The sequence below is a fragment of the Anguilla rostrata genome, chromosome 8 (genome assembly GCF_018555375.3).
Source record: "Anguilla rostrata isolate EN2019 chromosome 8, ASM1855537v3, whole genome shotgun sequence".
NCBI lineage: Eukaryota > Metazoa > Chordata > Actinopteri > Anguilliformes > Anguillidae > Anguilla > Anguilla rostrata.
Window position 1 is genome coordinate 12,133,438 of NC_057940.1, and position 120,664 is coordinate 12,254,101.

Below are 120,664 nucleotides of genomic sequence, written 5' to 3' on the forward strand. Positions count from 1 at the left end.
TTAAGACCGCATGCTGGGGACTAATGAACAGCTACCGCAGATGTATGTAAAGTCCCGGTGCAGGTATAATCTCATCGGGCCCGGTTTAATATTAAACATCGACCTGCTGTCCATTGTTTTTCTGTGCATTGTGCTGAGAGAGAGCAGCAGGTATGCCTGATCCTGCTGGGTGTTTAGATATACATGCTTTAATGATTCCAGGAAGAGGTCATTGTAAGACCAACACAAGGCAAGACAAATTATTTTGAACTGAAAGCTTCATCACTGCATGTCTGTTTTACTGGTTTCACAATTTTTTTAAATAGGAAAATGTTCTATAAGCTTTCCCTGAATTCTTATCTTATAACTGTTTTATTTATTTAAGCCAAACCCAAGTATCTTTTGTAAAGTTTGTTGTCTCAAAATATTTCATTTGAGTCATTTAAATTTCGTTGAATGTAATACTATTATGTAAAAATCCTCTGAACATGAACGTGTTTTTTTAAACAAGGATTGCCATCTGTTTATTGTTGAGTGATGTTGAATGATGTGCAACTAATGTTTCGAACAGATGCACAACAAACAAACAAACAAAAAACAACAACACCTAGCTACTTGCCATCTTCATGCTATGCAGCATGTATGTTTTCACTGAACAGTTTTTGTCAGGCTGAAATCTTTATTGAGGACAATCCTTGTTTGGCTATGCACATTATTAGGGGCGACATAGCTCAGGAGGTAAGACCGATTGTCTGGCAGTCGGAGGGTTGCCGGTTCAAACCCCGCCCTGGGCATGTCGAAGTGTCCTTGAGCAAGACACCTAACCCCTTAATGCTCTGGCGAATGAGAGGCATCAATTGTAAAGCGCTTTGGATAAAAGCACTATATAAATGCAGTCCATTTACCATTTACCATTATGCTTGTCTATGAACCTTCAACCATCTAGAGGGAAAATGTTGTTACTGCCATTCACTACTGAGGGAGTCCCTACTCATAGATGAGGTCAGTAAGGCAAAGGTGTGGCTCAATTTCACAGCTGAAACTGCCTTTTTCTCCTGAATTTGGGACTCGGTGTAGGAGGATAGAATTTTAGTCAGGGTCACATTGTACAGGATAAAAAATAGCGTCTGTCTGTCTTTGAGTATAATGTTTGAATTAAATTTGGAATACAATAGTAAAATAGTTTGATGACTGAAAAAAAGGAGAGAGCATGCTAATATAATATGTTGTCCTTCATGAAAAAAACTGATTATTTTATCTTATTGTCTCTGTCTATGAGCATCAACTCCCTCAGTAGTGAGTAGCAGTAACACTGTTTTACCACTAGATGGTGGAAGGACAAGCACAATGTGCATAATGAAACAAGGATTATCTTCAATAAAGATGAAAAAACAGATCAGTCAGTACATACATGTTGCATAGCATGCTGACTGCACATAGCCAATCATTATTTATTGTTGGTTGTGCATCTTTCTTACTTGCACACTTAATGTCATGCAAAACATTCAAAAATAAACAGATGGTAATCCTTGTCAACATACACCCATCACTTGTATCATTTCTGAATGCTTTCAAATTTTTTACTGCCTGCTGAGCAACTTCCCTGCACCATTTTGATTGCAGTCACTGACCAAAAACCTGTTTGGCTCTTGTTTACATTGCCTTAAGACAGGGGATGCTTCAGTTGGCAGTTACCTAAATCCCAGGTTAACACTTTTGACAGTGATATTTTTAGCTCCGATATTCTTTTAAAACTCACCAAAAATGTAAATGGTTGAACCCCTAATGGAGTTGTAAAGGACTGCTAGGTAATATGCAGCTATATTGTTGCTGGGGTTTTTTTTTCCAAAGCATAAATTAAAAATATTTCCTCAGCAGATTGTCGTTGCTCATAAAATACAGTCAAATAATGGAGCTTTCTCTGGAGCTCTGAAAGATGCTGAAATAAATTTAGGCAGACCTCTTAAAAATGCTCTACTGAAGAGATTTACTGTCTGGCGATGTTAACTATGGAAAGTACACTGTTATGGACTGTGGTTACATAAGTAAAATAAGCAAAATAAGCAAAATAGCACTGCTACCCTCGTGTCTGAATGAAGATTTGTTTCAGTGTTACTTGTGATCTGTAAGGTGTTAAGTTGGCTCGCTGAAGATAAACATAGTTTCCCCATGGAAGGACTGTATTTCTGTTTATGAGGAGATACTTCTGAAAGTTTGAAGACGACAAATTGCAGCAAGCTTTTCAGTTTCAAATGAAAATGTGGAGAGATTTGTCTAACTTTACTGAGGCATCTGACACTGTCTCTATATTTAAAATTTGTCAGAAAAATATTCTCTTTAGTCATGTCAGAGCCTAAATATACTCTACCACTGGAAGATGGAAGAGCAAGGTTTCCTAAAAGGGGGGGTACTTCCATGTGCTGTCAATCACTGACTCCAATAATAATAGTAATCCAATCAGAAAACTTTGCTGGGTATTGCAGAACATTGTAATTGGTTCAAATCGGTGAGTCTTTGATAACCCATAATGGCCCCATGAACATCAAAGTTCTCTCCTGTTGCCACGGTATTCTAATTCAGGTCATTTCTGATTTCTGCTGCCTACCCTATGAAAAGGGTCTATGAAAGTCTATTAAGTTTTATTTACATCCTTTCCTCTGATATGCTCATTATATATGTTGGAATTACAGAGGTATTTTTGGAATTTTGGTAAAATCAGCTGCATTATCTGCCGGCGCTAATGCGCATCATATTGTGATGTCATTTCTTTACCTGCACTGCAGTTTCAACTGAAATTCCCATATGATATTATTGCAAAGAATTTTATTTGAAAATTCCTATCCTTTTGTATTTGATCTTTTAATATCATTATTTAGATTAGACCTGGATACATTTTACTTCAAACCACCGAAGGACAGTGACTAATGCCTATTATAAGGCAACCGCGAAAAAAGGCCAGTCCTCCCAGCCTGGGTCTAAAATTTAAGATGATTTATTTTTATTTTTTTGCTTTGACTAAGAGAAGCCCCTGTAGAAACGACACGTTCTACTGCTCCTGGTACAGTATTTGGCAACGGGCAACCCTGATAGGGGTAATTACATTTTTGCAGTTTGATCATGGAAACTTTGAGCTTTGAGATTGAGGGCTCCAATCAAAGGGAGCATGAATACGTAAGTCATTCTTTCTCGAGTGCCACTCTTAGCATTTGACATTATGCCTAGCAGGGGAAGTCTTCTGCTACATATATCTGCCATTCTTTTTTATTTAACAAATGCGTGTTTCATTTTTATTTTTTCTGTTTTCAATATCTCGGTGACTGTATCCTCCTGATTTATTTATTTACTTCGCTACTAAATACAATAAATAAATGCATACTCATTTAAAATGTCATTGTAAACAAGTGGTATGTCTGTTTTTAACAACATCTGACCACAGAATTGTTTGGTACATAATATAACAAATGTCACATAAGAATGGTTTATCTATTGGCATGTGCAGATATTTTGCTGAGATTACACTGTATATTGGCATTCTGTGCCACACATTATAAGTGAAGCTGTTTCATGAATCGAGGCAATCAAAAAAATAAAATAATAATTCAGGTCAATTCATCTGTAAGTACATTGCATCAAAAAACGCAGGCCACTCAATTACACAAAGTGTTCTGGCTCCCGTGGCTATGTTGTCAGTGGGGCACATTGCCCAAGTTCAGATGACACACACAGGCAAAAATCAGCATGCCTATTCTAGAACCCTATTCAATGTGACTGCATAGTACCTATGAAATGCATTGAGCTGTATACAGAGTTGCGTTATGGCAGAAAGGGTTGTGCCGTACGTTGTGGATTTTTAAATTATTTTTAATTCCTCCGTGGTTGCTTTTGCAGTTCAGACTAAACATCCTTGTCGCCGTCTGTTGTCGCGAAAGACACACCGTGAAACGGTTATCAAAAGGTTTCTAAATGTTACAAGTTTGCTAATTTTGAACTTTTGTCTTCTGGAATTGACCTAGAATTTTGATTAGAATCAGGCATGTTCTGGAATTTGTAGTTGCGTGTTAACTTTAAAAGATGTGCTTAATGTATTTATTTTACTATTGTACATGAACAGTTATTAATTAAATGCCTATTAGCATACTACTACTACTAAAAATAATAATTATAATACTTGATTTGATTTGTATAATGCGCTGGTAATGGCTTCCTCGTGCTCTAAAAGCACAAAAAGCAGGCACAATAAGATTGCTGCTTCAGGACCATGGACAGGACCACGTGAGCCGATGTTACTTTCCCTTGCTGTTGGGACCAGTCAACCCCCAGGTTAAAAATAGCTGTTTTTCTACAATTAAATTTAATTAGAACAGGTATATGTACGGCTAATTAATGTTAGTGATGCAATTCGCAATGTCATTGTTTGTACGATTTCAGAGGGAAAGCGCCCTTCAAAAAAAGTGCATTAACGTAGTCTAAACTTGATTAGCAAATGAGTGTAGGGAAAAACGAAAGGAAGTAGATAAGCATAACAATACGATAGTTTATTATCATTTTGGCCTAATGTTATAGGATTTTCTGTAGCTCTTTCACAACATAGTTAAACATTTAAGAGCAACGTTACTGAACAAATAAATCAAAGCTAGCTACGCATATCCGAAACGTACCGTAGACGATATTTGTATATATATATTTTATAAATTAGATTAATGTTTTAGCAAAATAGTTTTTCCAATGTTTAATATGTCTCCATTAACAGAAATATGACGCAGTTTGTTTTTTCTCTATTTTTTTCAACAATCACTTTAAATAGTATGCGTCTTATTAACATTTGAATTGTTTCCAATATGCTTGGCATCCAGGAGAAACACCAGGAACAACACAGAACAAAGCAAAACATCTTCCATTCGTGCAAACTTTGCTTTTGTCAGTAAAGCACTTCTTGTCACATGAACGTCCAGATATCCACACATTTTACTTGACGGAGGCCGTTTTTCTTAAAGACTGCACAGACACAAAAAATAAAGCATGGTAACAAAGGTATGACGGTTCTTGGTTGTAATTCGTCGGCTTGGTGCACACTCTTGTTTGTTCATCTGTCCGCCGTATAGTCTGTAGACAGAAACTTAACCGATTTCCCAGCAATACAATCCCGAGCATGAATATCGAGCTTCACTGTTTGTAAATGCGAACAGGTTCATTATCCAAGCCATAACAAAAATCTGAAATTATTTGGGAGTGCGGGCTCCAAGGAAATGCCACTATTCAACGTAGATATTTAATTATGTCGATGTCGTTCTGCTTCTTTGGCAGTTTTTGTGTTTTATTTTTTTGTTTATTTTGTTTTGTTTCTTTTCTTTCTTTTCAAATGAATAGTAGGCTATATGTACTTGACCTTCGGTCGTAGAAGAGTCGGTTGAAACAAAGTCGATGTTTATAGAGGAAACACTAAGAAACCAGAAAACGTAGAATATTTCCATCCGCCCATCAGATTGCCCCTTTCCAGCTTCAAATAGAGTTTGTCCTCGCGCTCCAGATGCAGCAGAACTCCATTACTGGCGGCCTCGCGGGTGACATCCTGGTCTCCGGCGAACGCTGATATCACGGGATATTCATTCTGCATCAGGTTCACCTAAATAACGAGACAGCGTGTCATTTATATAGATTATTGCATTGGGTGGTGGGTTGGCGGGGGGTGGGGATTTCACTATAGATTTTTGTGTCATGCTCATGCGCGGTGCCGGTGCTCACCTGTATAGTCTGCCTGTTATATACCTTGACCACATGAAAGCTGAAACTGTAAATTCCTCTCCTCGGGGCCTGGAATACGCTCGCTTTTAGGTCGAAATGGTTGCCAATGTTAACTAATACCTGCAACAACAGAAACAACAGCAACAATAACAAAAAAACAACACGCGATGTAAATGTTCTCAGTTTAAAGGTTCAGGAGAGCATACACAGCTACGGAAAATCCCGGACGCCATACTATACCGGTGCTTAGCCTACCAATTAGCTCAGAGTCACTTTGATTTAAAAATAATAATAATAATGTAGCCATTTTGCCTAATAAGGTTCAGTGTAATACGAGTTGACATTTAGCACCGCATTGTGAACATTGACAGAACACGATAACTTATTACGAGCATTTTACTCACACAATTATCCTAATTTGCATTTATGTTTGCTACGTCGCATGATTTATTTCCGAGGTACGGATGTCTAGTTTGCTTCTGCAGTGTTATAATACATGCATACCGTGCACGCACAATGTTACGTCTTGTTTCACGTTTTGGATCTCTAAAATAAGTGGATACTTATAGCCCATTATCCTAGAGATCCACTGTCATATGATTAATTAATGCACGTCACGCGCATGTCTGAGATGAATGTTGACGTCAAAAGTTGCTTCGATTGTTTGTTTGCGAGAGACGTCGTTCGTCGTCTGCTGTCACAGGCGGTAACCAGTGCTTTGGAGGCGATGGTCTGTGGTTTATGTAGATGTAATGAGGTGGACCCATCAAGACTGTTACGTGTGCCCATGTATGGCATAAGCTCACGGATGTAGTGAAGCATGAGGTAAGGCATCAAAAAAAAAACTCTGTTTGATTGGCAGCCTCATTGTAACTTGAATTGTCCTTCTTGGAACACGTGCCCCCAATCCCCCCCCCCCAACACACACACACACACACACACACACACACACACACACACACACACACACACACTTTCAGTCAACAATATAACGTAGGTCTACCTGATTTACGTGTAATGTGGAATCAGCTACAATTAAAACTAGTCTCTTGCGAGAAAACAATTTGTCATGAAAGCAGGGAATTTATTAATCGCTTAGTTCGTTCAATGCACGTGCGTTGTCTTAATGAACAAGTTCTTTGTTGTTATCATAATTCGTTTAAATTCTCATAACCAATTTATGAATTCCGAATTTTACAATAATTCATTCTAAAAAGTGCACTTCCATATGGCTCATACAATTTGGCTTTTTATTTAAATCTGGAATGTGTTCGTCCTGGATGGCCAAATAAACTGAAATAGTGTAAGTGTCAAGAGTGGGTCCCACAGAAAGATATATATTGTGTGATGATACCCACCACATTAAATACAATATATGATATAAATTAATAATTTAAAAAGTCGTCTATAACTGTTTTCTCATTACGTGTACATGCCATAACGTAATTTCACTTGATCACTGCTACAATTAAAGTTTGGTTACTTAAATGAACCAAAGTAACTCACGCAATCCATTCGGGTATATGGGGTGAAGTTTATCAAATAAATAACCAAATAAATAAATAACGGTAATAATGCAACTGACCTGGTCGAAGTAGATAGTCATGGATTTATTGCTCATTTCTGAAGGTTCGTGATTTGTTCCTCTGACCGCGGAGAAAGCCACCTTTGCGCTGCCAGATCGGACAGATATTCCGAGAGAGGAGGTCACCCCTCCGTCAGCCGAGGGGTTCGAATCGCAAACCACCAAGCACTTTCCCTCCAAAACGATCGGTTCAGTGTCATTCTGTCCCAGTGAAAAAGTAATGCCACATCCCATGAGAAGTAGCATCGGCAGCGTGGCACGCAGTGCTGGGCAGCTTGCTGGCGCCATGGTCGGGACAAAAATCCTGTGCTCAGTGATCTTAACGATCAGCCCCTTGGAGGTTTATGGCAAGATCACCTGCTCCAACTACTGTAATCCTGTCTCTTTCTCTCCGTCTCACTCACTCACACACACACTCTCTTCCTACCCCTCCTCTCTCTCGCTCTCTCTCTCTCTCTCTCTCTCTCGCTGTCTGTCTGTCGGTCTTACACGCATGCACGCACTTTCCGCATCTCAACCGGCAATAGGATGGTCTTCAGACAGCTTGAATAGCATACCCTGACAATCAAACAGAACATTATTATGACTTCACTCATACGGCGTCTGCAATAACCACGATGAAAAACTAACTTCATAAATACTGGATAATAAAGAAATAAATACACATACACACACAAACACTGAAATATAAAAAGATGTCTTCAGTTGTGGCATCTGTCATTTAATGGAAAGAAGACAACATTTTGCATGCAACAATGCGTATTTAATCATGCGTACTATCATAAACAATACTCTTAGAAACATCTCTGGAGGAATCTGAACTGGATTTAGGTAGTGTGTGTGTGTGTGTGTGTTTATATATATATATATATATATATATATATATATATATATATATATATTCACGATTTGTTGAAGTTTACCTGTAAGTTCATGGCGTAGGCAGAAACAGGATTCCGTAACCTCAAGCATTCCCCTTCAGTGCGCGCGAACTGCCCTCGAGCTTCTTCCTTCCATCCTTTATAGGAAAGTAATTCCCTGTATTTTTTTATTCTGGAAGGAAGCTCTCTGGGGTTGGCGGGGATTTGACGATTCATGAGATTGTCTACATAACGGCGTAAATCAAAGCTAATATTTCAAGAGAGACTAGTAACTAGTTTACCTGCTGCTAACGTAGAATGTATATAATAGTTATATGCAATATTGCTGTGATGTGAAAAGGTAAATCTAACGATTCAAACGCGAATTGTGTGTGACATCAATTATTTTTAAATAAAAAAGATTACATTTCAAATATTTTTTCAAAGAGAATGGTGCTGCCATATACATGCTAAATCCTTTAAAATGTAACACACTGGTTTATGTCGTTATCATGTCTGATTTTCTCTTAAATTCATTTTATGAACCACTCGTCACAATTTCACGCAGTAGCCTACGGATAGTGAAGTCACAAGGAGCCCATTTGATATCCTTTAGCACCACCCAGTGGCCGGAAAGCCTGATGACATTAAAAGGACTGAAGGGGAATGCTTGAGGTTACGGAATCCTGTTTCGAAGGGGCAGGTGCTCAAAGAAAGCGGCACACCAACTTAGAAAAACTATTTTCAGGGTACGAAGTTTATTGTGCATAATTAGTATTTTTCAAAATCAGGATTTTTGGAAAGTGTGGCGAGGGCACCCGCAACCTTCTTTGGGGGATCCGGGGGAATGACCTCTCGGGAGAACATTTTTGTAAATTTTACCTGTTATAGGCCTATGCATAATACACTTTTAGAGGACAATTAAGAGGCTAGATCTCTATATTGTAAACAATTCAGTCATGCAGTAAAAGTTTGTAAGGCTCTTGAGCTATCAAAGAAATTAAGTAGAAATTGTCACGTGCTGTACTGAATATTTAAGCGTTTGCAAACTATGGCACCCCATGCTACCTCAGATTTATACTGTAGATTACATTGTGTTAAAATGTTGATGCGGAATGAAAGTTACAACATCAAGGAAAACATTTCTAAAACAAAAATGACTGTTTTTTTCTTTCACCTTAAAGGCCAAATCGTGTGATCAGCATGTTTTACGCAGAAGGTAGATCCAGAAAGTAGATATTCTAGAAGGTAGAAATTCCAGCTACATCAATATCTGGTGTCAACATTGAGCTTAAACCAGTAGGCTACTTGAACTTCAGTAACATTCAACAGCTTTGAATAAATTTATATAATCGGCATAACATTACATTTGGGTCTATTGCTTTGCCAACTTTATGCTGCAAATAATGTAGCCTACTAGTGCTGTACAAGTGTGTAGCTAAGGTTAGTAGTTTTAACTTGACGGACCATTGTAACTACTTAGTTCATATGGTTGTCATATAGCGAAAGTTAACTCAGGAATAGGCTGCTATATTAAACTTGGCCGGTTTCTAATAATTTAATATTGCTTTGCCAATATCCGCAGTATCGCTCTCACACGTGGTCGACATAACGTTAGTCTTAACAGGCTGGATACAGATAGCTTTGCTAACCTGATGCTGGAAATAATGTTTTAAACCTCTGTAACCATATTCACGTCGATGTAGGTTCTGAATAGATGATCAACTTAAACGACTTCGTCTCCTCAATTTGTGCTATGGAACGAGAGCCTACGGAAGTAGTGGTGCATGACCGTAGAGCATTGTACTCGAGCGCTAAAGAGACTTCAGTCAGTGCTCGTACGCACGTATAGTATTAAGGGGGTGAAGACAGCGGACTGGCGGCGAGAAGTGCTTTGCTGAACCGACGGCACAGAGCTCGTAGCGATCTTTTATAAGAGAGTAAAACTTTTTTTTTTTTTTTTTTTGCTTCATTCTGAAACTGCAGCGGGGCAAATGAAACCGCCGCCACGGTTTCGTTAATTGATTGGAAACTTGTATGAATGTATGAATAAACAGTAATGCCAGTAACAATAACATAAATAAATAAACATGGGGAAAAAGGAGCAGGTTCTCCAGCACCCGAACCAGCACCTCGCCTGCACGTGCCGCAAAAATAATAATGAGGTTATTTTTAAAGAAAAGCAAAAATAAATAAACAAATAAAGCCAATACCTTCGTGGTATTTAACCATGGGATTTAAATGAATGCATTTTCACAACTGCATAGTGCCAGCTGGCTGTCAGTTCCACAAGTAAGTGTGAAATCAGTGACACCTGGCGACCGTGTTGTTCATTAGTGGTTATAGGTACAGAAGAAGGCTCACGATTTATGTATCGATCTTGATTGAAACCGAATTCCTATCAATGGCATCTATCATGGGGCATTTCTTTCCCAAGTCTTGACCAGACAGGAAGGAATACCATCAGGTATCTTCAAGTTTAATTCTTCTTGCTGAGCAACAGAATGTCTATGGACAGCTCTGGACATCAAAGTCTTAAAAAGAGCGAATTTCTCTTCACTTCGTGGTACTAGCGGGACTTCAGTTCCTGAATAAGCCCTGTTTAAGCCTGCTACTGATGAGCATTTGGTCTTTATAGATGTTTCAGGATGTTGAATCTTAGCTGGTGTTGACATTGAGATGCGTTTGAATTTTGCAGCCCACAAGGACAAGTAAGGGAAAAAGAGGTGATATAGCACAGAGGTATAACAGACATATAACGGGTGATATAATAATAGAGTAGAATGACTTGAGCTTGACTTGAACAACAATATTATCAGCATCCCTGGAATACCAGTCATTTTATTCACAGGTATTATGTGCCAATGTCAACATCATATCCGCATAAGAACATAAATGATTCTGGAGGCTACCAAGATGACCAAAAAGGTTAAATGATCCAAAGTGGTCTGAAGAGGTTTTATACATGAAAGACACTCTCACAGATTAATTCAGGGCAGTAAATCACACTCTGCAGGCGATGAAAACTGGGCTGATACAGTCATAGGTTGAGCGCCCCACCCTCGTCAGGAATAGTCCGTTTATGGGCTTTCTACCCTCGTTATGAATCATTCCTGATGACACAAAGCCACTGTCAGACATCATCACTACTGAGTATTGACCTTTGCAGTGTTTGTGTCGCCAGCCTGGTCACGATGAGCCTCACTTCATTACTTTGTGTTTGTTCAGCATAGGTCATTATCTTGGGATGATACAAAGATTACATTTGTACAGATTCGGGATATGAATACTAACAGAGTTTACCTTGTGAGGGTTTACCTGACAGATTATGAACTTGATTGGCACAGTTTGAACACAAACCTCCCCAACCTTTTCACGGTTGTCATTAGTGGCCAGGAACCTGTTGTTATGTCTACCTCGTCCCAGAAGCAGTAATTATGGAGCATAAGTCATTGCACAAAGGAAATGATACGTAGTTTGAATAGTATGTTGTGCTCAAGAAGAATGTCTTTGCTGCCCTCTAATGGAGTGATTTTCCACCTATCCATTGCGTAGGAGATAGGGGACCCTGCATGCTGACAGGATGAGGACATTTTCATTTGTAACAATGATAAGCCAAGTAATCCAAAAGCAGCAATACACCTTTGCTAAGTACTGGGGTTGGCTGTGTGGTTGTGGGTTTTTATATATACCATTATCAATCATAGTCATCTATCACTTTTATATATGAATGAAATGATGTTCCTAACAAGGATATTATCGTAAACTAAAACTAAAATGAAAACCAGGTGTTAAAAAATATTATTGTAAACTGAAATAAAAATGAAGAAAACAAAAACTAAACTAAAGCTTGAGAACCCACTCTTAAAACTAAGTAAAAATAAACTGACATCAAAACTGAAAACGACATATAAACTAGTGAAAATTTCAAGACTTCAGATGGTTGATAGTTATGTCAATAGGCTATTTCTTACTACTGTAATACTTGTATTGATATTTTGTTAATATGAAGTCTATTTAAATATTGCATATACAGTATGCCTTTAGCATGTTTCCAAAAACACATTAATTTTGATTGTACCAAAAAACAATTTGTGGAACATTTGTCAGCATATGTAATAATCAAATCTCATGTGCATGTTTTGTGATGAGGCCCACTGTCTTTAATTTGTTCATAATATGTTCATAAATAATTGACTAATGTGTTTCTCAATTATTTACTTATTAGAAATAATGATATAACATTACATGACAAATGCGCAAGCACACATAGAAAAGCAAACTATATAGAAACTCATTCTCTCTTACAGACACACACACACACACACACTCTCACATAGAAGGTAGTTCATGAAAGAACGTGTGAACAGCATAAACATAGGGGTCTAGTTTAACTAGTGTAACTAATGACCAATAGGTGGTGCTACAGACTCCTACAATGCCCTGCTGGAATGGTACAGTATCAACCTGTGTTCAGCAGAGGCTAACACACAAGTCTGATCATTTTTCGGCTTCAACTCAAAACACAGTGGCCTGTTGTACACCTACTGCACATCTGATGTACCTGCTGATCTATAGGTGGCGCTACAGGTTGCAACATTGTCCAGATAAAATAGTACTGTATCAGGTTGTGTTCAGTACAAAAAAGCTGCAAGTATGACAATTTATGTGGAAAAGAGGATCACATCATTTAGGTTGGGGTATTTCATCGAGTCATAACCCATAACAAAACCTTAACAAAACAAATGGCAATGTAATGGTAACATAATAGGAAGGGTAATGCCACTTTCACAATCAGTTACTCAATCAACATTTCATACTTAACAAAAAGTTCACAATTGCATGCATATGGACAAAGCCACAACACCTTTGTTTCACTGGACTATTGATTGTTTGTTTTTGTAAAGCTTTGTCTACAGTCATCCTGCTTGTTGGAGGTGAAAGTGCAGATTAGACTTTATGGACTTTGGAAAGAACTCGGTGGATCTGAGTCAAACATTGATTCGTATTACGTGCTGGGTTGTGATGAGTAGCAACATGGTGCTAAATTGTGTGTTCCAGAATAACCGTCATGCACGGGAAACAAACCTATCTGCCCTGTGAATCTCCTAAATAAATTGCTTGACCCTTTCAGTTGTTGAACAAAATCCCAACAGACATGCCACTACAGCAACCCACGTGTATGAGATTTTCCTTCTTAATAACTGTTTGACAAGACTTCTGAGCTCCGACAGTCGAGACAAATTGTCTGTGGGATTTTTTAAACTCCCCTCTGTCATTGAAGTAATTTTGATGTGGGGTTCATGATATTGAATAAGGACCGTCAGTGACACTGTAGACATCCAATCATTTTGCAGTTTACGAGACAGAGGCTTAAAACAGCTGCCACGGTAAATAGAGTAAATTTTATATATATATATATATATATATATATATATAAATGAAAGAAAATATATATTGCTTTTAAACCTTTCATGATGAATACAGTGACACTTAGCTCTCTAGAGCACTAGGAAAAACTGATTATGCATCAGTTAATAATTACAGCAATTATCTTGATTGAAATATCCAATGGGAATCATTCACTTTTACAGCTGACGATTCAAATGCTCTCTATGGCTATGCAGGACATTACTGAAACTTTTTTGAATTGTGGCACTTTTGGATTGCAGGTTCAACTCATTAAAGGCAAACTATGCAGGATTTTTTACTTGAAAATATTGTAAAATAGCTATGCTAAGGCATGTCTATTATGCACTGGCAATCTCAGTCTTGGCGCACCTTTGTCGAATTTGTGCCCATTTTGCCTGTATTTGTTATTCTAAAATGTGTCTTGGACATTTCTGGGTGTGGAGCTCTTTTCTGTGTGGGGAGTGGTGGGCGTGGCTATAGAGTCTGTGGCTTGAGTTCAGATTACAAATATTGTACAGTAAGTGTTAGCTGCTATTTAGCTACTGCAATGGGTGATGCTAAGATGCCTAGATACAGCGAAGCAAAAAGACAAGCCGACAGGGCTTGTTCAAGAACTAGAGTCAACCTTGGAATTGCGTTTGCTCGGTGGTGTCACCAAGGAAATGAAAAGCAACATGGAGACAGCCTGTTTAAGAAAATAAAGATGTGAATATTTGGATAGGCTGTGGATAACTTCATGAAAGTTATTCACTTTAGAAGTGTAGTACCTAGCTATGATGCTAATGTTACTTATTCCACACATGATTTTGTGTTTACATCCCAATTCCAATTAAATGTCTGAAATAGATAATGTGAGTAAATAATTTTCAAGAAAGGCCTCGCCATTAACTAAATCACATCTTGTCAATACAGAGCAAAGTTATTTTGTTAAAAATTCACATGATGTTTATACATGTTTAATGGCCTTGTAAGTATAGTGTGAATATAATATTTTTATGCATGCATTCCCAGGTTTGCTTATAGGAACAGAAGTGAAAAATTGCCTTCAATCTTTTTGCACTGATGGTGGTGGCAGTCAACCCATTGCTGAACTAATGTGGGTGTCACATGCATAAGCCAGCTTTATCCCGCAAGCATTACATTATTAAAACTGCACTTACTTTTCAAATCCAGGTGGGCCAAATGGCTAGTACATCTTCTGTCAGGTTTCAAGATTATCTTCAAAATCAATAAGCCGTCTGATTTTTGTATTCTGTGGGATTCTTTCCAGTGACTGCTCTCTGAGTCCTACCGTGTCAATGTGGAACAGAAAGGTAGATGGTGATATTCTGCTCATTAATATGAGAAGACTGTTCTCCTCAGTGGGGGAAGAAGTCTGTGTGCTTTAACCTGGCAACAGATTGCAGCTCCATACACTAAATTTTCTGGTTCAAAATGTTCAAACCGCAAAAACAGGTTATAAACTTGTAATAATAACATTTTAGTCTGTGTGAATCTGGTATTTCTCTTTGGCAGTGGTGATTTTCTTTCTTCAATTTTCATATGCAAAACAAAAAAAAGATTATCACTGAAATTTGGTTAAATGGCCTATTCCCTGTTTGAAATAAAGGTAAAATGCCACTATCTGTCAATAGATGGTGCTAGAGTTGTTGCAATGAATTCACAGTGAACCAGGGTAGCTCACACCTGATGGCATGCCGGTGGTATGACTGTTGAAATCAGCAATATTTTGCCTAAAGGGTTACTGCATATTGCATGCATTATATCAGCCATTTGAGAAACTGCATGCTTCCCAATACTGTAATACTTGATAAACTGCACACAGCAGTGTCTAACTGAAATGATTAGATTCTGAATTATAACCTGATGTGTGATATGCTATATACCTTCTGGCCTTTTTTCCCTCCCTGCCTGAACCATTAACCAAAAGAACCTTAACTTGTGAAGAAAGAATAAGGTGTCGTGACACAAAATGGGTGGGCCTACCAGTGACTCATGATATCTCAGTTCCCATCATAACCATTAACTCATCATGGAACATTGTGGTTAAGGGGGTTAGGCACTCTACGCACCTCAGCTCCTCACCCCCCAGGTCCAGTCATGTCCACAGTTATCAATATCTTAACAAATATCTAAAGACCAAGCGTCTAACCGTGTACTTGTGACAAATAGACTGTGGCTGACTTTTGGAAACAGACTGTCCTCATAATGTCCATAGCTTGTGTTTTACACTGCACAGCATATAGAGAAAATAAGTCCAGCTGAACACTTAGTGTATTGAGAGTTAGATAATGACAGTAATTAGATAATGGCATTGCTGTAAGTCAGCAGTCTTAACTCCAACATCCAGATGGAAATAGATTACATGTTTTCTTATTCTCTTTATTTTCCAATTGGCTTTGTTGCTGACATTTTCTCTCCAGTATGGCCTCAGTGGTACAGGAAAATACTGGCGCAAAATAAAATAAAGACAAATGGCTACCCTGTTTAGAAATGCAACATGTGCGCGAGAAGCACATTTTATGCCAGCACTACTGTTCATAAGTGATGTTTTGCTGATAAAGAGCCATTATGAAGCACCATGACAAATGGCCTCTGCTGTTGTATTGAAGTGGTCTCACCATTTCTGTCTTTCCTCCTATCTTCTAAAGTGGGGAAGACCAATAACTGGGCCCTGTTAAATGACTGCATCCATCCATCACTTAGTACACATATTGATTTTCAATTTATTTAAATAACAGGTGCATACCCTTATCCAGAAAAAAAAACAAACAAGGATATCGTGGTTAGATCGTGTTTGTGTTTGTGAAGAACAAACTTCAACAGTTCCATTTATTTAAAAGCCAAAGTCTACCCAGTCTGCACTGTTCATGTCGCACCAAGTGATGTTCCTCAAGAGTGGTGTTTACGCCATGTTGCCGTAGTTACAGTGACAAACAGTGTTCTGAAAAATAGCTGTAATACACTGTGGCCTGTAGTGAATTAACCCTCTGACCTTAACTTTGAATTGCATATAAAGGCAAGTGTTCCACTTTTCCTTCTCAAACACAATTCTGAATTAATTTAGATTTAACTGACTTGATTCTCTGAACTCACTGAGCTGTGCGCACGACGAAAGATACAAATGCTTGAATGTAATTTGGTTTAACAAAGAGTGGTTGGCTTGTTTATGGTTGATCACGTGTTTTTATGACGTTAAGTCGGGTGATTTAAAAAACTACTGTGCTACAAGCCCCCTTGCAGAGTCTATTATCAGAGAGTGTATTCTCATGTGATTGTGTGTTACACTTCATTTAGAAACAAGAGATATGTGACATTTTCATTCAGAAAATGATATATGCCTAGATGTACAGTACATGGTACAGGAGTGAGCACCTGTGTGTTACAGTGTTAATGTGATATCAAACATTGTCCTGCCAAGCTGTCGTGATAGAGACTGACATGCTCATGTTAAACAATAAAATAAAATAGCCTATGCAACAGTGCATGTTTTGGGGGAAGGCTAGAATCACAAATTTATGAAAAGAAATGGTGCTGCACATCGTCTGCTGGTGATTTTATTTTATTTTTAAAATTATGATCATGCATCGATATGTTTTGCAGTTAGAATGAACCAGAACTAAATTAAAATGCACCCCAGATCTTTAAGACAATACGTAGTCTATTTGGTCCTGCACTTCACCGCCACGAGTCAGGCATTTTGACGAAATTGGAAAACACGGCCATGTGCTTACTGAAAACACCGCTACAATCAGATAGTATTGCAGGAACAGCTTTTGAAACAGGGTAGCTTTCTCTTTGGAATCTGCGCAGCGCTATAACGCGGTGTATGTAACTGATAAAAAGATGGCGAAAAGGGTAGTGATTGCTGATATATATTCGTTGTTTTTTGAGGTTAGTCTACCCTCACCGATCACATGAATGAAGCACTAAACGGTGTTTATTTATTTATTTATTTATTTATTCGGGCAGACGAGACACTGCGCTTTCTCGTCACTGTCCTAGTCCGACAATAACGTCCATCACTGGGTCCCCTGTGCGGCGAAGGTAAGGAATGACTTCTCAGGGGGATAGAGCCACACGTCCGTCCCCATGACCTTCTCCCTATGTTGGACAGAATATTGCTTAGAACACCGTTTTTCAGTCATCCACATAAAAAAATGGCGGATTCCAAGTGCGCTTTGCCGTCGGTTGCTTCCGCTTGGTCACAAAATCCAAAACCATCAGGTGGATTTCATGAAAAAACAACAACAACAACAACAAAAAAAACATTTTGGCTACACAACATGGCGAACTTAATATTTTGGCACTTACGGTATGGACAATGTGAATTAATTGCATGACGTAGGTAAATACGTGCTAAGATCATCTGCTTAATATCTAACAAATAGCCCAAACTTAACAGAATGCGTTAGTTTGACCATTGAGACCTGTCTTTAAGGATAACTATCACAATGCATGTGGTCGGTAGGATCCCTGTACAACAACTTTGGAGAACATCTGTAGAACATGCCCTGTAGAACAATATTAACAAAATAAATGACTTGTATCATGCAAAGATGTCAACAGGTCTGTAATTGACACACAGAAATGACTTTATATAGGCCTATGCTTTCCAAAACGTGTCTGCGGCTCTTTTAAATAAGCTGCATTGACATTCTGAACACTGACGTGCTTCATCCCAGCAATAAAACTGGCCTTCTGGGGTTTCAAATTTATTTCAGAATTTTCCAAGCAAGACCTTAAACCTCCTGTACACCGCGAAGCTTCACATTTTTTCTGTTTTATTTCTTATTTTTTCTCCAAAAGTCCTTATAGGTTTCAGCTCCCTTCTTCTTCCTTCTGGGTCTGTTTTTCGTGACATGTAAGAATCAGGTTCCGGGGCTGTACAATGTCTACATGTAGTAACGGCCTTGTCTGCAGAGTCTCCGTTAATTGTGGCTTGCTCCCGGGAGCTTCCGGCACAGAACATGTCCCGTAGGTGACCTTTACAGCCCCTGAGTCACTCCATTAATTTTGATCCATCTCCAAAATAACTCTCATGTCTTATTTATGCTACAGGATGTTAATGTTTTTAATGGCTGATCTGGATTTAACGGCTGATGCCTCTCTCTCCTTGCTCGAGTAATGCCAAATGTTTCCTTAACATGCGCAATAAAAACACTTATGTGATCTCACTATGCATCAAGTAAATTACATTGTCAAAAAAAGAACCAAAAGGGTATTGTCAGTGGCTTGTAATCATGTACTTTATCTGTTTTGTTTTTTTGGGGGGGGTTTTTTGGTTCACCTTGTAAATTGCAGTATTGCAGGCATTCTAATTAGTAAAACGCTGTTGAAAATTCACTTAATTACCGAATTCAGTTGAATAGCCACTGATGAGGAAGGCTTAGCAGCAAATTATCTCTGCACATCTTTTAGTTTAACAGGTCTAACTCCACATTGCACTTACGTTCTCTCTCTCTCTCTCTCTCTCTCTCACACACACACACTTCCTAACAGTCTCTTTTAATCAGGGTATATTAATAATTTCTTCCTGAAAGGTCAGAAAATGTAAAAACATAATTTAAAAATGTTTTTTAGAGAGGATGCAATAGCTGCTTGTTAATTGCCCATTGTTCTAATCAGAACAAGTTCAGAATCTCAAGCCCAATCAAGACAATCCAAAATATAACAAAGAAGTGATGATGCAGGAGCCCTTGGCTCAATGCCTGCGGGACTGAAGCAGTGACGGAAAGCAAGGGATTGTGATAGAAACACGTCCTTGGACTCCTTTCCCTGTTCAAGTTTGCATTGTTACTAGAAACCGGAAGTTCCGGAATGCCCAGGCAAAAGTTTAAAGTAGTAAGGCGGAAGGTGCAGTGTCAGTGCACTGCCCACGGTTATATTTTTCAAAGACACGGAGTCAGCCTTTACTTGAGATGCGTTGCAGTTTCATGGCCCAACCCATAGATGTCAGCACTGCACGAGGAGATTGGGATAAGTGCACGTTTGTAGCCAGGCAGAGGACACATTAGCCCAAGAGACACACCCCCCTAAATTTGATATTTCATTGTTTTGTAAAATGTTTTTTTTTAAAACAATACATTCCAGTACATGCACAACGTATCTGTAAGTGTTTCAAAACTAAAATGTATATAATATAAATACAGCCCCAGCATGGTGTTGACTTATTTAATCCCATAATGGTTTTCTTGAAGAAGTGGTATAATTTTTTTTATTTTATCAAAGGGTTAAACATATTGAAAAGCAGGAACAAAGGTAGAGAAAGTGTGGAGAAAAGGATACATGTTTTTTAAAACCTCTTAAACCGACTGCTTTTGATAATTGACCGTATTTTTTGACAGATCTAAGGATGGGCATTTCTTTTTAAAATAACGTGCTATTAGTATTCATCCCAACTGATATTCCTTGGCCAAAATACAGCTGTAATACAAAAGAAATAAAAACCAGCCCTTCTGTTATTTGCATGGCTGGAGTTAATGGAACGGAAAACCAAGCTTGCATGTGGAAGATGTGCAGCTTTGGGCCCCGTGCTAAGTACTGCCAATGATGGCCTTAAGGTAATAAAAGTGGAAAGATTCAGGGAGTATCCAGCTGCATGAATGAATTGTAGGTGAAGTGCGATCTGTGTAAGGAAATGCAATTTTACATTAGGCCTTCATTCCCTTTTTCAGACGCTCTTATCCACACACGTCTGCTCACAATGTAGGAGAACGTAAGTGCATTCACTCGATTATCACGAGCAGTACAGCCAGTCTTGGTTGAGATTGCCCTGTATGTAGTGGAAACATTTGAAAACACTTGCTGGGCTTTTCACTTTGTGTTGCATTTCACGCAATGAAAGGGCATAAGCCTGAAGTCAATGCGTACATCACATGTCGTTCACAGGTTTCTAAATCATACCACAAACTGCATTGAATGATGGGATTGAGGAGGAGTCCAAGCATCTTGAAGAAATAACATAGAGATGGAATGTAAATACAGGGTTCTGCAAGCTTTGACCAATATGCAATGGTGTTTTTATTCATACAATTCAATGTACATCTCTCTGTTGCCGTGGTGACCTGGATTTTAGTCATCTTATTTCCAAGGTAACTGACAGTTCAGTTAGAGACCGGGGACACAACGTTCACCACACAAACAGAGCAGCGCTGGCTGAGAGAAGCTTAATAAGGAAATTAGTCCGCTTTATTTATTTATTTAATGGAGAATTGAATCCTTTTTTTTTGTGGAAATGATGTTTCATATACAATTATTCAGCAAAATCTAAAGTGGAGGTAAATTTCAAATCTGTGTCCCTGCCTTGCAAAGAGATCAGGATTTCTTTAGGAGGAGTTTAGCCATAGAATGCAGCGTTCCCATATTAAAAGGACGATATGCTACAAAACAGTAAACAGTTTTTTTATGGCCGCTGGTGGAGACTATTACGAAGGCTTATGCTACACAGCTATGAAAAAATGTGCAAGTACTGCAGGGTCATAGAGGTTGAGTAGAACATAGGTTTTCAGCACATATCGCTTGTATCTCCATATTGTGTGTTAGATTATATTTCTGCTAATGGACCTTTAGTATGCCTTCAGGTTGAGGACAATGAGTTACACTGTTTATCCTCGAATTGGAACTTCATGTTTTAAATTGCACTTTCTGGAGAAATCCGCATTCAGACATCAGCTGAGCACACTTTCCCCTGGGATTCACTTTAAAATGCTTTGTGACTTTTTATTTTTGCCATTGAAGCTGCGTTGCACTCTGAGCTACCTTAGTTTTGTTTGTTGCGATTGCCAGTGGGAGTTCGCTCCATTCTATAAGTAACAGTCAGGCAATTGCAGCCTATTTAGGAGAGGTTAAACTCAGATTTAAACCCTCAGAACTTAATTCCAACTGAAGCAGCTGCTGTTTCTCTCACAGTTCTGATGTAATTCTTAAACCTGAGGTATGAACTTTGGCTAAGTTGGCTGGAATTTGGAATTGTAAGTTGCCTCTGTAGTTTAATGGTTAAGGGGCTGGGCTGTGACCTAGAGATTGCAAATTCAATTTCTACATTGGATACTGCTGGTGTTTATATGGATACTATACGAAAATTTGTGTCACTCAAGTGACTCGAGATACCAAGGGTCCACTAAATGTCTGTAATGCCATGGATTGTGCCATTATATTTATCACCTCAGTTTTTATTAATCATCTAGTATGTGATGGGAGGGGCTCTCAGTTTAATGAACAGAAGAGGATACGTGTCATAGTTATAGGGGGCTTGTTCAAAATGCAGAATGTATGCTCAGTTGTGTTTGTTAGAACAGAGCCAGCAGAAATGGTGTAATTCATTAAATGGGTTTTTATTTATTTATTTATTTATTTATGTATTTATTTATTTATTTATTTATTTATTTTGTGTATGTTGTTCTTATTTTTAAATATGTCAGTGCCAGGCCTATAGCTCATCTACAGTACCTTCTTCCTTTAAACTATACCAGACTTAGGGTGATTTGCAGTCATCTCTTGCCTGTGCTGTGTTCACAGTTCTGATGGCACCTGTTGTGCAAACATGTTAATGGGTTTACATGCCTGCGTCCTGCCCTACATGTGTGTTTAACTTATATGGCGTAGGCTAATGAAGCTGTGCTCCCCAGAGTCTCTACAACAGCATGTGACAGACGTGTGGATGGATATCTCCGATATGATGGGGTCGATTTTGTGCTTTTTCAGAGTGTTTCTGAGGTGGGTAACGCACAAAACAAAAAACGACACAATAACGAGACAAGGAAATGAAGGAGATGCTATGTGGGCAGAGGGGAGGGGTGGTGTGGGGGTTGGGGGGGGGGTACCCAGGGGGGGGTACCCAGTAATCTGCGGCCACAGCAATCAGACAGGAGAACAGCTTGTTTTTGTCACCATAGAAACCGTTCCACAGCTGAATAAGAAAATCTCTGCAGCCTGGGATGAACTGAGCCCAAATCAGTTTTTTTGGGACTGAGGTTCCCCCCCCACAGCAGCCAGAAGGCAAACACATGACAGCCTCTGAGATTAGCACCGACTTCTCCCTTATCGCTGTATCCAAGGGAAACCGCATGCACGCTAATTGTTACAGGACCCCCTCACCCCAATTAGAACTACGTCAGTGTCATTATGTATAGTGATCTGTACATAAATTTTCTCAATATGTTTAGAAATAAATCAGCATGTTTAGAAATAAATCAGCACTACGAGTGCTATTTTAGTTCTGCTACAAGCAATGCTACTGCTAGAGCTAATACTAAATCAAGAAATAAACTGTATGAAAGGTGCTATAGTATACAAATAAAATAATTTATTTATTATTATTATTATTATAGTACTGGTAGTAGTAGTAGATCATTGTTCACTCTGAATGAAGAGAACATCTATTTTCAGAAACCATGATATGCTATGTTTTAGGTTATAAATATGCCTTGTTCGTGTGTGTTTTTTAAAGTGCTGTTATGTATGTTTCTGCTTGTGCGTGTCTGTGTGTGGGTGTTCATGTGTGTGTGAGTGTGAGTGTGTGCGAGGGTGCGTGCGTGCCTGCGTGCATACGTGCGTGCGTGTCAGGGATCACACACAAATTAAAGTCTGTTACGTTAATTTTGCTAAAGGGAACTTTCAGTGACTTGCCCCAGAACCCAGTTGTTTGAAATGTGCCATGATATTCCCAACTGAGAGCTGGCCTTGAGAGAGTTTTCCTTACTCGTGCAAGTTCTCTTCCTCCCTCTCTCTCTCTCTCTCTCTCTCGCTTTCTTTCTCTCTTTCTCTTTCTCTCCCTCTCTCTGACTCTGCCCTCTCATTGTCTTTCTATCTACCTATCCTTTCGTTTTCATTCCCCCCTCTTTATCTCTGTCCATTGCTGCACAAGGATAGCTGGGGTGATGTATTTTCACGGTGAACACTGAAGGTTGAGCAAAGTCAATTTATGAACTGTGAGAATGGAGTCGCTCTGCAGCCCAGCGCTGTGAACAAGCGGCACGCTCAGGACTGAGGGATGAGCATTAGCACTGGTGCTCAGGAGGCTCCGATGGGAAGATGATCTGCAGAGCATGCCGGTGTTCAGACAGAAATAAGCGCAGGGCTGTGCGCAGAGCTGCTCTCACGTTTCGGGCACGCTCACTGCTATCTTTAGACCAGTGATCGCCCTGTCCCGCCAGGCCGGGGGTCGCCATCCTGTGGGAAAGCAGAAGTCTTCCTGCGTAACGGACGCGAGGCATCTGTGGCGTCGCAGAGGGCCGCGTGACCACGCTGGCGAACGACCAGCCTGCGGAGGAGCCGTTTGAAACCAGTCTGGAGCGAGCCTCCTCCTGGAGCGAGCCTCCTCCTGGAGCGAGCCTCCTCCTGGAGCGAGCCTCCTCCTGGAGTGAGCCTCCTCCTGGAACGCCTGCGCAGCGCCTCCTAGGGACCACGCCGCGTACGCCAGGTTTGCAGAACCCCACGGGAGCGACGGCCAAATGGGACGGGGGAATAAAAGGAGGGAACAGAAAGGAAGGGCTGCAGGCCCAATCAAAACAGCTGCAGGGTCCCCTGAAGGAAACACAGGAAGTTCCAGAGTTCCTGGCAGGAAGTAAACAATAACGATGGGATCCACCGAGCGGAAGAAAGCAGACCCGGCTGGACCCCCTATCCTCTCTGGTTATTTACGGAGCAGCGCAGCTCCTGGGGGGGGTGTGCACGTGCACGTGCCCGGCCCGGCCCGAGGAGCGGGAGACCGGCTCCGGGGGAAAGGCTACACGCTCGCACAGCTGAATAATTCAGATGGAAAAAACGTGGCCGGGCTGAGAGGACCCCGCCGATACCGCCGGGGTCTAAAAGGGGAAGCAGGAGTCAGCGTGTCTGTCCAAGTCGCCGCCGTCCAGAAATACACCACCATGGGCCAGGGGGAGGGGCCTCTGCTGCAGCCGGTGGCTGGGGGACGCATCGGACGCACGGGATCCTAGCGCTCCTTTTCAAGTAGCGTCTGAAAGACCCTTCCTCTCTGAACGGGGGAGCGACGAAGCGTGGGGCGCAGTTACATAGAGGCCTGCAGGAAACGCAGTGTGGCGCTGCATACCCACGCCGTGCGCTGAGATTCCGTGTGGCACACGGCTCGACATGCAGCACCCTGAAACACTGCTCGCCCCCAACCTGATTTTCACTATCACTGCATATCTGTCACACTGAATGGTTTCACATTGGTAGGTTTGTCTGAACTAAAGCAGTTCTGCTGAGAAGAGTGGGCTAAGATTCCTCCACAGTGATGTGAAAGACCGATATCAAATCAGGAAGGGAGCCAATACTTATTAATGTCACTGTATATGCGTAATCTTGCATCATAATGAGATCGATCATTTGGCAGGTGGCCTCATGTGCTCACAGGTGTGGGACGGGTTTCTACAGTGTGCTCAACGTAGCATTTTTAATACCTGTAATGCAGAGAGGATTTATTCGGTATTAAAAGTAACTGAAAAGGTAATAGAAGCTCACATGGACACAGATTCAAATGAAAACATGAGTTGCATATGGGCACAGCAAAATTCTCTATGTTAATTCAGCTCAAATAGTGTTCATATGAAACAACCTGTATTTCACGATGCGCCATATTGAATGTGAATCCCCAGAACGTTTTCTTTCTTATTCTTAAATAACACATGTTTATCAAGGTAAGAAAGACAAGTTCAAGGGAACCGTTTTATGTTCCGTAAACCATCTCCAAAATCAAGAGCAAGGACTACAGATGAGGGAAATCGTTATTTGTGAGTCTCAGTGACACAGTCAGCAAGATTCACTGGCCACAGTGTTCAGTCTGTGAAGGCAGTGATTAATGCCAGGTGTGTAGCTGCCAAAGGATGTTCAGTTCTGAGCCATAACGAACTTGACCAGCTGTGCAGCGGAGATGGAATTTGCATGTTAAAAAAAAAAAAAAAAAAAAAAGCTTTCAGAATATTGCATCTGCAAAATCTTTCTTTCCCCTGCCTTGGTCATATTCCCTGCACTCCCAAAGCTTAGAGCTACTGTACATGTAAAACACAAAATGCAGATTCTGCTTCCATGTAAACTTTATCCTGTGTTTCTAACAGCTGTAGCTGGGTGCTATATCTCAGCTTATTATCACTTGGGGCAACAGTGTAATATAGAGGTGAGGGAAATGGGCTTGTAACGCAAAGTGTGTGTTAAACATCCGGCTGGGGTGCTGCCAGTGTGTCCTTAAGCACAGTACTTAACCTGAATTGCTTCAGTAAAACTATGCAGCTGTATGAATGGAGCATATGTAAAAAATATATATAATCTGTGTAAACCGACCTGAATAAGGGTTTCTGCTAAATGCCCAAGTGTGCTATGCAATGTGGTGCCAGCAGCAACTATCTGACTACTGTCTAACTTTCTGTTTAATAATGTATTTAATTAAACAGATGCAAGTATTGCCATTTTTCATACTGATGTGGATTTGCCAATATGTGTGTTGGACACGTAATGTCCTCTGTGACTGGGAAACAGCTGTGCACGTGCACTGATCTCGACCTTCAGATTATTTTTGCGTATAATTTACCAGTGGCAGTGGAGGCAAGGAGCGCTGTCAACTACCAGAGGCCAGTGCCTCCATGAAAGTTGAAAATCCTTCCAAGAACTCATTATCTGAATAATATTACATTACATTACATTACAGGCATTTAGCAGACGCTCTTATCCAGAGCGACTTACACAACTTTTTACATAGCACTTTACATTGTATCCATTTATACAGCTGGATATATATAAGCATGCAGGTTAAGTACCTTGCTCAAGGGTACAACGGCAGTGTCCTTACCCGGGATTCGAACCTACAACCTTTCGGTTACAAGCGCAGTTCCTTACCCCCTGTGCCACACTCCGTCACTGTATAATACAGCAGTAACCGGATGGAAAATCCACAACCCGTCAGATAAACCAGTTGTCTTCCTGAGCATGAACACAGCCAGGCTTATCTTTTAAATACTGCAGATAGGAGCAATAATGTGTCGCAGTGGAGGTGTGAAAATTTGCATAATTAATTTGGTGATGTCAGTCACAAATAACTTGAAGAATACAGAATGAACAGTCAAGTTGTGCTTGGAGGGTGATATGAGAGTGTGGCTTCATAACCTCTGTTCTAGAAGGAGCCTTGATCACATGCTCTCGGTGGCTTTGAGATGTGAGCCGAATACAGCGTTTTGCCTTGGAGAGCGAAGCCTTTTGATTGGCACCTCGAAGTAGCTGCAAAAATGATGGAGTTCGCTGAGCCTCGCCTTCCCATTCCAAGTGATTACAGCGCGTGTGTGTTCAATAAAAGTATGTGGCCATGTGAATATTACTTCCAAATGCACTCTCCTGAGCCTGGTGGAAATCCATCTATCATGTCCCTCCACCAAATAAAGCGCTCGCGCGCGTGCGGCAGGGTAATGGAAGAGGGTGGCGCATACAGCCACACGCTTTCACTCTGATTGCGTGTTTGTTTATAACCCTGCTGATGCTGCTGTCTGCAGATGAAGGCTGTTCTCTTCATAAAATGAAGAGGCACACGTGCGCTGTTGATCAATTTAAAAAAAAAAAATTTTTTTGGAGAGGGGCAGGGGGAAGAGGGGGGATTCTTGATTTAAAGACCTATGGTGCAACCATTTTTTTCTTTTGCATGTGAAATGATAGTTAATGCATTTAAATGAAATATAAACAAGCTTCCCAAAAAGATTATACAGGTGTAAAAGCAACATTTGACATTCTTTTACCAAGCAAGCTAGCTTCCACACAAAGCCAAGATGGCGACCACTAAGATTTTACAACATCCCTCATTGGGGAAAATAATTGATTGTAATACTTGAGCATTTGTGATGTCATTGGCAGGAAAATGTAACAAGTAGCAAAATAACTCATGTTTCATGCTTTTTTGTGTAGACGTGTGAAGTTGTATGTGAATTCTGTCTGTTTATATGAAGTCTGAAGGTACAGAAGTTAATAATCTTAAGGACTGAGAGTTTGTAGCCGTTGTGGTTATTTCTGTAGGAAGCCTTGAAAAGCATGAAACTGTCGGTTGGTGGATGGCATACCTTCCATTCCAATTTTCTGACTATTCTGATTGGTAGCCCACTAAATAATCACACTACTGTTTGCTTAAAATGTAAAATACTTGTTATTTATGAAAAACAAAATCATTTTTCAGAGCAGGCTTAATTTTATCATTATGAGTTCTAAACTGAACTAATTGTGAGTACGAAGAAAAAGGCTTGTGCATGAATCTGAATGCGAGGACAAATTTTGACTGAATCCAGACCTACAACTAGATTTTCCCCATTCTGAATTCACAAACAGTATTCCAGCTACTCTGTCTTGTGAGGAGGAATATTATTTTACACGGAAGTGTTATACAGTACATAGCCTGTGTTTATGTTGGTAGCTTCTTCATCCATGGAATCATTAATGTTGATGGCGGGGAGTATTGGACTTCCTGCTGACAGAGTAAAATAGCCTCTCATGTCTCACATTCCCCCCCTATTATCCCCACATCCTTTCAGCAGATGGCTTCCCAATCAAAGCCCCCTCAGCTTTCTATTTACCCCCCAACTTACAAGCAGACCTGCTGACGGCTTACTTTCTTTCCCTTTAAATTACCCTCTCAATTCTGACCATTAAGCAAATTGACTCCAGGCAGCCCGGATTATGCAAACATTGTGGGAAATCACAAAGCAAGGGTTTAATCGTCTTGAAATAACGGGAAATTGGGAGAGCACTGCGAACATCTCCACACAAAAGGGGGGGGGGGAGGGGGGGGAACAAAACTTGCGGGCGCTATCTTAATTTATTTCTGCAGTCTTTGAGGTGAATTGCTCCAGGATGCCTGCTTCAGAGGGCGGTGTGAAAATAAAAAGGACAGGATGTCCTCCATAACCCCAAGAGAGCTTGATTGTCTCATTTTCTTTTATCAGCAGTTACATATGACCACTGGCAAGTCGGGAATGGTAGATGGATGAGAAAGAACAAGCCAATCGGAGCTTCAGAAACCTTATACATTTCAACACTGAAACACTCACTGTCAAGGAGGGAAAAGCAATGCATTTCAACTCATTCAAAAGCCATCAAAGTCAGGGGAAACCTTTTCTGATGAGTGCTCGATATGCGGTGTGCAAGTCAGGCCAAGCACATCAAACATAACAGGAGTTTTTTCCTGTTTTGTTTGAAGTGCCTGGTTTGACTTGCAAATCACATATCCAACACTTATCTGATCTTTGCCTTGATGTCCAGCTAATAACACTTGTAGCGCTGGATATTTTCTGTTCTGATTTGGACCACATCCTTATGCGGCCTCTGAAGTGTTTCCTTCTTCACTGTCCACCTGACAGACTGTTGGCTTGCATCATCATTTTGCGACAGAAATAAGAAAGATATTGCTGGTCTAAACACCTGAATCTGGCCGTCTTAGGATGTCGGCGGATATAAAAAAATCTGTGCAGGGTCCCCCGTTAGTATGGGCCGATTAGGACCCCCTGAATGAGTTACTGCAAATCCTTGTTAAAGGAATCTCTCATCTACCTGAAGTCCCTCCCACTTGGACTATTACACTGCAATACAAGACAAAAAGCATTGTTTTTGAGTTTTCCCCCACACCAATAAACTCATCTAAGAAATGATTACAGTATACATTTAATTTGGACCATAGCTCTATATATGTCAGTCAGTTTGTTCCCATGAAACCCCCCCTTTTAATGCAACATGGTTTCATCCACGCTAGGAAATCAAAAAAGCAGGGTCAGTGCGTTCCTCCCTTTTCTGAACATTTTCTCATCAGTAATACTTCACAAAAAAGCACGACTGGCTTAATGTATACACACACATGCATGTGGAAAAACATACACACAAACACACACCACTTAACACTATCACTGCATTCTAAGGATATTATGTGCTCTTAAATTTTCCAGTTACTATCCCGTGGAGTTTCAGTCCATGGATGCTAGCTTGGTACCATTGCTATATTACCATATTATTAACTCCTAGTCCTTTTTTCTATTTTTGGCTGTTTGCGATAGGCCACTTGTAAAATAACTTTGTGGACAAAGATACGATTTCTAAATCATATTCAATCCAATCCAATCCAATTTGAGCATTAAGACCTGCTGTCTAAACAAAACTTCAGATTAATATTACTTTAACACTAAGTTGACAGTCATGCCACAGATGATCAATGAAGCATGGCCATGAAGTAAAATTGCACATCAATTTTCTCTGGATAAGAATGTCTGCTTCACAAACATTATATAATCAAGACTGGTTTTGGTAAATGAAAATGGTTGCTTTCTTCTTCACACTAACCATTATTATACAAGTCACGCTGACCACTATTATATATGATATGACATGTAAAGGATCGTTTCCATGGATATACTGTGACTACTCAGAGGGCCATTACCTGGATTCATAAACATTCACTAAATGTCACTGAAACCAAAAGTCATATGTAGAGATGAATGTTGTGTTGACAAACTGACTGTGTTGGAAAGGTCTCACATTTTGGTGTATCCCTCATTACTGTAACTAACTTGTGTTATTAAATGGCTTCATTATAAAGTCAGTTTTAATGATGCAAAAGACCACTGAAATATAAAACATAAAATCTCTCTTTTTTTACCCTCAATTTTCAGTCTAGCCAGTCCATCACTGCAAATTGAGTGCTTCAATGGAGAATAAAATGAGGCCTAATATTTGTCTATTTTTTGGCCATTAGTCACACACTTAACTGTGGCATGCTCTGTCCTTAACTTTGAGTGAAGTCTGTTTTTCCCATTCAATTTTCTTTCTTCTGCTTTTTTTCTGTTCATGTTCGAAGCGAGGGTATTATGTGAGCCCCGAATAAGCATACCACTTGTCACTGTGTCATTCAAAATTAAGAACAAAGCACGGTGGGCATTAATCAAGGTAATGTGACTGCTTTACCCTGGAGTCCAAAAATAAATTGTGTCTCTGCAGAATGAGCCATCCATCAGTCCAGATCAAAATGTTCTTCATTTAAACCTGCTCATGACTGCCTTTACCATAAAGGTGTAGTGTCATCAGTGGGCTGTCTATGCAGGTGAAGTAGGCAGATCTACACTGTGACATAACAGAGAAGGGCCCAGCAATGGCACACTACATATCACACAGTGCACTCTGTTACCTGAACACAGTAAAATATACATTGTGAATCGTTCATGTGCCCATGAGACCACAAATACTGCTTTTGAGTTCAGACAATAATGTTAATGAGAGCTGATGTTTACATTACATTCATTTAGCAGACACGTTTATCCACAGCATTTTAAAATGTAGGAGAACAGAAGTGCAATCATCTGATTTCATATTCACCAGACCTGGCAAACAGCATTCCTGAACCAGCTAGTAAAGATGCAGCATCACTAGAAGCACTAATGCAAGTTTACTGCGTTAACAAAGATCCAAAATTCACATCCTGAATATACATCTCTTCTACAAGTGATCCCACATGAAAATTGCCATTGAATTGTTACGTACATTCCCCAGTAGTTATATCAGGTAATTGGAAAAGAGATTATTAAGAGATTAAATAACTCTCAGTTCTCGGCCAAAAAAAATAAATTACTGATAGTAAATATTTTGTGATTGTGGGGTCACCTCTGAATTGTTAATGGGTCGGTATAAAATTGGCACTTTGGCACAAGGCAAGGCTGGACACATACTTGATACTTCTTTTATAGGCCACAACCACTTTTTCTCAGCCGCTGACCAATGTGTAACCTCTGACGTCAATCGGCAAGTCCATACAGATGGAAAATTTGGAAATAAAAATAATTCACAGTTCAGAAATAATCAATAGGTAATTCTGCAATGACAGAGCTCTGCTCTTGAATGGCCACTTAACCTAATTGCGTTTTTTGAAAGGAATGACCCAATTGTAAAAGGGCGACTGCATTGGGGGGTTACTGGCAATGAATGCTTTGCCATCAGCGGTAGGTATCCACTTGCTATAGGAAGCCGAGGGATTTTTCAGAATTTTGCATTAGCTCCAATATTAGCGCTGCTTTTTCAGCAAATTTGTATCCTTTCCAAGCACCTAACTTCCTGCAACTTTGCTATTATTCTCCCGACGTGCTTAGCGATTGCATTTGTGTAACGCCGGAGGAAAAACGATGCACTTCTTTCATAGCTGATGCTCTCCTCATCACTGGCAGTGCAAGCGCCTCGCTATTTTAGACCGAGTGGATAATTGAGTCCATAAATAGCCAGCTTCAGTCAATGGAGCTGGAGCCACTTCACCAAGAGAGACCCGCCATTACGAGAATTTCTGAATGTCAGTGCACACCAGCTGAAGTCAATTTTCGTATTTGAAAGCCCCTATGCAGGAGTTGGTAGTGGGCGGGGGGATCTCTGGGGACTGTTTTGCGATAAGAATGGGAAGTGTGTTCTGAATGATGTATCAAGATTCCATCCGCATTCGTTCCTCCACTTTTATTTACCACTGCATGCCAGAGCAAATCTTTTTTTCCCCCTTATATGCTGTTTGAGTTCTCAAACACTTAATGTTTGTGGAATATAGCTGTAGATTGATTTGCATCTAAATCGTTATTCATAGCCAGCTATTACTTTCCAGTCTGAATGGGCAACATGATACCTTATTTTCAGAGAAATTATCTTATCAATTGGGGAAAAAAAACATGATATTGTCTGTTTTAGGTTTTCGGAGGCTTGTATTGATTAGTTAGGTACATACAAATTCTTTGGACACACACATATGTATGTATGTATGGTTTATTTATTTATTTAGTACTGATTAAAGCTTTTACATAAATCTATATGCTTTATGTTTTTTAGGTTTTGTTACTTTTTATATGAAACATTTGGTTGCCTGATAAGGTGAAAAAGTACATAGAGTGGAGAAATTGTGCAGCCAAGCTGCTACGCACTGCACGTTATTTGCTGTGTGGTTTATAAATCTCTGAACATCCTGTCTGCAGACGAGTTTAACCTCCCTTTCTCAGACGTCGATAAACCTGGGTTGTGTTAAAGCACACATTGTATCAGCAGCTGTGAATACAAATCCCTGCCAGGTTGTCATGAGACTTTATCACCCAGTTTATTCTCTTGGCTATATGAGTACAAATCCAATCACACACACACACACACACACACACACGGACACGGACACACATGGACACGGACACAGAATCATCCAAAGGCAACAAAGGGAAGATGCAGTCATTTATGTACATGTGCACACTAACACAAGCATATACATAGTTTATTACATATTGCATAGTGAACATGAAGAAATTGTTAGGAACTTTGATGACATCGTCACTGTAATCCTCCAATCAGTGTTGTTTTTCCTCTGCAATTGTCATTTCAGATATCAAATGTTTAAAATGTGATTTTCAATCATTAGTTATGATTGAACTTTGAACAAAGTTGGCGTAGTGTATACACATGACTAGAAGCTGGAGAGAATAATTAGTTAAGGAACGCAGAGTTTTAATATCTGACATTGGTGCTGTATTAGTAGTCATTTAAAATGCTGACCCATTTGCATTCTAAGAAAATAAAACACAGTTCACCATATTGAAGCAGATGGCATCAAAAAAGAATCCTTTTCCAAATCACAGATGCACTTACAAATGAAAGATTAGGGGTTTAATCTGTGATTTTGGATTATCCGCAAAATAATCATCCATCTAAGCCTGTGAATATCTTTATTCGGTCATTCTTTTTTTCCCTATAAATTGTTTTTAGGGTCACCAAATAAACTACCTTCCAGAGACTTCTCTATTTATTTTTTATTTTGTGCATTAGGCCAATGAAATGCATACTATGCTGACTGAATGTGATTTTGTCATGGGCAGTTTCTGGAAATGTTATTGGTATTATTGCCTCAATATCATGGCATATGTAGGTGCATGATGGGACTCAAATCCTGACCTATAACATACAAGTGTCTATTAATAGCTTTTTTTTTTAATCATCAAGAGCAAGCAGGACAGCACGGTGTACACTAGGGTTCGCCTCAATGATGTGATAAAATATTGGCAGTGTAGTATAATGGATAACAAACTGGGCTTGTAACAGGTTTTTTTCCCAGGTACGTCACTGCTGTTGTGCCCTTGAGCATGGTACGCTGAAATATAGCACGCTGTGTAAATGGATACGATCCAAAATAAATAACAAACACCTCAATGTTGTGATGAAATTATTTTTCAATCAATCAAAATGTATTTATATAGCACATTTCATAAACAACTGTCACAATATGCTGCACAGACAACCCTGGCCAAAACCCCCACAGGAGCAAGCATAAGGCAACAGTGGCTAGGAAAAACTCCCTGTTAACAGATAGGAAGAACGACAACATTTTTAAACATTTTTAATAAGAAAATAATAGCATGTTCACCAAAGAGCAAAAGTCAATGCCAAATCATTTTGGAGAATGAATGCTCCTTTTTATATCAAAGCACAAAGCATGAAAGCTGGATTTATGATTGAGGGAAAAGCTTCCAAGATGGCAGGCTGCTCCCAGAAGCCTTACTGCTTCTGTCAAAATGCAAGACGGTTTAAAAAAAAAAAAAAGGGGGTGGGGGGGACGACAGAAAAAGCAAAAATATAGATGAGGAAAAAAGATAAGAAAACATCACATCAGTTAGTTTTGCTGAAAAGAGAACAACAACAGGTCATTGCAGCTTTAGAGAAAGGTCTTGATGGCTCATCAAGGAATGAGTGTTAATTCTCTCGGTCTTGTCAGGTGATCAGACAACTTGGGTTGGATTCTAGAAGGGTCAACTGTCACAACTGTCAACCACTGGTAGCTCCTGAATGTCACAACAATGCCTCATTTTGAGATCTTCAAGAACATTAGACAGAAGATCAAAGGCACTAAAGAATGTCAAATATTGTAATGATGACACAACCTGTTCTGTCTTAAGCCTTCATCTCTTAAAAAAAATAAAATACTTGAGAGGATTAAAGAAAGACTGGTTTGTGTTACAAAAACATTTGGTGAAAAATGGTAGATGGAGAACAAATGCATTGAACAAAGCAATGCATCTTAGTAAAAGCCAATGGATGGCAAGCCTTGTCGAGCACCACCACAACCCAATGCTAATTCTCCAACACAGTCCTTCTAGCTGCAGTGAACTTTTGTAAGTGCATTTTTATATGTAAACTTCTCCACATATTCGTTGATCTCTGAAAGTGTGGAAATAAATATATAAGTATTATTTTATTTATTTTTTTCCATTAATTCTTTACTCAGTTTAAATACTATCAAACCAAATTCTAACTGCAATTCAGCTTAAGTGAGTATTTTATATTATTATACTCTGAAATCGGTACTTTCATTATTGTTCAATTCATGCATAATCACAAATAAATGAATCTCTGAAATAAAATAAAAAGAATTTACATTTCCATAAATACCTAACTTGGAATGAAGTATAAATCAACTTGCAGTTAGCCTGAGCAGATCCCTCTGTCTTTGAAGCCTGATGATGCTACCAGGGCTACCTGTGCAATGAGTCAGTGGAGACGGTTTGCTTTGAGGGCTTTGCTAAAGCCATGTAGAATGATACGCTAAGTGATTCACTCATGGTCCTTAGGGATACTGAGCCAGCTTTAAAGAGCTCGTCCTGTGCTGAATGGACATTGTTTATAGCACTCCCCAGTCAGGACGGATTTATCATGGCATTAGCTTCATGTTATATTTGTTCTGATCTTTATAGAACAGGGGCCTATGGGAGGGGCACAATTCGGGACGGGTGGGGCTTCTGAGTCACGGAGGAAGGAGAAATTACCGTGGTTTCTAACATTATAAATGCATCCCATGATGGCTTCTTAAATTGAGAGCACATTGCCGGTTCAATCCCAAAACTTGCAGTATAAGAATTCTCACCCTTGTACTCTCCAGTGAGGCAGTTGGTAGGTCATTTGGTAACCATATAACCCCACAGGAAGTAATTGTTAGACATTCCCATAATAAATAAAAATAGCTGTCCCCAATATACAGGCCTGGGCTACCTGTTTCTCTTGAGGGGAGTTGCATAAAAATGGTGTGCTAATTTAAATTGGATTAGTTGGTGTGCCAGATTTTTGTAAGCTGTTCATTGACCATTCCAACAGATCAGAGGGAGCAGATCACATATAATCTTCTGATATCACATTACATGAATTCCTTTTTTTTAAGATTCTGCATGCATATATTTCTCTTCATGTCAAACACAACTGACAGCGATCATTCACTTGCCAGGCTTGTAAAGAACTCGGCCCCAAGTGTCAGCACTCCACTGTTGAAATCCCAGGCTCCAGAGCAGGCCCACAACATGGGGAACAGCTTTTTGTGACAAGAAGGAGGTTGTGTCGTAGAGACCATTTTCATGAATTTTGGTTAAGCTTGGCTTCCCTTGCACCCGATCCTCCAAATTTGTCTGAAGCTTGTCACTTGTGAACCATTCTAAAGCAGAAGTGGGCAATGAGGGCCATATATGCTTCTGGTTTTCATGCCAACTTCTGGCTTTAATTACTTAATTAGCCGTAACATTTACATCATCTAAATTTTTAGCTCAATTTATTGATGAGCACACAAATGACCACTAAAGTTCTTGTGACTCTGAAAAAGTTATCCTGTGATCTATTCAATGAGTCAACCATTGTTGGCATGTACAGCCAATTAGCTCATTTAGCCAGGGTAACTGGTTGAAACAAAAACCTGCGTACACACCCTGCAGGACTGGGATTTCCCATCCCTGTTCTAATGGAAACTGACAGGAAATGTAACTGCTTTTCGAAGGCTGGCCCACACATGAAATTGAATGACGAATGGAACATGACTGGGTATGTCAACCTTAAGTGCTACAAATGAAAAATGGTGAAAATAGTGGTTGGGTACAAATTAATGTGGAGCTATGCACAAACTGTGGTGATGACAGGCATGTGTGTGACATCAGTTCGAAAATGACTAAATGGTTCTTACTTTTTTAATTTTTATTAAGTACAAGTACAACTTCATAAAACCTTTGTAAAGCATAGATGAAGCAGTCCTAGATAATGGCTGTGGTTTATAACAGCTGAAATGGGGGTGGCATAGGATTTGTTAAACAAAACCTTGACCTATTTAGCATATGGGTTTATAAAGTGCTGTAAGCTAGGTCAGAATTGTAATTTTTAATTTTACTTAGGGAATCGAAACATAAACATGTAATACACACATTGATCTATTTGTGGGAAATATTTGCTTTTTAGTTTACCAGTAAATTGTCACTCTGCCAAATTTATTTTATGTAATGTAATTAAAGTAAAAGCACTATGCTGCAGGATTTCAGTGTTGAGACAACAATGAACTTCACACTGACACACTTCGTTCTTGCTTGTGTGACGACCCGCCCCCTTTTGGGTTGTTTCTGTTCACTTCTGTTCTTTGTCATTCTAGTTTGGGAGGCGGCTCATCAGAGCTGAGGGCGTACACCTGGATCTGGGCGTGGCCTCCAGCATAAAGGCTGCTGCCAGTTCCCAGTGCGGTCTCTCTCCAGTCCGCTGCACACTTAATTAGTTTGTTTATGGTTTGGGTTCACTCCTTGCAACACACACAACATATTCTACACACCCACACTCACTTACACCACTGATTCTACTGATGCTCGTTTACATAACATAGTTGATGTATTTCATTTCTTGACCTTTGTTAATAAATTATTTAATTATTTAATGGTTTCATGTGTCCCCCATTCTTTGTTGCAACCTGAGAGCCAGGGGTTGTAACAAAATGGGGGCTCGTCCTTTAAACTAATTTCTAAATTTGGGTAAGCATTTCTTTGTAATTTGTTAATTTGTTGTATTGGTTTAATTGATAGTGCTGTTTGGTCACTTTCAGCCTCATATGAGTTCTATTGGAAGCGTAGGCTGGTAAGTGTATTGGCTTTTCATTTGTTTGGCTGTATAGTCATTTTGGGTTAAGTTGCGCTATTTGTTTGGGGGACACTGATTTTGTTAAGGTCTGTATGTCCTAAATTGGATTATTGTTTGTGCGCCGTGTGTGTAGTGGGGAGAGCCTGTTGCTAGGGGTATTGTGTTATATGCAAAATTGACCAAGGTAGGTAGGGGCTGCCACCTGTGTGCAATTAAGTTTCAGAATTCTTTCCCTGTTAGGAATAGCGGCGTGTCTCCTTTGGGGTACGTCGGATTAAAAACTGTAGTGTTGTGGTGAAAGTGATTAGTAGCAGTTGTCTCGGGGGCACTTCCGTGGTGTTGAGAGAGTTGCTGATTGCCAGTCGCTCCCTCACCCCATCGGGCTTGAGGTGCATAAGTACCCATCACCGGTAGCCACATGAAGACTAGAGGAGAGTTAGTTAGCTTCATGGTTAGGTAGTTAGTGGGGGAGTTCTGATACTTTTTTTGCGCACTTTTCCTGTTTTCTCTGTCCTTGTGTTAATTTCCATAGAGTGGTCCAGCATGGCAAATGTTGAGGAGTTTATCCGTTGTCCCTCAGAGGAATCGTTAGAGCAATGCACCAAGGAACAATTGCTTAAGATTGCGGAACATTACTCGCTTGATATTGGGGATAAAAGGCTTAGTAAAGAAAACGTTAAGGCTATGTTGAAATCCAATTTATGGGACATGGGGGTCTTGTCAGGAAAGTTAGATAAGAGCCCTGGTCAGCTTCTCCAGTCATCCGTAGGTGGTAACTTCACTTTTGAACAGCAGAAAGAATTGCTCTTGTTACAACTGGAACATGACAAATCAAAGCGTCACGCCGAGTTAGAACTGGAGAAAGCCAAACTGGAGTTACAGCATTTCAAACTGGATTTAATTAGGCAAGGTAAAATGGCAGGGGATCTAAGCGGTGCTGCTTCTCCTGGTGCTTCTCCACACCTGTTTGATGTTCGTAACTTGCGTCTTCTGCCGCAGTTCAGTGAACAAGATCCAGACACTTTCTTCTCTCTGTTTGAGCGTGTTGCAGACTCAAGGGGGTGGCCTGACGCTGATCGAACTTTGTTACTGCAGTGCGTCTTGACGGGTAAGGCACAGGAGGCATATGCTGCTCTCAGTTCAGCTGATAGTTGTAGCTATGTGAAGGTGAAGTCTGCAGTGTTAAGGGCGTATGAACTGGTACCAGAGGCTTACCGACAGCGGTTCAGGTCGTGGAGAAAGGTAGAAAAGCAGACGCATGGTGAGTTTGCTAGGGACCTGGCTACTCATTTTAGTCGGTGGTGCGCTGCTTTGGAGGTGGAAACATTTGAGGACCTGGCTGATCTTATTGTGCTTGAACAGTTCAAAGATTCAGTCCCTGGCTACATAGCCACATACATAAATGAGCATAAAGTTAAGACTGCTGCAGAGGCTGCTGTCCTAGCCGAGGAGTACGTCTTAACGCACAGAAGTACTTTTGGAGATGCTCACGCTCGCGAGTTGTGTTGGCCTAGGGCAAATGGTTCACATTCCGCGAGGCAAAATGTGTCAAAATCAGAATTCAGTTCATTCAATAATGATTGTGGGTCAAGTGGGAAGTTTGATCCCAACAGAGTTTGTAATTACTGCCAAGGGAGAGGCCATTGGAAGGCAGAATGTCCTGTTCTTAAAAATAAGGCTAAGCTCTCAGGAGGTAGGGGGCAGGTGAAGCCTATGGCGTTGGCTGCCCCTATCCAAATTGGTAGTCCTTTTGCACAGTGCCCAGAGCAGTTGCAACCGCCAACATCCTTGTGCCGCTCTGATAGCCACGACTATTATTCTGACTACTCACCATTTATTACAGAGGGTTATGTCTCACTTGTGGGAAGTAATGTGAAAGTCCCAGTGAAAGAAAGTCCGAAAATACAAATAGCCTAATGAAATATAAATAGAAAATGCGCATAATTTAACACCTGATTCCGCTGTCCATCCTCTGGCTGCCACTCTCCCTCCACCTTCAGCAACCCAGTAGGCCTTCCTAGGAAGCAATTTAAGGAAATAGAAGGAGAGGGCAACAAGAGGAGGACAAAAGAAAAACATGTTACTAGGGGCAAGGAGCCCGAGACAGGGCGTCAGCGACGATATTTGCTGAGCCCTTGATGTGGCGAATATCCAGGCAATAACATTGCAGAAACAGTGACCAACGGATTAGCCGTTGATTTGGGCACTGTAGAGAGTTCAGAAATGTTAAGGGGTTGTGGTCTGTATAAACCACTATGGGCACACTTGAACCCACATAAACATCAAAATGCGCAAGTGCCTCCTTTTCAACCACGGAGTAGTTTAACTGATACGAGTTGAACTTGCAAGAAAAGAAGCTGACGGGATGATCAATCCCATGTACATCTGACTGCAGGAGGACAGCACCAGCACCCACGTTGCTGGCGTCCACCTGCAGTGTGAAAGGCTGATGAAGCTGAGGAGCAGCTAACACCGGCTCTGAACACAGAATTGACTTGACAGTCTCAAAGGCCGATTGACAGCTAGGCGACCAAACAAACTGAGACGTAAAACGTTAGACTCTGAGATAAAGTATATGCTGGATAACAATATTGCAGTTCCCTCGTCGTCCAGCTGGGCCTCACCGTGTTTGTTGGTGGATAAAGTGGATAAAACGCATAGATTTTGTACTGACCTCCGAAAGGTTAACAATGTCACCAAACCTGACTCGTACCCTCTTCCTCGAATGGAGGACTGTATAGACCAAGTTGGCTCCGCTAAGTTTGTTAGCAAATTCGATCTGCTAAAAGGTTACTGGCAGGTGCCCTTGACGGCAAGAGCGCAAGAAATATCGTCCTTCATCACCCCCTCTGGTCTGTATTCATATACAGTTATGTGTTTTGGCTTGCGAAATGTGCCAGCGACCTTTCAGCGCCTCATGAACCGTGTCATTTCTGGTCTCGAGGGTTGCGCGGTGTATTTGGACGATGCAGTGGCCCACAGTGACTCGTGGGACTCGCACCTCAAACGAATCCGTGCGCTATTTGACAGGTTTGCGGAGGCGTGCCTCACAGTTAATGTGGCTAAGTGTGAGTTTGCCAAAGCGACTGTGTATACCTTGGTAAAGTAGTCGGGCGAGGTCAGGTGCGACCGGTACAGGCTAAAATATGGGCCATCCAGCAGTACCCTCCTCCTACCACGAAGGAGTTGATGCGTTTCCTTGGCCTTGTGGGCTACTATCGTAGTTTTTGCCGCAATTTCTCCACTGTCGCTGTCCCGCTCACAGACCTGCTTAAAGGCAAAGCTCAGTTTGTTTGGTCACCTAGCTGTCAATCGGCCTTTGAGACTGTCAAGTCAATTCTGTGTTCAGAGCCGGTGTTAGCTGCTCCTCAGCTTCATCAGCCTTTCACACTGCAGGTGGACGCCAGCAACGTGGGTGCTGGTGCTGTCCTCCTGCAGTCAGATGTACATGGGATTGATCATCCCGTCAGCTTCTTCTCTCGCAAGTTCAACTCGTATCAGTTAAACTACTCCGTGGTTGAAAAGGAGGCACTTGCGCTTGTTTGGGCCTTGCAACATTTTGATGTTTATGTGGGTTCAAGTGTGCCCATAGTGGTTTATACAGACCACAACCCCTTAACATTTCTGAACTCTCTACAGTGCCCAAATCAACGGCTAATCCGTTGGTCACTGTTTCTGCAATGTTATTGCCTGGATATTCGCCACATCAAGGGCTCAGCAAATATCGTCGCTGACGCCCTGTCTCGGGCTCCTTGCCCCTAGTAACATGTTTTTCTTTTGTCCTCCTCTTGTTGCCCTCTCCTTCTATTTCCTTAAATTGCTTCCTAGGAAGGCCTACTGGGTTGCTGAAGGTGGAGGGAGAGTGGCAGCCAGAGGATGGACAGCGGAATCAGGTGTTAAATTATGCGCATTTTCTATTTATATTTCATTAGGCTATTTGTATTTTCGGATTTCTGGAAGAAATTCCGTCTTATGGGAGGGGGTGTGACGACCCGCCCCCTTTTGGGTTGTTTCTGTTCACTTCTGTTCTTTGTCATTCTAGTTTGGGAGGCGGCTCATCAGAGCTGAGGGCGTACACCTGGATCTGGGCGTGGCCTCCAGCATAAAGGCTGCTGCCAGTTCCCAGTGCGGTCTCTCTCCAGTCCGCTGCACACTTAATTAGTTTGTTTATGGTTTGGGTTCACTCCTTGCAACACACACAACATATTCTACACACCCACACTCACTTACACCACTGATTCTACTGATGCTCGTTTACATAACATAGTTGATGTATTTCATTTCTTGACCTTTGTTAATAAATTATTTAATTATTTAATGGTTTCATGTGTCCCCCATTCTTTGTTGCAACCTGAGAGCCAGGGGTTGTAACACTTGATAGAATATGTCCTTTAAATTGATACATACCCCTTACGCAAACACTAACTTTCAGATTCTACACATCTGTGGGCCATGATTTTGTAAATGGCGTCTGTTAAATTATTTTCTTGAATCCCAATAATGGATATCAGTCTTAAACCAATATCAAAACTATTACACCATTATTTAAAATGAACACAACCTCAGTCTAATTAACATTAGCACATTCTAACTGGAGTGTGAAATACTTTGTCACCTTTTCAGGGTAGAGCTGCTAATGGGTACAGTGGAACGGCATTCAAATGAGAGATTTTGAACTAGATGTTTGTAATTTCACATTTTAGTATTTTCTATAGTGATTTAAAACCATAATTACACACAGGAAATGCATATGTCTGCAAGTGCATACAGACCACCTCTACCGTGCCACATTTGCGACTATTGTTACCCACAGCAAAAAACATACGTGCCCTTATACAGGTAAGCACCAGCAAGCCATTTCTAGAGTTCAGTGTTCAATCAAATCAAAAGTTAGAATTCATGGTACATTATGAGTAGGCACCACTATAAAGGAGCTACCCTTTCTCCAGCAGTGAGAGGAAGAACCAGTTTTACATTTCCAAAGGTTCAACGCTCAGTTGAACTTATTCAGTGCTACTTTGACTCGCGACAGCTCCCGCGCTGCCTTCGAAAAGGTCAGGCCTCAGTGGAATATGTCAATAACCATCAGACCAGGTTGCTATTTGTAGGTAAAAGGCCACATTTATTGCATAGCTCCCGGTAGAGCGTGGGCTGTCTTTTGTCTGTTGTCGTGAGGATGAGGAGAGAGGAAGGTCACAGTACCACTGTGTTCCTCAAACCCTCACATACGCCTGTCTCGTTTTGTCTGCTTTTTTTGATTCTGGCTTTCTGCTCCAGTAAACAGAATATTCAGCATCGAAATCGGCTGATCGAGAAAATGTTACTCTGACGGAAGTGTACTGGATTTATTCCACTCATATAGCCTCTGCTAGAGATAATCATAATCATTAGCAATGAATATTTTATTTGGCACATAAGACATGCTTCTTTAAACTGACAACGCTAGCGGTAAGCATAGCACAAATCAACAAAGACCGCTATAATTATGGATTTAAAAATAGGCTTTGAACAAGGTACAGATTTAATGGTGATTTCTTATAAAATATACTATTTTTTTGGCCTCAGCTGTTGTGAGCTTGTAGGGAACGGAACTCAATGAGTCAAATGCGGACATACAACCCCCAGCCCCTGTCGTTTTTTTACATGTATGAGAGCAGGTTTTCATTGATTCCAGGCGCACAAACCCACAAAGGCTAAGCGTACAGATTATTTGAAGTGTTTCTCAAATTCTGTCCTGAGGACACATGAGCACACGCTAGTATTTGTTCCAATATAGCTCTCCATTAATGAGGTCTGACAAATGTGGTCAATTGAGTACGGATGGGACATTGCACATCAGTTAAGCAATATTGGCTGTTGGTGCTTTCTTGTAGTTATCAGTTCTAGGAAATGTGAATCGTACAGCACACGGACACTAAGCTGTTTCTGCCTATCATTCCTTTTCACTTGCAGCCCTTAAATTAATTGGTTACACAAAGGGGTATTCAGCTGCATTGATCCAGAGTAATGAGTTGTTTAATGGGCCCAGAAATGGTTATTGTTCTGCTTGCTTTTGCCGTTCGAATAGCAGGATAAGGAACATGGTTTGCGAGTGCATGGTTATGGGTTTAAATCCTGGAGGAGGGTTAATGCAGATCTACCCTTAAGCGAGGTTGAGTTGAGTTGTGTTCGTGAATGAATCCTACCTTTTAAAAAGCCATGGAAATTGCTGTGTCTGAAAATGAAAACAAAAAGAAAATGTTTTTATTACTCTTTTCAAACCAGAATGAATACTTAGGAATATTTTTTCTTCGTTTTGTATCTCCAGGCATCAATCTAAATAACTCTCCATTTACTCAGTGTATTGCCCAAAATCATTTTAAAAAAATATATCCTTTACAATGACACATCAACAAAACAATTTACTTCAATTATATGAAATTATCAGATGGGGCATGTGGTACCACATGATGTCACTTCATGTATGACTAACTGTGGCCCAAGTTCCTGCATACATACTTATGAATCATTTTTAAGATGTGTCATGTGTCATGTACCTTAATGAAGTAATGAAGACATTATGGTAAATCAGTTAGCTTCATTTATCACCTTCAGTTACCTTCATTTACCTTCATTAAGGTAAATCAGTACTAGAATGTTAAAAGGCATCCATGGTGGTTCTATGAGGAAAAGACATAAGGTTAACAGACCTAGCATCTGCTTGATCCTTCCATAATAAACATGATATGCTACATTAACCCCGGGGTTATTTTTCAAATGAATTTTCACTTACAGTATAAATCTAAATTTATATCAGGCTATGGAGACGGGTGTGCAAAATGAAAGGATATCCACAAGGTCAACCTCAGATGATAACTGATAAACTGCAGACAGGCAGCCATTTAATAATAAAACAATTTGACAGAACATTTACCCAATGAAACATTTCCCTAATGATGGGAAACCGCGTTGGCTCAGACTGCTGATGTATGGTGGCCTGGGGGTTCAGACCTTTGTGAAAACAAATCTACAACAATAGCATTAAAAAAAAAAAATTATTTCAAAAAGCAGTGCTTTTGATCTGACAAGATTTATATCTGAAAAATCAGCTAAACAAAAAAATAAATAAATAAATAAAAGCTCCGGTGAGACTGATTTTCTAACAGAGTCCATAACATCTCTTCTGAAAAGCCTCGCATGCCATAATGATACTCTGGATGTATGAAGTGGTATGAAATCCCTCAAAGCTTTGGCCAGGATTTCAACTTTCTGCACTGCACCATGAATACCGAGTTTAAACGGGTCTTACTTTATTTTACCGACAAAACAGTTTTCATTGATGTCTGCCAACAAACCCACACACAATTGTATGTAAATGGCAGGAAAAAAAGTCGAGCCCTATTGGGTAATCCTAACTCTTCCAGTATTCCTATAGCCAGTTCACACGTGCGCACACACAACAAAAATAAAATAAATTTGTTGCATTGGGATCCCCATCAAAAATAGATCATATTCCGTTTGGCCCCCAAAAGAGGGCATGGTTGCCGCAGACTCAGGGTATTAGTATCTAAAGCTGATGTCGCTTGTTCTTTGAAAATGAGATTGTGTATTCGGGCCACGGGCCGGAAATGTCTGACAGAATGACTAATAATGTGAGCTATAGCCTGCTTCTGAACAAGGAGCAATCACTCTCCCTTTCCCTCCGCTACTCTCAGCTTAAATAATAACCCCTGCGAAAAATGGTGGGAACGACGCTATATTTCTGTCTCCGCATTTTAATTCTCAAATTTGGCAATTTCATTCATTTCACTTGGTGAATCTATTGAGGCGCCTGGTATGATTTTTTAATTACCATTCCTCTAATGTGCGTTTGTGCAATAAAAATGAAAGACTTTTAATGTTCTGCAGTGACTGTCACAGCTAAAAAAAAACGGTATTTAAAAAAATGAATGGTTTTTGTAATTGCTCAATTACCAAGTTGTTGGTTTGACTTTAAGGCATACTATTAAAAATTCAGCCTTTTCCCCACGATATTTTCTATGTATTTGTGCCTGATGTTGAATCTCTAGTTGCGCCTCTTGTGTCACCACTGTGACAGCTGGATTTACTGTGATTCCCATTTCAATATATACGAAATAAAGACAATAGTTTAGAATGTATTTGTTACACAAATGTGCTACTCAACCCAAAATAGAAGGTATGGCCTGGATGCAGACATCTAAGGGAAAATCAATCCGATTTAACAGTGACTCGATGTGGAGATTAGGTGACACGTGGACAAGTGCGTTGACCCCAGAGACCCAGAAGCTGACGTTATTTTCTTTAAAATCCCGGGACAGCGTTGAGCTTGTTTCCCAGTAAATGAATCCTTATTACCACCCTGTGTCACTGAGGCTTATCTGTTCTGATCTGCCTGTGCTGTTTCTACTCCGTTTCCTGTGTCAGGTTCCATCTCTTCATCTGCTTACTGACTAATCTCCTGCCATCGTTCTTACGGATTCAGAAAGTAATCTTCTATTACAGCCATATTCCTCAGACAGTATGGGCTTTTATTCCACTTGTATGAGTTTCAGACTATTTGAGTAAATTAAATACTTAATGCAATAATGAGAAAAGGGTTTGCCTAATTCCGTTAACCCGTTCCTAATGTGCAAAATATTTTGCTCTGTAAACATACTCACTAACAACACTGTTTGTGCAATTACACTTGCATGTGTATTCAAAATGACCATAAGCCAATGAAGTTACTCTGCTCTTGTACTTCTGAGAAAGGTACAGTACAAACTGTACTGTACTGAAAGAAGTTCCATACATATTGATCTTTGATAATGGGAAAGATATCCCTTTACCCTTGGTTTGTTTCAGCCTCTCTAGAGGACTCAGACCGATGACTCGGTATATTTTGTGCATATGTGAACACGTCAAACTCAGACCCCTTTGAAACGAACCAAACTCATGAGATAGTCTCAGCACAGTTAGTTTGTGGTTGTTTTCGAGGTCCGTTTAATTTGTGCATTGTGAAAACAGTCTGATTTGCATTTTGCTGTATACTTTAATACCTCGAGACTTGCCAGTTGCCATACATTGATTTTACGCAACAGTAGTGACTTCTGAGTGTGCCTGGCATGAAATAAATAGCAAAATGGCTGCTGGTGGTGCTCAGGGGATTGTGCGGTCAGAAAAAAAAACTGTGCTCTTCTTGTACTGGCTTCCTCAAAATGTGGCATAACCCAATGACATATTAATCTGCAGAGGCCATCTTGATGAAAATTACCCATAATCAGGGGTTGACATAAGTGGTACACAAGTATGCATTAACGGATAAAAGATTAAAATGCACAGCAATTTTGTCATAACAGTGCAAATGCCTGCCAATTTTTAGATACACATTCTGTTAAGACATAAAATTTCCCAGCATTTTCATCTTTTTGCTGTTAATGCATGCTTGCATACCGCTTTTCCCCTGCCCATGATCTAATGCTACAGCAGTGGGGTCTGAGTTCTATAGCAGCTGTTTTTTTGAACAAGTGATCTGAGATCTCATGATTGCTTATAGAGACCACAAAGTCCTCTTTCAAGTGCACTTACAATGTTAACACAAAATCTGACTTTGTTTGCAGTTGGTTCACTTGAAAAGAACCGATTTGGGTTCATTTTAAAAGAACTGTATGTTAGTTTTCTAATTTCCCATTTTACAAAAGGAATGTAAAAAAATGATTGCTACCGTTTTTTGTTTCAATTTCATTTTTCCAAATGCAAACAGTTAAATCTCCAAGAGTGAAATTGCTCAATGGGAAATATGGTTCTGTGTTTTTGAATGGTATAAAAATATTAACATGGAATAAATGGCTGTATTCTGTTGGCATCAGAAGAGGTCTGATTAATTGAGTTAAGAACACCAGAACACAGTCCACGTGACACACACATTTATTTTTCTGTGCTCCTTTAACACGCCTCTGAAATTGGATTCCCTGCTATGATTAACTTGTGAATAAAAGACAAACCTGCCAATAGACTTTTCATTACAGATAAGTTTCTTTAATATTCTGCAGGAACAGAATGTGCTGTGCTTATATTGAACCTGAGAGCTGTTTGTAAAGGTTCCTGGGTTCCTGAGAATTCTAAAGATTCACAGACAGCAAATCGTTATTGATAATTCCACCGAGTGTCTCTCTCTCTCTTTTTTTTACCTCTCTCTCTTTGATGCATAAGTAATTGTAAGTAATAATCATCAAAATGATTTATGCATATTTATGAAACTGGTTTTGTGATTTATTGCCCCGATTTGCATAGCGCACGCTGAAATTTCCCGCTGTTTTACAGGACGTTAAATAGAGATGGCGAATGATTTATTGTAAGCTGCCCCTAAGTGCTATTGCCCAACCTGCCAGAATACATCTTCACAAGGTGCCTCAATCCCTCAGATAAACATTAAAAAAGACGGGGGTGAGGGGAAGGGGGGGGGGGTATATCCACTGGGATGTTGCCACATTCCCGCAGAGATGCGGTCCTTCAGTGCACAAAGCTTCACAAACAGAGAGGGAATACTGTTACCCTGCTCTGTCTCCATGGAGTATTCAGTGCAGGCAGAATGCACTCTACTTTTGAAGCCTTACAGTCAAACAAAAGGAATGTGAATGAAAATCAGAATGTAATTCACTTCACATCTGGTGCAGATCAGATTAAAGGTTACTCTTAAGTGAAAGAGCTCTCTCTTCGCAGTGCTCGATTCTCGACAAGCTGAATAGCCTGCTCAAACATTTCCATAGACCGTATGTCACCAGTGCCACTATAGGAATAAAAATATCAATTCATTCCTGAGCTTTAGTTTTCAAGGTTTTCACACCTCTCTTTTAAACTTTAAGGCTTAAAACATGAGTGCTGATCATTCACAGATGTATGATATTATTATACCCTTTCCTCAGTAAAGATCTTGTGTACCCATGGTGACATTTAGCGATGAACGTGGGTACATGAATAGGTATAAAGACCGCCAACAGAACAAACAATGATGAAGGAAGTGTAGCAGAAGCTTATCATTTATGCCGCGAACTCCATTGTGAATTAGAGTACCTGTACCTCGCTGCGTAGAATAGCAATGTATGGCAAATCTGCGCTATGGCAGATTTATTTTTATAGGAATGATTGTGTGCTTTTGTCAAAAAAAATCTATCAAATCTGGTAGTGGCTCGTGGGCTCTGGAGGAAAGGAGGCAAGCTTTTTTCTCTCGGTGTGTTTTAGCAGCAGTTCTGGCTAGGTATGTGCCTAACCAAGGCGGTATTAGTGCTACTCCATCTTACCGCTATCCTAAGGTATACGGACCCAGAAATTGTACTTATGAAAAAAATTTGTATGAAATTTTGAATAGCAACATATGCTGCAATCCAATAGATGCCATGATTTACACATTTTCTCTGGGTCTACTGCCCCACAGAGACCAAGCTCAGTCAGGTGGCAAAATAATCACCAAATGCACACACAGGGCTACTGCTGCCACCCCAGAGGTGAATCTGAAACAGCGCATGCTACCAATCAGGCCTGCATTATCCACAGTGACGGTGCAGGTGAAAATCAGCTAAAAGACACTAAAATAGGCTACAGTGAGAGCTTGGCCTGTAGATTTTTGTCTCCCATTTTGTTTGGAATACTTAGTATATCCATTGAAATTTGACATTTATGATAACTATTATTACTGTATTTCTTAGTGTTCTAGACTGGAAACCCAGCATTGTCTTTTGTTGCAGGCAATTCCCTATCCATTTTCCAAAATATTCCAAATTTCTATTTAATAAAGACATACAATATTTATATTGCTATTATCTCCTTTATCTGAAATGTTTAAAAGGATATTTTCACAGTGAAGGGATTTGTATCTTGGCTGAGAGGTAGTTTATCACAGATCTCTAGATTGGGATTACTGAATGGTGAGGGACAAGAGAGACTCAATATTTTACAAATGCATTTAAAATTGATAGCATAAAAAAGGGATTATTCAGTTATAATCTAAAAATATATATTCGTCCTCATTTTAAAAAACTGGCATCTCCAATCCCACCTGAAAGGTCCAATTCAGAACTGGGTACAAGAGTTCTCATATACTGTACGTCCCCTGTTGTCAGCTTAGGAGGGTGAAGACAACTCGCGGTTCTCCTCCAAAATATGTGGTACCAGCCAGCTGCTCCGTTTCACTCCACAACCACAAGCCCCGCACATGCAGAGTGGGGGTGGAGGAGACCCAATCATATGCGTGCTCAGAGAGAAAGCCACGGGCACCTGAATGGTCAAAAGCGGGCGCTTGAGCAGCGCTATCTCTGTTGAGTTTATCCCTCCCATATATCCCTTGGGTGATGCAAAGCCAATTGTGTGCCACCCGAGCTGGTCACAGACAGCAATGGCGTGAGCCGGATTTCATCTGAGGCTGTGGTGCTCACTCATGTACTCGCAAATGGCACTTGTCCTCAATTTTTTTAAAAAGCTGTTGAATATTCAGGGGACATATTTCATTCCCATAGTGAACTTGTGGATGTACATTTCAATAGCATTGGCTACTTATTACTGGCAAATGACAGCTTGTCTGATCTCTGCTTATGCCCTGCAGCTGCTCGACAGGAACAGGCAAATAAATGTGTCCCCCCCTTCTGGGACAGGGCACCTTCAAGACATAGGGCACAATAAACAACCTGAAACTACCGTAGTCCACCATTGTTCTTTGTGAGTGACATAACTGATACTTTCATCGTTGCTGCACATAGTTCCCCTCGATAGCCCACAATTAAATTCCTGAAACCCCATATACCTGTACTAAAGGTTATTTAAGTAGCTTACCACAGTTGCACAGTTTTTGATATGTCTCAAGGTATTTCAGGTTGTGCATTTTGTGCACAAGAGTGAGGTGCCTATCTGGGATCAGAACTTGCAACCTCCTGATTGTGGGTTCAGTTTTCCAACCTCTACACCACATTTATTTCTTGTAGTTTTTTTTGTCTGCTTTGGCAAGCCGGCAAATTGAAGGGAACAGCATTGTTTATTTTGGACTGTCTTGGCACTTTCGTTTGAAGAATAAAAGTAATAGGAGAGGCCTGCTTTCTATTGATAAGGAAGGCTTTCTTGGATGTTGTGAAATTTCCCCCTCTGTAGTCCTTTCTCTTTGAAGCCCTCTCCTCAATGCTGCATTAGAAAATGGATTGAGTGTGTGGGGGTGGGGTGCGCTTATTTCCGCTGATTAGCAAATAATAGATGGGTCTAAATTTAATTCTTGTAGGTGATAGTCTTCTAAATTAGAAATGACCACTACATTGATTTTGTTTCTATTTAATACGACCAAGGGCACACTTTTATATAGGTAATTAATGGTATTATTATCTATAGTAGGACTTATCCTCTTTTGGGTGGTTCCATTATGGTTGTTAAGCGAGATTGCTACATGGCAGTAAAAATGTTATTGATCATGACTTAATGGTTCCAGAGTTGTAGAGCTTCAATTATCTTTGGTGGCATGTGAATGACTTCCAGTCCTTTTGCAATTTATAACTGGAAAGGCAAATAGTGAATTCCCTTGTACTCATTCACAGGGTACAGCGTAGTGCTGGCCATTTGCTTTGAGGCTGCTCGAGATGTCGTTCCCACACTTTGCTTTATTCTGGTCCGTCAGATGTTTGGAATTATTTTAAAGTGGTATGGCTGGCTTTGAATATTAAGCATTGCCCTTTGCCTTATTTGTTACTTGTTTTTAGTTTCATGGAACATTTAGTTTGAAATTGCACAGATTTAAATCATTATCTTAATCCCTTCTTCCTCCTGGTCGCATTTGAATTGAATGTGATGTCAGTTTGTTATGTGCTGTTGGTTCCAGGATTCACTGAACAGCATGAACGATGTTGTTTGAACAGAAAAAAATAAGTCATTCTTCCAGAGGAGAGTTTGCAGACCATGGAAGTGCTTTACAATTGAAATTTTTTACCAACAAAGACCAATGAAATAATTTTTTTTTTGCCCAGTACTTTGGTCCGCAACCTGACCCAGAATGTATATTTTACAGTAAATGTAGTAGACCCAGTGATTGGAACTTCAGCTTATAATATATGTGTGTTACATTCAACAGCTCGGAACACATAATATATACACCTGGGTGCTGGTTTCCTGGTCGATGTAGCATAATATGCTCACAGAGTATTTTGTGTAAAACTTTCTGTATTGGAAGACTCTGAATCCAGTAACTGTAGATTTCTAAAAGATCCACCACTCAGTGTTTTTAGCTAAGGCTAAACATTACATTTTTTTGGCATATTGCCTTCATTAGTAAAATGTTATGTACGAATTATAGCATTATCTACGTATCTCTAAAGCATCAACACAGGTATAAAGCTACAGTAATGTATGCGAAGAGAAGAACTGCCAGTCAGATCGGAATGTATAATTTCTTAGACTTGTGCAACACTGTTTTAATGGATGAAAAAAGAGCACAATCGATTTCTGTTTACAAGAATATATATTTACAGTGCATTTCTTAATAAGCCGCGGGGTAATGGGTACTGTGTCAGGTAGAAGGCAGATTCTGCACTAAAATTAAATGCTTGACGTGGTGCACAGTGGATGGCAATCTATGCAGATTTCTAAATGGGAATTTAAGCAATGATGCATGGTATGGGTTAGCCTCATTTTGGCAGTAACAGTTTTTCACGTACATTAAACTACCAAACTGTGTCCATTTATTATGCTGCTGTAACTGATCCAGAGTCAGGGCCTTGGGGGAACATCTGCATTGAATAAGATCTTTAAAGGCCTCCAGGACCCTTGTGGAAATGGAGGACCACTTCCCCTATTAATAACATCCGCCTCATTGATTTCCGTGTCCTTTGGTGGCACTGATTGGTGGAGCATGCAGATTTCCCCTCATCCCGCGCACTGTCTGGAGAGTTACTGCCACCGGACCGTGACGGGGACGAAGCACGCCAGGTCTGCATCGGGAGGCTCCGTGCGGCCCAGCTGAGCTCCTCGCAGGGTTTCGATGATGCGAACCTTGAAGGTCCGCTCCTTGCGGTCACCTGATATTTACCACTATGGATCCACCTGAATAGGCCGAGCCTTTTATTTGTGATCGGAGGGTTTGTTTCGTTTCGGCTAATTAATATGTTGTCATCCACAATTCACGCCCCTGCTTGTCTGAGGTCACATTGGCAGGACAGAACGTTCTCTTGGGTTGGTATGAGTCACTCTGTCGCTATATTTCAGCAGGCTGTCAGAAATTAATGAGGCGCAATATAAATCTGCTCCAGAGGGGGAACAATAAGAACGAACTGTCAGGTTGCATTGTGGGAACTCAAAAATGATCCCATTACGTCCTTGACTGGAGAGAGCCTGGGTGTAGCGTGTAACACTTTATAGAGTTCTTGGAGTCTTTTGGGCAACACTAATTCAAGGTTGACATATAAGGCCTTAATTAAGATGTTATTAGTTCAAAATTACCTTGAAAATTATACCCTAGTACAGGGACTGTAGTTATTAGGTTGGCTTGTTATCTGGCCCTTGTTATGGATCTTGGCTTACTGCTACATTAATGTAGCCTGGGGCACTTGGGGTTTTAAATTACCACAAAGGTCCAAGGATATTTAGAAGATTTTTGGAAGATAAAATGTCAGGAAAAAGTGAGCATGAAACTCAACAGGAAACATTGTAACTGTCCCACCCCCCCAACCCCCACCCCCACCCCCGCTCACCCTGAGTCCACAGTTCACCCGTAAACTCCCTCCCCAGAGGGAAGTTCTTGTGGTTGATTCCCTGACTGCATCAGTGCCAGGAGTACTTGGAGTTTACTCCTGCAGCGCAAAGACTGCACAGCTCAGCTGGAAAGGGATGGATGGGCCGGCTGTCCTCATCCCCGGGAGTGGAACGTGTCCCAGTCTGCTCCCTACGGAGCTGAGCCAGGATGTTTCGGTGACGCGGGTTTGATCAGATCGTGTCCGGAATGTTCTGGTGTGCTGCTCCCGCGCTGCAGTGGGGAACAGGAAGCGTCACTACAGAGGGTGCAGAGGACGAGCCCAGAAAATAACGACAGCAAATAGAGCTGCCCGGCCGCGACTACCACGACTGCACGCGGCAGTGAGGTTAACGATGGCTTTTTTACTACCTGGACCATGCAGTGAGAGGGGACAGTACTACAATGCTCCCACAAAACCACAGCCAGCTGCCCTGCATAAATGCATAAATGAACTATATTACATATTAGTTATAGCCTGTTATATAGATATATGTTGTTACATATGGCCACAGACATAAGATTTTGATCATTTTAATCAAAAAAAAAGAAAAGAAAAAAAGTGTTGCGGTTTCTTGGTCTGTAACCTTTTTTATGTTTTTGCTTGTTTTTTAATACTTGTTTTAAGGTTTTATGTTTTGTGTTCAAATTAATTTTCTCAAACCCTAACCCTCTGTATGAAAGTACTGTGTAAAAACTGGCACCAATTTAATATAGTGACACATTCTGTGAAGGTTCATGCATAAGAAAGCATCAGTGGCACAGAATGCCTGCATCATTCAGTAAGCATTAATGAACATTCTTTTTTATTAAAAGATCAGGCAGTTTGCCCTCCTTTCTGTTTTTTATTTATTTCATTTATTTTTTGCTTTATTCAGACAGGGGAAAGCAGAGAAGGTAACAGAGAACAAATCATAGCACTTGGCAGCATGGTGGTCTCCATTGAGAGTCAGCTGCCCTATAGACTGTGCCACAAGTCTTGCCATAGTTGAGGATTCATAAATATTTATTTTATGACTATAATTAGATTGTCAGGGGGTTCTGTGTCACCATCTGAAAAACGGTGTACAGTGTGCCCTTTGAACTAGGTTTGCTAGTACACTAATATCTTTCAAAATAAATTACCCGTATTTTTAATACCTGAAGATATACCCTGCAGATGCTAAATTTATCACACTTCACTGCTGTTGGTGGCTAATCTTCAAGAACTAATTAAGTTGGCTGATGCTTGAATGTCACGTACAACCACACACACTCATGCGCGGCATTTATTATTTCAGGGAATTGTGGGATATGCAGAAGAGGAAGAAGTAGAATGCAATAAAATGTACAAAATAAATAAATAAATAAATAAATAAATAAATAAATAAATAAATAAATAAATAAATCAAAAGCAGTGCTGCAGGGAATCTGTTAAATTTGCCCTTTTGTCAGACTGTTTAAATAATAAACACAAGGACTTCCTGGAATAACACAAGCAAGCACGCAGCGTTAATGTGAGAAATAATTAATGGAAGTGCTGTACCTGAGGCAGGGATTGCATTTAAATTCAACACAGGTGATGGAAGGCATGCTTCAATGAGCTACAGTACAGTAGAGAGGCCCTCTGTAAGTGATTGGGCTGCTTTCTGAATACCACCTTAGGATTCAGATTCTGAGGCTGTTTTTACATTTTGCATTGAAATGCTCTCGGTCAGACCTGCAAACTCTGAGTTGGCATCGAGCTCTGGCCATGTGATGTGAATCTGTGGGTTTAAGTATATTTTATAAACTGTGCTTTCCCATGTGGAAACGAAGGATAAGTTTCTGTGGCCCGTTCTAGGGGTCTGGAACTTATTGCTCTTGGCCGGGCTCCATCCACCCGGTCGAATGGACGCTGTGGAGGCCGGCTGTGATCAGAGGGTGTCTGATTCAGCAGCTGGCCGGAGAGAACTCAAAGATTAGCTTGGATTTAATCAACATTTGTCCTTAGCATTAACTTTGGATCAATTACGTAATTAGTTGTAATTACGGTGTTGTTTTCTTTTTCTTTTCAAACAAATTTGCACTGAATTCAGCATTGTCCAAAATTAACTTGTCATCATGCATTTTCAAAGCACAAAATCTTACAAATATACGCTACATGGCCAAAAGTATATGGACATCTAACGTCCAACATCTCATCCAAAATTATGAATGTTAATATGGAGTTGGTCCACCCTATAACAACCTACAGTCTTTCGGGAAGGCTTTATACGAGATGTTAGAGCATTGTCACAGGGGTTTTCTTCTATTTAGCTAGAAGAGCTTTAGCAGCACGGGTACTGATTGGGTGACAAGGCCTGGCACACAGTTGGCTTTCCAATTGATCCCAAAGGTATTGGATGGGGTTAAAGTCAGAGCTCTGTGCAGGCCTTTGTCAAGTTCTTCCACATCGTTCTTGACAAAACCATTTGTATATGGACTACACTGTATGCCCGGGAGCATTGTCATGCTGAGACAGGAAAGGACCTTTCCAGGACTGTTGGGGAAGCACAGAATCGTCTATAATGTGATTGTATGCTGTAGCATTAAGATTTACCTTCACTTAAACTTTACCTTCACTTAAACCTAAAACTAAGGGGCCTAGCTCAAAGCTTGAAAAATCAAGGGGTGTCCAGATACTTTTGGTCATATAGTCTAGTTTAAAGTTAAGGAAAAATGTTGAATTAATCCATGTCTACACACATATGCACAAAATCAAACAATTTTTGAGATTTGAGAAACTGGCTGTATTTTATTCATTTTCTACTCTAAAATTCTCTTTGTCAGCACTACTCATACTTATAATGCTGCAAATAAAAATAAATAAACAAAAATGAAATACAATCTTTCTGTTTTTCTAATAAAGCTTAAGCAGTTTCCCCTGGCTACCTGTTCTATAGCTAAATTCATAACTCAAGAAATATTACTACTTCAGTGATTCAGGGATCTGGAAAGACTGTCATGAGAAATATAATATTAATAAATGGTGTGACATTAGATCAGTAGATTGTGAATTTATTTTCAAGTGGCTGTGGACCCTCTCTTTTAAAACAACGTTTCATTTTTAATGGATGTCATTAGAAATATAATAATGTTGTAGATGATGGTAGAACTGGAGAGTTTTAAGTTCAGTGAAACATCGCCAAAAAAAAAGGTTTCTGAAAAACTCCTTATCGCAGCATAATTCAAGTTGATTCATGTTTTACATTGCACTTAATTGCCTTGTACATTAGTCTGTCACTTTTGAATAATGGCTCTGGTGCCTGATCTGTAGCGGACCTTTAACGGCAATAGTCTCTGTTCAGCAGAAATGGGCGACATAGCCACTCGTCCTCAAGGTTTTTGCGCTTTATAAAATCTGACTCTTCAGTTCTGGGATGGGGGGGACACGCAAGGTGACATTGAGCAGATTCATGGCGGGATATGCGGGCGCGTTATTTTACGGGCGGGGAGACGGGGTGCTTTCAGCCCTTTGCGTTTTTACGGCATTGGGCGTCTTCAGCCCTCGTCTCAGCTTGTCAACGGCGTATCAGCAGAGGCGAGGGTGTCGTCCTAGTGAATGGAGAGAATACTGAATGTGAGGGACAGGTGTATTGGACCCACACTGTTATGGGATTAGTGATCCTCATTTGTTCATCTAATATTTAATTCGGGAAAAAAATCCAGAGGATGGCTCTGATAACAGCTTAAAAAGTAAAAATGGAAGTAATAATAACAAGTATTTACTTTGGCACCTTTAGTTTGCCTGTGGAGCAGACACTCCTGCTGCTTCTTTTTTCATCTGTGCCATTTATTTCATATGACAATACCAATCTCCTGGTCTTATTAAGTGGCTGCCGGTGTACAGATTGGCCTCCTGTGGACTTGATTGCTCTCAGTGAATGTGAAGTGGCTTATTGTGAAGTGTGTCGGTGCGTGATTACACAGTGGTGGCACTGTTGGTGGAAAGGTAATTTAGTCAAATGGTGTCTCTGTGCAACCCGGTATCATTCGCCCAAGTGTGCCATAGCCCCCTTCGATCCAAGCAGAAAGCAGTTTCAGGACATGCTTGGTTTCCTTGTGAAATGTACACATTTTTGTTGTGTAACAATACTCCAGGTTTTACCTTGTTGTTTAGGTGCAGCAAATTTGAACCATTTCAAGGACATCCAGCCATTTCTGTGTCATGTGTGGCAATGCATATATATAAGTTGTATCCATTCTGTGTCAGTTTCACAGAGAAAAAACAAACAAAACAAAGCATTTTGTGAAAATGACACGCTTTTCTGTTTGGACCAGATGGGTTCATGTCACGCGGTGAATGTGACCCTGAGTAATTCGGGGTGGGAGTCTGAGTCAAAATAAAGAAATCCTGAAATTGTTACAGAAAGAACAGGACCAGGCCAATTCATGGTTTGTTTTACACTTCTGTACTTACCCCCAGGTGAAGTTCCTAGATAAGCATTGCCGCACATAACACCTTCAAAAGCTGATTCACACATCCGTGCACACTGCATGCTGTTGTAAACACCTGTGCTAACCTACGTAAACACTCATTGGTTGTTCTGCAAACTGTCACCATCAATATTATGAAAATGCGTGGGTTTAGTCAACATTACTTCTTACCCTTGATTTACATTCTGATTTTTATTTTGAAACAGTTTGGTGAGAATGCACAAAAATGTATTTGCGAAGGGGAAAAATTACAAACTGCTGCTTTTCTTTGTAAGCTAACAACAAATTTTTGTTGATTCCAGACAATTACCATAACCATGCATATCAGAACTGGTGTATTTAATGTCTCTCATGATAGTGACAGGGACTCAACACACTGTTGCAGTTTGTCAGTTATAAGATGTTCATAAGAACTCATACAGTTCCAATAAATGCAATATAGTCCTACAGTTTTTATGTAGCTTCCTTCTCAGAAAGCGGTACTCAGCTCCACTCTAGTTAGAGTTGTGAACAGAGGGGATGATTTAGGGAAGCATGGGTACCGTGCAGGAAAGCAGTGGCGGGGGTGGGGAAGGATTGACTGGCAGATGGGCGAGGTTTTTCCCCTCGGGCACGATCAATCATCCGCCTCCATGTCCCAGAGTGCACTTTCATCCCGTTGAAGCGGCGAGCGCGTCGGAGCCGTCATCACGGAATTCTGGATGTTTCGGTGCGAGGGAGAGCTGAACCCGTCGATCCGCTTTTGCGTTTCCCGGCGCGTGTCCCGCCAGCCGAAGTGTGCCACCTTCCTTCACGCCCCGCCGGCCGAAGTGTGCCGCCTTTGTTGACGCCCGTCGACCTTTAGATCAAACGTGTTTATCCCTCTCGAAACGTTTGTCCTGGGTGTCTTTCCGCTGATTGATCGACGTACGGAAATGAGTGCTATCTGAAATCAGATCTGCGGCGATGGGATTGCCAGTCGGAGAACTTATTGAATGTAAACACCGTAACAAACTGTCGCGTGCGCTCCCTGTGCGACTGGTGCAGTCACACTTGAATGTAGAGCATTATCTGACAGAAGCCTAATTCAGGCAAAGATAAACTTCTCCGGTTTGACAGACATTCTGTTGTTGACAGACACTCAGCTTTGGCTCAGGATTCGATTTCAGACTGTACCCTTCTACAGCTGCAGCTTTCGCTGAATGTACCACCCAACTCCCTTTAGTGATATTCATAGACCTGCCTGAGAAATGGTGAAAGTTAAGCTTCCATTCATCGGCCATTCTCAAATACATGAATTAAGCATTTATTAACATTTATTACATGAATGTGCTGCATTATGTATAAGTTACAGATTTGGGATTAACATTCATTAAACTGTGTCTGATCTTGAACCCTCCAAAAATATTATTTTGAATCGATGCTCATTTAAATGAATTTACATTTGTATCTGTTGTAACTGGCACTGAAAAACATTTATTGTTCCTCAAACTAATCACGGTTAATTTATGAGGGCAATTAAAGGTTTCCAGTCATGTTTATCCATTTATAGTAACAGACGTGGACAGTGCTGTGAACATTGAGAGCCAATTTATAGTTATATAGAGTAACAAAATAGGTCACATGAATATCAGTGTAATCTAATAATTATGTTCTTATGTACCTGTCTGTCATCATTTTCTCTATGACACCACATTTAAAAACAAAGCTGCACTGAATATATGGGCTCAGAACCTGGGCTATTGATTGGACTGTACGCTTCTTTTCCTGTGGAACCACATAAAATGTAATCCATCACTGCCTTTACTACAAATTTGCATTTTAAGGCTTAACAGATCAATGAGCTGTACCAACGCTGCGGAACAGCTTACAATATTGAAATAAATGCAGAAGTGGTTCAAGTTAATTACATAAACAGTAATAAAATTAAGAACTTAGTATTATTTTGTCAAAGAAAAGTGTTTTGAGAATTTAGAGTTAGGGTAAGAATAATGAAATCTAATTGCAGCTAACAAAAAATACTGAGCCTTGCACGACACGTGTGACTCATATAGGTATGATCTTTACACTGCCCTCCATAATGTTTGGGACGAAGACATTTTTTTTCTTGATTCGGCTCTGTACATAATTTTAGATTTGTAATCAAACAATTCACATGTGGTTAAAGTGCATATTCTCAGCTTTTATTCAAGGGTATTTTTATACATTTTGGTTTCACCATGTAGAAATTAATCTACAATTTATACATAGATTCCCGTTTCAGGGCACATTAATATTTGCAACAAATGGGTTGTGTGTTGATTTGCTTATTTGTTGCTTATCCAGAGTGACATGCAGTAGGTCTACAGGGGAAATGCCTGATATATATTAATGCTTAAGCAATGCAGGTTAAGTACCTTGCTCTAGGGTACAACGGCAGTGTCCTGCCTGGGAATAGAACCTTTGACCTTTAGATTACAAGACCAGCTCCTTTCACTCCAACCTGATGTCTATGATTAAACAACCGCTCTCAGTAGCATGCTTTCACAACTTTTACATGCATCCCTATATTATATGTTGCTTTGTTACATGCGTTGGTATATAAAAAGGCACATCTTCTGGCTACTAGCTGCTAGAGGGGTGAACATGCTAACAGTAACGTGTGGTGGTGAATGCATTCCCTCATTTCAAGATCCTGTTTACTGTAGTTAAAGATATGTCACTAGCTAGACCGCTGGATGTAGATTGCTTTTCTAGTTGTCTTAGTGAAGCAAAAATAATGTTTACTTCAGGTGCAGTTGAAAGAATTTTGGGTTAGCTGTACTTACAGTAAGAGAAATTTAGTGTATGCACACTAAATAAAAGGGAACAGTTTAAAAGGAATGCTGCTCTCTGCATGCGGGAAACTTTACTCTTTTATTCACAAGAGTGTATGCCAGTGTCAGGCCAATGATTCCACACTTTGGCTGGCCCTGTATCTCTGAACAAGCCCACTAAACCTTGTACGAGTTTCAAAGGCTTTTTTTCATCCCCTTGCATTCCTCAATATCCCTGACGCTAAACAAACTCTACCAGGTTGAAGACAAACGCTGACTGAATCCTGTCTGCTGTGATGGAATCGGGCGCGATCTCGCAGAACCTGAATCCCTGCCAGCTATCGCAGACAACAGGCCACGCTGTGACCACAGCCCTTTATGCATTTAATTATCGCCCGCTAATTGATATAATCAGATTCATATAATGAGGTTGCGAGGCTGCTGCCAGCAGTGGGAAAGCAGTAGGTGTGTGTTTCGCGCCCAGTAATTAGACATTAATATTCTCATGCAGAGGGTAGAGAGAGAGGAACTAGCCAGTATCTGTAGTTTAATCAGTCATTTTAATTGTAATTAAAACAAACTGTCCAACTGAGCTGGAGAATGCAACTTTTACAAACAATTTTAAGTGCCTGATTTAAACATCTGTAGAACGTAAAGCATAATGTTTTGTGAAGTACGTTACCACTTATGCACTTAAAAAGTTAATATTAATTCATAGGAAAGAAGTAAGACTTTTTACAGTATACATAATCCATGCTCTCTGCTATTGCTGTATATGTTTTTAGTTATGCTGTTATGGTATTTGTTATTACTGTTGAGCTCCACTCATTCATAAGGCGATTAGTGTTTAGCTCCTCCCATGTGAGTAATGTTGCATACCATAAGGTTTACCTGAGAGGTGACACATTGGATATTGGCTCAGGGGATGGTTTTACTAATGCATTTAAATGGCTGGCTATTTTCTGAAACCATTCCATTAGAGAAGTTGGCTCACGGGTGAGTTGGCAACCTCACACCTTCAATTCAAACCTGCAACCTCCCAAGCTGAGGTCCTTCGTGGCGTTGCCGCAATGCCGCCCGGACAACACTCCGAATGAGCCTGGCCGTTCACCACCTGTTCCTTCACAGCCAATCGAGCATCTGTTCATTTCACTAAGCTCCTTCGCCATTTTCTTTCTGGCTGTCGTCTTTAATTATGGCTCTCTTCGGTAAGCCGCTCGACTCTGACCGGAAAACAAAGGTCCATCTGAACACAGGAAAGAGCAATATAATTAACTTTAAATAGCTACACTGCTGGAGATAGAGAAGAAAGGGAGGGAAGTGAGAGCTGGACGGCATAAATATTCCTCGCGACTACAACGCGGTGTTCTGCGGTCGTAGCTGAAGAACACCGTGCTTCACATCGGCTTTCTTCTTTGCATTACTCATTGCGGTAGTGCAATTAGAACCGATGAGTCAAAATGAGTAATTAAATGTCTTGGCCATTGTAATGTCAGGATGGGTGGGCAAACAGTTTTGCTCATGCAGTTGTCCAAATAAAGAGCACCTAAAAATGCTATTTTCTGAACACCAATGGCTTATCTTTGTGTTGTGATGTAATACACATAAAAAGAGAGGCATTTTTTTTAGATTTAGAGAGAGATGTAATACTTGGAAAAAGTAATGTTTTAGCATTGAAAAACCGAAGAGGAATGTACACTATAGCTGGATGCCACACTCCTATCATTGGGCATTTTTTTATTAATGTAACCTGGAGTTCTATCCTTGTTCTGTCAGGTTCTAAATGACTAAAAATTGCTTAGATTGTTCATTTGCATTTATTTGCTGCTGTTTTGTTCATAAGTCTCTCCTTCGCCTCTCATCTATTTCTGCTTTTATATTTTTATTTGACAGCACAGTCATTTGCCAGGGTTGTATATAATCAACACTTGTTTTTTAGCGCACTGGTGTAGCCCTCAATATCATAATAGCATTGAAAACTGAGGTTCACTCTCAGTAGCTTATTTCAGTCTGTGCAGTAAGTAGTTTTGTGCTCATGGATGTTTGTTAAGGACAGTAAAATTGTGTTATTGCTGTGAAGATGAACAGCATAATTTGCTGAGATGAGAAGATGTAGCACAGTATTTCTGGGGTGTTGACTGACAGTGATCTGGCTAAGTTGTTTGTTCTGACGGCTAACTGTCAGTTTTTATTGCTGAATGTTTTGCCCACAATATCATTTGGCACTATTAACATTGTAATATTCAATTTCGGTTATCAGTTAATTGGTGTTAGGAGATTACAGATCCCAGTTCACTGCTGTTCCATTTGTCAGTAAGGACACACTCCCTGGTGCCAGTAATTAGCTGATAAGTTTGTGCTGACTTTCAAATGAAGTCATTAAGTATACTAGGATTTCTAGAGGCCTGAGAGTGACTGCTTTCTTGTTACTGACTGTGATAGAAAAAAAGTACACAGTTATTACGCTGCCTAAGGGGGTACAATCCAATCAGTTGTTCAAAAATGGTTGACACCCCCCCCCCCTCCCCCAAGTATAACTATTAGGACACATTAGCCCTAAATAGCATCATTTTACCTCTAATAGAGCATATGTCTATTTTGGACAATTGAGTGTTGACATAACACTCCTCTGTCCCTGTGTGGACTGTAGTGTCAGTTCTAGGTCACTCCTACACGGATTGCCAAATCCAAGGATGGCAAAAATTGTCACTATTCCATTTAACTGTATGTGCCGTGTGCATGTGTCCTGCTGTGCTCCTAGTATGCGGAGAACAGTACAACAGAGCCAGAAATTCAGAGCCAGAGTCCCAACCAAGTAATCTATTAGAGAAACTCTGCCTCTTCTAAAGATGTATGGATAAGATTTCCCAGTGTATGAGACAGGTCTTAATGCGCCTGTAAAGGATCACCGCACTTTATCTCCACAGATGAAAATAGCTTAATGGTGTGATTAATATTTCTCTTCCTATCAGCACTGATGACAGTCCATTCAGTTGGCTGCAGTACAATTGGTATTCCTGTCTCACTTATCGCAGTGTATTAACTGTGTGTGTGTGTGTGTGTGTGTGTGTGTGTACATATTTGCGTGCGTGTGTGTGTATTTGTGCGCATGCATGTGTGTATATGTGGGAGATTAATGAGCCCACGGACAGTTCATTATGCTGGCAATTTCACAGAGAATCTCTCATTGTCATTGTGGATGACATGACACGGGCTGAGCCACAGTGTGCCTGTTTGCTGAAATGACTACATTAATTGACTAGAGCGTAGACGCATGGAAAGGAGATATTCCAGATCTGCGCTACCTCAGAAGCAACGGTCTTTTTTTTGTTTTATTATATCTTATCCAGAGTGACCTCCAGTGTATGAGAACATAAGTGCATCCAGCTGAGTTATGTGAGTAACTGTGCCAAATCTGACTAAAAGCATCCCCACGCCAGCAAGTGTATGTACAGCATCGTTAAAGTAGTACATGTACATTAACTCATGCCAACCTATGGCCATAATACAGATCATAGATTCATATAGCTAGCATTTATAGGTTGCCATAAAGCATGGTATAGCGATAGTGATCCTAAAGTAATTGCATAAGAAAAGAGCGATAGGGGGTGAGAATAGGACAGGAGCCAAGCTGCAGTCTGAAAAGGTGACCCAGTCTGCATTGGAGGAGGGCCAGTGATTCTGATGCCGTGACCTGCGTGGGAAGTTATAACACTACATGGCATTCATGTACAGGGATATGCACCTCATAACAGTGTTGTGCATCATATTCTGTGTTAATTAAACTCCAGTAGAGTGTATATGTGTCCTCATGGGGCAAACCCTTCTCTGTCAGAGTTTGTCACCAAAGACGTTGCTCTGTACGGTTCATAAAACTTACGGTAAGGTGTGTTGCTTTTGTCCTCGGACAAAATGCATAGCCTTCTCTGTTCTGATTAATGGGCCACCTGACAAGTTGTGTGAGTGTTCATTGTTTGCAAGGAGTAAATGAGGAAACCGCATAACTTTAGAATACTTTGAAGGTGAATTCTGGACCATTTACATCTTTAATGTGCGTTCATCATTCTCAGAAGTTTACGAGGCTTTCTAATCCACTTTCTCGCTTTACTTTAGTTTTCCGTTTCAGTGGCCAGTCCTGGAGGAGAATTTCTACATTCCTTTGAAAGTCGCCGATTCACCTGACTGTTTTTATGATAATTTAATCAATACTGATTTCACAGTGAAACTGCTTGAACGTAAAAGGGTGACAGTTCTCTTGCCAAAGGTTGTTGCAAAATTGTTCAGAGTGTATAAGGGTTCAAGGAATGTCATGTATGAAACACAGAATGTCTACCATATTTACAGTGTGCTATTGATCAGTCAGGTTCATGGTTTTTTTGGTTGAGGTTTTGATTATGACATCATTGGTGAAGGTACTATCTAAATAAATAGAGCCTTCAGTGCATGAGACTGGTTTATTATTTTTAATATAAGTGACAAAAATTATTCTGGTGCAGCGTAAGCAGCAGTGCATTCAATGAAAGGTTTTGCTAAATTAATATCCCTTTCCCAAACATGAAAAATGTTATGCTGCCTATGTGCGTGTGCGTGCGTGCGTGCGTGCGCATATATGTATGTATGTGTAGAAGTATAAGCAGGGCTGTCAATTAAACTTTTTTGAGACTGAGCATGGCTAGTAAAGAAAAAAAATGTATAAAGCAGAATGTTTATACATACTACATGTGGCACTATTTGCCCATTAAGTTGGACCCAGTCCATTTTTATACACCAGTTTCCATTTTGCACTGAAACCACAATGACATGACACCAAAATAAAAAAAGGAAAAGGATATTTCCATGATCGCAAATGGACGATATGACATGCTATGAAACTGTAAAATTGCCAGGGATTGATGGTATTTTCAAAGTGCCTTACTTGACAATAGTATTTGGTGGCCATTACCATTTTAATGTAGCAAGGTAATGATCATCTTGGCAATCGCTGAATGCCATTTCCAAGGACAGGTCGTGTGTAGAACATTATCTACAGTCTACATGGAATATTCTTCTTTTTTTTTTAGTGCTGGGTCATTGAGTTCCAAACACTAATGGAAATTGGAATGTGCTAAGCGAAATGGTCCAGTTCGATTTGAGTGTTAAAGGGAAATTGTGGCAAAATTGCGGGAATCTCTCAGCACATTTAACAGGCAGATGAGTGGGTTTTAATTTCAGGCCCTGAGCGCGTGTGTGTGTGTGTGTGTGTGTGTGTGTGTATGTGCGTGTGCGTGTGTGTGTGCCTGTGCGTACATGTCTGCTTTTTGTGATATATATATACAGTATTTACATGATCTCATGACATTTTCTATGGATGCATTTCTTGAAAGTTTCACTGTGAGTATGAAATTAACTTACAAGTGAATTAACAATAAGGAGGAGGAAAAGGTCAAATTTCACTTTTTAATTTGCATAGAGAATCTCATTTTTTATGAAGTTCTTGGAAAAGGGCAAATAATTGATTTTATTAAAAATGTGATCATGCCTCTGGTATTCTCAGCCTTTCTCATCATTTTTCAGCCACCCTTTATTGGCAGAGAGCCAGTAAAATAAGGATGAATTAGAAGTAGTACAGGCATGTCCCAGCACCTTTATTGGAGTAGTATTTGTAGACCTGATGGGCGCAAGTACAATTACTGCGCAAGATTAATACAAAATGAAAATTCCACAATGTGATATTTGAGTTCATGAGTTCATATTCTCATTGATATTCTCCACAATGTGATATCTCCCCCATATTTACCCCATGCAGTGCATTATGACTGAATGCGGTCATCTTCTTGGCATCTGTTTAATAATGCCTGCATTAGCATTAGAGTTTTTTTTTGTTTTGTTTTTTTTTCCTTTCAGAAATTGGTTGGAGAAGGGTGTTGAAATACAGAGGTGAATAACTGCATTTCTCAGATGGCATATCTGAGATCTCATTGCTGGGGGGGGGTGGGGCTGGGGGGTGGGAGGGGAAGGGGGGGGGGGCAGTCACAATGGGGGAGAGGTGTAGGCATCCAAGGCTAAGGCCAGCCCATGCTTCCATCTGGCCGGAGTCTGAGGTCCTAAACATTCACATATAAAGCACTCTGTGGCTCCCTCAGCCCGCTGGTAGCCTTGACCCGCCACCCCCCCCCCCCCAACCCCCAACCCCCCCACCTCAGCCTACCTCAGGAGCTTGGTTAAGCTGCAAATCAATAGTGAGGTCACGGCGTCATGCACCTTAATAAGAGAAGAGGAAAAGTGATGTGTATTTTCACATGACACATCACCCCCCCTCCCCTCCCCAGCCACCAGCCCAACCCCCCTGACCCTGCACGCTCTATGGAAGGTGCCTGCCCTCATGAGTCTTTAATTCCACAACCTACAAACGGAGGAATACATTTCAGATATCAGTCAATGCACACTGATTTGTAGGCCCATTGATTTGTCACAGAAACAGTCCATTCTTGCCACTGCCATGAATGTATAGCAAGTGGTTTTGCGCATACATAAACAAGGTGAATCATTATTACGCCTATGTCTGAATTAATTTGATAATGTATGCAGAAAATATACCAAAGCATCGTAAAATACACTGACTAATGTCTATTTAACATGCATCTTATATTTTAAGCCAGTTTTTATGTGTGTGTAAAACTGATTTTTAAATATTTTTATTAAAGCAGTACTCCATCAGGGTACAAAGATTGTCTTATGAGTCTATTTTAATCCTGCAGTTATGAAAGCAGAAGTCATAATCAAAGTTCAGCGCCACAAATCTACACAGCAAAAGAATCAATTATGATTTGCATTTTGTAGTTAAAACGAGTGGTGTAGCCTGAAGAAACACAAGTCTCTCTGAACTGTTAAGTAGGAAAACAGTTTATACATCGATTTATTGGTGAGTGACGGGATGTTTCTAGATGAAAAATATTGATCTCGGATCTGAAATTCAATGAAGAGGCTTTATCACAGGGGGTCCTGTGCGGGTGCGTCGTTTTGGGCACCCTGTGAGCACAGAGTGCATGCATAATATGAAGACAACACTAGGGCTTAGTGTGTTACTTGTGGTTATGCAGTGTTGCGCTGTTGTGACTCCCACAGCACCTGTGGGCTTGTTGGGGAGGGGGGGTGGAGGGGTGACATTCTGAGGGGAGGGCAGGCGGAGGGGTGTCATGCAGCGCAGGTCTGTGCCGGCTTGCAGCCAGGGACTCTGGGATTAACACTACAAATCTCTGAGATGGTGACAGCGAGAAGCTGACTGGTTAAAACTGGCGCACACAAGCGTGACCGCAAACGTACGGCGCAGAGAGGCACATGCGCACACACACCTGCACGCGCACACACACACACACACAGACACACACGAACACACACACACGCAGAGACAACTCCAGCCACATGTGGATGAATGAGGATGTGGTTGTTTTTAGATAGACTTTCAGATGTCACAATATAGGTGTCAGAAGGCCATCATTCTCATATTACTGTTTTAATATAAATATGTAGTATGGCTGTCCTCATGACTGTCCATCAGGGGATTTAAAAAGATTCCAGGGCAAAATATGAAGCATTTTTCACATTTAAAACTGCTGAGTGTTTGAAATTGCAGATTACAGCTGGCTAATGCACCAATTAGGAAGCACGCAAATATTTGCAATCAGTCAGGATGCAAAGTCTCTTCATAGTGTTTTGTTCAATGAAGTGCAAACTTCATTACAAAGGATATTTCACGTGATTCTATTTGTTCGTACATGTATTGCAGTGCATATGTACCACTGTTTGAATGTGCATTAGTGCATGTGCTTGTACACGCGTAGATGTATTTGCATGTACATGTGTGCATGTGTTTGAATGTGTATACCTGTGCATCTCTGGGGGCAAAAAAACATCTGTTTCTTTATTATGGAAGTTACAGGCAATCATCTGGTAGGGAGAAAATGGAGGTTTCACCAGAGATATAGGAGCCAGCAGGAAGCTGAATTTATCTGCAAGCACCCACAACTCCCTCCTTAGCTTCTGAATCTAATCTGAGCATGCGACGGTGACTTTGCTATAAACTGATTTATCTGTGCTGTTTTTTGGCTGTCGAATAAGCCTCCTGATAATTGTTGTTGTATTTTCGTTCTTGTGCCTGTAGGATAATGCATAAAAAATTTCTAGTCTCGGGTCTGTGGCGCAGCAAGAAGAACCGCACCTCTCAAACTTTACAGTCCGCTCAACATCCTTGGCCTCCTTATCGCCCAGTTCCTAAAGAGTCCCTCCTCTCGATCATGTCTCTTCTCTACTCAGGCCCCCCCAGTGGTGGAATGCCCCCCCCCCCCATCCCCCACTGCAGTCAGGACAGCAGGAGTCACTGCCTGCCTTCCACTGCAGGCTGAAAACACACCTGTTTACACTGTGCCTTGGCTCAACCAACACACATCATAGCACCACACATTTTATTGGTATACACCTGGTATCAGATAGAAAAGAAAGCTAATGACCGAGAACTCTGCAGGTCCCTTGTCGACGGCCTATACCCCAGTAGGGGTGCCAGGCGTAAGTAAGTAAGTACACATTTTATTAGCTCTACGGTACCTATAACACCATGGACCTGATTTACTAAGACCTTTAGCATGTGCAAAAACCTTTTAGCACACTCAAAACTAATTACACAACCGATGATTGGTGCGAAAACCAATACCATGACCAATCATTGGTCATGGTATTGGTTTTTTTGTGTGCTAAAAGGTTTTGCACACGCTAAAGGTCTTCGTGAATCCGGGCCCTTTGTCCTCTTACCCAGTTGCTACTTAAAGCGCTACATTCTCAATCTTGCTCTTTCACCTTCAGTGACACTTACAGTCATGTTGTAAGGTTATGTGTTCACACTGATGGCAGCAGCTATGCTTTTTGCCTTAAACGTTTTAAGAATTCAATTCAACGCTTTATTGCCACATCAATGTAGCAGTTGCTAAGAATTTGTCAGCGTGTGCCCACAGAACATAAATTATAGAAAGGCAGACACATCCTAGTTTCATGAAACAAACCTCTCCCTTAGAACCCTGCGCATAGAATAAGTGGATACGCTTATCATAAATGCTTAAGCACTTGAAGCAGAAAAGATCAATTAAAATGATTGCACACATGTTGGTTGCATGAGTAGCAAAGTGCCAGGTAGATTCAAATATTAATCCTATTGCTCAGTCCCATGTCATTAAGTGCTGTTGTGAGGCATTTAAAAAGCATATTTCCTCATGGTATATGCTTTTCCTAAAGCGTGATGTTCTGGACTTTACAGTAATCTCCTAAATCCTTTACCCAGGTGGAGTGGATGAAAAACGGGAGTGGCTGGGTATGTGTGGTCATGAAAAAATTTTCTGCTAATTTTGGGTGCGGTGCATAACTACGCTTATGTAACTTGCTGTGGATAACAGTGTCTGCTAAATGCCTAAATGAATGTATATGCAACAGTTGCTATTCTTTAGTCGTGTAAATTGTATGTGACACCACTAAAAGCCTCCTTGCAATGCACACCTCAATCCTAAATCTTTTTTTTATTGTGTTTGTTTTGTTTCTATTGGAACAAGCAATATTCATCAATAAAACAGTGTTTACTGGAAATTTTAGCTATGAGTTGTAAATTTGTTTTCACTCGGAGCACATCAGCCTATAAATGCACATTTACAGGGCACAGGCTGTTCTTTCAGAAAAAAGAAACAGGCCTTTTAAAATTTCACCCTCTTTTTTACTCTGCATCTTCTCTGTGCCCCTGGAGGAAATACAACATGATTTAAATGGGCAGAAAACAGAAGAAATGATTCGATCCTGATCAAGTGTATCTTTGTGGCGCTGCTTAAAATGGTCACGCAAATGAAATCCAAAGATTAATTTGTCCTGGAATTTGCTGTTATCATGCAATAGCAGTGGGGCATGTGGCAGAGAGAATTTATGTGACTAACTCTCAGGAGGTCAGTTTGGATGATCCAAATATATTACCCCGTATATTCTGGCAGCAATGTGTGGTGTAAAATCACCCAACCCAGAAGGTTGCAGGCTTAATTCCCAGGTGGTTCGCTGCCATTGCTCCTCTGAGCCAAGCACTTAACCTGAGTTCTTTCAGCAAATATTCACTGATATAAATAAATGCAGCTGTGCAAGGCCCCTGGAATAAGGGCATCCTCCATAAATATGCTGTTTTAAATCATCATTAGAATTGGTCAAAAATGCACTGGGCCTTGTTCGCCAACTGCTGCTTTAGCCCTGGACAGGGCCAGGGTTGTAATCCCACTGTAAACTGTGTGGCATTAAAACTGGACAGAGGACCTTTCTGCGGGTAATTCCTCTGAAGCTATCAGGAGATAGTTGTGGAGGGATGTGTGTCAATCACTCCACCTGTGTGATGACACACACCTGGGGCAGCCAGTTGTTCTGACTTAATCATTTAGTCTCATCCTGGAAAATCCCCCGGTGAAATCCCCTAAAAAGTGTCACAGCAGTCATTAGGTGATCAGCTGTCAGTTTTCAGCTGTCACGATTCCATTGCTTTTTTTATTTATTGGTTGTGGACCACTATCGAGGCCGGAGAAGCACATAACGCCGTCTTTACCGGAACCTTCCATCGCCTCTAAATCGACAGGAATGCTCAGTGGACACATACCCGATTCCATCATGTATTAAGACTAAATCAAAACGCTGTCCTCCGGCAGAATGCATTTCAGCTCCATTTATGTTGACCCCAGTCACCGATGCGGTTTATGCTGATGCAGACGTACAATTTTTGTGACTGCAAATGAATGTCTTACAGACCTGCCTAAGGATGGGCCAGCTCCATCTGCAAGTGTCTTAGAGATAATATGAACATTTTAAAATGGAACAAGTCCAGCATATGCCCCTATTTTTTCCTAGCATACCAGGCAGTCAAGGGATCAGCCCCAGCATGCCTCCACAAGATATTCAAACCCTACATGCCAGCCAGACCCCTCCGTTCTGCTACCTCAGGACGCCTGGCACCTCCCCCTCTTCGCACCTGCGCTTCCCGAACACGTCTCCTGTCTGTTCTGGCCCCACGATGGTTGAATGACCTCCCCGTGGAGGTCAGAACAGCTGAGACACTGACCCACTTCAAGCGACGACTGAAGACTCACCTCTTCAGGCTGCACCTCTCCCCATCCCTCCCTACCTCCCTGTAAATGACTGTAAGCTTAGGGTTGTAACTAGGTAGCTGTTTTGTACTTAGTTAATGCACCTGTCTTAACTATTACTTGTATTTTTGCATAGACTGCGTTGTTGCTGTTCTCGTTTGTGTTAGTGTTAAACAGTTTAACTTTTAGGGTCCAAGTTGAACTATGCGGTTGTTCCCTGCACTTGGACCGGTACTTCTCTCTAAGGTTTTCGTCATACTTGTTCCTGGTTATGGTTATACACTTTGTTGTACGTCGCTCTGGATAAGAGCGTCTGTCAAATGCCTGTAATGTATTTTTTATGATACCAAGTCCAGTATGTGCCCTGGTTTTTTTATGGTACCCCCATCCCATCTGGGTAATTCTCAAGCAACCATGACGGAGGGCTTCTGGCATTTGACTTGGATCATAATTGACATCTGGTACCTGTTGGGAGTACTAGGATGAAACAAAGTTCTCTTCATAATGAGAATCCACAAAGAAAATCTGTAATTCATTTAGACTGTAGACTAAGTAGTGTGACGAAGCTATCCTGTTGCTCCATGTATTTCAAAAATGGATACAAAAATGTTAGAGACAGAGGAGTATGTGTGGAGAATCCCACTTTTATTTCAAATGAGCTCTGGGGAAAATAGGCTTCACTGGGTTTCACGAACACAAAGCAGAAAAGCACTCTGAATTAATTAGGTCTCATGACTAACTCTCCTACATACAATGTTCTCTGATCCCTAGATAGATGTGTGAGCCTATAAACTGTGCGCATGCACGCACACGCACACACACACACACACACACACACACACACAACACAAACCCGCACTAAACCTGCATTCAACACAAGTGTGGAGCAACTAACATTTAGCTTCCTGCCAGCCTGAAACTTCACACATCCCTCAGTTCAAATCACCTAATCTAAACGTACCACTTTCATAAACTCATAAGCCACTGATGGAACAGATGATGAGCCAACATACAGTGTTTAGCCAATGTCTGCCAGTCCGGGAGATCCCCTTATCCATCAAAAACCTGCCCTCCCTATGCCCTACAGAGGAAAATGTCCAGTGTTAATTCAACTCTACCAGAGTATATTTGTATCCTATTGGGACCATACTGTATGAACTCTGTAAGCATTCATTTAACACTGAACATTTTACTGTGAACCAATGTGTGTGACAAATTAAAGGAAAGCCTTAAATACATGAGTGAAGAAACATAAGGAATGCAGATGCTTCCATACGGTTGTACTACATGATACAGTTGAGCAATTAACATCCTAGCATGCTCTGTGGCATGTATAAAAATGCTGAGCAGGCCCAGTTGACCACAATTTTGGATCAAGATAGCAAGAGGAAAATATCTAAATGACTTTGAAGGAAGGCTCATTATTGGATCACAGATTTCAGAAGCTTCAGTCACACAGACTGCTCAACTGGCTTGTGTTTCAATAGGAACAGCGACTAAAGTGACATTTGCGTTTAGATCTATGGGAAAGACCTCAGTAAATAAGGCTGGAAGTTGTGGTCAGAAACACACATTCGATGACAGTGATGCTCATGCTTTAGTGTGATATGTAAGGAAAACAGAAGAGCAACTCTTCCTCAGTTGACTGCGAATGTCAATGTAGGACATGATAAAACTGTCAGCAAGAACAATACTTTGACAACTACATAGAGAGGGACATTATAGTAGGGTTGCAGTGCATAAACCCCTCCTTGCAAAGATGAATGCAGATTTGAGAGTTCAGTGGTGCAAAAACCATACGCAATGGTTGACAGAGATGTTGAAAAAAACTTATATAGTCAGATGAGTCATCCTTCACCATATTCTTCACAAGTGGGCGAGTGCATGTGTGGCGTACACCAAAAGAACGGTATAGGCCTGAATGCTTGACCCATACCGTGAGGGTTCTTTTATGCTGTGGGGGACCTTTTCCTGGCATGGTTTGGATCCACTTGTCCCCGGGGGAAGGGTCACTGTAAGTCAATACAAAGTTATTCTGAGTGATCACCTTTATCCTATGATAAAACATTTCTATGCTGATGGGAGTGGTCTCTTCCAGAATTATAATGCCCCCATCCAAGGACACTGAATGTTTTGATGAGTATGAAAATGATGTGAACCATATGCTATGGCCTTTGCAGTCACCAGATCTCAACCCAATTGAACACCTATGGGAGATTTTGGACCGACATGTTAGACAGCGCTCTCCACCACCATCATCAAAACACCAAATGAGGAAATATATTTTGAAAGAATGGTGTTCCATTCCTCCAGTAGAGTTCCAGAGACGTGTAGAATCTATGCCAAAGCATATTGAAGCTGTTCTGGTGGCTTGTGGTATCCCAACACCCTTCTAAGACAATTTTGTTGGTATTTCCTTTGATTTGTAATCTGTATATATATGCTCCTGCTTATAGGAAAACTTTTAAAGTAATATTAAGCGCGATAAAAATTGCTTTACCTTACAGCAGAAAACATCAAGTAATTTTAATTTATGCAAAAATGAAATATGAGAAACATAGCAGCACATGATGACTGGAAAGAATGTGTCAAATGGTTTGCTTTGACAAAAATGCAAACTTATGAGTATTATTGACTATTATAGGCCTACGTTCTGTTGACACGTTCAAGTAAATTTATATAGCTTTTGTATATTTTGTTAGTTTCTAAGAATATAAATCAGTACGGTAGCCGACTTAACTGCTATTGCTGTCTTACTTCAGAATTAATCTACTAATGATGCTTCAGCTGATTTTAACCACAAACTAGCCCACTGCGTTTCATCGTGAATTTTTAGGTGCAGGTGCAGTCCATCGATTTTGAATACGTGCGAGTTTGGCTTTTACTACAGACTGCCTCGTGTTTCCCCCCCTTCCCTTTCCATGCGGGCAATTTTTTCATCCTGACCATTCTCTTCATATTTTCATCATGCTGCCCATCTGATGTGTTGGACAGCTGCGTCTCTTAGAAAATAGTATTTTTTTTGTCCCAACGGGATCCCGCGATTTAAATTCTGAATTGCATTTTTTTTTCAATCCTTTTTTTCTGCCAGTTTCATATTATGGTTATCCCTATGTCTCCCAAAATCCAGAGAAGTAGGATGCGCGGGCTAACCAACTGATAAAGGGAAGCGGTAGCGTGTTATTCACTGCGCTAGCGAAAACCGCTGGCCGGTCAGAGAGGATGCTTTGCTTCGCTGTCAATCGTCAGAGAAAAGGAGCGAAATAAACGCGAACCTGTGCGTCTCGAGTTGAGCGTCGAACTTGTGTCTCTTGCGAGTAAATAAAACCATCAAGAAACCTGTTCGTAATGGATTTCCTCGATTTTAAGGGATCGTTACTGACGTAGGGATTGAAGAAGGATAACCAAATCCCCTTTTATAAATCTTTTCTTTAGAAGATTGCAAAGGTGGAGCGATTAGAGAACGCTGATGACGGACCTATTAATCCCATCAGTGCATCGAAGGCACCGACAGCGCTTGGGAACGTTTGGATGGGAATCAGGCGAATGTTTAGACGCGTTACAGTTTTATATGAAACCGGTGATTAATTGTCTCTTCTTATCCTGGAATGCTGAATTTTTACACATAACTTTATTTTCCATTTGCCAGGGGGATTATCTGTAATATTATACATATCAGGTGCTGTTAAAATGATCTCTTTTATCCAGTTTTGAAATTTCTCAGTATATCAAGCCTTTCCACCAGGGAGTGTTGCCTATCTAAATGGAATTAGTTGAGATTGAAGTCCCTTGTCAAAGGAATAGACATGGTACATGGGCGCAGGTTGCTTCACGGTGAGTGTCCCTTTTCAGTTCGTTAAACTATTACACATGTTCACTTTAAAGCTTCGGGTAGTGCTGTACGGACGGAGCGCACCGTTTGTCTAGCGTTTCCATTGTAAACCCAGTGTTCTTTTCCCGTGTGGTCGATGAACAAACATCGTCAACAGAGAATAGGCTACAACATGCGGCGTCTTAGGTTCCCGTTTCTTCCTTACACGTACTGTATTACTAGCTGACCGGAAAAATGAAATCAGTCATTTTTTAATGAAATCATCTATGTAGGAGAGAAGTTGTCATTTTCTATTTGAATAGGCTAGTTTCAGACTGACCTCTATTTAAACAAATGGTAGAAGTTTAGATAGGCTTTTGCTAATTCATTCTGCAAAGGTGTCTCATCCTTTATAACACCCACATTTTGCTATTTAACTTATTGTACAACGTGTTATTATACGCATTAGTGAATAATGTACGTTCTGTTCATCTCCCTAAATCGCTTATGTGTAATTGGAACATTTTAAATGTCTAATACAAAGTCTGGAAAAAATATTTTTGTGTTCATCCAGGTTAATCTAAAGTATTTGTCACTGTAGTTTCACATTTGTATAGTTCAGTGGGTTTAATCACCTCAATAGGGGATACAGTGAGAGACCATTATTCTTGAGCATTGTATAATTATGATATACGAGTTTCCCTTGGAAATGTGTAGACTGGTTAAGTAGTATGTTAGCACTCAAATGTATTTGCGCAGCAACAATAAATAAATAAATAAATAAAAATAAATCCCAGGACAACCTATGTTGTAAAGAAACTGATAGGAACTGATTTTGTAAATAAGGCTTCCCCTGTAGACATCATCGATGTGCTCAGTTGCCTGTACTGCGCTCTCCTCTTGAAAACCGAAGAGAGACACCTCTTTAGTTTTGTTTCCTCCAATTTTCCTTTCGTCTTTTGTCGCAGTTATTGCGAGTCTCCTCGTACTTGGGTTGTCCGGGGCAACGAAAAAGACAGCAGGTAATGCATCCGTCTGTTCAGATTTACCATCCTGCAAGTAGCCATGACGTCTGCTACTGTAATTCATGCTTGTTGTTTTGATTGATGTTGCTTAAGAAGATGAATAAAGCATTCACACGTGGGATACGCCATTAATTACAATGTTTAATATTCAGTGGAGGCGGCCTTCCATGCGCAAAATAATATAGTAACCTCTGCCATTTTAACTCTGCTGGCGTTTCCTGTGAGCAACAAGATGCAAGCTAAAATTTTCTGTGTTTCGCAGTGACAAACAACTCCGGTGTGCAGCCGGCAGGTCAGTGTGGTACCTGGGTAAAAGAACCGGAAGGAGGGGTATTCACTTCTCCCAATTACCCCGAAAAGTACCCCCCAGAGCGAGAGTGCATTTACATTCTTGAAGGTAAATACAGGCTTTCTGTAAACACGTCACTGCTATCACTGGAAAACATATTTCTACTTTAGCTTTATTCAGTTTTGGGTTTTTATGCCATATATAGTGAAATTTAAATGGAACGTGAACTTTTTTAAAGGTGAAACTTAGAAAATTAAGGTTGTGTTCCAACTCTTAAGGGAAAACTCATTATGCAATGCAAAGACACATTAGGCCATGCACTCCTTCATAGATAGACGATAGCATATTACTTTCAGCTTATTTAAATGTGTAATGTATTACCATACTCGAGTGCTTTTCTGATTCATTATCAGTACTACGAATTTGTTCTAAAACGGTTAGTATGGGATCATTTTTTTGTTGTAAAATCAGCAATTTGTGAAATGTTTGGACAGTTTTGTGACAACAAGGAAGAACTGTGAACTTCATGACACAATATCATATGTTATTTATTCTTTTCAGTAAAAGGCTTGATGTTCTACAGAATGCAGATATAAAGATCACATTGCAGAATTTCTGTAGAGAAAACTGTGGAATGTCCACCCGGATATATTAATATTCTCTATCATTGTCTTCTAGCTTCATGTTACCCAGCATGGGGAATGATGTCAATGGTATCTTAAGGTTGCTAATTGTGAATCTATGCTTAATTAAATGGTATTCCATTCAAGCTTCTAGCTTCAAATTTATGAATTGAACTCACAACAGCAATATGAAAACGTAACATCCCCATAAGGTACTATATTGCTAAATAAGTTACCAGATGTAGTTGGTGATGTAATTTTTAGTAACAAATAAAAAAGTTACCTTTGAGCAGTCAATCAATCTGTTCAATAAAGTTTGTTATATTTGTCCACTTTTGTTAACCTGAAACAAATGTAAAAATGTTTCTATGGAATCAACTGTCAATTTTTTTTACAGGCTGAGTAGTGGAATTCTACATTGTGAGAAGCATATTTATTTTTGCCTACATTTTATGCTGATGATATCAACAAGAACCTAATATGTATGTAAAAAAGTGTAAGACACTGTAGATAAGAGTGTCTGCTAAATGCCTGCAATGTAATGTAATATGGGTCCGGTTAATCCCAATGTCTTTTTTTCAAATAGAATCATTTGAACTCAAACTGTGTTGAGTAAAACCAGGTAATCATATTCAATCATGTTTTTATCCGATTTACCTTTCAGTGCCTTACCTGTTATGTCTCCTCCATTTCAGCTGCACCCAAACAGTGCATCGACCTGTACTTTGATGAGAAGTACTCGATAGAACCCTCGTGGGAGTGTAAATTTGACCACATCGAAGTTCGGGACGGTCCTTTTGGCTTCTCTCCGATAATAGGGCGCTACTGTGGCCAGGAAAGCCCGTTGTACGTCAGGTCCAGCGGTCGGTACCTGTGGATAAAATTTGTTGCAGACGGTGAACTGGAGGCCATTGGATTTTCTGCAAGATACAATTTCACCCCGGGTAAGAGCTTTAGCGTTCCATTTTTATTTTGTGATCTCGTTGCATGAAATGTGTAAAGGTTACGAGTGCCATGAACTGTGAGCACATAATAAACAACACACATAGAATTGTGATACATGCCAGTAATCATATACAGTACACAACACACAAGAACATATAGTGAGGTGTTTCAAAAGTCTATGCTTGTGCTGAACCCACCTTCTTGATTATTATTTGAAGCATTGAAAGGTGCCTAAATCTCACACAGGTAAGTACATGACAAATTTCCACTCTTCTTGTGAAAAGAAGGTACTTGTCTGTATGTGCATTGCAATGCTTAAATACACTGGACCAAGAGAGGGAAGGGGAAGATTCAGAATGTTGGTCACAAGTTATTTCAAATCATTTCCATCAACAAGGCAGATGAGGTTCAGGAGCAGGAGCCTGTTAGCCTGTTTTTTTATTGTGCTGGCAGAAAAATAGTGCCCAGAATACAAATAAGGAGGCAAAAGCAGTAGACGAAATGGAAAAGTATGTATGGCTTGAAATGAAATTAAAATGCATCCCATTCAATAATGTTCAGTGATGTTGTTTAATGGCATGTCTCACACTGTTACTCACACCACTGGCTACAGTTAATGTCTCAGAATTTTTATGTTTATGAAAAAATGGTTTTCACAAATACAAATAGTTTAAGAATACAGCAGATACAGTGCTCTACATAGTTTTCAGTGGAAAGGAAGATCTAAATGGGATTTTTAGCACCACTTTCCAAACAGGAAAACGGTAACCATGCACACACCACACACTTACACACATTCAATACTTCTTTCTCTGTGATTGTTCAGAAGTGAAAAAATTGGGGGGAAAAAGAGTAAAAAGGGTGTTTAGTATTTCTTCATTTTTAGCCGTGGTTGCTGATATTAAGACTGGTACGAGTATCATTAACCCATATCGTTAGACCAGTTACACTACATTTCCAAAAGTATGTGGACACCTGAACATCACACCCATATGCACTTGTTGAACATCTCATTCAAAAACCATGGGCATTAATATGGAGTTGGACCCCCCCCCCCCCCTTTCTGTAACAGACTCTACTCTACTGAGAAGGATTTCCAGTAGATTTTGGAACATGGCAACGGGGAGCCATTGAGCCACAAGAGCATTAGTGAGGTTGAGCACTGATTTCTGAGCGTAAGGCCTGGCTTGCAGTTGGCATTCCAATTAATCCCAATGATGATTGATGGGGTAGAGGTCAGGGCTCTGTGCAGTCCAGTCAAGTTCTACCCCACCCCAACTCAGCACACCATTTCTTTATGGACCTTTCTTTGTGCGTGGGGGAATTGTCATGCTGAAACAGGAAAGGGCCTTCTGCAAACTGTTGCCACAAAGTTGGAAGTGCACAATCTCTAGAATGCCATTGTATACTGCAGCATTAAGATTTACCTTCACTGTAACTAAGGGGCATAACCCAAACCATGAAAAACGTCCTCAGTACAGCCCCGGGCCACTACAGTTGGCACTATGCATTCCGCAAACCCAGATTCATACGTCAGCCTGCCAGATAGTGAAGTGTGATTCATCACTCCAGAGAGAATGTGTTTCCACTGCTCCAGAGTCCAATGGCGATGTGCTTTACCCCACTCCAGCCAATGCTTGGCATTGCGCATTGTGATCTTTTGGGGCAGCTCTAGCAAGGAGGAAATTTGACAAACTGACTTGTTGGAAAGGTGGCATTCTGTGACAGTGCCACGTTGAAGGCCACTGAACTCTTCAGTACTACCCATTCTACTGCAAATGTTTGTCACTGGAGATTGCATGGCTGTATGCTTGATTTTATGTGCCTGTTAGCAATGGATGTGGCTGAAATAGCTGAAAACACTCATTAGAAGGGGTGTCCACATTCTGTTGTACATCTAGTGTATCATTTAACTCATTTCACACCTGATAAATTCATCACGTGCAGTATACATGTACATGCAAGTATGGGGTATTGAATAAGTTATTTAAGGTGTAGTTTCTGTCAACATTTCTCGTTAACTTTAAAGTCTTTTTTTCCAATTTAGTTGATTTAGGCAAGTTCAGCTCTTGCCAGAATGAATGAAAAAAAAAAATATTTCTATTGAAATAGCATAGCACTTTCATTTAGTTGAGAATGAAAAGTGAAGGACAAAGGTACCATTGAATGCGTCACCAAGATGCCATTAGCCATCACTGAATTGACGGTAGTGCTGTGCAGCAAATGTTTTGTGTGATTTCCCTTAGCATTTCTACTGATTATAGCTCTGCACTTAGGTAGATAGAGGTTAAGGACAAACTGCTCTGCAGTCTGATCTGCTCGCTCTAGTTTGAAGTCCTTCCTGGATGTACGTGTGTGTTCATTATCAAGGCACTGCTTGAGAAATGCCCCATGGCCTTTGGTGAGTTGAGTTTTGCAGGCCAGAAATGGTGTATGACTAGATTTGATTAGAAAACCTTACTATCCATTAAAATGTTTCATAAAATGTAAATTCCCCTTTCATACTTGGGAGTGTAAATACATCAGAGTGCACAATGCACGACTACAGAGAACAGCATCACACAGTGCGAAATGGCATGCTCTAACCCCTCAGGTTTATTTTCATTTGGGGAGAGTGAATCCCATTGAGATAGAAATCTCTTCTTTCAGGGGAGCCCTGGCCAAGAGGCTTCAGCATGAACAGACGAACGACATAAAACATGAAATCGCGCAACACGGCACAGTACAAAACAACGGCCATAAACCAGAGTCTTAATGACTTCACAGGTCGCTAGCACCTTATCTGTCAAAGCAAGAACATCCAGTATCTCAGGTTTTTATGGCTCCAGATCTAGTACCTGATTAGAATAGTGACAGCAGAAGGGGTTTATAGTGCTTATAGTCGTTTTGCTACGCCAGTTGGATCCTAAATTTGTTACCTGATGGTAATTGGTGGAGTTGGGGGTGCGGGGGAAGGGGGGGGGGGTGTGCACAACAAATATGAGGAGACAGGTGAGGTGGCCTCACATGGCTCTTACTGTAACCTTACAGTACTGGGCCTTGCCAGGTTGACATTCCAACATGACATGAGATTCCCCAACTTCCAGGGTTGTCTTTTGCAAATAAACCAATGGAAAGCTTACTTCTGATGAATCAGGATCTTATATTGATGAGGTTCTAGTATGGAGGTGATGATTCGAGCCAGCTCAACCTGCTCTTATAACACAGCAAAAATGTGCTAGTCCTACAAACTGCAAGTTCTTTTCCAGAGCGATGAATGGGGGTGTCTGGGGTCAAGATTCCTGGTGAGGGGGAACTGGGAAACCACAGGCCCAATGTAGCCCAAGCCCAATATGTGGGAGTTTTCTGTTCAATTTATTTCTGCTTTACTGCATAGGGGAATTGGTTTTAATGAATCCGAGAAACAGGTTTATGTGTGAGGTTAGGCTTCCCTCAGGGCTTTGCACTTGCGCCTTGATTCAAGCTGTCCACAGTAAACCGTCTATTAGCTTTGAGTAACGGTTTCTTTAATGCCTTTTTATTTCTTAAAAAACATGGGGGGAGTCGTGGGGTTCACTGTCAGTGTAATTAATGAAACTTTATGTTCTGCAAGAAGTGAAAAAATAGGTTTGATCGAATATTCTGGCCAAAATTTGTAAGTCAAACTTCACTGCACTTTACTGGTTTTCGCCTTCAGAAGTAACTGTGGTTATCTCATGCCATATTTGAAAGGATAGAATAAGACAAAAACAGTCATAGGTACTGTCCATTTCATGTAAATATTTCAGAATCTCAGTGGCATTTTCAAAAACCAGGAGTTATACAAGAGAAAAGTTATTTTGCCTGTGTTATCTTGCTGGAATCAAACCATATTTTTTGATCTGGGGCCACAATCAAGACCAAAAAAAAAACAGCTTACAGCTGTTGAAAATGATGAGCATCCTAATTTTTTGGGACACCTGAGCTGATTTCCTTGCTTAATTCCTTGGAATTGGATCGATTTTCCTGAAGGGGACGGAGTGAGAACCCGGCCCGTCGTGTGGGTGCCAGTGGGGGCCCGCGAGCGTTTTCGGATGGCGGCGCGGGACGTCTGAAGAGAGAGCACTTGTTATCTCTGAAGAGTAGCGCGCTAGCACAAAGGCCGTCTTTCTCGCTCTCTCCCTTTGTCTCGCCAGCTGTCAGGAAGGAAGGAGGAGGCGCGGTGTGAAGGCGAAGCCATTCCAGGGATTAAGGAATAAACTGAGGGCGCGCTCGCACACACGCACGCACGCACGCACACACACGTGCGCACACACACACACGCGCACACGCACGCACGCGCACACACACACACACACACACACACACACACCGTGTTTTCAGAACGCGGCGCGTGTAATCAGTCAGCGCGCGAGAGCAATACCCCGGCGCAGTATACATTACCGCTGCAACTTAACGCCGAGCAGAATAACCTTGAACAGCCAAGCACCGCGCGGTCCCCAAAGAGTGGAGGAGGTTGGTATTCATGCGGAAGACAGATTAATCCCACAGAGGGAGGAGCAGTTGTTGTTGTTCAGTTACTGAAGAAAAAATGTGCCGTGTCCTGGATGAGCCGGGCTGGGAACCGAGCGGCACCAGTATGAATTTTAGATTTAGGGGCACTGTTGCGCTCCCTTGAGCCAGGAATTCAGCCCTCCGCAATGGCCTGACTGTAAATCGACAGCATGTGTAATGTGTACTAGCTTCATAAACCATGCCATTTGCATATGGGTGTCTTACATTCATGAGAGCAAATTACATTCATGAAGTGTGGAGTCGTGTGTTTGCAGGTGATATAGCGCTGATGAAACCCTAGCGGTTAAGTGGGTCAGCTCAGGATGTCAGGTCCTTGGTTCCATGGTCACATCACTCCATCATAACTCTGACCTGCCCTGAGAATGACCTTCCCATGATGACATTGTGTGGTTGTGACATGTGAGTGTAACGACGGGCAGCGGCAAGGTTGTTTGTGTTCACCTTGCAGTTATGTTATTATGCAAAATAGGCATCTCCAGCACCTAAATATACTCAACAAAAAGAAATCGGTGCCAAACTAATATAAATGTGGGCACTGAGATGGGATTACAGTTTACCTAGAATCTAGAATCATGCACCATTTTCTTTAAATTTGATTCACAAATAAGTGTAAATGTCTCTATTCTTTCCTCAAATTGCTCATTAATCTCTAAATAGCTCATGCAATCTCTGCTAAGTCTTGTGATCCAATCATTGTGTTGCGTGTTAATAGTTTTTTTTTGGATAAAAAATACAGTAGTTGCTTCACTGTCTGATCATTAAGGAACACAGGTGAAATTTAGAGGTCTTCAACATACCATGCTACAGTCACACATGCTTCTTTGCTTAATGCGTGGTTTGCATCCACATTCATGATGTATGCACAACATTCTGGAACCTTCCTTCGCAGCAACACCTTGCATGTTATATTAACCCTGACAGAGTGAACTCTGACAGAAATGTCTGAATTGCTAAGGCCAGGTAACCAAGGAAGCATTTTGCGTCCTCAAGTGCTTCCTGTGGTGAAGTACGCGTGTAAGTGTCCTTATTTGGAAGACTTGAAATCCCTGAAATCAGGTCTAAGGAAGATTTGTGACATGTACTGTAAGCAGATAAATTAGCTGACATGCAGAAGTGACTAATCTTGTGCCTTTGGAGTGTAAGTACAGCGTAATTGAATGGCTCTGTGAATGTTTCCAAATTAACTCTACGCCCCTTTTTATTTCTTGTGTTCTGTTGAGCCAGTAAAGGAATTGATAAGGAACTGAAGGGCCTTAAACACATTGTTATATTTCTGATAGCTAACCCGAGAAGTGTGCAAGAATAGAAACAGTGCAAGGTTTTTAAAGTATTAAAACTGGTGTAATGAGTGCCTCCCACGTTTTGTTTTTGTGAAAGCTCTTTTCTTAAATTAGCAGTGGCCTACACATTCATGAGTGTGACTTAACAAGAGTAGTCAGTTTGAACATAGTGAATTTAAGTTTCAGCAACATTGTAATTATGTTCAGAAAAATTGAATCCAAATATCTTCTTTTTTTATCAACCTTTTCACAGTGTTTTCTCATTTTCCTCCCATATGGCGAACAGGTAAACACAGGAAGTCTTTAGATGGTCAATGTAAGTCACAAAGTTCCAAGGCCAGGAATCAATCAAAATGAATTTTTTGTCACAACATCATAGGCACATAAGTGTACATAATTATCAGCCCATCCAGGCTCACTTACATACATACTAGAGAAATTAGCAGTGGTATACAGGGTCGCAAGTTGTTAGTTTGAACCTGGTGAAAATACTTTGTAGGAACATTTTAATCCAGACTCAGGAATCCAAAGGGAACTTCTCCTGGTCTGTGTGCCTTGCAGTTGTGTGATGTTGGCTGTCTGTGGCATAGCCACACACTACTGTGTAAACTTCCCTTGTGGGAATCCCAAGGGAAAATCGATTGCTCACTGAGCCTTTTTTTTGCCTTTGTGCGCACCACCATAACAACACGTTTACCCTGTTGGTGGTTTTCTAACCAGGCATTTTTTCCGGGGGACTGCTGCCTGTGATGTGTGTGTATTTATGATGGGCGCTACTAGACACAGTGTGCCCCCCCCCACCATGGCAGTTGGTAGCGGGCGTCGCAGTATTTGCTCTGCTCTGTTTGTGTAGATGAAAGTCGGGGCCCCTCATTAGCAGTGCGGACAGCGCGTCCCGTGGCTGCGAGGCGAGGTCATCTCTTCCTCCCCAGTTAATGAGAGCTTGTCTTCTCCGCGGAACAAGCCCCGGATTGTCTGCCGCGAAACCCGCGCTCGCGAGAAACCCAGTCTGGGGTTAATCACCTGGAGAGCTTTCATAATGGCCCGGCTCGGAGCTCGTCTCTGCATCCTCACAGTTTTCCTGTTTTTTTTTCTGTCTGCCTGTCAAAGCCAATTAGTCAAAAATCAATCTCTTTACTCCCAGTTTAAGGCCTGGGTTCAGTCAACATTTTGTCCTTAACTCTGAGAAACAAATGAGTGTTACGTTTGTTCATGGGCACCACTGGTTTGCTAATTTGCGTTTGAGAAACACAGAGCCGTCTCCCACCTTTTTGTTGTTGTTTTGCGAGGCACCTGTTGTCAGCAAGACCCACATTAAAAAATTATATTTTTCTGAAAATAGAAATATCATATAATGAGATTTGATGTCAGATACACTGCCAATCTTTCACTCCTGTCGCTCAGTTTAAAGCTTGTTCTTGTGCATTATGCATGTTGTGTGCGAATAATGAAATTTTGCATGCAAGTGGTGTGTGCAGAGATTAGCACGAGTTTCCTCATAGCGCCCTGTTAGATTTACTGCCTTTTGAAAATGCAGTGGCATTGCCTTCATTTAATTTACCTTTTGGGCTGTGTGCAGCATTTCTCAGGATATCTTCACTGTGGCATGAATAACATTGATGACTTGAGATGATTAAATTGGGTGTGACCTACACTGTTTGATGGACGGGTCTAATGAGGATTATATTATTATGATACAGCAAATATTTGTTTGTATTCAAATGAGAACATGTAAACTAAGCTGCATAATTATACAACATGTCACTCTTTCCACTAGTTCTGTTCTGGTAGATTATTGATGTCATTTTAGGTTACAGTATCAGTGGCTCTAAAAAATATATCCATGGTCTACATACTGTAATGGTCAGAAATTAAAAGCTGCATCAAAATGGATCGGTAAAATGGGAAATGAAAAGAAATTGTTAAAATCTTGGGAAAATTGGGAAATTTTATGTTTTTTTCCCAGGTTTTAATCACTTATTAATTACTTTCCTGGGGATTGTTCTTTCTTTGCATAAAACCATGCCAATAAAACCATTATAAAAGGCACTGCCACTGTCACTCTTTGAGCCCCTTAATCCCCTCCGTGCCTGTGGTGACCACTCAGAGCTGGGGCGTAGCGGTGCTGGTAGAGGTGCTGCGTTCCCTCAGTCCCCTCCACCAGCGGTCCTGCTAACAAGCCTGTGCTCTGCAGCAGACCCTTAGCCAGAGCGCTGCCCAGCTGACCGAGTTAATCAGCTGCCACTTCCGCGCCCTTTGACCTTTTTTTCGGGGTCCGAAGAGTCAATTGAGCTGTCGCTTCCCCTCCTGCGCGAGGCTATAGTCACCCAGACACACCCCGACCCCCCCCCCCCCCCCTTTCTGCCGCTGCCCAAACACAGCGCGGTCATCTCCGTATCGCTGCGTAATCCCTCTGTTGAATTTCCTGTTTCCTGGGCAGGCTCAGTTAATCAGGGCCGTCATATAAGAGCCACGCTTCGTCTGTTTTATGGTCATTAATATTATTACCCACATCCCTCTGCCCTGGAAAAATAAAATGGAGGTCCAGGCTTTGACTGGGAGTGAAACTGCGCGATAAGGATGCTGGGCTGCCGTCATTATTTCAGCGCACGCAGTGCCTCCATTTTCCCATATCACACTCACCGCATCATTCCTTCTCTGCAGCTTAGCACGTGCCCTACGTTTCATCAAGTCATTAAAAAGCCAGGCATGTCATTCCACGTTGTAAAATTCCACAGTATAAAACCCTGAGCAGCTACCGTTGCAACCCCAAGGTCTCAAATTGTTCCCAGTTTAATTCTTCACGTCGTTGGTCCTGACCATAAAATGCGTGGCCTACTGTATATTTTGCTCCGTCTATGGTCTTTTACGATGAACCCTTTGTCTACCATCTTACGCAACCCTCAGCCTTGATACAGGGCAAAATATTCTCAAGATAAAATTCAATTGGCTCCTGTAGATTAGGGATTTTTGAATAACTCTGGCTGTTTTTTCCCCCCCACTATTTAACTAATCTTCCTACCAGCATAGATTTGTCAGGGTGTTGCTAAATCAGGAAATAGGCATTTGTTCTCTGCAGAAGTTTGATTAATAATTGAGGTTATTTGTGTTTTTAGCTTATGTATAGTTCATTCTTAAATGATGCAATTAAGCACACTCAACCAATATGCGACTTGCCCATAAATCTTGTGTGGGCAGGAGTGTAGATGTCATCTGAGAAGATGAATATTTTTTATCAGAGCCACTGTTTCTCTGTGTGTATCCATGAAAACCAAGTGATTTAACACACCTGCCTGACTGATATGAAGCCCTCACAGTAATTGAACCACACAGACATTTTTGATCTTGTGTTAGAAATCAGCAAAGTCGTGGAACGAAAGTAGTCTTTCATCTTTGCGAAGGTGTATATTTTATTAAAGACAAAACGACAAGGTTGTCGACAGAATGGACGTGAAGACTTGCAGTGTATCGTGCTGATGATTGTATAGAAGCTGGCTTTGCTAACCATAGTTCCGCCAACAGTAACAGTGTGGTATGGTTTTTTTTTTTTTGTTTTTTTTTGAGTTCTTGGAATACCAGGAGGTTGGAAGTTCAAAATGATCGATTAGACATAGCTACCCTTCCGCGTCAACAAGGCTCTCAACCTGAGTTCTTGCAGGGTAAATATTTTGCTGTAAAAATGGATGCAGATTAAAGCTGAAAGCTGTGTCATTCACCTTGGGTATAGGTCCCTAAGCACATAATTTAAGAATTTATCCTTCATTTTGGCTTTGAAAAAGTAGTGTTTTGCAGTGTAATCACAAATGTTCACAGTCGCCATTCATGAAAACTGCTTTATGAAGAATTAAAGTGCTAATGTTGGTTGAATGCAGCCCTTGAAGCAGTACATTCTTCAGTGTAAAATGAACTTTGATAAAGTACTTTAAGTTTTAATGGAATGCATGTGATGCTTTTTACTGTGAGTGGATTGCATTGTGTATGATCACAGCAAGTGTTTTTAAGAACATCTAAGCAGAGACGCAAGTGAAATGGAAAAATATTAAGAAAGATATTGAGAGCTTTTTTCCTATTTCATTTCCTTTTGTAATCGCTGTGAACAATTTTGCTGCAAGGTGAATTGGCTGCTTGCAATATGTTCCTGAAGGATATTCGGTTATTCAAATTGTGCTTTCACATGTCTCAGTTAATATGCGATCTAGGCATGACTGATGGTATTGACGGTGATATTTTCTGGCCATACTGGCTGATGTGGATACCTGCCCATTTTATATTATAACACAGTAAAGTTTCCACATTCATGGAAGATGTAGATGCGCGCAGACATAAATTTATGAATGAAAAATGTTACAAATTGTATTTGTATAACAGCATAGAGACTTAAATTCTTAGACTTAAAAATACTTGTATTATTAAGCAGTGGGAATGCATCTAGATCTATAGAGCTTTGCTTATGAGTTTGGTAACAAGGATAAATAAAAAATTAAAAAATTAAAATCTTTATATATGCCCTGATATATTAAACCTGAGATTATCTGCAGAGTATTTAATGATATTTTGAGTTGTGGTAAACTCACCATAGTGCAGATAAGTAAATGAAACAAACAAAAAACAGTGTAATTGTTCTTAAGAACTGAAAACTGATTTCAAAGTGTAACGTGTTGGTGAAGACTACTTACTTACTGCTCAGATTTAAATGACTGGCCCATAGCTTATGATAAATGGTTCAGTGTGTTTAGCATCATTGCATGCAACTGCACTTCTTAAGGCTTTTCCTGGCACACATTCAAACTACCTGCTCTTGATCAGTCTGGAATGAGTGACTCTGTGTCTGGTGTGACAAGCTGTCTGGGGAAGTTTAGACATGTTAAATGTCACAAAATCTTTGTGATTGTATCAGTGGTGAATTTATATTCTTGCTGGAGCCTGCTGTTTAATGTCTGTTCAGCACCAAGCGTATGACCACGGAGATATTTCCAAGCACGGCATACGTGTGATTATGCTTTCCAGTTTTCTGTCGTATGAAAACAAACATGTCATGGAAGCAAAGGTTGTACAAATGCGGAGAGTTTGCTCAGTGTTTTCGCACTGCTCTGGCGTACCCCCTGGCTACTGAGAGATGTAATGATGTTTGACTTCAAAAGCTGCTGTATTTCAGGGGCCCTCACGCTGGGTGTCAGAGCGTGTCTTTCAAAGCCGGATCTAAGAGATTCAGCTGAGAAATCCTGCTCTTCCTGCTGTGGCTGTGAACTTCATTAAAACCAGGACTTTCTATCCCCGACCCCCCCCCCCCAAACCAACACATAAACACACACACACACACACACATACACACAAACACATGGAGACATAAATAGTAGCACTTGTGTGCACACACGCACAAACATATGCACTCATCCACATAAACACAGGCATTCATGCACGCGAGTGCCAGCATTTACACACACTCGCACACAAGCTTAATTTATTTATTAATCATAGTTTATTTAGAGATTCATTTTAATCCTGGAAACCAAATCCACAACATTTTTTTTTTTACAAATTGGTGACTAAAACTTGAAATTAAGATAAATCACAGAGGTCCACAGATTACGGAGATTAGCATTGTTAGTTCTGTATTAAAAGCAGACACAGTTTTCAGCAGAGAATGGGGCCTCTGTGCTGCTCAGCAGTTCAGTTGTGCTGTGTAAACCCAGAGCAAATTAGCTTCTGATGTGATGGAGTGGACACTGTGAAGGAAAAACAGGAAATGGGATATGCATAAAACCGGTACATCATGTGAAGGCAGGATACTTCACTGTCTGGCACAAAAGTTCAAAGACATCGATGCTGTGTATGGTGAGGCTACTAAGAGATGTATGCATTGCATGCAATTCTGCTGCATTAGGAAGCCTGACTCAGCCTCTGTCCATGCTCCTGAATTACCTTACTATGTGACTCTTTTCTCTTGTGCTTAATTCTGGGACTCGATTTATGTGTCTGCCCTTGCTTAATGGGAATATCAAGCTTGTTTTCTAAAACATTCATCATATGATCAGCAGAGTCTTATCTATAGAGCTTTGCAATGCTCGCCCCTTTATTACTTCATACAGCTGTATATATACTGGTGCAAATTCTGAAGTGTCTCTCTCCTGATACAGAAATAGTGCTCTGTTGGGAATTTGAACCAACAAACTTCTGATTCTGAATACTGTAAATATTTTTATTATGCCTTTTTGCTTTACTGATTTGATCTCTCTTATTATGCTTTTTGTGTTTTTAGCACATTGCTTTGCCACATATCTGTGAACTGTGCTTTGCAGATAAACTTTGATTTGTTACCAAGGTTGACGAAACAAGGACAGCTATATGGACAAGATGTACAGAAAGCAAACAAAAGACACAGACACTGAAGGACAGTACTGAACACAACATGTACAGAAAACAAAAGCAGTGTGTGTACTAGGGATGGTGCTGAATCCAAATACCATATTTGGCAACACTTGAATAATACATTCTGCCCGAATGTTTTCTCCTCCCGAATTTGCCCAATATTATTCGGATTCAGATCTCTTTTCCCATTTCTTCCATGCGATTCAGCACCAAGTTTCTCAATTAGACACACACACCTGCGGAGAGACAGCAAGTGAGAGTATCCTTTAACACTAGATAGGCCAGAGCGACACCGTCGTGCTTTGGGGACTTTATAATTAAAATTACTCCAACACCTAAATGCTAAATCCTTCTCCTTCCATGACTTTCCTAAATATTGAGGCTTAAAATAACTGCATTTTTAAAATGAGAAAAAATCAACAAGAAATACAGCTAGTTTGTGGGTGGGTGGGTGGGTGTTGTAATAATGGTAAATTGATTTTTTGGCATTTTATACAGCATCCGGGTTAAACATCGCCCATTTCCAGTTTGTCACACCCATGTCCAGTTTTTTTTTTTTTTTTAAATACAAATAATTTTGTTGGTTGAACAAATACAGACACAAATACAAATAGTGGTATCTCCCTCCACCCCTAGTGCATACATATAAACACACCACACATAATAATGGACAAGGTCAATAGCAAAGGACTGTACCAAAATAGGACAGCAGTACAAGCTATTTTTTCCTTTTCATTGTTGTTTTGAGGGTAACCAAACTAGCTGTCACATCGTGTCATAGAGAATTTGATATTGTTGATGAAAACTTTAAATAAGCAAAGCAAATCTTCCCAATTTCTGCTGAGCTATTTTGTCATTCAGAGTGTCATTCTTATTTATTGATTATTCTGCTACTGTTAGAACTTTTGCCTTTGATGTCCTGTCCATCAGATCATTAAACACATCAGGGTATGAAGAGTGTAAATGGGTTAACTGCCATACGCCTGTGGAAGATGTGATCTAATTGAACCTTGCCCTTATATAATTGCATACTTTTCTGAGACATGTTGCACACATGAAAACAAGGATCTCTTTCCTCAATTAATATCTTTGTCCCAGGGTAGTTTATAGCATTGGAGCTCAGCATAATTATCGAGTAATGTACTGGAGACAAGAGTATCGTGAAATTCCTATTAAGCGGACATACTCATTTATTGAGTATTCTCATGAATTTCCTATGCTTTAATACCATGGTCAGCCAACGTGTGCTGACAGATCCACACGCCGCGTTCAACTCCCGAACGAGAGAAAATGGCAGACTCAAATTATGGGGGCTAACTTGCGTTCTGATTGCTCTGCGAAACAAGTCAGTGCAGCGGAATTGTGCGCAAATGATTTGCATCATCAACGGGGGTCATTCAGGGTCATTTACACCCTTTACACTCCAAGTTAAACCATTCTCATGCCCCTCGTTTACTCCTCAAAGGGGCACGGAAAGTCACAGCAGTCTGTATACTGCAGTCTTAATGAGTGCCAACGAGCTGCAATCTTTTCTACAACTCCCCTCCGTAGTTGCTGGGGTGGATAATGAAGTAAAAGGTCTGCACTTCGATTCCCGAGTTTATACTGGAATTACGCTTGCAATCTGGTGAAGAACTATGCAAGGCACATTACAGAGTACAGCCTAAATGCTTGTGTGGGACAAATATTTGGTTTAATTTCCAGTCTTTAAATAAATAAACAAACAAAACATTTATTCAGTATATTAATTTTTCAATAAAACTGTATTTGAATTTACGCTTCGTGTTAAAATATATCTGAGCAATGGCATGAATAATGATAACTCATCTTGTGAGTTTGTTTGATGTTGTAATTAGTGTTTTGTGCAGTGTCTTAGAATAGCTCATTTGGGGGATTACCATAAAAAATATGTTCACAGATCATTTTTCTTGTTTATGTACTAATTTCCTAATACTAATGGGCCTTAAACTGTGAAAGAAAAAGCGTAAATGGAAAGCAGTTTGCACATTTCAAAGAGGAGATCCTTATTTACTGAGTTTTGCTTTCGGTTTCTGGACAAAATTTAATAAGTCATATAGGACACATCATATATCATAGTAAACCTAGTACATAATTGTATCAATTTCCTTTATTTTGTTCTGTCATATGATGCTCTTTATGCTTAATATTATCTTAAGATGTTTTCAGTGACACACTTAAATGCTGTGCTGTCTGGTGTTAATTTAACCCTAACGGAGTACATATGTGTACAATAGGGACCACTGAACATTTTACTGTAAGTGTGTGCTTTTCACAGTGATGCTGTGAGAAACAGGGGTGTCAGGGTGTTGCAAAGCAGCAGTCAATCTGGCTGCACTTAAAGGAGATAAACTGTAATGTAAAGAGTGCCCAAGGAAACTGGCATCAGTGCTTTGACTGAACTTAAGATATATATGATCCTGTGATGAAATGCTGTATAAACTATAGATACTGTAATATAGGGCTGTAGTACACGAGGGGACCCTCAACAGTGTTTTAAACTTTGCAATAGCAAACAGCCCCTTATTGCTGTTCTCTGTAAATTATTGGTCTGTTGAAAGTTCTGTGGTTCAGGAATGGCATGAGAAACATCTGGCTCCAGTCTCTATGTTCGGTGATTACAGATGTGATGGTTTTATGTTGGCCGCCTCGTTAATGCTACTGTGGTGGAATCTGGGCCATAAAAGTGCTCAGAGGAGCTGATCCGTGCATTAAGCAATAAAACCAGGAGGAACACCTTCCCTCAGGGACACAGAACGCAGGGCATGCAATCAGCCATCTCATCAGCACAGGTACTCTGGTAAAATGTATTACTGGAACTGACACTCTGCCGGGTAACCTTGGATGGAAGACCCTTGTTCAGTCTCTAGGGACAGGAAGTGTTGGAATTTGTATTGAAAACAAATTAAATCCAGTTTCAGCTGGTATTGGGTGTGCATGGGATAGAATCGTAACCCAAAGTGTATGAGTTGGGCTCCAATGCCCTGCTGTACCATTTTTAGTTTAATTCCTAATTTGGAATTGGCAGTTCTGCCTCTGGAGTGGCAGCTCCCACACTTGCACATCAGAATCAGTTTAGCTGAAGCATTCACACTCTTCCAATGCACCTGCCTTAGAGCCACTGGCTTTCACACCTTCCAGTGCATGCACTGGGACCGGCCAGTGTAGCAGCGTACACTTCACTGACGATAGTTAGCCCTTTGAAGGGTAAGCTTTTTGGATTTTTTTTAAATTCCATGTTCTGGTACTCCATTGCTTTCAATTAACAGTAGTTATTGTTACATCAGCACTGGAATGTTCAGGTAAGATCCTTCTGATAGCATATTTGTGACCTGATCTCTTAAAGGGTTAGAAGTCTGTGGGGAACTGGTGCATTGCTGGGAGGAATGCTGGCCGGCTTAACCCTGTCCTACAGCGGGTGTGCCTGGTTGTGTCCCGTTCCTGTGGGCTGCCAGTCATAGTTGGCTGATGAAATGGAGCTCAAACCTGGGACCGCAGAGCCTGGCACATACACAGCAGCTTATTACAGACAGAGCCACTTGTGAGTCCCTGTTGTACCCTTAAGCAGGACATTAAACCCGAATGACCCAGTAAAACCCCAGCTGTGCAGGCAGTACATAGGCAGGCCAGGTTGTCTGCTAGGCTGATGAATAACTGTTATCTGGCAGGGAAGTGCTCCTCATCCTCGTCTCTGAGGTGCTCTGACCTAAAAGCTCCTCCCCTTCAGCCTGTGTCTCCCAGGAAAGCAGGACTATGCAGAACCCTGTTCATTGCACTCAGGGTATTGGTGGCAGTCTGCAGTCATGCTTGGGGGGAGCCATTACTGCTTTACCACTGAACATAACACCAACCGCTGATCACCTTCATGTACCCATTTGCACAGTGCTGAAATACTGAACACTGATGTACCTCTGAACACAGTACTGGACCACAGAGCACATTTAGATACCAGTCAGAACAGTTCCACCACACTGAACACTGTGATGTGCTACTGAAAGTAATACTAGACCATTGATCACGTTTACTCCGCAAAGATTTAAAAAGGTTTGCTTACTCGCGTTGCCTTCAAAGTATTTCTCCATCCATTCATTATTAAAATATTTTTAGAACCAGATAACACCTACAGAAAAATTGTAGGCTCAAGTTACTGTTAGATTCTTTGAATTGTAAATAATTAATATAATACTGTTTAACACTTATTTATTTAAATAGGCTTCATTGTAAGGACAAAAATATTTTGGTGTATCGTAGTTTCAATATGTATGGCATTCTGCGGTGTATTCTTGATGTTTGAAGTTCTCTTCCTGAGATGGTTAGCAGGACAACACCACACAACTTACGCAGTCCATTTATACTGATGGATATTTTTATTGAAGCAATTCAGGTTCAATATCTTGTTCAAGGATACACCGGCAGCACCCCAGCTGGAAATCAAACCCACAACGTTTTAAAGTACAGGCCCAGTTCCCTAACCTCTGTACTACATCGCTGCCTGTTCCAGTCATTGGGTTAAATCCTTGGCGTCATGTTCTGGCTAATTGGGTGTATGTGGCCTGCCTGTGTAAAAGTTTGCTCTTCCAACACGAAGTGCAGCTCAGCTGGCGGGCATTAGGGCGAGAAAAGTGCCGATTGCCAGCCGTTGCTGTGAGCACGTGCTCGTTTCCACAATCCGGAGAAATTCAAATTTTAAAAAGTGCTTCAGGAGTGTAATGTTTTTGTCAGACATCTCTGTCTGAGCTTTAGGGAGGCCCCCAAGTGGGCCTTCACAGCCCGGCGTCTCAGACGCCGAGATCATTGGAAGCGCTGGTGATTTGTGGGATTGAAAAGGGGCTGCTGTTTTAGGCACACAGAGGTACTGCTGTGCGCGGTTCTCTTTCATCAGTGTTTCTCTGCACATGGGCCATGGGACTATTGTGCATTTAAATCCCTCAATTGCTCTTTACTGCTTCAGTAATGGATATTTTACGCTGGACCCGCTTTCACCCTTTTAGTTTATTTTTCCGATTTCACAAAGCCCCATTGCTCATTCATACCAGGGATACTCGGCTCCGGTCCCAACAGCAATGCCATTTACCGGCACAGAGCCAAATGAAAAGCTGCGCTCATTGTGACATCATTCAGATTCTGGAGATTTGTAATGCAGAAGACAGTTACGGCTGTTTCTTAGACTAACACAACTGTTAAAATGAGATGATAATCATTTGAATTTAAGCACTTTAAATGTCTGGCTAAAATGAAAGCCTGCAGGTACTCCGACCTTCCAGGACCAGGAATGGTGACCTTCAGGTGATCCTCCTGGTGAACCTCCTGGTGATCATTCAAGTGATCCTCCTGGTGAACCTCATGGTGACCCCTCAGGTGATCCTCTTGGTTTACCCTTCAGGTGATCCTCCTGGTGAGCCTCCAGGTACAGGAATGTGCTGCTTTGCAGGTTCCTGGGATTTCCAGGCCCGGGGTTGAGGCTTACTGTTGGGCTGTGAATGCTGTTTTCACTGCGCACCGTGCAAATGAACTGGCTCTTCAGCTGATGTGCCTCTAATGTCTCCACTCTTTAGTGCTGGGCAATTATTTCCACTTGAGAATATTCTTTGTACTCTGCAGTCCCGCTGGCCGCAGGGAAATTGTATTGATTTGTACAAGACCCAATAGCACATTGCTCCCTTAACAGAGAGATGCTGTGTCACTTTATAGTGGCGTGAATAAGGACAAATAGGCATAAAATATACAAACCCACAAGTGAGATCGCTTAGTAATCTCAGAGGTAATGCTGTGCCGATATTGCCCTCATTCATACACATTTAAAGCCCTTATAAGTGCATCATAAATATTTTTATTCATTATATATATTTATTGAAGCCAGGTTGGGGTAAGGTCAGTTGTCGTTAAGATATAGAAAATATAGGCAGTCTCGTGCAATCGTTTGGGAGAGTTTTTCTCTTTGACAATTTGCTAGCAGGTCATTTGTGCATTGTGTATAATGGGAGCATTATGCGACAAACGCTTGCGCTAATGCGTATATTCACTTATCCTTCTGAGTCATCTGCAAGGTCCGAACTGATGTAATATTCTTAATGCCGTCATAAATCCAATTAATATTCCGTGGAACGTCCTGAGCTTCTGGCTTGCTGAAATAATGGTGCGCTGAAACATAATTCTTCATTTCGTTCTTTGGTCTTACACTCAGACTGCCCTGGGGCAGTGGAATTCTCTTGTGCCATACATAACCCAGGTGAAAGCACATCAGTCATTAGCACGGACCGGTCAGGGGCCACTGTTTAACCTTCAAGGAGAAAATACCAGTGGCAGAAATTTTCAGCACGATTCCGTGTCCGACATTTTGCCCCAGAACTCAGAAATGGTTGTTTCACCTTCAGTGTAAATGTGTCCTTGTTCTTGTGGCTGAGGGATTATCACCTGAAACCCACCACCACTGACTCTGTTTTTCACCTTTTTCGCCTTTACCTTTCCACCTCCCCTGGGGTGCTTACACAAAGTGTTACATCATTAATCGTTTTCATAATTCTGGGGGATCAGCAGTGAAACCACAGCGTCCCCTCAGTATAGTGTCTCCTCCTCTGTGTGCGGTGGAGGGGAAGAGAGATCCAAGGGGATGGGGGTCAGTCTAACCACAACGGGTTTTGTCATTTAACAAAAGTTTTCGTTTTTTCAGATATTTTGGTGCCAGCAGAATGCATAATTTTGCATTTTTTCAAAAGCAACACTTTTGAAAATGCTTTTGTTTATGACTGATAATGTTTGAGGCAATACAGCACAGTTCATAGATATATAGTTCAAATTATGTTCAGTGGGTCAGTTCAGTCCCCCCAACCCTGCCCAGGATAAGCAGGTATAGATAATGGATGCATGGATGGTTCCGTTCAGTGCCATCCCTTTTAGTCGCATTCTTCATGAAAACAAAGATTTGTAACCTGGACCTTTTCCCTGTGATATTACTGTTATGAATATGTACACAGAATTGTTTGTTTATTCTGAATTGATTGAAACATAAGTGGTACTGTCATTATAGTAAGTGCTAGGTTAATATAATCAAAGTGGTTATGAAGCAAAGTGTATCAGGCACTCAGCACAATCCCAACAGCAATGCCATTTACGGGCGCAGAGTCGAATGAAAGGCTGCACTCATTGTGACATCGTTCACTTCAGGTCCAATCACCTGCCAGTGAACAGCCACCCGCATCGGAATGGCGCTCGGAAATTTACGACCTCCAATCATATTAAGCAGGCAGTGGGCGGGCGCTGTCGTTATTGACCCGTATCGGAAGCGGGCGTGGCCAGGCCCTGGCTCTGACATGGTGCCAAGCGGAGGGTGATTGAGTTATGTCATAATGGGGAGATATTGCTGCTCCGGTCAATGGCGGTAATCATGCTGGGTGCTCTGGACGGTTCCTAGGACTGCGGGTGCTTCCACTGAGCGCCCTTGCATGTTGTGGGGGGGTGGAGGGGTGGGGGCGTTATAAATCAGGCAGGCGATAAAGCTTCAGCCAGCACTACCATGCTGAATCCGTTTCCAGGGCTGACATTTAAAATGAAATGGAAAAGAAAAGGAAAAAAAAAAGCTTTTTTTCTTTGTTGTTGTTGTTTCACAAATGTCAAACACTGCGATTTAGAGGCTTGACAGAAGATTTGGCATATGAAGTGTTTAAATTCCCTTGTCTTGCATAGATGAATTCGGGGAGCGTAGTGGACAGTTTAAGAGAGCAGTGCTCAGAGACACAGTGTGCTATTGGCTCAGGCTTCTGGCCAGGATGTATGAGTGTTCTAAAAATCCTAAATCTTAGCATTGACTAAATATCCCCTTAGTGCTATGTACTATTTCGGGCAATATGCCAATGTGGTGGTCATAAATTAGCAGCTGAGAGATTAAATTCTATTTTAAACCTTTGGCTAGTTTTGGAATGCAATTTCTGCCTTACAGGCACCAGGGGAATTACTCTTGCTATTCTATTATTGCCCTGTAATGTAGTTATCTGCAGGGTCTTGTGTAAAATAAAAACTCAATTGATTGCTTGACAGACATTTAGTATGTGTTGTTGTGTGCACGCAGGGCATGCGGGATGTTTTGTTTGTGTTTATTTCACCGCCAGTAGATGGACAGACAGAGATATTTTCTGTGCATTTTTCACACTGTTGCTATTTGCTTCCTGGTGCTTCTATATGCTTCCTGGTGCTTTTTCACGTTGCTGAAACTGTGTGGTCAGTCTGAACAGTTCGGTCAGGCTAACTTAAGCAACATGCACTGTTCATTTCTGTATGTCGTCTCATGCATTTAAGTATTTTTACTCTTTATCTTTTCTTTCCATTGATTTAAAAGCCCGTCTGGAACTAGCACTGTAAAATTGCAATTAAATCATGAAAACATATATATGGTTTCAACAAATGCAGTGGCAAATAATAATAATTATTATAAACATTTATCTGAAAATATAACACCATGCGTTGTTTACTTTCCGTATCTGAAAATGGCTTGATTACAGGGAGAGCAGAAACCCAGCGTTGCTCATGTAGGCCAGTCTGGCCCCTGCCGTCTCTGGCGTACCCGGCACCGAGGCGCTGGGGTGGGCGAGGTCAACCAAGGCCCGATTCCGCAGGATTGAGCCCGGAGGGGCTCCAGACAGGCCTGCCTTCAGCCCTGTTCCGTGCTGATTAATTGAGCTAATTCATCCACTTGATCAAAACCCCCAATTAGCACCTTAGTCAAGACACGGATCGGCCACTTATTTCAAAGGCGGGGAAAGGCAGGAGTCACGGGGCGCGGGCTCAAGACACCGCAGCCCTCCACCCTGGTTGCCAAGGTTACCGAGGTTCAGGTCAGCACTCGCTGGGGCTGCGCCGCAATGCTTGATCGAAAATGGCTGCGCGTGAGTGGCTTGCACACGTCGAGTGGAAAAATGATGACTCCAGGAATGCGTTGAGGAATGTCCCCTACACCCTGAACCGCCTTCTCAGTCTTGGGCACCGTACAAAGGAGAAATAGAAGTGACTGCCCATTACCTACTGGTCCCAACACACAGTAAAAGTGGTCTCAATTGGACTCATATGTACTCTGTTAGAGTTGAATTAACACCGGACATTTTACTGGGCCGTCTTTTTTTCGATACACTAGCTTCAGTACCGTTTTCAGTTGCTGTGGACTTCAGTAGGGGTGTGTTGTGCTCTTGCTGATCTATATGTACAGGATGTATCATCAGTGAATGCGCCACAGTCAGCGCTATAGGGCTGAGATTGAGGGGAGTCAGGGGGTCAGGGGATGGGGTTGAGCCCCTGTCCTTTTGGTCTGTCATTCAGAAAGTGCCCTTTTTCTTCTTTTCTTCTGTTGTTTTTTTCATCATTGTCATCTTCTTTAAAAAAGGGGACCCGCCTCCACCACACACACCCCAAGCGGTTTAATCTCACTCAGCGTCAAAGAGAGGACGAATAGCATTGATTTCAGTTGCTTGCTGCACAAATTTATCGTTCTAGGCAGTGGCTTAAGTTGTCCTGTGTGTCTCTTTCCTGACTGCTTGTGTTTGTGACTTGTTGAAAGTTGTGAACGGACAGATGTCAGTTCATATTTGCCCTTTTATTACTTTTTGAGCTCCTGCCGCCCCAGAATGTCTGTGCACGTCCCTGTAGACTCCTCTGGCTGTCTGTGCTCCTGAAGATACAGGGCTTCACTTAAATAAAAACACAGACACTGTTTGCTAGCTTTTAAAATTTGTGTCAGGCTGAAGGACAGCCTAGCTGAAATGGTGTTGTGTGTCTCATGGATATGCAGGTGTCTCAAAATGTATGCACATTTTCTCTCGTACGTGTGCTAGCCATGGAGAGGATTTACCTGAACGTATGTTTTGGCCTTTCTTTTTAGGCAGGCCTTGCCCTGACATTAAATGTTTTAAATGATCAAAAATATTTTTAAAAATACGTTGACTTATGTGGACCCAATTCATTGTCAGTGTGTGATCTGCACAATTCTGAATAAATACACCAGCCCAACCATATTTCTGTAGTGATGTTCTTTTGCCATAGTCTTTTCAGCAAGACAAACAAAACAAAGAGACAGCCTCTTTGCATGCTGTGTTCTGTCAAAGTCCCTTTAATGTTCTTAAACATTTTAGCTGCGGATCACATATTCAAGAACATGCCTGGAATTTTCCTTTTGAAGACGTTTTTCTTTTTTCCCCAAGGTGCTCTGAGGGATTGCTATTAATTCTTCCCGTTGAGATAAGAGCCGTTTTATTTATTGCTGGCGTTTGTGTCAGGCATCTTAAATCTGTGTTTTGCATTTTCTGATTCTAATGTGTTTGAATTTATTTCTTCTGGCAAATCGACGATCTACTGCTCTGGAGAAATGAGAACTACGGCACTATCACCGGTCAGTTTGGACTCTTATTTAATAAGCTGGAGATTAAAAGGGGATTCAATTGAAGTGCAAAGTGTTTGGAATTCAAAGCGGTTTTTTCCCCTTTTTATTTTTTTTTTCTTCAGTCCCTTGCACAACACTTTGTTTATTTCAAACTCCAATCAAATGAAAAGACTGTGTGAGTTATGAATAAAACAATTTGCCCTTTTATCGGATTGTTCCCTCGGTACGCGAGCGAGCCGAAGGAACAGTTTGAGTGATTGTATGCTGCTAGCTCAGAAGAATGCATTGTGAACCATGGTTTGCGTGGCGAGGCTGTACACAGGCTGATTCATTTAGTGTGGAATGTTCAAGAAAACGTGCTGCCTAATATTATGTGGCGATATAGCTCAGGAGGTAAAAGTGGTTGTCTGGCAGTCGGAGGGTTGCTGGTTTGATCCCCCGCCCTGGGCGTGTCAAAGTGTCCCTGAGCAAGACTCCTAACCCCTAATTGCTCCCAACGAGCTGATTGGTACCTTGCATGGCAGCCTTTCACTGTTTGTTTGTGTGTGTGTGTGAATGAGAGGCATCAATTGTAAAGTGCTTATATAAATGTAGTCCATTTATTGATATACCCTGAGGTCACACTCACAGTAGCCTTCTCTGATGGTAGAGGCAACTTCAGAGAATGGAGGAAATGTATAGGAACAGTACATCCTCCTGCCTGTGCTGTCCAGCCAAATGCAGTACTGTGTATCCTGTCATTTTCAGACATATTTTTAATATTTGACTGGAAGACGTGTATTGCAGTCAGCCAAACTGTCCAAGCCCACAGATGTGGATGCATCCTAAAAACCCATTACCTGTTTATAATACACTTTCTAAGATTGCTAAGATTCTGAGGTGCTAAGATCCTTTTATGTGCTCCACGGAAATGGCTTGTGGATGTGTGTGTGTGTGTGTGTGTGTGTGTGTGTGTGTGTGTGTGTGTGTATGTATGTCTGTTGCTGTCTCTGTGTCTTTGTATGTGCACATGCGTGTGTGTGTGAGTGTTTGTAAACATAACAGTATGTTGTTTGTATCTTGAAATGAGTTATCTGTAGATACATAAATGTGCTATGAACTAAGGGTAAATGTAAAAAAAAAAAAAAAAATTTTACCGGAAGCATGTCCGTAAACCATGTTGACTTTGTAGTAAGCTGATACATTTCAAGCCCAAGTTCGTGAATGTCATTCCTATGTGTGAATGCGCGCTTGCGCATGTGTATGTCTCAGAATGAAATAGACAGCTTCTAAAGAATGCGCAAAACAAGAACCTTTTGAGAAAGAAACTCTCTCTTTGTCCCCCAGAGAGCAGGCACATCAGTTAATCTTCTTTTGAAAGTATGACAGGGTGGTGACTCAAAAGAAGAAGCCTTGGTACATAGGTTTATAAAATAGTGCCTGACCTGAGTAGTGCAGAAATCCCATCTCTGTTTGGCCCTTGGGACGAGTGAATGCTGATTAAGTGAAGAATATTGCTTAAGGAAAATTTCAGAAATTAAATGGGTTCTATCACAGGTCTTATGGTAAGCAGATTTTACACACAGACCTTAATCTGTCTCTCTCGCTCTCGCTCTCGCTCTCTCTCTCTCTCGCTCTCACTTTTCTGTGGCTCACTCCTTTGTGTGTTAACCTAGAGCCCCACACCTCCACAGCCACAGAACACACTGAATTTGAGAAGATTCAGGAAGTTCCAAAGGGAGACACAGGAAGCAGGAAGTGCAGCACAGTCATCAGTCCCAATTTCTCATAACCTTCAACCTATGCTCTCTGCTCTTCTTGTGGCCCTGTTTCTCTGAATTTAGAAAAGTTAAGGGGTGGGGCGGGGGGGAAGAATGTGTATGGGTGGTGGTGGGGTCTTAAACAGCCTACACAGCTTTTCTACTTGAGGAGAGGAAAATAATCATTCAGGGAGATTTTGTCACTGTTTTGGTTCAGTTTTTGTTATGTGTTTATTGTAATGAACTGTTGAATGTTGTACTGTTCCCATCATATTTCAGGCATCGGGCAGATTGTCAAATGTCTGTGATAGGAAAGTGTAATACGGCATGAATCAGAGGCCCGTTGCACAGGCAAAATGATGGAGAAATGGTGCTTTGTGTCTCGATCATGGAATTATGGTCCAGGATTAGATTTGCTCTCATCCCTGGAGAGTCCTGTGTGCAATGCCTTTCATTACCCTTAGCTCGATTGGGCCAGGTTGCTAATTAGCCGCTCACGCAACAGCCAAACCCAAGTATCCGGCTGTACACATCGAAAAAAAATATCAATCAGCATTTCTTGACGGAGAGGCACGAAAACACTCTGTGTTTAAAAATGTCAATGTGAGTAAATGATGAGCCTTCTGAGGGGCGGGTCTGGTCGAAGCACTTGAGAACTGCTGCGGAGTGGCCTGTGGCCTGGATCAAATCTGGCCCTGATGAGTGGCCCATTAAGGTGTCCAGCAGTGCAATGCATAACTTCCTGGGCGGGAAGGTTTTGGTTGTCAGGGTGATGCCATTCTCATTGCTCGCTATCAGCTACTCAGGTTGATTGATTTTGGACCTGCGATTCGCTGATTTACGTGCAACATGGGAGTCTACGGAGCATGGGAACAGCTGCACGTGCTCGGGTGCTGAGACACCGTCACTGCTGGGACTGGGTGTTCCAAATTACAGGGGGGAAATGGAGGGGGGGAAGTAAATGATGAGCTGATTAAGACATTAATTAAGTGCAAATGGTGGAACAAAAGCTATCACCAGGCATTAGATTACTATGAACTAAATGGAGTGATTCTCTACATGTTATAGCGACAATGAGACAATAGTACTTTCAATGCAGTCTGTAAAACTCAGATCGGACAGAACACCATTAAATAGCCACCCAATATCATTTTCATTGTAGCTTAATTTTTAATACAGTTCAACACATTTCCAAAAATTGGTGCCCTTCATAGCATTTGATGGTACAATTTTGAGAAACAATTATCTTCACGGGTAATCTGTCCATTCCAGACCATCTCATTTCGAAGTGTTTATTCCAACCTGTGAGTAATGGCGTGTGTGCTGCTAAGGTATATGTGGTTTAAGGCTGAAGCATTAGTTGTGGATGTTACTTTGCAGGTTGATGCATCGGAAGGAGGCCTTAATTGGATGCACGGGCTAATGAGTGGTGTTTCGCGCCGAAGGCGGCCATTTCTCTGTGTGAAACTGTGCTTCGTTTGCTCTCTCTTACAGATCCAGACTTTAAGGATCTGGGGAACCCCAAGCCTCTGCCCTGTGAGTACACTTCATTCCCCGCTGTGAGCTTTTCTAGAAAAGTCCACCCACCAACCCCCAGTGCCTGAGAGATTTTCTGACCTGTGGTTCCTTTGCTTTTCCGCCGAGCAGTTTGCGAGTTTGAGTTGGATGGACCCCAGGGCATCGTTGAGTCGGTGCAGATCAGCAAGGAGGGCAAAGCCTTACTGACGGAGGCGGTGGACTGCAAATGGGTCATCAGAGCCCCACCCGGCTCCAAGGTTAGTAACCTGAAGGGGAAATCAGATCCTTGATCGGTGAATTATAGATGATATCCAAGCTCCGCCCAGCTCAAAGATTCCCTACTGTACCTACAGGTAATATCCAAACTCCACCCAGCTCTATACCTAAGGATTTCCTGGGGCTTTAACATTGCAGTGGCGGGGCTGAGCTTCTGCAGTGAAATCTAGTTTCACATATTCTTTTCCAGTCAGTCAGGTGTGTTTTTGCTTTGTTCATTATGTGCGTCTATTGACGCAGGTATAGCTGGAAGCTGCGTCAATAAGCATTTGTTTACAAAATGAGAAAATGAAACGCAGCACAGGCAACTGTTTTTCACACGGTGCCATAAATGAAACACAGAAAGCGGATTTCTTTCTCCAAATCAACAGACTGACAGAACACAATTCCATTTGTGTTCTTTAAACAAAATAATCCAGGGGACGGCTGTGTGGCTGATGGAACAGTCTCCCCATGTTCCCTAACATCAATATGGGGGGAGTATTCGATTAGGGAGAATTCATTTTCTGCAAGATGTCACAGTGTGTCCCACGTAGCTCCACTGGATTTTGAGGGAAGGGAATGATGGTGGTACTGCCGGCAGTACACAACAAAATCTATTTAAATTGTGTTTTTGCCCATTACATGGTACAGATGCTTGAATAGCAATGAGGTTTTTCCCCAGTCAGCCTCTTTCATTGCAACACCATTGCATTGGCCATGACATTTTTTTAACATTTTTTAAAATGTGTTTTTTTTTGTTGTTTTTTTTACTTGCACAATGTTTTCCTGTTTAACTCTCCAAAATCACATTGTGTGAGACACAAACAGAAGTCATGCTGGTTTTAAATATCTTAGCGAGATAGCAGAGGCAGAGAGTTGCATAGCCTGTGCCATTGCGGTTCTTTGTTTTCCTTTATGTTGTTGTTTTTCCATGAATTCCGGTCGCATTACCATTCAGCCGCACAAATCTTCCCCCGGGCAGGCCTGGGTCTCAAAGAACATTGTCACCTGGTTATGTATGTGTGATTTACCGGCGAAGAAGGACTTTAAACCCCTTTCGCCTCGGGCTGTTGGAACGCGGAGCAGCTGCACATGCCCCACGCGCCGCGGTCGGCGTTCCTCGTTGGGCTGTTTGTCCTCTTAAGCGTCGGGACGTGTTGGGCCGTGAAAATAACAACATCTTTGCTTTGTTCTGGCGAGCCGGCGTTATCCTCTCGGTGTTGTCTTTTCCCCCGTATGCTTCCATTTGCTTTCTCGTGCCTCTGAAACAAACAACCAAACAAACAAGTGAGCTAGCACTGGTGATACCCTGCTGAGTAAAGGTGTGAAGCAGAAAGCCGATATTCAGTTGGAGAAGGTACTATATCCTGCTCTTGCCTGTCTTGACAAGGTGACATCGTACTGGCGTGGTAAGAACAGTTAGGCTTTTTAAACTAGGACAGGGCCCGCTGCGATATTCAGGATCGTTTTAGCTTTGCTCTTCTGTTGAGCGAAGTGTGGCCTCCCTGGGTGTGCATTTACTCCCTTTGCCATTTAAATCCCTTTCCCCCTGAGGGTCCTGCAGCACTACTGTGTACGGATCAAGTCAGCCCTGAATAACAGATCGCCTAAGTCCTTAGCAGTGCTTAACCAAAGATTTGTTGTTTTATTGTCCTATTCCCCTGTACCTTGTAAACATTATGAGCGGCTGATTTCATACTTGATTTAGCTTGTGCGTTTCCCTGTCTTTGTTTGCTGTTTTTGCCTACTGCGCGAGTTTCCTTGGACCCTCAGTGTTCTTCTTCTAAAGCAGCAGTGTTCCTGTTGTTGACCAGGTGCCCTGCACATGGTGCCAACAGGTAGGGATGAGTCACAGGTTGGGGATGATTCAGTGCCTGTCAAACCTGTCCGTAAGAGAAAGAGAAAGTCAGATAACTTCCTGCTTCCTGCCTTCCCAGAGGCATCGCCTTCAATGTGACACATCCTGATAGTGTGCTGGAAACACCTGCCGAAAAAAAGTTATTTCAAAAGCTTTGAAAACTTTAAACTAAACTTTGAAATGAAGAAAACATTTTTATTATATGCTATCACATGCTTGCACAGAAGTTACATTATGATTGACAGTAAACACAGTCACACACACACACACACACACACACACATACACAAACACGCACAATATGCACACACAGATGGTCATACTCGTGGATTAGCTCAGCTCCAGCTGGTTTCAATTTCTTATTTTATAAATGCAAGTCTTTTTTTCCAACATATAGTAGGAAGTTTAGTTCACTAAACTTTAGTTCAAATTAACAAAACACAAGCATTTATTTGTAATTACAAATAGTCTAAATATTCCGATTAGAATATCTTACAGACAAGGGATAAGATTTTTTTTAATGGTTCTTGTTTACTTGTTTCCTCCTGTGCCTCTGGTATATTGTATACATTTACTATGTTATGGGTACAATAAGGATTGTAATCACACAAAAAAAGGAACAAGATAGGGATGGATCCATTTTATGCCTACTGGGAACAGGTTCGAACAATTCACCCCCATCCTCAGATCAATCCGAGGGACCAAAAGGGGAAATTCCTGTTATCCGCTTCCTGCTTTATGCCGAGGCAACTTCCTCTGGGAATGTGTTTGAAATTCCAATAAATAAAAAAATAAATAAAGGCAGTACTGTAGCTGTAAAGCTCCAATTCCTACGCGTTCACGAGGGACAGAAGAAAGCTTTGATTCGAGTGGCCAGAGGGCAGGCTTGCAGGATAGACAGCAGGACTGGCCTGTGTGATTAGCAGGTGCCCCTGATTGGGAGGAATGTTGAGTCCAGAGGAATAAACTAACCCCCCCCTCCCCCCCCCATATCTCATTCTCATTCTGCTCTTCTGGTCAGGGGAGGAACAGGCTTTACATTATTGATTCACCCTGCAGGTTCCTGGCTGGAGCCTCTTGCATGTGTGCAGCTGCAGTTTGTGCAGGCTGTTTATTCATACAGTTGGATATGTATGAATAAAGCGTGTCTGAAGCAGTTCATATTAGGCGCCATTGTCAAGAGTAAAACATGTGAGCTTCCATAACCACTACCCCATACACAGCAAAATATTTTTTGTAAAATTAAGTAGAGAGAATACTTTTTACACTGATATACTGTAATATATTTGGTTCCTATTGAGCTCATGTAACCTCCATTAGGGTTGAATTTTGCTGTGTCCTTCTCCACTAAACCACACTAACCCTGACCCCTGACAGTTCTGATGCGAGGCCACAGCGACAGCGTGTCTGCGGGCCGCCCCTCCCTCCCCATATGATCAGCTTCTTAACAGCATTCTAAAAAAAAATATTAAAAAAAGGCATCCAAGGTCTCAATTATTAATAAATGGCACAAACAGGGGCACGTAATTGTGCAAATGGGTACAAAGGACTATGAAAGGCCAGCAGAATTGACAACAGAAAAGTAGCGTATTTTGCACCTGTCTTTCTCTCCCCCCTCGTCCTCTAAGCCACTCTTTTCTGGGCTGAATGAGTGACAGCCTCTGCGCCACAGCCAATCGCTTTTCCGGAGGCGAGCCGGAACTCTCCCCTAAACTGTTCTTATCAGCTCATTTCAGCATTCGGTTAGATAGGCGTTGAACAGAGCTATCACTTCGAAGGTCCAATTGCAAAACTGTGGAACCAAATAAATTAAAACTTTAACACGGCACAGATCATTTTGGAGCGTGAGTGGGCTTGCGTGTCCATTTTTTCTGAAAATGTAAATATTAAATGAGCTAAGCTGTTCTTGTTCAGTGGCATTCATGCTATGTTGTTCTACTCTATGCTATGTCATGCTATGCTACAGGCCTACTATGCCATGTTACACTACGCTACGCTACACCACGTTAAACTATGCTAAACTTTACTATGCTACAGTAGTTGCTTTAGCTAGTGTATTTAGGCAAAGTGCAGCTCTGTGAAGCAGATGGGCCATTTCTGTGGATATAGAGTGGCGGGGGCCCGGCTGCCCGGCTGCCTCAGTGCTGGGGAGGCATTCGTGCTGTATGTGGCTTTTACCGGGCGACGCTGCCCCTTGCTAATGAGGAGGGAAGCTTCTCTTTCCCGCCATATTGCCAGGTCCGGTGCCATCCCTGCGATTGACTGAGATAAGTAGGCATGGACAGCAGGGAGGAGCATTGTCTGTTGCCCTCTGGTTACTTCTGTGTAAAGGGAAATGCCCCCTGCATTGAGCGGGTGAAACACCTGCTGTTTTTGATTGCTCTGCCTCTTTTAACTGTTAAGATCTTTCTCTGTTTAAAGCGCAGTTTGCTTCCAGGCCTGATACATCTCTAGTAATGGAGGCTGAACAGAACCCTCCAGTTTTTCATCATGAAACTAGGCTTCTGTAGTGCAAACAACAGGGCCATTTGTTTCAAGCATAACTTAAAAATAATTTTTGTTTGTTCTTAAGTATTCTATTGATATAAATGCAGTTTGCTTATTGTATCTTTGAAGGGTGGTGTGTGTAGTAGTTAACTGGATGAAAAATATATGAGCAGATAATATATATTTTGGATAATCTATAATGTTACCAAGAAGGTAATGGGTTGATAGTGATAGTGCATATAGCTGAAGCAATATGTTATGTTAATGCAGTGGAACACACCAGTCTGCCAGTATCGTTGTGGGGCGAGGAGGGGGGAGTCAGTTAGCGTTCTCAACCTCATCTTTGTATTTGTAGGCCCATCTAATCCCTGCAACATCTTCAGTCGATTTTTGGAGAGCGCGGGCGAGTGGAGACAGGCACTCCACCGTAGCTGGCAGCCGCGCTGAGCTCCTTCTCATGTTCCGGTTGCGCCCACCGAGCTGCGCAGCGTTAGCATCCTGCAGTATGGCCGGCTGTGAGAGCCCGTTCGCTCAGAGGAGTAATACCAGGACAGCTCTCCACGTAACTGAAACGTCTCACTCACCAGGGTGATGCTGCTGCCAATCACAGGGCTTCCTGCAGGCCTACTGGCCATAGGTGGCACCTGTACGCTCAAGATTCAGTAGACTGCAGACAATCTGCACATTACATTACAGCATTGAGCAAATGTAGCTTTGTTTTGTCACTAATTATTTATACCGCATTATTATTTAATTTATTATTTGTATTTGAACCGCAAAATGCCCTATGCATCCCTTTGCATCCCTTACCCCTTTAAATGCTGGAAAAATTCTGAAGAAAATTCTGCAGATTCCCAGGAATTTTCAACAAAACATGTTACTAAACAAAATGTACAATCCAGTGAGAGAAGACTTTTGTTCCGGTGGTTCTGATTGAATTTTGAACCTAGTGCTTTTGTTTTCTTGTGAACAGCAGTCGGTGATTGACAGCCCTGGCCATTTCTGACTCCCTGATAGCATTGTGTACATTCAGCCGCTACTGATTCAGCTCAAGCAAGTTTCATAGCATGTTTTCTGTTTTATTGTATTCATCCATTTTCCTCTTTGCAGATTTACTTGCGCTTTCTGGAGTATGAGATGCACAACTCCAACGAGTGCAAGCGGAACTTTGTGGCGGTGTACGACGGGAGCAGCTCGGTGGAGGACCTGAAGAATAAGTTCTGCAGCACGGTGGCCAATGACGTGATGCTGGTCTCCGCGCTGGGCGTGGTCCGCATGTGGGCCGACGAGGGCAGCCGGAAGAGCAAGTTCCGCATTCTGTTCACGACTTTTCAAGAGCGTAAGCGAGCCGATAATGTTTCGGGTTTACTCCTCTTTGTTGTGCCACACTGCATTTAAGCATCAAGAAATATCAGCAAACCTCTCTTTTCTTACCCTTTTTAAAACCCTTTTCATATATATTTTAACTTGCCAAATTTTTTGTTGTCTGGGGTTGGGCTGCAACAGTTAACACATTCATTGGAGGGAGTAATCAACTAATGCTTTTGTCAAAAGATAAAGATTTTTTATCACTTGTGAACGCAGAATGTGTTCACCATCGAGCAATATAAGAAATCTCCAAAAAAAAACCATTATAAACATTCAGTCTCGCAATTGGTTTCCCTCACAAGAAGGCATTTTTCTTTTTATTGCAAGTCAAATTTGTGGACAAATGATTGAGTTCAGGTGGAAATTACTTCTGTATGTTTAATCATTTATTTTATTTTTATAAGCAGCATTGTCTATATCCTCAGCTGAACCCCATAGTGTGGATTTTTGGCTGTTGCGGAAACATAATCTGGTGATGACATTTGACAGGCCTTCTGACAGTAGCTGTTGTGCTAACAGGATTTCCATAATAAACGTATTGATCTGGAAAGGCTTGTGTCTCTGAAGAACAGGTCGGTCAGTCACTGTCTAATAAGGTGACCATCAGGCACTCGAGTCTGCGACACAGACAGCGGTGAATTCAATAAAATAGAAATAGGACAGAAACAGGTGGAATCGCTGAAAATGTCATGGGCCTCATAAAATCTTTTCATCTATTTTTTTTCTCTTTTTTTGTAATTGAAAGCCCACATCTCCTGATCTGCTGTTATCAATTTGTTCCAGGAAACATACAACATTAATGGACTGCCTGGATATATAATATGTTATATATTGCTAATATCATTCTTTAACATGATACATTAGAATGTAAGAATGACTCGGAACAAAAATATGACATGTGAGCAGACTGTGAATGTAACTGTCACAGATGTTATAAGTGATGCATGCTGTTCATAGTGGTGAATCATATTTAGGCCGTCTAAGTAAGTGTGACTTATGTTGTGGGTTTACACTAGTCTCTTAGGGTTTCCTGACAAATACAAATCCAAGGTTCCTCCTTTTGATTTTCCTATTGTGAGCGTAGCTGCACATAACAGTAGTGGAAACTTTAAAATGTTAATATTAATACACTAAGGAGTAGCAGTAGCAGTTGTGGCAGTAGTTTTCTTTTTTTGATATAGTATCAGTATATTCTGTTGCTATAAGGGTATGTTCCCTACTTTATTGAACCTGAAAATTTGGTTCAAGACCAGTTTTGATGGGTGAGTCTTCATCCCTCTTTAAAATGTATAGCTTTGCTGTGGAAGTGGTGTTTAGGACAAACCATATTTACATTGTAATAAATCAGAAGTACCTGTACATGCATGGATGCCTAGAGGATCCTCACTTCCAGGTAATTTACATGCCAATCAACAGCTGGATGTGACTGCAGAAGGAGCTCACCGGAGCCATTGGCAGGCCAATTAAGTGCAGGTGTGCGGCTGAAAAGGAATGCAGCGAGGAGCTTCCTGTTTGCTGTCTAATGAATAAACAGCGTGCGTGTAGAAATGTGCGTTTCTGCAGCTGTTTTATCAGCCAGCAGCCCCACCTCCCCACCTCCCCTCCCCACCCCGCCTCTGTCCCTCCCTGCCCAGTCATCCATTGAGGAGTCAGGGTGTCGGAGCGTGTGTACAGGGCTGAGTAGGATGCGCTGCGGCGTTTGGTGTGCGGTGCGGTGCGGCGCGGCTGCCCCCGCCCCCCGTCCCTGCCCCCCCCCCCCCCCCGAACCTCAGCCATGCCTAATTCCATTTATACAGACGGAGATAAAAAAGGAAGTAAAGGGTCTGCTTCCTGTAGAGCCGTCGCAGCGCGGGGCACGCCACATTCATTCACATTTCTCTCAAGACTGGGTTTAAGTGCCTCACCGGGCAGGCAGGGGGGTTAGAGGTGATGAATGACTGAGTCTCTGTCCAGTAGAGCAAATAATTAAAGAGAGGGAAAAAAAGAATGAGTGAGCAAGTGAGTTAGTGAGTGAGTGAACGAATTAAGAAAGGAAACAGGCAAAGCGGGATGGATGGGGGGGGGGAGTTCAGGTGAATGCAGTGAGTGGGTTTTTTTTTAAAGGGGCGGGGGGGGGGAGGGGGTGAGGATGAGGAAAGTGTGCATCATTGATGGTGAGCCGGTGCTGAATGGCTCCAGACATCAGGGTCGGGGTTGCAGGGGGTGGGTGGGGGTGTGGGGGGGCTGGGGAGGGGTGGTGTTGCTCGGCTACATGCCTTGGCTCTCACCTCGCAGCCAATCCGCTCAATGAGCATGGGGGTATGCCGTTGCCCGGGAAACGCCTCCTCACGAATTCCCCTCACAAGCTCTCTCTCTTGGGTCTGAAGAGGAGGCACCCCATACAGATTCCATACTGAAAAGCCATTTGCATCTGCGTGTTCGCTCCTTCAACATGGAAGAAAACGGTGCTTTTTCGCCTTGTCTCTCTGTACGTATTACCCAGCTTTACCTATTAAACTGTTTTTTTTTACTACCACCTTCTAAAAGGGATTCTGCAGTAAAGCCAACATTTCATTGGCAGTGTTTGAATTGCATATGGTCAAAATGACACAGAGATCTGTAGAAGACCATGCCCATAGCCAAGTATGCTGGTATCAAATGCTGATGGTAACATCTAAACTTACTTTTACTCTGTCTCTCATTGTATGCCTGTTTGGCACTCATGCTTGCTGTAAAGTATGTTTTATTTCTATGTTTTCTTTTTTAAACTGTAGTTCAACCATATGTTCTTCCATTAATGCATGCAACCCTTCCTCTTCAAGTCCAGTTCTCCAGACCCTGTTGCTTATCTACTGAATTTAAAACACTATATTAAGGTTTTGACAATGTGAAGGTGTGAAGTCCTATATTGTGTGCTGAGATGCGGTGACTTTTTTATGGAAACATGATATTAGTGTTCAGATAACTGGGGGTGGTGCCCCACCCAACACACAGAAATGACATTAAAATGTAAGATCTTTGCCACATCGGCCTTAATCCAACTAGTCAATTACTATTTAATTGATACACCAAGGGAACACGGTCTGGTGTGAGCAACAGGGCAATTAAATGATGATACTGCCATGAATTATTTTCACTCGAGCTTAGTCATCAGTGTCCGCTGAGATTTTGCCAGCATTGATTTGTGGACGGTGATGTGGCTCCACCATATGGCCAGCAGAAGAACTGGCCTTGTGATTTCATAGAGACATTGGTTCTATTGGCACTCCAGTGTGTCTCCAAGAAAAGATAGATGAGTCATTTTAAATTGCTCATTGTTGTTACACTCTGTGAGTCATCATAGATATTTGAAGAAAATCTGTCTCACATATGATTCTCTACACCCTTGATCTTTCTGGTTTAAATCCTGGCTATGTCATTTGTAAAGACCACTGTAATTGAAACTATTGATTATATGCGTCATTTTTGGCTGTAACGAGACTAGTAAACAGTGATTGCCTGTTCTGTAATTAAAGTAATTAGTAACTGAAAGTGCTTTTTTTAAGTGACCTTCGGTATTTTAATTAGATGCTGCTGTCTCTTCCTGTTGGCTGACTATGATTCAGACGTAAGGGAAGCTTATTAGAGACTCATTTCCTCTTAGCAAATGTGAATGGAATATGCATGACTTGTAATGATTGCATTTCTGCATGATTAACAAATACATTGCTATTTACTTACGATTTATGCTTGTTTGTATTTTTAGGAATATAAGAGTTTAAGGAATGAATGGTTGTAGTATGTATGCATTACCATTTTGTATGCATCATTGTTCAGAGTGTTCAGGTGTGGATGTAGTACTGTAGTGTGAGGCAGAACGAGATGTGTAGCACTGGAATATGAGGTGTGTGCATGTGTAGTACTGCAGTTTGAGGCGTTTAGATGAGTAATACTGGAGTGTGAGCCAGGTGTCTAAGTGTAGAGTACTGTAGTGTGACTTGTGCACGTGTAATACTAGAGTAAGTTTGTGTATAGGGGTTTATGTACAGCTGTTCATAACCTCATATTTCTTTTTTTCCCAGCACCATGTGAGTCAGACACATTCTTCTGCCACAGTAACATGTGCATTAACCACACCCTGGTGTGTAACGGCATACAGAACTGTGTCTACCCCTGGGACGAGAACCACTGCAAAGGTGAGAGTCTCCGGGGGTAACGGCAGGGGCCTAGACCTACGCGCGACAGCAGTGCCCCGCTGGGATTTGAACCTTAAACCTTCTGGTTGCAATATGAGTTCTCTTACCATTGTGCCAAGGCAGATATCTGAGCTGTTTCACAAATTCCCCGTGGGAGGAAAAAAAGGAACTGCTGCTTGTTAATGGAAACATGCAGAACCTGACTGACAAAGGGAAAAACTTTGTAAAAAATATAATTAGGGAGCAGTGGGGAAAATAAGAAGTGATGTCACTGCTCTTTGTGTTTTTCCACGCAGAGAAGCGGAAAGCGAACATCCTGGACAACCTGAACAACACCAACCTGGCCATCATCGGGGTGACCTGCGCCATCGTCTTCATCCTCCTCATCGTGTCCGTCGTGGTGCAGATCAAGCAGCCGCGCAAGAAGTACATCGTCCGTCGCGAGGACTTCGACCCCACCATGTTCCACGAGGTGTTCGAGCCGCCGCACTACGAGCTGTGCACCCTGCGCAGCGCCTCTGCAGCGGCCACGCCCGGCCCGCCAGGCCCGCCCACGCCCGCCGACCTGGCCGACCTGGCCGAGGACCTGGAGAACTACCACCGGCTGCGCTGGTCCTCGTCCAAGTGCGTCCACGACCACCACTGCGGCTCCCAGAGCTCCAGCCTGAGGGGCAGCCGGGCCAACCTGAGCACCCGCGGCGACCCCTCGCTCCCGGCCGACGTGCAGGGCCAGCCAATCAGGGTGCTGGGCCCGCCCACCGGCCGGAGGAACATCCTCGTGATGAAGCACAGCTACTCGCAAGACGACGCAGACGGGTCGGACGGGGGCGGGGAAGATGACCTGGAGGGCGTGCCCACCACAAGCCACAGGCTGACCCGCCACGACAGGGACGGCCAGCGGTCAGTATCCATTGATTTTTGACAAGGCCCTTCATTGCATGGGGCCTGGGTAGGGGGTCTTAGTTATCATTTATTTTATTTTTGCCTGAAAATATTCATATAATTTCTTTCTTGTTCTTTGTTCTTTTGTTCACCAGTACCGTTTTGTTTGCTTTTTTCCTTCAAGTTATTTTTCCCTTCCGCCTCTGACACACCTGTGATTCATTTTTCTGCGGGAAGGTTCAGGGGAGGGAGGTGTCGATTGACATTGCTTCCAGCCAATGGCATTACCGTGCTGTCCGGATTGTCGTAATTCTTAAGTCTTTGGCAAAATTTCCAGTTCTGTCTTTTCAAATAGCATATGGTTTTATCAGATGCAGACACAACAATGCTCCTTTCACCTGAATGGCTTAACATTTATTCTCTTTTACTAAAGTAGTTTTTAAAATGAAAGCTCTTGCACACTTACATATAGGAGAATGAGAATATATTAACAAATATTTAATTATACTGCACATTTGAATATTTAAATATTAAAGAATTAACGAATATGTCATTATATTATTAATCATAAGAATGATCAACAATACAGTGAGAACATTTAATAAAAGTGCTACTAAAAATAGATTACTTTTATCATTTTACACTTCGATTTACTGTTGGATACTAAAAGCAATGCACATTTAGAGTTGCCCTTCTGTACATGGTAATATCTAAAGTGCACACAACATCTGAACTCTGCTTACCCCCTATTGCTTATTATGCAGTGATGTGTTGTATTATAGGTTTGATTTTACTCTTTTCTTCGTTTGAATTTAAAAAAAATTTTCTTCATGTATATCAAATCAATTTCAGCTTGAGCACTGATGGTTAAGTATACTGCATGCATGGCAGCTCACGTGTACAAATGTGAATGCTCCCGCACAGTGTCAAATTAAATGAATTAGCAATAACCTTGCAGGTTCTGTCTCATTGGGTCTCTAAGCAGACTCGAGACTGAATACAACACAACTAGGGTCTAAGAGGCAGTGTCAAGGTAAGACCGACAACGACGGAAATGTTTTGCTGTTTTTTTTGTCCTCTGTGAGCTTGAAAGTAAATGATCAACCATTTATTACCGATTTTGTTTTGTACTGTAATGCTTATGTTATGTTGTCTGTTGACAGTTTTGTTCAGTTTTACGTTACTGTGCTTGTGTAGCGTTTACGCTAGTGATTGTGTGTTTTGAGCATGGCAATGAGAAATGTAAATGCACTGAGGGTGTTCCCGTGAGAAACGGAACCCAGGGAAAGTGCCTGGTTTCACATGCTACAGTCGGTCGCTTTTGCTTTCTGCGTTGAACTGATCACTTTGCCTGGGATTCGTTTTCAAATTCCAAAAAGTGTTTTCCAGTAAATGTAAAGTTAATTTCAAAAACTCCTTTTTAATATGCATATTATATCATAAACGTAAGGTTTATGCCTTATTTCAGAAATAATTTCTTGCTTCCATTTCATAAGCGGGTCTTGCATATGAAGTTAGTATTCATGCACTTTTTTGAGCATTTGAACATCCCTCAGAAACCAGTGCTGCATCTGCATGTGATGGCATGGTCATATGGTGTACTTATTATTTTTAGTATGTCTACGTATTATACAATATTGTTATACTGTTGGGCAGTTGATGATTGTATTTAAAGTATGCATGTGTTGGTATGATATTTGTATTCCCTATTTCCTTTCTCTTCTTCTACTCCGTGTTCCCTCTGGTCTGTTCACTTCTCTCCCTACGTTAGGGTAATAACCTCCCACCTTGGAATGCCGAAAGTCAGATAAAGTCACCAGCACACCCCCCCCCCCCCATCTTAGGATCTCTGTGAATCTCAACCCCATGCTGTCCTTCCCCACCCGATCAAACGCAGAGATGCAGATGTGTTCCCTAACACTTCTTTGCCACACAACTCCCCTACTGCACAAATCATTCTTCTGTAGGCAAACCCGGATTAAGCGGGAGTAGGCTCTGGTCCAAATTGCTCTCAGCAATAGTTCACATTCCTTCTAATGTCATTAGAAGATGTGTAAAGAAACCAATGCATATCTTGGTGCATCTCTTACCAACACATGCACACTTCAATCCACTGACTGCCAATACACAATAATTGTTGCTGAATATTAATTAATGTATCACTTCTATAACCAGTTGTTCCTTGTGGATTTATAATTTTCATCTGTGGATTGAATATATGGTTATGAATGAAAATCAAAGAAAACTCCAAGGCACTCTCTTTTTAACAATTAAAATGCCTTTGTTATCGTGGCATGGTCATATTAAGTTTTTTTTATTTTTATTTTTTCTTTTTGATTTTGATGTCTATACTTATCCCATCCAAAGAGCACTTCAAACAAACTCAATTTGAGTCCAGGAAACGCTCCTACCCAAAAAAATTTTTTATGGTTATGAATGTTTTGTGGTAATATTAAGTTAAGCATGTATGAATATTATAAATGTACAATATGAAAATGCAAGGGTAAATATCCATAACCGATATTAGACTACCAGTATTGGCCAATAGCAGTGCCTCTCTGTTTCACATTACTGCACAAAAGCAAACTGCGACCAAGCTGCCTCTTTCATGGAATAAGTAGATGGGGATTGATGTCAGCTAATGTGGGAAATACAAATAAAGGGTTAAACAAAATATATAAATATTTTCTTCCAGTGAATGAGATTCCAGGTCAAGAAGAGATTAATCCTATAACATCTGGATTCATCAGGTTTTGTTAAAAGTCTTCTTAAAATATTATCCTAGAATGATAAATTAGCACATGGTGTTGATCTCCTGTTTGTAAAAAATAAAAAAAAGAAATCTGCAAAAGAAATCTATTGCAATTCCAGAATGGAACCTCCACTATCTTTTTATTTAACGTGTCTATTATCTATATTCTCTCATGGTATTTTCTATTTCAAATTTTAAAATATACGTAGTATTATGACATGCAAAATGATATGCTAATTAAAATTTGCATTCAGGATCTTGACAAACTAGTTTAAATACTGATTCAGCCATGTTTTATATTTCAAACACGATCAAGTGTAATCAGTACAAAAGTCAAACGTTCCTCTAAATGGTAAATTCTTTATAAACATGTTCCTACAAATATGTAGATTTTGGCTATTATAAATAATTTCATTTCTGCATTGACAATATATTCTCCATATTTATTCATATTTAGTAGTTAATGCATTAATGCAATTATTTAAATTTTAACTTATCGTTCCCTTTTATAACTCTATGTGCAGATTCAGCCAGTATTTCATGAGTTATTGTAATGCAGATCAGAAAGTCACATGTAAACTTTTTTATGAGGGAAAAAGCAGACGTTGCATCTTAACTGCATACCTTTCATAAAATTGATTTTGGTCAAATTATTCTCATTATATTTTCTCACTTTGTTTGGTTACCATTGTTGTGATTTGGATTTGTCTGCTTTAGAATACATTGTTACCCATTGAAGGATATTGTTCCTGAAGGACAAGGATGATCATTGTGTTCTGATGTAAACCAATACAAAAATGGCATACTGTAGGTCTACTGGAACTTAAATACCCAAATTCTCTAAATGTGTTGTATTTATTTATTTGTTATTGTATGTTTGTGAAAGTTCATTGGAACATTTGTTTCCTGGTAACCATGTTGATTCAGTGAATAATTTGTGTGTTTTTCTTTTGTAGTGTGGAGGTTTATTTTTCAGAAATTTGCACTTGTTTGTCAGTTTATTTTTTTCTTTTGTTCTGCATGAAAATATTTTTACAGAACTGTATTCCATAGCATGGAAGTCTCCAGCAATGGATGCTTTTGTATACCTGGGTGTGCAAAAATGTTTTTCCTCCCTTGTTATTTTCTGTTCAAAGAATCCTTACAGATTCATGTAGATTCCGGTTCAAAACCATCTTCCATTTACAGTGTAGTTAATATGCAATATGCAAAACATACATTTACTAGGAGATATTAGCTGAAACATGCTGTATGGGTATGGAGCACAGTATAATAAAAAGATGAATCCAAGCTACACATGAATACATTTTGATAGGTTAATTTTCTTTTCCTACTTATAATATGTATTTTTGTTTTCTTCTTGTGTCTTGTCAAATAGTCTTCCTTGTTTTGACCATGTTAGCATGTCTTGACAGGTGTTTCTTAATCTCACTTCTTTATTTTATACAGATACTAGCAAATACAGACAAGAAGACTCTTCACAAGAAGTTTGCTTTTGGTGTTCTTCCAAAGACCTTAATGACAGGAAGCGGAAGTAATTTGACGTATAGTGGCCTCTGTGGCTTCTTGAGCTACATTGGACCTAATAGGGATTTTTTTTCCTCTCTGCAGGCAGATGCTGCATTCTACTGCCCCTGACCACATGTGGAATTAACTGTACCCCCTCCCCCTCCCCCATGCCATCCATCTTCAAAGACATTTTGCTCTTGGCATCCAATTTATTGTGATCAAGAAAAAAAAATACAGAGTTTTTCTTTTTTTACTGGCAAGTGTGTTGGGTCTTTTCTTTGTGATGCTCAGTTCTTTAAACTTTGGAAACTGCTCGGCCAGTTTACATTGATGGTCATATTTTTAACCTCTTAACATTAGTTTTATTTTTAAAGAATTGTGCAGAAATGTGCTTTTTATTGTTCATGACGTCTAATTTATTATATGCAGTCACAGTATAAACTGCAGTGAAAACCTGCATAGACACAATATTTAATATGCATAACAATTTGTTACATTACTCAAACCAATTTTCTTTAAGTGTCAAACATGACAATCAAAGACTTTAAGGGATAATTCCATTTTTTATATATAATTTTATTTCAGTATATGTTTTCAATAGGCCAAGGAAGTTTTTGTGTGCAATGAAGAATATGTTATGTATTTACATTAGTATCTGATGACCTGCCAGCATAAACATTTTATCTTGTTTTCAGTTGGAACTACTTCTGTGATCCATGCAACTAAGACTGTTGCACTGGAGGAAAGAAGCACTGGCGTAATATAAGTAGCGGCTGTTGATTGTCAGAAGCTTATTGCACATAAAGACTGGACTTGTCTGGACCAATTGAACACGTACAGCAAAACTGAAGTAAAACTCAAAAACACTGTCTCTTTAAGGAGTACCTTTAGTATAGTTGATGCCATCTTTTGGTTGTTCATGGTATGACACATAAGCAACGCCGAATTCATACTGTACATGAATTCTGTACACCACCCACACACACGCGCAGGTCAGTTGACTCTGAACCATCCACAGTTGTAATTTATTCATCTCACTCGGTCGCGTGATCGAATCGCAGAAACTACTGGTAATTTACTACTACTAATAATTTAAATAGTGATATCTACAATTAACGTTTTAGACAGTCATAACTGAATTTTAGATATCTTTAATTGGAGGTTCCATATAACTTAATGACAAAAGTAATTTACTAGTCAAAATGTAATTACAGATATCTTAAAATTAACATTTTGACTAGTCGAAATGTGTTTATCTTAAATTAATGTTTTCACTAGTCGTAAATGGATTATAGATATCTGTAATGTGAATCCGGTCACGCTAATGAACGCTAAAACGGCTTGCAGTACGC

General features: G+C 41.1%; 2 protein-coding genes across 6 annotated transcripts; one reads left to right on the top strand and one right to left on the bottom strand.

Annotated features, from left to right (window-relative positions):
* Nucleotides 1-4,499: 4,499 nt before the first annotated feature.
* LOC135260836 (cerebellin-2-like) lies at nucleotides 4,500-8,568 on the bottom strand. Its single transcript, XM_064346457.1, has 4 exons — nucleotides 8,230-8,568; nucleotides 7,307-7,864; nucleotides 5,722-5,841; nucleotides 4,500-5,602 (listed from the first exon to the last, which is right to left on the bottom strand). Exons 2-4 carry the CDS (start codon nucleotides 7,592-7,594, stop codon nucleotides 5,405-5,407), a joined length of 606 nt encoding a protein of 201 aa, XP_064202527.1. The 5' UTR covers nucleotides 7,595-7,864; nucleotides 8,230-8,568; the 3' UTR covers nucleotides 4,500-5,404.
* A 65,941-nt stretch (nucleotides 8,569-74,509) lies between these two features.
* Nucleotides 74,510-119,572, top strand: LOC135260837 (neuropilin and tolloid-like protein 1). 5 transcript variants are annotated; one of them, XM_064346459.1, is made up of 11 exons: nucleotides 74,549-75,365; nucleotides 76,311-76,364; nucleotides 76,630-76,764; nucleotides 77,975-78,223; nucleotides 104,021-104,062; nucleotides 104,174-104,301; nucleotides 109,758-109,986; nucleotides 114,056-114,169; nucleotides 114,466-115,069; nucleotides 116,010-116,084; nucleotides 119,415-119,572. In XM_064346459.1, the coding sequence occupies exons 1-10, from the start codon at nucleotides 75,338-75,340 to the stop codon at nucleotides 116,068-116,070; spliced, it is 1,644 nt and encodes a 547-aa protein (XP_064202529.1). In that variant the 5' UTR covers nucleotides 74,549-75,337; the 3' UTR covers nucleotides 116,071-116,084; nucleotides 119,415-119,572. The 5 variants fall into 5 exon arrangements, with proteins under 5 accessions (XP_064202533.1, XP_064202529.1, XP_064202528.1 ...); XM_064346458.1 differs by having other exon boundaries at nucleotides 116,010-119,572; XM_064346462.1 differs by lacking the exon at nucleotides 116,010-116,084 and having other exon boundaries at nucleotides 74,553-75,365; nucleotides 119,253-119,572.
* The last annotated feature ends 1,092 nt before the right edge of the window (nucleotides 119,573-120,664 follow it).

What these genes read in the sequence shown, in the direction of transcription:
- LOC135260836 (XM_064346457.1), bottom strand. Translation starts at nt 7,594, where the DNA reads ATGGCGCCAGCAAGCTGCCCAGCACTGCGTGCCACGCTGCCGATGCTA. An exon ending in TGACTATCTACTTCGACCAG is followed by an intron (nt 5,842 to 7,306) that starts GTCAGTTGCATT and finishes CTGTTGTTGCAG; the next exon opens with GTATTAGTTAACATTGGCAA. An exon ending in ATAACAGGCAGACTATACAG is followed by an intron (nt 5,603 to 5,721) that starts GTGAGCACCGGC and finishes CTCGTTATTTAG; the next exon opens with GTGAACCTGATGCAGAATGA.
- LOC135260837 (XM_064346458.1), top strand. Translation starts at nt 75,338, where the DNA reads ATGGTACATGGGCGCAGGTTGCTTCACG. An exon ending in GAGCCCCACCCGGCTCCAAG is followed by an intron (nt 104,302 to 109,757) that starts GTTAGTAACCTG and finishes TCCTCTTTGCAG; the next exon opens with ATTTACTTGCGCTTTCTGGA. An exon ending in GTTCACGACTTTTCAAGAGC is followed by an intron (nt 109,987 to 114,055) that starts GTAAGCGAGCCG and finishes TTTTTTTCCCAG; the next exon opens with CACCATGTGAGTCAGACACA.